At 46.2% G+C, this 144,179-nt stretch overlaps 3 protein-coding genes and 1 long non-coding RNA gene across 4 annotated transcripts; 2 read left to right on the top strand and 2 right to left on the bottom strand.

The window, feature by feature from the left end:
• Window positions 1-8,556: 8,556 nt before the first annotated feature.
• Window positions 8,557-46,579, bottom strand: SYNJ2BP (synaptojanin 2 binding protein). The gene is made up of 4 exons (XM_069731603.1): window positions 46,409-46,579; window positions 21,816-21,952; window positions 20,747-20,842; window positions 8,557-15,636 (listed from the first exon to the last, which is right to left on the bottom strand). The coding sequence occupies exons 1-4, from the start codon at window positions 46,464-46,466 to the stop codon at window positions 15,493-15,495; spliced, it is 435 nt and encodes a 144-aa protein (XP_069587704.1). The 5' UTR covers window positions 46,467-46,579; the 3' UTR covers window positions 8,557-15,492.
• A 29,110-nt stretch (window positions 46,580-75,689) lies between these two features.
• On the bottom strand, window positions 75,690-94,976 carry MED6 (mediator complex subunit 6). Its single transcript, XM_069731579.1, has 8 exons — window positions 94,818-94,976; window positions 94,318-94,477; window positions 86,671-86,762; window positions 84,919-85,001; window positions 84,415-84,523; window positions 82,949-83,064; window positions 78,233-78,260; window positions 75,690-77,766 (listed from the first exon to the last, which is right to left on the bottom strand). The coding sequence occupies exons 1-8, from the start codon at window positions 94,936-94,938 to the stop codon at window positions 77,639-77,641; spliced, it is 837 nt and encodes a 278-aa protein (XP_069587680.1). The 5' UTR covers window positions 94,939-94,976; the 3' UTR covers window positions 75,690-77,638.
• A 1,675-nt stretch (window positions 94,977-96,651) lies between these two features.
• On the top strand, window positions 96,652-138,849 carry LOC138658045 (uncharacterized). Its single transcript, XR_011317310.1, has 3 exons — window positions 96,652-96,724; window positions 138,224-138,309; window positions 138,808-138,849. It is a non-coding gene; the product is annotated as an uncharacterized lncRNA (long non-coding RNA).
• LOC138658044 (uncharacterized) lies at window positions 117,552-118,993 on the top strand. The gene is made up of 2 exons (XM_069745618.1): window positions 117,552-117,983; window positions 118,455-118,993. The coding sequence occupies exons 1-2, from the start codon at window positions 117,564-117,566 to the stop codon at window positions 118,977-118,979; spliced, it is 945 nt and encodes a 314-aa protein (XP_069601719.1). The 5' UTR covers window positions 117,552-117,563; the 3' UTR covers window positions 118,980-118,993.
• Window positions 138,850-144,179: the final 5,330 nt, after the last annotated feature.

The raw sequence follows: 144,179 nt of genomic DNA, 5'->3' as shown, positions 1-144,179 counted from the left end.
TATTTAGTCAGTCAGCAATAGTGCAAGTTCCACCACTTAAAAAGATGAGAGGCGTCTGTAATTTACATCATAGGTAGACCTCAACTATGGGAGACAAACTGAGAAAAAAAAATCCAGAAAATCACATTGTCTGTTTTTTTAACATTTTATTTGCATATTATGGTGGAAAATAAGTATTTGGTCAGAAACAAAATTTAATCTCAATACTTTGTAATATATCCTTTGTTGGCAATGACAGAGGTCAAACGTTTTCTGTAAGTCTTCACAAGGTTGCCACACACTGTTGTTGGTATGTTGGCCCATTCCTCCATGCAGATCTCCTCTAGAGCAGTGATGTTTTTGGCTTTTCGCTTGGCAACACGGACTTTCAACTCCCTCCAAAGGTTTTCTATAGGGTTGAGATCTGGAGACTGGCTAGGCCACTCCAGGACCCTGAAATGCTTCTTACGAAGCCACTCCTTCGTTGCCCTGGCGGTGTGCTTTGGATCATTGTCATGTTGAAAGACCCAGCCACGTTTCAAATTCAATGCCCTTGCTGATGGAAGGAGGTTTGCACTCAAAATCTCACGATACATGGCCCCATTCATTCTTTCATGTACCCGGATCAGTCGTCCTGGCCCCTTTGCAGAGAAACAGCCCCAAAGCATGATGTTTCCACCACCATGCTTTACAGTAGGTATGGTGTATGATGGATGCAACTCAGTATTCTTTTTCCTCCAAACACGACAAGTTGTGTTTCTACCAAACAATTCCAGTTTGGTTTCATCAGACCATAGGACATTTTCCCAAAACTCCTCTGGATCATCCAAATGCTCTCTAGCAAACTTCAGACGGGCCCGGACATGTACTGGCTTAAGCAGTGGGACACGTCTGGCACTGCAGGATCTGAGTCCATGGTGGCGTAGTGTGTTACTTATGGTAGGCCTTGTTACATTGGTCCCAGCTCTCTGCAGTTCATTCACTAGGTCCCCCTGCGTGGTTCTGGGATTTTTGCTCACCGTTCTTGTGATCACTCTGACCCCACGGGGTGGGATTTTGCATGGAGCCCCAGATCGAGGGAGATTATCAGTGGTCTTGTATGTCTTCCATTTTCTAATTATTGCTCCCACTGTTGATTTCTTCACTCCAAGCTGGTTGGCTATTGCAGATTCAGTCTTCCCAGCCTGGTGCAGGGCTACAATTTTGTTTCTGGTGTCCTTTGACAGCTCTTTGGTCTTCACCATAGTGGAGTTTGGAGTCAGACTGTTTGAGGGTGTGCACAGGTGTCTTTTTATACTGATAACAAGTTTAAACAGGTGCCATTACTACAGGTAATGAGTGGAGGAAAGAGGAGACTCTTAAAGAAAAAGTTACAGGTCTGTGAGAGCCAGAAATCTTGATTGTTTGTTTCTGACCAAATACTTATTTTCCACCATAATATGCAAATAAATTGTTAAAAAAACAGACAATGTGATTTTCTGGATTTTTTTTTCTCAGTTTGTCTCCCATAGTTGAGGTCTACCTATGATGTAAATTACAGACGCCTCTCATCTTTTTAAGTGGTGGAACTTGCACTATTGCTGACTGACTAAATACTTTTTTGCCCCACTGTGTATATATATATATATATATATATATATATATATATATATATATATATATATATATATATATATATATGTATAATATATAATATATATAATAAGTGCTTCTAATCAAGGTAGGAGGTTCTGGCCCCTCTCTGTCACAATGTTATTGTACACATCTTATCACTCTGTTATATCTGTATTCTATTATGTGTATGCATAACCATTAAGCGTAACTAGACAACTTTCCCTCACCCTGACATTCCCCGGAAGAAGCTGGGCAAAGCACGCATCGGGGTGTAGGGAGACAGAACTATACAATTCTTGGATGGGAGTGACTTTAGCTAGCAAGGTACTGATACCCATATTTATAAGTCTATATACTTACCGCACTGTGTTTTATTGACTATGTGCCAAGCAAGTTAATATAATGTTGGGATTGGTGTATTTCATATGTCCACTTGGCCTTTCCTCTTCTCCTGTAATACTATGCTTATTGGCCTAGTTTTCATCAGTTCTAGGCATTTGCTGTGTCACTTTGTGAGGTTTTCTTCTTTGAATGTTAATGTTTTTTGTATTTAATAAATGTATACTTATCTAATACTAGTTAATGGCTGTCTCCCTTTGTCCTGGAATTCAATTGCTTTTTTCCAGACCATGGAAATTCTACATTATATTGAACAACTGTGTATTATTCTATATTTACTCACTGAGGACTTTTTCTGAAAGCAGAGCTTCTACAGAAAATACAAAGTATTTGCAAACTCCAATCCTCATGGTCCCCTCAATAGAACATGTTCTCGGGATTTCCTTAGTGATTAAATTATCAAGGTATCAGATATTACCACAGGTTCTCTCACCTGTGCAATACTAAGAAAATCCTGAAAACATGATATGTTTGGGGGCCGTGAGGACCAGAGTTTTTGGAAACACTAGCCTAGAGGAACCTCTGCATCACCGATGTAGCCCTAGAGGAACATGCATCACCGATGTAGCCCTAGAGGAACCTCTGCATCACCGATGTAGCCCTAGAGGAACATGCATCACAGATGTGGCCCTGGGGGAACATACATCACGGATGTAGCCCTAGAGGAATATATATCACAGATGTAGCCCTGGAGAGACATGCATCACTGATGTGGCCCATGGGGAACTAACATCACTAATATAGCCCTAGAGGAACATGTAGATCTGGAAGATATGCATCACTGATGTAGCGCTAGAAGAATATCTGTCACTGACCTAGTGCTAGAAGAATATCTATCACCGATGTACAGGTAAAATATGTATTACCAATGTAATGCTGGAAGAATATTATTATGTTGCCTTTAAGGAATATGTATCACTGACAGAAAATGTATCCCACAAGCATAAAAAGCTATTTTTAAAGAAAAGACAATTAAAGATGAGGCTGTTTTGTGTGTCTGTCTATTCCCACAGCATGTGATTATAAATAAAGTGAGCAAATTATAATGCATCATTTAACTCATCTCAAGGATTTCCTCCGAGAAGTAGGCTTGAGCAGATGGTTGTAAAGATTTAGATATCACAGTATAGAACGAATATTCCCATGTCTTGCACATTTCTTGGCTTGTAGGTGGAAGAGTTAAAATGGGGACAACACATCGCTTAGTCTATAGAAATTATTGTGCAGAGTAACACAATGTCTTCCACTTTAATGTTTTTTTTCTGCACACTTCAAATAGCTTCTAAAATTGGCCGACATGACAGGCATATGGTTTTGTGATTAGGCCTGTCTGCCAGAAAACATTTTATTATTTTCAAGTCGAAAAATAAAAGAAATGTGATATCTTAAGGCATTTCAAGGAGCGTTCCTCAGGGAGAAGAATTCCTGGAGCCCTCACTTATAATCTGTTTTATCTAACGTGAAGCAATCAGATGGTTTTGCAAAGCCATCAAATACCAGAGTCATTTATGAAGCTGTGACACCTGCTCCCCAACTCAGCTCTATTATAGCAGGAGAGGATTTTAGATCTTCTGTTTACCTCTCAAAAAGGAAGGGATGATAAACGAATGATGGAGATGAAACAGGCGACAAAATGTCAGAGATGACTAAGCATGGAGCTCCATTTATGTGCAATACCCAATAGTAGATTTTGTCTTTTGAAATCTTTTTCATCAAAAAGACATTTGTTCATTTATGTGGAATTCTGCTTTAAAAGGTTGATAATATACTGTACACTATACTATAACTCTAACGGAAGCTCATGAATTAAAGTGCTGCCCATGTTGTAAGACAGATCTTTTCTATTTTCCACCCTTTTGACTGGGCTACATACAGTCAATTCAATGATATCATGGTTACCATAAATGGACCATTTATACATGCAAGTCTCTATGTTCAGTCAATGTCGCTCCCTTCATCAGGAGTCCCAAGTGGATCCCTTCAAGGTCACAACCCAAGGTCAGCCCCTGGTATGTCCCCCTTTCTGAAACATGCATTGGTCTTTTGCAAGCTTTGTGGCTACAGTTTTCTGTTCTATAGTTCATCTATAAACACCCAGTCAAACACTGAGCAAAACTATTTGCTGGCCCCTGTTCCGGCATCAGCGTCGGTAATCTGTGGTTGAGGAACCATAACACTCCAAAACTCCTACTACCGTACCTGCAGCATCCCCAATGCCTCCTCTGATTAGTAAGCCCCAACAATTTGCATGTGTTGCACCACAACATAACTACATAGTGTCGGTCACACTAATCAGAAGATGCATCAGAGATATTGCAATTAATAGAATGTTCACAGTGCTTTGGCCCAGTGGCCTTGCTCTGGTGGCCATAGGCAGGGACGAAAATCATCAATCACTAGGATTAAACTAGTCCTCATGAGGAAAGGAAGACCAAGTATTACTTCTGCTGCAGAGGATAAGTTCATGAGGGTCATTAGTCTTAAGGTACCATCACATTAAGCGATGCTGCAGCGATATAGACTATGCCGATCGCTGCAGCGTCGCTGTTTAGGTCGCTAGGAGACGTCAAACACTGTAACAGCAGAACGATGCAGGAGCGATCCAGTGACGTACTTATCGTTCTCACTGGTTGTTCGCTCCATGGAAAAACAGTGCAGGCATTGTTGCTTTTGCTGTCAAACAGGACGAATCACGCCGACCTGACGACCAAATAAAGTTCCGGACTTTCAGCGACGACCAGCGATGTCACAGCGGGATCCTGATCGCTGCTGCATGTCAAACACAATGAGATCGCTATCCAGAACGCTGCAACGTCACGGATCGCTGTCGTTCTCGTTGGTAAGTTGCTTAATGTGACGGTACCTTTAGAAACCTCAAACTGACTGCATTTCTGATAACAGCCTTCATAAATGACGGAGAGATATCAAGTAACCAACACTTTTCAACATTACCTTTCCAATGGATACTGCAAGAAGCAGGCCTTTATGAATCAATTGCTGCAAAGAAGCCACTAGAAGGATTCACAAACAAAAAGTTACTTGTTTGAACCAAGCAATGCAAAGACCGGACATTAGGTCAGTGGAAATCTGTACTGTAATCAGAGTAAAATGTTTAGATGTTTGGTACCGCTTACAAAGATGAGACACTAAAAAGTGAGTGGATGGATTTTACTCCTGGTGCCCAATGTGAAGAATGGAGGGGAGTGTATTTTGCTGGTGACACTGTTGGTGATTTATTCCAAATTCATACTTACATGCATCCTCTATGTATATTTGTGTTGGATAGAGAAAAAATACGATTGTTTTTAGACTGAGTGACACTTCTGCATTTGTTTCGAGGCGACTATTATGCAACCAAGCAACAAAGATGGATGGACACCTTCTGAGGAATCATTAATGTTTAAATAACAATTTTACTAAAAAGCATTTTTGCACTAGTTTTTTTTTTTTAAACAATTTGGACTATTTTGCTTCTGCAGCCTCTGTGTGTTACAGTACTTAGCAGTCTGCAGAATGTATAAACAGTCAAATCCATCAGCTCATCTGACAACGGAGTTTGCAACCCTTTTCTTTCTTCTGAATGATGTTCTGAGCAGATTTATGACTAGACAAAATATGAACTTTCATTAATTTCTAAATCAATGTAGAAGATGGTCCAGTAAAAACAAAATAAAAGTTACAAAACTGTTCCATCAGACGAGCTTACTGATGAATTTGGCTGGCATTTCATTATGCCGTCTGCTATGTACTGTGTTACGTAGAGACTGTAGAAGCCAAATATCCCACAATTTTTAATGTAGTCTTATTATTTGGTGATCAGTTCACAAGTGGATACGTAAAAATGTGCAGTGTTTTGGGTTATTTTTAATGAGTCATCCTCTACTGGTATGGTTGTCAATGCTTCAAAATTATTTGAGCTGAAATAGTATAAATGGTATGAACTATAGTAAGAGCATCACGGTGATTACCACTATTGCCAACCAGCACTGGCATTCTGGTTACAAATCAGCCCAAAGGAGAGTATCCGTATGGAGATTAATGTTCTTTTTGTGTTACCTTCGCTTTTCTTTCAAACATATTGATCAGGTCTGATTAAATTGTCTCTAGTAGGTGTAGTTCTCAGTTGAGTAAATTACTGTAAGCCATTATGGACACAGGGACTGATGTGAATGTTGTCCATATTTCTGTTATTGTAGCTTAGCTTCATTGGAGTGAATTGGCTTTCAGGTGGAGAAAAAAGTGGCAAATACACAAAAAAAGTCTGAATGGATAATGGGGAGTCCGTTATTCAAAATTTTTATCAATTAGCTAGAGAGAACAGTCAGAGCTTATATTAAAGGGGGCATTACCAGCGTGAGATATGAAGATCAGGAGAGCACACTTTAAATGTAGGAAGATATCCCTTGCCTTAAAGGTTATTACCAGCTTCACAAAGTTTATTGTTAATTTGCTTCCTACAGTGGGGAAAATAAGTTTGATACACTGCTGATTGTGCAAGTTCTCCCACCCAACCCATTCTCATCTTGAATGCTCTTACTGAGGGAAGGAGGTTGTTGGCCACAATCTTGCGGTACATGATCCCATCCATTCTCCCTTCAATAGCTTGCAGTGATCCAGTCCCATTTGAAGAAAAGTACTCCCAAAGTATGAGGTTTCCCCCACCATGCTTCACAGTTGGGACAGTGTTCTTGGGGTTGTACTCATCCTTCTTCCCCCAAACACAGAGAGTGGAGTTGATACCAAAAGGTTCTATTTTGGTCTCATCTGACCACATGACCTTCTCCAATGCCTCCTCTGGATCATCCAGATGGTCATTGGTGAACTTCAAAAGGTTCTGGACATGTGCTGGAGTGAGCAGGGGGACCTTGCATGCCCTGCATGAATTTAATCCATGACGGCGTAGTAGGTTACTAACGGCAATGTTTGAGACTGTGGTGGTCCCAGCTCTGTTCAGGTCATTGACAAGATCCTCTCATGTAGTTCTGGGTTCATTCTTGACCTTTCTCAGCATCATCCTTACCACACGAGGCGAGATCTCGCATGGAGCCCCAGACAAAGGAAGATTGAGTCATTTTGTGTTTCTTCCGTTTTCTAATAGTGCCAACAGTTGTTCCCTTCTCACCAAACTCTTTCCCCTTGTTCTGTAGCCTATCCCAGCCTTGTGTAGGTCTATAATTTTGTCCTTAGACAGCTCTTTAGTCTTGGCCATGGTGGAGAGGTTGGAGTGTGGTTGTGTGGACAGGTGTCTTTTACACAGGAATTGAGTTCAAACAGGTGCAATTAATAAAGGGAATGAGTGCAGAGTAGGAGGGGTTTTTTTTTAAAGAAAAACTAACATCTGTGAGAGCCAGAATTCTTGCTGGTTGGTAAGTGATCAAATACTTAAATTGCATTTTATTGCATGAAATATGTAAAAATCATACAATATTAGGTTATTTTTAGGTTCTGTCTCCCACAGTTGAAGTGTACCTACAATAAAAGTTACTGAGCCTCTCCATTCTTTGTAAATGGGAAAGTTAGCAAAATCGACAGTGTACCAAATACTTATTTTCCCCGCTGTATACAGATTAAGCAGCTTTCTGAATAGTTTTCATTAAATATTTGCTACCATTTTACTGGCGTAAACTATTTGCAAGTCCTTAATTTAGTTAAATGATATGTAAAAATGCTGCAACTCCAGTAGAGCTTCTGCTTAGTTCTGATGGTGTTATCTGCTCCTCGCTCCTTTTTCTCAGCATTAGGTTTGGTGGAGACAACCGTGTATTCTCTCACCCAAGAGATTTGCACCGATTATGCAAATCACTCTCTGATCAGAATGTGATCTGATTCTCTTGGATTTGGGAAAAAAAAATGTCTCCATTCTGTCAGTATGTGGAAATCGGACTGCACTCAGTTGACATCCAACTGCAGTCTGATGGTTTCCACAGACTCATTGACTTGCATGGCCGAGTGATCGGAGTATTGTAATGTGCACAGCCCCATAGAATAACATTGGTCTGACTAGTATGATATTTTGTCAGATCGCACTCCGACAGAAAATACGACCATGTGCATGAGCCCTTAGAATTAGAAATTGTGCTGCAATTTCAGCTAATGTAGGCAGCAGTACTATGGATGGATACACACAAACTTCACATCCAGCATGTATTACTGATAGAGACACTCCCAGAAAAAAAAAAACCTGACACTTGGATCAGGTTGAAAACTGCATATCTGGGGCCCTAAAGTTAATCAAGTGATGATGATGATGATAAGAAACTTACCTTTAGTTTATACACTGAAACTGAGTGTAACAGTTACCATACATACAAATCATATACTCTACTTCTAAAGTGTTCATTACCTTTAAAATATTCAGAAAGATTTATGGAGTTATGGAGCCAGTCTCCCATGGTACGGTCAAAACGGTAAAGGAAAATCTGATAAATTATGTCTGGAAAATCACGGCAAAGAATCCTAGCCAGTATAGATTGAAGACTCAGACAGAGATATCGACTTGCCTCTAAAGTTCTTGTCAAATTAGGAAAATGTAATTTCAAATGAAGGATGTCAGAAATACACGAGTTACTTCAGTGTACAATTTTATTATTTTTGCATACCAGCAGTGTCTTGACGCAAGCAAAGTATAGATTTCCTACAATTTTACAAATAAAAGAACCCATTTTAGTAGTGAAGTTTCTTGATCACAAGTCTTTTACAGTCATAAATTGTGAGAAGCCATCCATTTGATTTCTTGGCTAACTATAGCCATCAAATTTAAGTTTTAGCATCTGTGCAATTATTTCTAAATATGCATATACTTATTTTTCAGTTAAAGGGGTTGGACACTTTTTTTTTTTTTTAATTGATGGCCTATCCTAAAATATATGATCAGTGGTGGGTACTACACCCGGTACCCCCGTCAATCAGCTGTTACTAGTGACGGTTGGAAGTTCTCAGATGCTGATGAACACAGCAGCTCTGTCAATTCTATAGTAGCGGATACTATTAATTTGAATAGTTAGAGGATCAGCAGTACCTGGCAGCGGCCACTATAGGATAGAGGATAGTGATAGAGGATGGGCGGTGGTGCCAGGTGTTGCACCACCGATCAGATCCTTAAAGACGTATAAATAGGACCAAGATCGTAACGCAATGGACGGACTGTCCGGCGGCTCTCCCGACCTGAGCATGACAGCTGCATAGAAATACATGAAGCCGTCACGCTTGGTGACTCCATGCCGTGTGTTCCTCAGTCCGATTTATACGGCCAGCTAACTGCACTCTTAGGATAGGCAATGAATCAAAAAGGAGTGGCCAACCTATTTAAGTAAAATTTTTACAAAAAGAGAACCGTGATAACATTCTTTAGTAAGGGTTTCCAGTGTCCATCTTTTATTTTGTTTATACTGTATGTTATTTACGAGCTGAAACAAGTGGAGATTGCCGATTCAATGTTAGTCGAGATAAAAATTCAGTTTTAATCCAACATTGGGAGACTCCATAGAGGAGCCATACCCCTCGGCCTTTTAGTTTCAGAGCCTTACATAATACTCATGACAGCAAAGAAAACTAGGGCAGACATCAAACGAAATTTTACAAAAATTGGATCCAAACAAAAATGGCCATTTATAGTCCGGCAGCTTTCGCTCAATCGTTGAGGGGGAGGGGGGGTCTAGATTTACTGGATTGGCACATTCAGCTTTTAGTATGTATATTCACATTTGCCTATTTATCTCTGATATCTAACACTATGAAAAATCAATGTGGATGGCAGCAGGAAGCATTCATTTGCTCGTTTGTTTTCTTGCTTTATGAGCCATTGTTACATAATATGAATACAGACATCACAACATTAAGCCATAATACGGCACCTTTGTACAAGTCTCGGTGGCACTCGTCCAATTACAAACTCTGTATCTCAGCTTCAACAGTAGTATGGAAACGATCTGAAAAACGTCAGTAAGGTAGAAATAGGTCTAATATACAAAAATCCCAGAAATATTATCCCCTGAACAAGTCCACAGGACAGGTAAGATGTGAGCATTTTGCCCCTACTTGTCGAAGCAAGTCCTCCTCTCTGATATTAATGACTCACTTAGGCTGAGACTGTACTATCAAGAAATGTTGCACTTCAATGGTCACTGTTGCGTCAATAAACTTGTCTTCAATTAACAATCAAATTGAAAATCATTTCATTTACAGAAAATGTTTTACCCCAGTAAAAATGCACTAAAGTTTGGTACACTGGGTGTCTCCCTCCTCTGTAACTTGCAGTTCCCAGTCTCAAATTGGTCTCTAGTAGCAGAGATGGCGATGCCTTGCTTCCACTAACTGTACCAGGAGCATGGAGATATGGGGATCTGCCTTTTATGCACCATTAATTTACAGTCCTTCTCCCTGTTCTCTGCACGGTCAACAAGTCAGCTGTTGTACGATCACCACCAACTCTTCCATTCTGTGTATTTCCTAGTACAGCTGTAAACTTCTTTTAGCATTAGCCATCTGAAAATTTTACTGACTGTCTAATAACATACAGTCATACATGCTGCTGTTTCTCAGATAATCTTTCCTCTCTCACTATGCGGTTACCTCCATCTTTCATCTCTGGTTCTCATTGTGTTGCTTGTATCTCCAGCTCTCCTCTCTCACTGTGCTGCTGGCTGTTCTCTCCAGCTCTCCTCTCTCACTGTGCTGCTGGCTGTTCTCTCCAGCTCTCCTCTCTCACTGTGCTGCTGGCTGTTCTCTCCAGCTCTCCTCTCTCACTGTGCTGCTGGCTGTTCTCTCCAGCTCTCCTCTCTCACTGTGCTGCAGCTGTTGTCGCTATCTTTCCTCTCACTATGCTGCTGGCTGTTATCTCCAGCTCTCCTCTCTCAGGCTGTGCGCACACGTTCAGGTTTTTTCGCGCTAAAAAACGCTATAAGAACTCATTAAAAACGCATACATTATGCATTCTATCATTTAGAATGCGTTCTGCATGTTTTGTGCACATGGATGTGTTTTTTTCAGTGAAAAAAACGCATCACGGTAAAAAAAAAAAAAAGAGCATGTTCATTATTTGTGGATTTTCTGCGTTTTTCCCGCAATTCTATGCATTTGGAAAAAAAAAAAAAAAAAACGCACAAAAAAAACGCACCAAAAATGCGTTAAAATCACGGCAAAAACGCATGCGGATTTCTGGCAGAAATGTCCGGTTTTTGTCAGGAAAATTTCTGCAAGAAATCCGGACGTGTGAACATATCCTCACTGTGCTGCTGGCCGTTAGCTCCAGCTCTGCTCTCTCACTGTAATGCTGGCCGTTAGCTCCAGCTCTGCTCTCTCACTGTAATGCTGGCCGTTAGCTCCAGCTCTGCTCTCTCACTGTAATGCTGGCCGTTAGCTCCAGCTCTGCTCTCTCACTGTAATGCTGGCCGTTAGCTCCAGCTCTGCTCTCTCACTGTAATGCTGGCCGTTAGCTCCAGCTCTGCTCTCTCACTGTAATGCTGGCCGTTAGCTCCAGCTCTGCTCTCTCACTGTAATGCTGGCCGTTAGCTCCAGCTCTGCTCTCTCACTGTAATGCTGGCCGTTAGCTCCAGCTCTGCTCTCTCACTGTAATGCTGGCCGTTAGCTCCAGCTCTGCTCTCTCACTGTAATGCTGGCCGTTAGCTCCAGCTCTGCTCTCTCACTGTAATGCTGGCCGTTAGCTCCAGCTCTGCTCTCTCACTGTGCTGCTGGCTGTTCCCTCCATCTTTCTGGTTCTCACTGTGCGGCTGGCCGTTATCTCCATCTCTCCTGTCTAAACCATATACGAGAATACAGAGCAGAAGGGTTTCTTTTTCGGGCTGGCATATAATTGGTCACTGTTGTAAGGGGCAGAAGTTACAACTTGTACAGTCCTGGCAGATTTTCAGTGGGAGTTTACCGATCCTGAGCAGAGTGGATGACTTGTAAATATGCAGCAGCTTAGGGGCTCTATGAAAATAAGCCAGGTGTCTGCTCCAAAAACAGTCAAGATATAATAAAGAAGCACCAGAGCTAGAAGCCTATATATTTATTTAATATTCTGATGAAATGACATGTACACCTTTAAGAGTTAGACAACATGATACTGCCATGGGGTATGCAGTTTCCTGCAGCGTCCCATGCACTGGTGTGCCACCCGATGTCTCAATGGACACCGAGCATCAGTGCAGAAACTCCTATTACTCCTTCATGCATATGTGTAAGCACTCATGCAGACATCCATGCAAATCGTCCGATCAGTGATTTCAATACATAGTTGGGAGACCCACAGCCAGTGATCAGATCGATTTGCACAGTCGTCTGGATGACCCCTAAGAAAGAGCGCTCATTCAGATGTCCGTGTATCACGGTCCAAATATGGACCACAATGCAAGGACTGTCCATGGGTTTCCTGACTGGAACTTGACAGCTTCATAGGCATAAACGAGGCTGTAAGAATCCAGTGAGACCAGCGGCCCCTCCGCGGATTACGGTCCATCATACACGGACGTCTGAATTTGGCCTTATCTTCCTTGTTCCTAGCTCCGCTACAAGGCATTGGATCTGTTCCAGGGAGGACTCCACCATCCCGGGAACAGATGCCCGGCTAATCATTGAAAAATAAAAGTCCAGGAAATTTATAACATACATTTGTTTTTAAACGTCAACATTGCAACGATCTCTGCTTGCTGACAGTGAATAGTGAAAGTATAAGTATATAACTTTTCATTCTTCAATGGCTGAAAGGTATTTATACAAGATGGGATTAACCTTGAACGCACCAACCAAAAAACTAGAAGGAACGTCATTACAGTGACTAATTGCTGAGAACATATAGTAAAGCTTCAGATGTTCATACACCTGTTACAAGGCACCAATATCAGGAAACAAAAAGGCACAAAGTATTATTTGGGAGACAAACCATTAAGAGGGAGTGGGGAGAACATTCACAAGCTAAATAGGGGCATCTGCTGCATTCTAGCCGTGCCCGGCGGCATGAAGATGGCTGGGCAGCAATGATATCAAGTCTATGGATGGTGAAGAACAAGCTGGGTAATGCTACAGTGAAATAATAGAGAAATAAAAACAGAGGAATGTCGCCAGTCAGTAATTTTCCATGGGCTTAATAACTTAAAGGGGTATTCCAGTAATAGCAAGTGAAGGCATATCGCTAGGATTTGTGTATTACTGCTGTGATATTGCAAATCATTGTGAACTACTGCTGTGATATTACAAGTCAGCCCCTATCACTTGTTAAGGCCAGAATACTCCTTTAATGAACATCAATATTTTATGCAAAAACTCCCAAAAACTAGTGGAAACCGTCAAAATAACTAAAATTTATATTTTTTTTTATTACAAAAGAAGGGGGGAAAAAAGTAAATAAAAAAGAGTTACTTTAATTTGACCTCACTGGCAGGTTTCGGTCAATCTTTTGCATTAGAATTGGGGAGACAAAACCATGAGGCGATCCCAATCTATCCATTATACGGTCATGTTCCACTTTAGCTTAAAAATACTGACTATGTATATGCTAGTGTGAATGAGGCCCTATACAGATAATCGCTCCTCACGATCCAAGAAATTAATACTATGAGCTGCAAGCAAGATAAGGGCGTCAAATAAGATTAAAGGTTAAAATATCAAAGATTAGGTGTCTTTTATTGGGTTCACTGTAATAAATAAGACTTAATAGTGTATTAAAGAGGAAATTGTTACCATCCACCTCTCGTGTCTCCCCTTTTCCCCATAGTTTGTAAGCTTGCGAGCAGGGCCCTCACTCCTCCTGGTATCTGTTTTGAACTGTATTTCTGTTATGCTGTAATGTCTATTGTCTGTACAAGTCCCCTCTATAATTTGTAAAGCGCTGCAGAATATGTTGGCGCTATATAAATAAAAATTATTATTATTATAAATATCAACACTCCTGGTTTGTCTGTTTAATTAAATGCTTGTATTCCTCGCAACTTCTTATAACTCTGATGTGACGTTCCTCGGTTATTCCTCCTCGAAAAGTAAGAATACATGGACAAATGGGTGATACATGTTGGGGGTGTGTCCTTGCGCACGTCAATGCTGGCGTAGCTGCATTCTACAGGGACACGCCCTTTTCACACGGTAAATGTTCACGTCCATTTATCAGGAGGAGCAACAGAGGGACGTGGCGCAACACAAATCCAAGAAATAATGATCCACAATTTTTTTTTTTTTTTATGGAGAATACTAGTATTTAGGAATGGTGACAGATCAGGTTTAAAAGATAACTTGTCGTTAGATTCATGACGGCCAAGCTACAGGCAGCACGAATCAGAGCCTGGCTGCACCATTGCATTCTGGTATACCCAAATGTAATGGCAGGTTGCTCTTAAGCTTAAAGTGCATCAGGTGCTCTCCTCACTCTTAAAGGGACACTGTCACCTGAATTTGGAGGGAACAATCTTCAGCCATGGAGGCGGGGTTTTTGATTCACCCTTTCCTTACCCGCTGGCTGCAATATTGGAGTGAAGTTCATTCTCTGTCCTCTGTAGTACACGCCTGCACAAGGTGCAATCTTGCCTTGCGCAGGCATGTACTACGGAGGACAGAGAATGAACTTCAATCCAATATTGCAGCCAGCATGCAGCCAGCGGGTAAGGAAAGGGTGAATCAAACACCCAAAAACCACGCCTCTATGGCTGAAGATTGTTCCCTCCAAATTCAGGTGACAGTGTCCCTTTAAGAGCGGTGGCCATTGAATAACCACATCATTAGGCTGCTGACCGTCCAGGATTAACAAATTCCTTCCTAGCACATAAGAAAACCTACATATTCTAGGGAAAGTACAATCTGAGAATGCTGCCTGCAGCCTCCAGAGAGGGGATTAGTCTTTACACTGGAAATTTGGTATGGCACAGTAGTGTAGTAAGGGGGAACCCATCACCAGGACAGGCGCTCTTAAAAGTCTCCTCCTGAACTTTCTCCTCAAGGACACTTGAACATAACTGGCCACATATGAAAACCAAGAAAGTCTCACTTTCCTGTAATCATGACTTTTCAGAGCAGAAGTCATGGGGGCGGAGTTTACCGCTTCTGACTCGTTGCTCGTGGAAAGATTAAATAATGCTCAACTTCCTATAGGAAGACTGTTTCCTACAAAATAGATCTTCTATCCTTTCTTTTGGAGTCCAAGAAATAAAAAGCACATACTGTACCTCATAGTAAAGGGCCCAACCACCACACTCCTAAGGGAGAAAGTAAATTAAAAAAAAAAACAAAAAAAATAAAACGTATACATGGACGTGATTTATATTCTATATATATATATAAAAAATAACTTTTTTTTTTTTTTACAATGAATTATTAGGACAGGAGCATATGACATCTACTAGAATGCCAGAATGATTGTACTCAAATATTCCTGTGCCCACTTCAAGCGATTAAATAGGCAGCGTACATTGTGGAGGTATTTTGGGAGATCGCGCACGTAGGTAGAGTTGTATTAGTTTGTCTTCTTAGTACATTCACACTTTGGCTTTGTTGGTTTTTTTTTTGTTTGTTTTTTCAGAATCGCGCTGCACGCTGTCGAAGTTTGACAAATGCATAGATGGCCACAGCTGCTAGAAGTACGGGCACCACGATTACCGCCAGCGAGGTCCCTTCAGAGTCTCTATCACTTCTACTTCCCAGAGGGCCATTTAGATGATTCTGGGAAAAAAAAAAAAAAAAATAATGGATATATTAAATGGTGCAAATACATTACATATGCTCAAAAAGTAAAAACACCCTGGATCCTAAACATAAGCCAGAAGAGCGACCACGATGTGGCAAGCAATGTCTTGTGTGTGGCTCTTGACTTCCTAACCCCATGACAAGTATCCAGGATTTAGCTGGGGTTCCTGGTCCTGCACCAGAACAACACTAAGATAGATCAATAGGAGATGGCTTCGGCCTTACAGGGGCTTCCACTTACACTGTCATCTTCACCATAGGTGGGAGCAGATCCCAAATCAGGGGGGATCCAGTTGATACTGCATGATGCAACTCTTTGGCCATGTTCACACGATCCTTTTTTTCATGCGGAATTGCCGCGATTTTCCCACTGCGGGTCCGCAGCCGTTTTCCATGCAGGGTACATTACATTGTACCCTATGGAAAACAGGAACTGCTGTGCCCACAATGCGGAAAATAAAAAAAAAAAGCCGCGCTGAATAGCTGCGGGAAAAAAGAAGTACCATGTCACTTCTTTTTTCGGAGCCGCAGCGGTTCTGCACCCATTGACCTCCATTGTGAGGTCAAACCCGCAGTAAAACCCGCAGATGAAAAAAATATCTGCAGGTTTTACTGCGGTTTGTGGTGCAGAACCGCTGCAGCAGGAAGTGCGGGGAAGCGGGCGGAAGTGCGTGGGCGGAGTGTGGCTGCCCCCCCGTGCTCCAATCCCACCGCCCCGTGCTCCGATGCCCCCCCCCCAGTGCTCCGATGCCCCCCGTGCCCTAATCTCCCCCCTTATACTTACCCAGCGTCCCGGTGTCCGTCCGGCCGTCTTCTCCCTGGGCGCCGCCATCTTGCAAAATGGCGGGCGCATACGCAGTGCGCCCGTCGAATCTGCCGGCCGGCAGATTCGTTCCAAAGTGCATTTTGATCACAGATATAATCTCAGTGATCAAAATAAAAAAAAATAGTAAATGACACCCCCCCCCTTTGTCACCCCCATAGGTAGGGACAATAAAAAAAAACTAAGAATTTTTTTTTTCCACTAAGGTTAGAATAGGGTTAGGGTATTTTCAGCCATTTTAACCCTAAAAAACTGCCTAGAAAACACACAGACTCTGCATAGAAAACTGCATAAAAAAAAGGATCAAAAAACGCATCAAAAAAGCACAAAAAAAAAGGACCAAAAAAAGGACCTGCGTTTTCTGCCAAGAGCTGCAGTTTTTTAAAAAACAGTCCTGAAAAAAAAAGGATGGAAATCAGGAACGTGTGAACATACCCTAAAGGAGGTTCTTTGTAAGGAACAATGTGGGGCCTGGAGGACAGTCCTCCCCCTTCCCCCCAGCAGTCAGTAAGCGATGGTCTATTATGGCAATAGGTCATCTAATATATAATTGCCTAAAATACTACTTCCTGCAATTTGTGCCAACTTCCTGTCCGGAGCTAATGTCCGGAGCTAAGCGACGTCAACAGTGTCCAGTGTGAGCGACTGCTGCGAGCGACTAATCAGAAACGTGCCGTACTGTGACACACTCCGCCTGCCATTTTGGTGTGATTTTTGAATTTTTACCTCACAGCAAGTTTCTACTGCGTGGAGGCGGGCCCAGTGACGTTGCTCTTCAAGCTCCTGCCGAATTTCGTCAAAAAAATGATAATACCATTTACCAAAACTATATATATTTAGTTGTGAAGTGGTTCAGTGACATTTTCACACCAATTTTGAACTTTTGTTTGGCGTTTTCTCCATATACTGCCTATTATTCACTGACTGTTATACTGAGAGACTGCCGTTTATTAACCTCTTCTTTGCCACATTGGGTATATTGCTCTATTATTTGCCACATAAGGACATTGTCCATTATTGCCCAGCAATTTCTTAAATAACAAGAATTGTCAAGAGCTGGTAAGTGCAGCCATTTTTTGTTCTTTCTGATTATTTATTAATTGTATTATTCTTACATTTGAATAAATAAAGTATATATGGATTCTAGACTCCCGATTCTTTAGAATCGGGCTGCCATCTAGTCACTTATAAAATCAGTCCGAGATCGGACTGCCAGTGGATCTCCCGACCCGAGTGGGACAGCTTCAAAGAAATACATGACGCTGTCACGCTCGGGTCAGGAGAGCCATGCTCAGGTCCATGCATTGCGGATGGGTCTCAGTCCTATTTATACGGTTGTCTGAATGCGCCGTTACGGTGACGAGAAAACCCTTTTAATAGCCACTAGTGACAGACTTTATATTCCTCGCTAGGAAGAAGCGCAACAAGAAGAAATACGGTCAAGATGGCTATAAATACATCTCATTGTTGGAAACCATTTTAGGTTCATATCTAAGGACAAGAGAATATATTGATTTATTCATCCCAAAATCTGCACTAGGACGCTGTAATTATGAGCTTCCGGTATGGAGGAGAAGAAACTTATTTCTCCCTGGCACCAAGTTGTAGGTAAGAAATATTTTTTTTATGCTGTAGAGCAGAGCTCGCGATCCCATGAGAGAAGCGTGGAGCTGACACCACTAACTGAAGGGCAAACCGGCAGCTTCTCCAAATGGAGTTCATCTGCTATAACGACTCATTTCCATCCTCACTGGTATGATAATCCGTGCAGTGGCTTGTGTACATCTATCTGTGCAGCAGATCCTGAAGCCGAGCCTCAGCCAGGGGTTACAAGGAGCAAGAACGCAGAGGCTGCAGACTGGAACAGGCATCCTGCTCGGCTGCTAGAGGAATTCACCAGGCAAGACGAGGGGAGAGAACGAAACCTGACAGCTCGCATTTGTCTACAGAGAACAATGGCCGACACCAGGAGGTAGAATACATCTGCTGCCATCCATCATTAATGGATAAACCCAGATCAATTCTGTTTCTATGGCAACAAACAAGTCACAATATATCCATCGTAAAGCATTTACATGTATAATTAGTTATTCTGGTTTCTCCCCATCCCCCCCAAATCAAGAAAATGACAATGCAGCCCCCACAGAGGTGGTCACCGACCCCTTCCGGACTCCTAAACGGCAGATACGTAATATTGGGACAAATGGCTGCCTCTGTATGGTGACATTTATGCTAGTTGGCATCCTTTGTTTTTTTTAATGATTACTATGAAAGGAGCAAAGAACCAGCCACATATGATTTCTCCTTATATTAAAGGGGTCCTCAGACTCCGCTGGACCCTACAATCGGCATGCAGTAAAATCCACAACGTTTCTGTAAAGTAATTGGCAGCATTTTTGCTTTTTTTTTTTTTTTTTTTTTTTTAATCGCTTCCATGCAGACGTACATTATAGGGGTTTTCAGAAAACAAGTTAAATATGGTTTTACTCATAGGACTGTAAGGGGGTGTGCAGGTGGCTGGTTTGAGCCCTGCATTCCTGTGCATGCCTACCTAATGAAACTGGGTATGTTTTGTGTTTGCTGTGTGCCCTGTGTAGTTTATGATAGTTGACACTGTTTAATATGATAAGGGCTGACACTGTTCTGATATCTGTTTGTTAGGGACACGAATAGGGACAGTCAGAGGCAGTGGTAGGTCAGCATTGGTAAGGGTTATGGCAGTGTAGTTGTGGGTTAGTGTTAAGGGGGCGCTGTAGAGTAAGATTAGATTGTGTTGAGAACTGGTTTCAGTCAGTAGTGACAGTTGAGAAAGGGGCGGAGCCAGTGTAGTGGCAGGGAGAGCGCCTTCCTGAGGTAATTTTGCATTAGTGGGAGGAGCTAAAGCTGTGTGAGGAGAATTGTTCTAGAAGGAGTTGTGAGAGAAAGCTGAACAGAGCAACAGTGTAGAGTTAAGAGAGCGAGGCAGCCTGGAAGAATCAGTGGCTAGTCTGTGGGTTACCTCCCGTGATGTCCGGGACTTCTGGTCCGAACAGGAATTGCGGAGGCAACCTGAATTTTCACTCAAGATGGGGAAAGTGGACGGGGAGCACTCAGTATCAGCTAGCTGGATGGTTCAGGAAGCTGCGGGCCTGGGAGCCACGGTGAAAGAAGAAAAGCTGAGGAAGCAGACCAGGGAAAACGCAGGAGATGGATTACTCATGTATTGGGAAAATGGATGGACTGTAACGGTTATGAAGATGCACGAGTTAAGTAAAGTTTTACTTAAAATGAAGCGGGACTTTGATAACATTTGTGTGTCTGCGACGGATTGGAGCCCTGTATGCTGTGAAGGATTCTGACTCACAGGTGGGTGAACTACTTGACACACAGCACACCACAAAATGGACATGATATTTCTGTAGCGGAGAGTCAGGGTGTGATGAGGAAGCAGCAGCAATCCCTCGGTACGGCTACCACCCTGGCCCCAGTTACAGGACCAAGGAATGAAGATCAATATTTTACCTAGCACCTTGGTGCTCTACTTGTCCTTTTTTGGACCCCACTACTCCTAGACCAGGGGTACTAAACTCGTGGACTACAGGTTAAATCCAGACCGGTGATTCCTGCAGTCTCAGCCAAATGGGCTGAAAGAAGAATAAACTGGGCTTGTGAAAAGAATGGTTGTGAGCCGAAGAGTTGATAGGTGACAATGGCACTTACCATAGAGGAAGTGCAAGCCAGCAATGGGACCTCTGGTCAACTAGTCCCTCAGACCGAGTGTCAACTTTATGTAACTTGTCTGCTGGAAAAACTAAAGATGATGTTTCATATATGGTAAAGTTTTGGCGTAGTACTAAGGGCAGCTTCTTTTTTATATAAAGTTTATACATACATAGACCGTGCAATCTCATGCGGAGGGGAGACACTGGCACACTGCTTGCCATGCATCCTCTTCAGAGCCCTCAATGGTGAGTGGGGGCCATCATTTTGGCAATCAGGCCCAATGCTTTTTGTGAACATATAGGGAGTGGACAGAGAAGCAGAAGCTTAGGCAAAAAAGGGTGACCCGAGATCCTAACCAGTGACTATGTTGCTCAGATGTGACGGTGGGGCCCTGAAGCTCTGGACTTTGCTGGCACATGAAGTACCTTTTCTCCAGCCAAAAACACAATGGACAATTTATGTCCAAAGTTGCACAACACAGAAATAGTTCAGGAAGGAATAATCTACATATAACACATGCATAGCTGAAGACTATGACGTAGAGCAATTAATGGCACAGACCTGATGTTGGACTTTTAGCACCACAGGGTCAGTAGAGTTCCTGAAGAGGTCCACAGCCATCTTGTGCAAGAGATTTTCTAGTTTAGTACCGTTTATCTGAGCAGAAAGGAAAATTAATTCTATAAATATATTGTTTAATACAAATCGTCTATGCCAAAGACATTTTACAGCCCCTTTGCAAGTATCTTTAGGAGAGTACCAAGGGGCAAATGCCACTCTGGAGTTAAAGGGAACCTGTCAGCAGGATTGTGCTGAATAACCTACAGACAGTGTCAGGTTGGTGCAGTTATACAGATTACAATAATACCTTGGTTGATTAAATCCGTCTTGTGGTTGCAGTTTCATCTTTATTTTCAGTTTTGAGTTAATGACATGCTCGTGCTTCTGGGCGGCCTGTGGGGGGGTGGGCTTCTGCTGGAGGTGATTTTTTTATTTTGTTTTTCAAACCATATTATATTCAGTATGTAAACTAGGGGTAGTAACCTATCAGAAGCCATACTGCTGAATACCTAATGAGAGCACCCCCCACAGGCCGCCCCGAGCACATCATTAACTACAAACTGAAAATAAAGATTAAACAAACAACCACTAGACAGATATCAACCAAGGTATCACCATTAAAGTCGTGAAACGTATGCGACATTCGGAAGAGTTTGGAACAAAAACGCATCTATTAACATCACAAGTAAAAATAAAAAAAGAAACTCGATAAAAAAAAAAGAAAAAAAAAAGGCAAATGATTATTTTTAATAACACTAATTTGCAAACCACCACTTCCACGAATAAAAAAAAGAAAGTAACAGAACAGGTTTCCATAGCTGTAGGTATTCGTTTAATAAGTGAATGAGCCACACACAGATTATGAGACCCATATACATTCTTGTCGGCAGTTCACACCTGGGCATTGTGCATGGCGATACCAGTAGTACCCGGAGGGCTGGCGCACGGGAACGTATCCTGGCCAAGCCCCTATTTATGAGAATTTTCTTGCTTAAGTAAACAGTTAAAATAATTATGAGAACAGAGGTGAAGCAGAGAACAGCAGCAGGCGGATCGCTCCGGGCCTTACCTCCAAGATCCGGTCTCCTTCCTGCAGCCGGCCATCAACCGCAGCAGCTCCTCCCTCCTTGATGCTGCTGACATAGATGCCACTATCATGTGAGACATATTGTTGGTCTGTGCCACCCACAATATTAAACCCCAGACCTACGGAAAGAAAGGAAATAAGGATGAGCTGCCTGCGTCTAAGAGCTGCCTCATGCAAGATTTTACATGAATAACACACATAGTAAGGGTTAGGCTACGTTCACATTAGCGTTGCGCGCCGGTGCGTCGGCGACGCAACGCTCGACGCACAAAAAACGCGCGCAAAAACGCTGCGTTTTGCGACGCGTGCGTCGGTTTTTGACGAAAATCGGACGCACGAAAAATGCAACTTGTTGCATTTTCTTGCGTCCGACGCTAGCGTCGGAAACGATGCACGTGTCGAAAAACGCAACCAAAAAAACGCACGCGTCCCCTATGTTAAACATAGGGGCGCGTCGCCGCTGCGTCGCCGACGCAACAGCGACGCACATTAGCGGAACGCTAATATGAACGTAGCCTTAGTTCACACAGGGCATTTTTGCTGCTTTTTTTTTTTGCAGCAAAATCTGATCAACTTGGCAGTAAAGAAGCTGCGCCAAAAACGCAGGTTTAGGTGTGTTTGTTACTTTTTTTTCCTCTTTGTCCATGCTAATGTCCTTGGATTTTCAGCAGCAAAAACACAGCAAATAATGATACCTGCGTTTTTGCTGTGTTTTTTTCAACACCTATTCAAGTCAATGGGTGAAAAACGCAGCAAAAACGCTGAAAGTGACATGCTCTATGTCCAAAAGACACAGCAAAGCACAAAATACTGATCAAACAAAAAACCAATGTGTGTGTATGAGATTTCTGAAATCTCATAGGCTTTGCTGGTATTGTAAAAAGCAGCTGAAAATTAGCACAAAAAAACCACAGCAAAAACGCCCTGTGTGAACTTACCCTTAGGCTGTGTTCACACGTTGCGGTTTTTTCGCGGGTTTTCCCGATAAAAACGCTATAAAACCGCAAAAAAACCACATACAATAAGCATCCCATCATTTAGAATGAATTCCGGATGTTTTGTGTACATGATGCGTTTTTTTCTGCAAAAAAAAAGCATACCGCACAAAATCCGGACATGCTCTATCTTTTTGCGGTTTTTCTGCGGATTTCCCACTCCAAAATGCATTGGGAAGTGTCCGGAAAAAACGCGTCACAACCGCGGCAAAAACGCATGCGGTTTTCTTGCGGATTTCATGCAGAAAATGTCCGGAATTCTCAGGAATTTTCTGCATGAATTCCTGAACGTGTGCACATAGCCTTACACTGTTCTTTTCAGGCAGAAAGCATATAGTAGAGGTCATATATGGTACCGAGGAAAAGCAGATTTTTTGTGGTTTTTCGCTATAAAACCGTGAAAATAACGCTCACGTTAAGCATCTTATTTAATAGAATGCATTCCGCATTTTTTGTGCACATGCTGCATTGTTTTCCTGAGCGGAATCGCATTCCAGAAAAAAACGCAGCATGTTCATTCTTTGTGCGGAACCGCGGGGATTCCGCACACCTAGCAATGCATTGATCCGCTTACTTCCCGCATGGGAATATGCCCACCATGCGGGAAGTAAGCAGATCATGTGCAGTTGGTACCCAGGGTGGAGGAGAGGAGACTCTCCTCCACGGACTGGGCACCATATAATTGGTAAAAAAAAAAATGGGTATTATTACCTACCGATAATTCGGTTTCCAGGAGTCCATCCTGACAGCACATTGGAGGACGTCCTCCTCCTCCTTGCAGGGACAGGAAACACAACACGAGAGGTTAAAAGGTCCCACTCCACCCCCTTTCCCTCAGTGTTTTGACAAGTACCACACCATGGATAGATATACTTTTGAAAACTTTTTTTGACCAAACATATTACAGCATATGAACTGGCATGCATAGGGGGGGAAATAACGGTGCTGTCAGGATGGACTCCTGGAAACCGAATTATCGGTAGGTAATAATACCCATTTTCCAGGACGTCCCCCTGACAGCACATTGGAGAATACCAAAGAAAACTACGTTTAGGGTGGGACAACTGCTTGGAGAACTTTCCTCCCATAAGACGTCTGCTGAGCTGCTACTACGTCTAGCTTATAGTGCTTACAGAACGTGTTTACTCTGGCCCAAGTTGCTGCCTTGCAAATCTGATCTAGTGACGCTCCTGCTCGCTCAGCCCATGATGCTGAAACAGCCCTAGTAGAGTGAGCTTTAATCCCTGTTGGGCACGCTATCCCTTCTGATGCGTAGGCTTTTGAAATTATAGTAGTAATCCATCTAGCTATAGACGCCTTGGAAGCTTTTTTACCTTTATTCTTACCTCCAAATAGGATAAAAAGATTAGAATCCTTCCTCCAGGAGCTAGTGGCCTCTAGATAGTTTAATACTGCCTGCCTAACATCCAGGGAGTGTAAAGCCTGTTCTTTTTCATTAGAAGGGTTCTCACAAAAGGAAGGTAAAATTATTTCCTGATCTCGATTTTTTGCTGAAGCTATTTTTGGAATAAAAGCTGGGTCTAATTTTAGGATTATATGATCCTCTCTGACTTGAAGATATGGATCCTTAATTGATAGAGCCTGAATCTCCCCTACGCGTTTAGCTGTTGTAATCGCTACTAGGAAGGCCGTCTTCCAGGTACGAACTGAAATAGGCATGTTCTCCTCTAGAGAATAGGGATCTTTACAAAGAGACCTAAGGACTAAATTTAAGTCCCATGTGGGAGCTAGCTGTCTCAAGGTAGGCCGTAATCTTTGGATAGCCCTCACAAATCTGATTATCCAGGGGTGGCAAGCTAATGGATAATCCAGAAAAGTACTAAGGGCCGAGATCTGGACTTTAATTGTAGCTGGCCTGAGCCCCAAGTCAAAGCCTGCCTGTAAGAATTTTAAGACTCTAGGAACATCTAAGACCCCCGGAATCACAGCTGACCCGCCACCTCCCATACAAAATTTTTTCCAGATTTTGAGGTAGATGGCAGAGGTGACAGGCTTCCTACTAGCCTGGATGGTTGTAATTACTTCATCTGAAAGACCTCTGGATTTCAAGATGTCCCTCTCAGGATCCATGCTGACAGATGCAGTCTCTCCGGGTTTTGGTGTAAAACAGGCCCTTGATGAATTATATCCTTCCATAACGGGAGTATGATAGGGTCTTCCGTTGCCATGGCCCCCAACAATGGGAACCAACTTCTCTTTGGCCAGAATGGTACAATCGTCAGCACTGTTGCCTGGTCTTCCTGAATCTTCCTGAGCACTACTGGAATTAGTGCTATTGGTGGAAATGCGTAAGACAGAGGTTCGCTCCATGCTTGACTTAAGGCGTCGACTGCTTCCGGCATGTCTAGAGGGTTGAGGGAATAAAATCTGGGAACCTTTGAATTTTTCCTTGTGGCGAATAAATCTATCCTGGGCGTTCCCCAACGGTGGCAAAGAATTTGGAACATTTCTTGACTTAGTTCCCATTCGGTTGGAGAAACTTTCTTTCTGCTTAGATAGTCGGCTAGTATGTTCTGTGACCCTTCTAGATGCACTGCTGTTATAGATAAGACAACGTCTTCTGCCCAGGCAAATATTCTCTGCGCTAGACCTTGAAGCGCTTTGTGTTTGGAACCTCCCTGATGCCTCAAAAAGGATACCGCTGTTACATTGTCGGATAGGATTTTTACATGTTTGTCCTTTAGGCGTGAACGGTTTCTTCTGAGAGCTTCCCAGACTGCGTATAATTCTCTGTAATTTGACGACATCTGACTGATCTCCTCGGGCCACTTGTCCTGAAAGAATTTTCCTTCCAGGTGCGCTCCCCATCCCCACTGACTTGCATCTGTGGTGATTATCACACAAGGGGTTGATATCCAAGGGATGCCCTTTTTTAGATTGTAGTCCTGGATCCACCATCGTAGTGATCTTCTTGTCTTCATTGATAGCTCTAGCCTCTTGTCTAATGTGGAACGACGTCGATCCCATACCATGAGTATCTGTTCTTGTAAAGGCCTTGAGTGAGCCTGAGCCCATCTGACACACGGAATGCATGCTGTCATCTTCCCCAAGATTTTCATAGCTGCTCTTATCGTCACTGGACTTCTTTGGAATTCTAAGATCATCTTTTTTAATGAGGTTCGTTTGTCCCTTGGTAAGAAGGACTGCCTGGTTGTAGAATCCAAGAGTACTCCTAGAAATATCTTCTGGGATTCTGGCTTTAAATGTGACTTTTTCCTGTTGACCACCCATCCTATTTCCTCTAATACTGCTATGACCCGATCTCTGTGTTGTAGCAGAATGACCCTTGATCGTGCCACAACCAGAAGATCGTCCAAGTATGGAATTATTGTTATTCCTTGGTTTCTTAAGAAAGCCACCACCTCTGCTACCAATTTGGTGAAAATTCTTGGGGCGGATGCTAGACCGAAAGGGAGGCATTGAAATTGGAAGTGGCAGGTCATGTCCGAAAGACTTACTGAGAATCTCAGAAGCTCCTGAGAAGAGAGATGTATCGGGACCTGATAATACGCACTCTTCAGATCGAGAGTGCACATTACCGAATCTTTGTTTATAAGATGAATGATGGACCTGATCGACTCCATTCTGAACCGTTTGTATTTGACGAAAACGTTTAGAGGTTTTAAATTTATTATTGTACGGGATTCCCCTGACGGTTTTGGAATAGAAAAAAGAGAGGAATAGTGACCTGCACCTATTTCTGGAGTAGGAACCCGAACTATAACCCCGGAGTCGAACAGTTTTTGTAGGTCTAGAAACATAGGGGAATCTTTGACTAACATTGTTGGTAAGATACACCTTTGAGGTACGCGGGATGTTAACTCTATTCTGTAACCCTCTGAGATTATCTTGAGGACATAATCGTTGTCTGAGATCTGACTCCATTGTTTGAGGAAGAAACTTAATCTCCCGCCTATCCCTATGGCGTCATTGTTTCCTTGGTCTATAGCCAGAACCGAACAAGGAATTCCTACCCCTTCTATTCTGAGCGTAGGAACTCCTAAAAGATCCTCTACCTGATCTCCATTGTTCTCTATACTCTGGAAATCTGCGGGGGGGAGGGGGAGGGGGGAGAGGCCTCCTCCGAAAAGGCTGAAACTTCTTGGGTTTATCCTCGGGAAACCCTCTTTTACTATCAGCTGCTGACTCTAGGATGTCATCTAAAGCCTGACCAAATATTCTGGAACCTGAAAATGGAATGGCGCATAATTTATTTTTGGATGCATTATCCCCCGACCAAGATCTAAGCCAAATAGCCCTTCGTGTTGCATTGGACAAGGAGCTATTTCTAGCCGCAAATCTCACAGATTCAGCTGATGTATCTGCCATAAAGGCCGTGGCTGACTTAATGATAGGCAGAGAAGCAATTATATCCGCCCGTGAAGTCTTATTAATTAAATGTTCTTCCAGCTGTTCCATCCACAGGAACATGGATCTCGCTACAGAAGTAGCTGCGATGTTGGTTTTTATTAAAGCTGCTGAAGTCTCCCAGGCTCGACGTAAAAGGATATCCGCCTTGCGATCCATTGCATCCTTAAGACTAGATGAATCTTCGAAAGGTATTGATGTTTTCTTTGCCACCTTGGCTAAAGGGACATCTACCTTCGGAATCTCTTCCCATGTCTTGATCTCTTCTGAATCAAACGGAAGACGGTTTTTAAACTCTCTGGACATCACCAATCTTCGTTCCGCATCTTTCCATTCTTGCGAGATCATCTTACGTATGTGTTCACTCACCGGGAACACCGTCCGTTCCTGATATGTGAGCCCTCCGAACATCTGATCTTGTCTAGATCTCGGCTGTGGATCTTCTTTCACCTGCATAGTACGTCTGACCGCCTGGACCAGTTCTTCTGTTTCTTCAACTGGAAAGTAGTACATCTTCCCTTCTTGTTCTTCTACTGGCAGTTCTCCTTCTTCTTGATCAGAACCTCTATATTCTGATTCCGCCTCCGACGAACCATCCTGAACCTCCTGTTCTGGATCTTTCCTTGGTCTTTTACGAGCCGGGCCAGGACTGTACACTTCCCGTTGTGACATTGAAGCTAAGGAATTCTGGACCTCCTCCCGGATTATATTCCTCATTTCGGACAACATTGATGGTTGTTCTTCTCTGACAATTTTCTTAATACAAGAGCTGCACAGATCCTTTTTGTATGCTTCTGAAAGTTTTGCGTTACATAGAGAGCACCTCTTAGATTTAGTCAATGACTTGCCAGACCTTTTAGTCTGAGGGAGGGGAGCTTGACTGGCCTCTTTATCCTAAATGTAAGAATAAGGACAAGAACGGCTCAGTGTGTGCAGGCGTATATTTGAGTACTCTGCGCATTGCGCACTTACCCCTATCTCCTCATTCCTGTTCTCCATATCTTCTGTGGAGAAATACTACTATAAGTACATGATCTCATATGATCCCATATGTATAAAAGGGATATAGCAGCGTCTGCTGCACTCACCCTTGGTCTCCGGCATGTCCGCAGCAGACTGCTCGCACGTCTGTCCTGCAGCAAATATTCTCCAGGGATACACTCCGGCGCTCTCCTACCACCAGAGGAAGCGCTGGATAACCATCTGCGAGTGCCCTGAGCCTTGCGCCCTTAAAGCTGCCTACTTCCGCGTTCCACCAGGTGGAACGCACACCGAGATGGCCCCGTCCCCGGATGTGACGTCACCTTACCTGCGCCTGACACCGGACGTACTGCACTCGGTCTAACAATCCTACTTCCGCGTTCCACTCAGTGGAACGCACGCTGCTGCCGCTGGCGCCGGACCTCTTGCGGCGCCTCTTCTCCTGGCGCCCGAACCGAGAGCCCCCAACCGGGAGGAAGCGGTTCGACCCAGGAGCTCGTCTGCTCGACTGGTCTTTTGGCAGAGGGACTCCCCACCGGGAAGTTTCTGCCTGGGGCTTAATGATGCGGGGAAAGGATATTGGCGTTAGCCGCACAATCCCCCGAGCCCTCCGGACTGGTGAGTCTTCCCGCTTGTATAGCGCTGTATCCTCTCGTGTGTCCCTCCATGCAGGGACAGGAAAAACACTGAGGGAAAGGGGGTGGAGTGGGACCTTTTAACCTCTCGTGTTGTGTTTCCTGTCCCTGCAAGGAGGAGGAGGACGTCCTCCAATGTGCTGTCAGGGGGACGTCCTGGAAAAAAGAATTAAAATATACTCACCTTCTGATGGCCCCCGGAGTCCTTCCACCTCTCAGCGGTGCACGCGGCGGCATCCGTTCGCATGGATGCTTCGTGTGAAGGTCCTGCGATGATGTCGCAGCCACGTGACATCATCGCAGGTCCTGCACACAAAGCATCTATAGGAACGGAAGCCGCCACGTGCACCGCTGAGGAGATCGGCTGCCTTCGGAAGGTGAGAATAACCATTTTTTTCCTTAAATTTAAAATTATTTTTAACATTATATCATTTTACTATTGATGCTGCATGTTTGACAAGTGTGACCAACCTGTCAATCAGTTTTCAAAGCGATGCTACAGATCGCTTGGAAAACACTAGCATTCTGCAAGCTAATTATGCTTGCAAAATGCTAGTTTTTAGCTGGAATATGCATGCCAGTTCCGCATGAGATATACCCGCGGCAGGAGTTGCAGAATTGCCGCAGAAATTCTGCGACGTGTGCACTTAGCCTAAAAGGCAAGATCTGGCCTGATTTTTGCTTGTTCCTAAAGGTCTAGGTCCCCATTGAGCCACCAAAACATCTCCAGCCCCACAATACCTCTAAAAGGTGTCTAGTCATATTTAGCATCCTGACCTGGGTGTTCAATCATAATAATAGAAATAATTTGTGCTACAGTTGCTTTTTTATTATTAGATCAGATCAGTCTATGTATCAATGAGCTTTGGGCACACATCCTAGTTGCAAGATCACTGGTTGTCCCTCCTTGAAGATGCTCCATTTTAGCAATTCTCAGACCCAACCATCACGATATGGCCATCAGATCTCTATTCTTACCTTTTTCCTGCTGCCAACACATTAAACTCAACATCTAAACTTATCACTAGCTGAATATATAATTCCCATGGACAGGTACCATTGGTATTCACTTCACCTGTCAGTGGTTTTAAATGTCATGGCAGATTGTTGTAAAGGGATAGTTGTCATTATCTGTGTATACTAACTCCTCAACAATGAAATTGCGGCACCTAGAGAGGAAAAACTGGGATTAAGGAAATCACAGGATGGATAGACATGTTAAAGATATTCCAAAGATGAAAAATGGAAATAAAATTTTCAAACCACCTCAATTTATTCAGTATTGAGCCCCACCGTGCAGAAATCCTGGAACTTACAGCCTCAGGTGCTACTAATGAGGTTATTAATGGTTGTCTGAGGAATGTTCTGGTGCTGAATGCACTTGGGAAAAGCCTGAAGATCCGCTGCTGGCAGCTCCCTTTGGCGATCAATGACGTTCCAGATGTGCTTAATGGAAGACGCTGCAGGCCCTTAGAAGTACATCTCGGCCACACAGGCTGCTCAAAGTAGCACCAGCAACATGTGTTAATGTTGGAAAACAGCTCCTGGGACGCTTTGGCTAAATGACTGTACCACTGGTTTCACCCAGGATTGTCAGCCGTCCAGAAATTCATCAACACTAAAAAAATATGGCACCGTTTTGCTCTGTCCGTGAAAAAAAAGAAAAAAAAAAGTAAGACGTCGGTAATTTGTTTTGAGTCTAAAATAACTTATTCAGTTTATTTTGACTATACTTATTTTATTGGCAAGTTCTCCCTCAATGGAAGTCTTGAAACACAGGCTGGACAGACAACTGTCTTGGATGGTTTAGTGAATCCTTCATTGAGCAGGGGGTTGGACACGATGAACCTGGAGGTCCCTTCCAGCTCTAACATTCCATGGTTCTACTATTTTACAGTGAATGCAGCTGATATCTTATTAGAATTATGGGTTGTGGACATTGATCACTTATTATGGGTTTAAAATGTGTCTGTAAAAAAAATATTGTCTGTCCTTGATTTTTTGGTAAGCTGTCCTGAGAAATTAAAGTCAAGTTGGCAACCCTGGTTTCACCACCACATCAATGTAACGCTGAGCTGGCAGACTACCTGGAAAAAAGACTAGAGGTGTCCTTTAATATGCCACACCAAAATCCCAGGAGTAGAACCAGTTTAACAGTCTCTTGTGAGGGCCTCTTCATGATGTTGCCCACATGGTCTCCAGATGGAGAGTGGAGGCTTGAATGGAGCAATGGAGGTATATCCTCTTCAGTACTAAATCCCACTTTTGACTTGGACGCAATGATACCCAGAAACTGGTCTGGAGACCACGTGGGCAACGCAATAAAGAAGCATCATGCTAGTCCTACTTCCAAGATTAGGTTGTGGGGTGACAACATACAGCATCCAGACCCTCATCTTCATTCCAGGTACACTAACAGCTCAGTGTTCTATTAGTTTCATGGAGGGACCAGAGTGAAGGCCTCTTATATAAATTTTAACCCCAGGAGACGTTTGGTCAACGTAACGCCAGGCCACTTGTTGCTCAAGCTAGTGCGAGCCACCTTTGCAATTAGCATCCATCCTGTGATCTCCATACATAAGTTCACTACATTTCCTTTCTTAGTGTTGAAATGTCAATGTTGAGAAGTATACTTTATATAAGATATATTACTTTATAGTCAGCAGAGTTCTCATTTCCTTCATCTACACAGCAGACGCTTGTACACAATCCCCAGAGACAACAAGTAATTTTCTCCCACGGTTTTGGCAAACGCTATATGAAGGTCAGGCCTCCAGAGGCTGCCTTTGGTAACATGACTATGCTACGGAAAAGCACTGGAGCAGAAATTGTCATAATCTGTGAAAGTTATATTTGACTAGGAAAGTATTGAACGTTCTTCCCTAGGATACGCCATTGATATCAGATCGTGGGGGTCCGACACCTGGCTGTGCAGTTCCTGCTCCATTCGCTGTCTACATCTGACAGCCCCTGGATCTTTAGGGGGATGGGTTTCTGATCTCCTAAAGATAGGTCATCAATATCGTAAGACTGGATAAGTCCTTTAAATATCTATCCTGCTTGTTGACAGTGGCTTGGATTAGCAGTACTTTTTGCATTTTTTACTGTGTGCTCCCGTGCCATGTGATGCTGATCATTAAATAGTAATTGTCTGACTTATCCGCATAGAGAAGCCTGATACTACTTCCTTAGCAGCGTTCTTTATCGTTACACATAGACTTCTATGGGCTTCAATTAAGTCAATGGACCCATAAAGGTTTATAGCCAGGGTGGATAAAAATCAATTTTTTTAACCCCTTCATGACCCAGCCTATTTTGACCTTAAAGACCTTGCCGTTTTTTGCAATTCTGACCAGTGTCCCTTTATGAGGTAATAACTCAGGAACGCTTCAACGGATCCTAGCGGTTCTGAGATTGTTTTTTCGTGACATATTGGGCTTCATGTTAGTGGTAAATTTAGGTCAATAAATTCTGCGTTTATTTGTGATAAAAACGGAAATTTGGCGAAAATTTTGAAAATTTCGCAATTTTCACATTTTGAATTTTTATTCTGTTAAACCAGAGAGATATGTGACACAAAATAGTTAATAAATAACATTTCCCACATGTTTACTTTACATCAGCACAATTTTGGAAACAAAATTTTTTTTTGTTAGGAAGTTATAAGGGTTAAAATTTGACCAGCGATTTGTCATTTTTACAACGAAATTTACAAAACCATTTTTTTTAGGGACCACCTCACATTTGAAGTCAGTTTGAGGGGTCTATATGGCTGAAAACACCCAAAAGTGACACCATTCTAAAAACTGCACCCCTCAAGGTACTCAAAACCACATTCAAGAAGTTTATTAACCCTTCAGGTGCTTCACAGCAGCAGAAGCAACATGGAAGGAAAAAATGAACATTTAACTTTTTAGTCACAAAAATTATCTTTTAGCAACAATTTTTTTATTTTCCCAATGGTAAAAGGAGAAACTGAACCACGAAAGTTGTTGTCCAATTTGTCCTGAGTACGCTGATACCTCGTATGTGGGGGTAAACCACTGTTTGGGCGCACGGCAGGGCTTGGAAGGGAAGGCGCGCCATTTGACTTTTTGAATCAAAAATTGGCTCCACTCTTTAGCGGACACCATGTCACGTTTGGAGAGCACCCGTGTGCCTAAAAATTGGAGCTCCCCCACAAGTGACCCCATTTTGGAAACTAGACGCCCCAAGGAACTTATCTAGATGCATAGTGAGCACTTTGAACCCCCAGGTGCTTCACAAATTGATCCGTAAAAATGAAAAAGTACTTTTTTTTCACAAAAAAATTCTTTTAGCCTCAATTTTTTCATTTTCACATGGGCAACAGGATAAAATGGATCCTAAAATGTGTTGGGCAATTTCTCCTGAGTACACCAATACCTCACATGTGGGGGTAAACCACTGTTTGGGCACATGGTAAGGCTCGGAAGGGAAGGAGCGCCATTTGACTTTTTGAATGAAAAATTATTTCCATCGTTAGCGGACACCATGTCACGTTTGGAGAGCCCCTGTGTGCCTAAACATTGGAGATCCCCCAGAAATGACCCAATTTTGGAAACTAGACCCCCAAAGGAACTAATCTAGATGTGTAGTGAGGACTTTGAACCCCCAAGTGCTTCACAGAAGTTTATAACGCAGAGCCATGAAAATAAAATAAAAAATTATTTTCTCAAAAATGATCTTTTAGCCTGCAATTTTTTATTTTCCCAAGGGTAACAGGAGAAATTTGACCCCAAAAGTTGTTGTCCAGTTTCTCCTGAGTACGCTGATACCCCATATGTGGGGGTAAATCACTGTTTGGGCACATGCCGGGGCTCGGAAGTGAAGTAGTGACGTTTTGAAATGCAGACTTTGATGGAATGCTCTGTGGGCGTCACGTTGCGTTTGCAGAGCCCCTGATGTGGCTAAACAGTAGAAACCCCCCACAAGTGACCCCATTTTGGAAACTAGACCCCCAAAGGAACTTATCTAGATGTGTGGTGAGCACTTTGAACCCCCAAGTGCTTCATAGAAGTTTATAATGCAGAGCCGTGAAAATAATAAATACGTTTTCTTTCCTCAAAAATAATTATTTAGCCCAGAATTTTTTATTTTCCCAAGGGTAACAGGAGAAATTGGACCCCAATAGTTGTTGTCCAGTTTCTCCTGAGTACGCTGATACCCCATGTGTGGGGGTAAACCACTGTTTGGGCACACGTCGGGGCTCAGAAGGGAAGTAGTGACTTTTGAAATGCAGACTTTGATGGAATGGTCTGCGGGCGTCACATTGCGTTTGCAGAGCCCCTGGTGTGCCTAAACAGTAGAAACCCCCCACAAGTGACCACATTTTAGAAACTAGACCCCGAAAGGAACTTATCTAGATATGTGGTGAGCACTTTGATCCCCCAAGTGCTTCACAGACGTTTACAACGCAGAGCCGTGAAAATAAAAAATCATTTTTCTTTCCTCAAAAATGATGTTTTAGCAAGCATTTTTTTAGATTCACAAGGGTAACAGGAGAAATTGGACCTCAGTAATTGTTGCGCAGTTTATCCTGAGTACACTGATACCCCATATGTGGGGGTAAACCACTGTTTGGGCACACGTCAGGGCTCGGAAGTGAGGGAGCACCATTTGACTTTTTGAATACGAGATTGGCTGGAATCAATGGTGGCGCCATGTTGCGTTTGGAGACCCCTGATGTGCCTAAACAGTGGTAACCCCTCAATTCTAACTCCAACACTAACCCCCCCACACCCCTAACCCTAATCCCAACTGTAGCCATAACCCTAATCACAACCCTAACCACAACCCTAATCCTAAGGCTATGTGCCCACGTTGCGGATTCGTGTGAGATATTTCCGCACCATTTTTGAAAAATCCGCGGGTAAAAGGCACTGCGTTTTACCTGCGGATTTTCCGCGGATTTCCAGTGTTTTTTGTGCGGATTTCACCTGCGGATTCCTATTGAGGAACAGGTGTAAAAAGCCGCGGAATCCGCACAAAGAATTGACATGCTGCGGAAAATACAACGCAGCGTTTCCGCGCGGTATTTTCTGCACCATGGGCACAGCGGATTTGGTTTTTCATATGTTTACATGGTACTGTAAACCTGATGGAATACTGCTGCGAATCCGCAGCGGCCAATCCGCAGCCAAATCCGCACCGTGTGAACATAGCCTAATTCTAAAGGTATGTGCACACGCTGCGGAAAACGCTGCAGATCCGCAGCAGTTTCCCATGAGTTTACAGTTCAATGTAGACCTATGGGAAACAAAAATCGCTGTACACATGCTGCGGAAAAACTGCACGGAAACGCAGCGGTTTACATTCCGCAGCATGTCACTTCTTTGTGCGGATTCCGCAGTGGTTTTACAACTGCTCAAATAGAAAATCGCAATTGTAAAACCGCAGTGAAATGCGCAGAAAAAAACGCGGTAAATCCGCCATAAATCCGCAGCGGTTTAGCACTGCGGATTTATCAAATCCGCAGCGGAAAAATCCGTAGAGGACCAGAATACGTGTGCACATACCGAAACCCTAACCCTAGCCCTAACCCTACCCCTAACCCTAGCCCTACCCCTATTCTAACATTAGTGGAAAAAAAAAAAAAATTCTTTATTTTTTTTATTGTCCCTACCTATGGGGGTGACAAAGGGGGGGGGGGGGGGGGGGTGTCATGTATTATTTTTTTTATTTTGATCACTGAGATATAATCTATCTCAGTGATCAAAATGCACTTTGGAACGAATCTGCCGGCAGGCAGATTTGGCGGGCGCACTGCGCATGCGCCCGCCATTTTGGAAGATGGCGGCGCCCAGGGAGAAGACGGACGGGACCCCGGCTGGATCGGTAAGTATGATGGGGTGGGGGGGGGGGACCACGGGGGGGAATCGGAGCACGGGGGGGGATCGGAGCACGGGGGGGGGGGGGACCGGAGCGCGGCAGGCGTGGAACGGAGTACGGGGGGGGGTGGATCTGAATGCAGGGGGGGTGATTGGAGCACGGGGGGGGGGGGTGATTGGAGCACGGGGGGAGCGGACAAGAGCACGGGGGGGAGCGGAGCACTGGATGGAGGGGAGCCGGAGCAGTGTACCGGACAGACCGGGGGGGCTGGGGGGGCGATCGGTGGGGTGGGGTGGGGGCACACTAGTGTTTCCAGCCATGGCCGATGATATTGCAGCATCGGCCATGGCTGGATTGTAATATTTCACCCGTTATAATAGGTGAAATATTACAAATCGCTCTGATTGGCAGTTTCACTTTCAACAGCCAATCAGAGCGATCGTAGCCACGAGGGGGTGAAGCCACCCCCCCTGGGCTAAACTACCACTCCCCCTGCCCTGCAGATCGGGTGAAATACGTACGCTACTCACCTGGTAGCAGTGTTTTTTCAGGAGCCATGACAGCACAACGAGAGGGGATCCGCCCTTCAGGGACAGGAAACCTACAGACATAAAAAGGGCGGCACCTCTCTCCCACGTCAGTTGTTTCCAGAGCATGAGAGGACCACCTTGGTTAATAACACAGATGTAGTATATACATGAATACTTTTTATTATGCAAGTGAACATAAACTTTAACTCAAGATTAACAGGGTGTTGCATCATCCAAAAATATAGGGTAGGGAATCTAAGGGTGCTGTCATGGCTCCTGAAAAAACACTGCTACCAGGTGAGTAGCGTACGTATTTATTCAGTCGCCATGACAGCACAACGAGAGACTTTCAGAGACGAAAGATTTAGGGGGGGATAATAGCTTCTAGCACTCTTCTCCCAAACGTAAGGTCTGAGGAACTACCCAGATCTAATCTGTAATGTCTAAGAAAGGTAGAAGGGGAAGACCATGTGGCCGCCTTACATATGTCTTCGATTGACACTTCTGACCTCTCCGCCCAGGAAGATGCCATGGCTCGCGTGGAGTGTGCCTTTATACCATCTGGAACTTCGTTGCCACCTGCGGTATAAGCGAGAGAGATTGCCTCCCTAATCCATCTGGCTAGAGTGTTTTTAGATACTCTAAGACCTTTCCTTACCCCTTGATAGGCTACAAATAAAGAGTTATCTTTTTTCCAGGAATCTGAAACTGTAATATATCTAAGGAGGCATCTCCTCACATCTAAGCAATGGAATTTACGTTCTTTATCGTTAGTAGGATTGGAGCAAAAGGAGGGAAGGACTACCTCCTGAACCCTGTGAAATTTAGACGCAACTTTAGGCAGATATAGGGGATCGGGTTTTAATATGACCCTATCCTCCCTAACTTGCATGTATGGTGGATGTCTGGAGAGTGCCTGCAGATCACTAACCCTCCTAGCAGATGTGAGAGCAACTAACAGGGCTGTTTTGATTGACAGGATCTTCACAGGAATAGTATCAATGGGCTCGAATGGGGCTTGCGTCAGGGCTGAGAGTACCAAATTCAGGTCCCATGGGACTAATCTTTGTTTAATAATTGGTCTAGACCTGGTGACTGCTTTAAAGAATCTAGCAATCCAGTGATTACTGGCTAAATTAAGATTATATAACGCTCCCAGCGCTGACACCTGAACTCTAAGAGTACTTGTGGCCAAGCCCATTTCCAGGCCTTTTTGTAAAAATTCAAGAACCTGGTTAATACATGGTTCTTGGTCAATTTGAGCCCCTGAAAAAGATAAAAATTTTCTCCATACTCTCACATAAATGCCCGTTGTAGATGGTTTTCTACTTTTAAGGAGAGTATTAACCAGATTCTGAGAGAATCCTTTCCCCCTCAGTAAGGACCTCTCAAGTTCCATGCCGCTAGGTGTAAGTTGGCTACTTGAGGATGGAGGATTGGTCCCTGGGAGAGCAGATCTGGTAGCTCTGGAAGAATCCATGGTTGGCAGACAGACATCTTTCTCAGCCAAGGAAACCAAGCCCTCTTGGGCCAAAATGGAGCTACCAAGATTACCCGGGCCTTGTCCTCCCGAATCTTCCTCAGGACTAGGGGAATTAGATTTAGAGGGGGAAAAGCATACGCGAGCCTGAAGTGCCAAGATATCAGCAGAGCGTCCACAGCGTATGGGTTGTCTTTTGGATTTAGGGAGCAGAATTGATGTAATTTTTTGTTCCCTCTGTTGGCAAAAAGGTCTATCTCCGGACAACCCCATAACTGGATGATCTGACTGAAAATGGCTGGATTTAACGACCACTCCCCCTGTCTGAGCATGTTGCGGCTTAGATAGTCGGCTTTGGTGTTGATACTTCCTTTTATATGAAGCGCCGTCAGGGAGAGAAGATGTACTTCGGCCACCTGAAAGATATGATTTGCGACCTCCATCAATGTACTGGATCGCGTGCCACCTTGACGATTAATGTAGGCCACAGTTACCCGATTGTCTGACAAAAGCCTGACGTGTCGACCCTGTAGGGGTACAAGGAATCTATTTAAGGCATGTTTTACTGCCAACAGTTCTTTCAAGTTGGAGGAAGAGTCCTGTTCAGACAGAGACCATAGTCCCTGAACCCAATCCTCCCCTAAGTGAGCCCCCCACCCTTTGGGGCTAGCGTCCGTAGTCAGCACCCTAGATATGTGATTTATCCAAGGGACCCCCCTGTGTAAATTCGAAGTGTGAGTCCACCAACCAAGCGAATGTACAGTCTCCGCAGAAAGTGTGAATTTACTGTCAAGGTGAGCATTTAGGCGACGGGAATTGTGTAACACGTCCCACTGTAAAGCCCTCGTGTGGAACTGTGCCCAGAGAACTGCCGGGATGCAGGACGTAAGAGAGCCCAAGATTGACATCGCACCCCTGACTGATACTAAGGGATTATTTATTGCCCTGGTGACCAAATGCTTAATCTTCGCAACTTTTGTGTCCGGCAGGCGACATTCCTGCTGACTAGAGTCTATAACATATCCCAGGAATTCTTGTACTTTTAGGGGCTGAAGACGCGATTTTTTTATATTGATCATCCAGCCCAATTTGTGTAACGCATCCATAACTTTCTGTAGTTGGTCTGAGCAATGCGACTCAGAATGACCCACAATTAGCAAATCATCCAGGTACGGGACTATTAATATATCCTGTTCATGCAAGTGCGCCATAACCTCCACCATGATTTTTGTGAACACCCTGGGTGCAACTGCGACTCCGAACGGAAGTGCCTGATATTGAAAGTGTTCTACTGTGCCAGCTAGTGAGACTGCCACCCTAAGAAATCTCTGATGATCAATATGAATTGGTACATGGTAATAGGCGTCTTTGAGATCTAAGACAACCATAAAACAGTGGTGAAAGAGTAATTTTATTGCTGTCTTGACCGACTCCATTTTGAAGGAGGGTATGAACAGAAAATTATTCAGGCCTTTTAAATTAATAATGGTGCGATATGAACCATCAGGTTTTTTGACCAGGAACAGAGGGGAATAAAACCCCCTACCTTCCTCGCCTGCAGGGACTCTGACTAGAACATTCTTCTGTTGGAGCTCCCGGACCTCAGACTCTAGTGCCAACTGCTCTGTAGAGGAGGAACGAACAGGTGTTAACATAAATTTGTCCCGAGGAGTATGGTGGAAGTCTAAGGTTAGGCCTTTCTCCACAATGCCTAGAATCAATGGATTGTTTGTAATCTGCACCCAGGCTGGGTAGAAGGCCGAAAGCCTACCCCCCACCTGGTCCGCTAGTCATTGTGGTTTCTTAACCTCTCGTGAAGGATTAAACATAAATCCTCTACCCCTTCTTCTGCTGTTGTCATATCTAGTAGATTCTCTGTTGGAGTCTCTATATGGTCTTCTGCGGTTGGACCATCCTCTATTATAGTCCCGTCTGTAGAAGGGTCTTCCTAGGAAGGGAAAGCGTTTTTTACTATCCCCTGCTTTTTCCAATAGCTCGTCTAGGACTGGTCCGAACAAGTGAGCCCCTTCACAAGGAATGCTACATAATTTTGTTCTAGCTTGTAAGTCCCCTGGCCAGCATTTTATCCATAGTGCTCTCCTGGCTGCATTGGATAATGCCGAGGACCTGGCGGCCAACCTGACCGAATCTGCTGAAGCATCTGAGAGGAAGGCTGCGGCATCCTGGATTGTGGACATAGAGGACAATATTTCCGACCTAGGGACTTTATCTCTGAGCTGATCTTCGAGGTGACCCAACCAAACCATCAAGGATCGAGCGGTACAAGTGGCTGCAATGGCTGGCCTCAGAGACCCTGCTGAAGTCTCCCAAGCTCCCTTAAGGAAGATGTCGGCTTTCCTATCTAACGGGTCTTTCAAATTTCCCAAGTCGTCGAAGGGGAGAGACGACTTTTTGCATGCCTTAGCGACTGCCGCATCCAACTTCGGGACTTTATCCCATGAGGACGAAGCCGCTTCTTCAAAGGGATACCGTCTTTTAAAGGCTGGCGGAAGCGACCCCTTCCTTTCTGGTTTCCTCCATTCTTTTGAGATTAACGATTTGATCTTGTCAATCACTGGAAAGGCTCTTCGGGATTTTCGCTCAATACCCCTGAACATAACATCCTGAATGGAACATTCCGATTGGGTATCCCCATTGTGCTGTTAACTGCTTTGACCAGATGGTTAACCCTTTCTAGGGACAAACAGGCTCGAGCAGACTCCTGATCCTCAGAGGAGGAAGTGGACGGAAGAGACCCTGAGCTCAGCTCACCCGAATCCGAATCTACCTCAGATAAAGGGGATGACCTTTTAGCTTCTGCCCCCCGAGATTTGGATCTCTCGGCACCTTTAATTTCCTGTCTCACCATCTCTCTTATTGTAGAGGTTAGATCAGGCGCCTCCTCCTCCACCATACATATTTTACATAACTTCCTCAAATGTCCATCTGGAAGCGGCTCTGCACATTCGGCACACTGCCTATGTTTGGCTTTGGACAAACTTTTCCTCCCCTGATAGAGGAAAAAAGACAAGGGGAACACAACCATCACTAAGTGGACTTTCACGAAGCTCACTTACCCCGTCCAGTAATGAGTGGTACCGTAGATGGGGGATCCTTCGAAGCCGGCAAATCTTTACGGGCTGAGGATTTTGGTATAGAGATCCGTGCCTCCTTAGCTCCACCAGCGCGGCTACTGCCACTAGACCGACGCTGGGAGCTTCTACGAGGCTTATCTGACAGCTGCTGCGGCTCCTGCTGCTGCTGGCTGGTAGTTCCTTCTGGCGACTCCATTATGGAATGGGTGAGGAACTCTGATTATCCCAGCTTGCCGCATTAAATACCCCCAAGGTACCGCCCCCGGATGGGGGCCAGCAGGGAATCCCAGGTGGCCATTAAACCGTCTGCCGCTGTGCTGCGCTACCCCTCCCTGAAGCCCAGACTGATCCCGCAGCTGGGCGCCGCCATTAGCCGGAGATGACGCTACTGCGCATGCCCAGCCGCGTCATCCGGCCGCGCCGCCCGCCGCGTCATCCGGACACGCCCCCTTCAGGACGCGGCGGCGGCGCCGCCAAGCCGACACGCGGACCAGGACGCCAGCAAACCCCCCGGACCAATGCCGCGTCCCCGCCCGTACCAGCGTGACTCCCGGGACCCTGAGTAGCCAAGCACCTCCATAGGTATGTGCGGTTGCCTGAGAAGCTAGCCTATCAGAGGCTGCTTCCTCCTGCTGTCACCTACACCGCGCAGTGCCCCTGCCGTGTGGTGCTTCCTGCCCCCTGGACGGGCCGAGGTAGGGGACCCCCGCTACCTGTACCGGGCCGCCAGGAGTGGGGAGTCTTCTTACTTCGACCCTCTTGTCAGGGCCTGTCTGCAAGAGGTTCCGCTGTCAGGGACAGGAAACCAAACTGACGTGGGAGAGAGGTGCCGCCCTTTTTATGTCTGTAGGTTTCCTGTCCCTGAAGGGCGGATCCCCTCTCGTTGTGCTGTCATGGCGACTGAATAAATGGGAGTTAACCCTTTCACCCGATCTGAAGGGACGCGATCTTTCTGTGACACAGCATATGCGTCACAGGTCGGATTGGCACCGACTTTCATGACGCATACGCTGTGTCACAGGTCGGGAAGGGGTTAAAAAAAATCCGATTTTTTTTTTTTTTTTTTTAATTTAAATCGGATATTTTTCAATAAACTGCTTTTTGAGGAAAATATTTTACCATCCAAAGGTTCTTGCATCATGAGATAAAGCTGAGTTGTTTAACTCAGTAGAATAAAGGCTGTATGTGTGTAACATTCACAATGCCATGCTCTTCCAGAGGTTTCTGTAGGATTAGTGGGCAGTTTCTCTCCTATATTATCACAGACGCTCGCTTTACTTACGCAGTTCTCAAAACTGAATTTGACTCCGCAGAGGTCCCAGCCTCTTCACGGCAAAAATGTTACAACATGAACAGAGTTGAGAAAAAGACCTTAATCCTATTGTTCTACAAACCTATGAATACAGAATCAACCCCTTCAGTGCCAAGTCCAAGAAGTTAGACAATATGTTCCTGATTGTTTGGAGTGGAATAGATCTGCACAACACAAGAAGAATTTGAATCTAAGTGTGAGGAGGAGGAAGGGCAAGCAGACAAGAAAATGAAAGTGAAACTTTGAGCACAATACTGCAGCATAGCCACAGACAGACACGTCTGGATCTGTTTGTGTATACGATCTGAGGTTTATTACATTCTTTCCTTATAATGGCAGCAGGCCGTAAAAGAGACCCAGTTTGGGAATATTTTAATGAAGCTCCTTCGCCTATCGGTAAGGCAGGCATGCATGCAAAATGCAAACGATGCAACAAAGAGATGCAAGGCCTGGTGGCGCGAATGAGGCAACATCATGAGAAGTGCAGTGATGAAGATGAGTCATCACAACACCTTGTGTTGTGCAGATCTATTCCACTCCAAACAATCAGAAACATATTGTCTAACTTCTTGGACTTGGCACTGAAGGGGTTGATTCTGTATTCATAGGTTTGTAGAACAATAGGATTAAGGTCTTTTTCTCAACTCTGTTCATGTTGTAACATTTTTGCCGTGAAGAAGAGGCTGGGACCTCTGCGGAGTCAAATTCAGTTAGGTAGAAACTTTGATTTAAATCACTGATTTAAATCAAGCCTTACTGACTAGTGATTTAAATCGTGATTTAAATCGTGATTTAAATCAAATCCACCCTGTTTATAGCCATGTACAAGTATGTGTAATAACAGGCAGTTACTGCACATGCTCGGTAGCATACATAGACCTATCAGCTCTATAGACTTCAATGGAAGCCCTAGAAGTCTATGAGCAGCTCAGCATGCGCAAATAACAGGAAAACACTGCACAAGACGGGAAAAAGGAGGACATATTTCACAAACTGGATCTGGAACAAATATTCCCAAGGGCTAAACTTATTTTACTCACAAACAGCACAATATTTTGTACTCAGGGTTCAGAAGGGGCTATGATGTCATGTAGACGGGGCATCAAGCAGCACCCACCCCGTCTGTGGATCTGTGTAGTAATCATGACTGAGCTGCCAACCATCACAAATCCCACCAGTAACGATGCCCAGGGATCAGCTCCTTGTGTTATCCGGCATGCAGACACATGCCATCTTGCGACGCTGCAAGATGACACGAGGATCGAGTGAGCGCGGCGATGGTGGGCGCAGGACTTGTTTATTAGGGAGATCGTGGCCTGACAATACTGGTGATGGCCTGCGATCAGTGGGTACGACACACAGAACAATGTAACTTGCCGGTCTGCCAGATGCAACCTGCTTCCATCAGCACTACTGTACTTGGCAGCTGCACCTACAGCTAATCTCCGATACGGTATTACGCAAGCTCCACAATCACCTTGTATCCCATCTTACATCTAATAAATCCTATGTAATCTCGGATAGAAAATATACTGGAAAAGGCGACACATTGGCATCACTTGTCTGAAGTCCGATAACCAGATTAAGAGCATGTTCACAACAGTTTTCCGACCTGGATCAGATTCATAATCCATGTCAGAAAAAACCTGAACATCAAGTCATGGCCAAAAGTTTGAGACTGACATTCTAATTCTCAAAATGTTGTGTCTTCAGTGTTTTTCGATCTTTTAGTCTGATGTTTCTATGCTTAAAGAAGAACAATTATAAGAATTTCATTCATTTTTACACTTTTAGTGAGAAACACATACCGTACATTTTATGCCAAGTCTTAATATTTACAGTGTTGACCCTTATTTTTCGAGACGTCCACCCTGGCAGCTGGATATCAGCTTCTAGGCCAAATCCTGACTGATGACCGCCTGTTCTTGCCTAATCAGTGCTTGATGTTTATCACAATTTTTGTGTTTAATTTGTCCACCTGCTTTTTTGGGATCGACCACTGGTTCTTAGTGGGCTTGAGATGTGGGGAGTTTCTTGAACAGGAACCCAACATTTCGTTCACCGGAAACTGCAGAAGTTTAGACCCCCAGAAATCAATGACTGTGGTCAAGTGCGTACTCTACTGCTCCATTCACACAGTGAATTGTGGTGCCCTTGTTCTTAGGCTTCTTTCACACTTGCGTCGGTACGGGTCCGTCGCTAAGCGTCGGCCCGACGCACGTTGTGAAATTTGTGTACGACGTGGGCAGCGGATGCAGTTTTTCAACGCATCCGCTGCCCATTCTGAAGTCCGGGGAGGAGGGATGAGGAGTTTTGGCCACGCATGCGCGGTAGCAATTGGCGAATGCAACGTACGAAAAAACATTCCCTTGAACTTTTTTTGTGCAGACGGTCCGCCAAAACACGACGGATCCAGTGCACGACAGACGCAACGTGTGGCCATCCGTCGCTAATACAAGTCAATGGGCAAAAAACACATCCTGTGTGCACATTTGCAGGATTCGTTTTTTGCCCAAAATGACGGATTGCGATGGATTCAAAAAGACGCAAGTGTGAAAGTAGCCTTAGTGGAGTGGGGGGGGGGGTTATTTTTCCAGACCTCCAGTGATCATTTATTATCTTTGCTATGGATAGATAAATGGTGAAATACACAAATGCTGGCCAGACCCTATGGTTGTCTGATGGGCACATTGGGGGTCCTGATTCTCCCCCCAACAGAAGATGTGATGGGATAGAAGAGGGGACCCTGTGGGCTGTCGCCCAGCGCTAAGGCTACGTTCACACTAGTCCGTTGGTACGGGCCATCGCAAACCGTCGGCCCGAGTGCTAATGTAGCACAACGTGGGCAGCAGATGCAGCTTTACAATGCATCCGCTGCCCACTGTGAGATCTGGGGAGGGGGAGGAGTTTCGGCCACACATGCTCGGTCGAAAATGGTGGACTCGACGCACAAAAAAGTTACATGTAACTTTTTTTGTGCCGAGTGTCCGCCAAAACACGACGCAGCCGTCGCACAACGGATGCGACATGTGGCCATACGTCGCTAATGCAAGTCTATGGAGAAAAACACATCCTGCGGGCACATTTGCAGGATGCATTTTTTCTCCAAAACGACGCATTGCGACGTACAGCAAACAACGCTAGTGTGAAAGTAGCCTAATGGGTACAGAGGAGTCCGACTCCCTCGCTCCCTATGGGGGACACATGCATGTTGGGATTTTTGTGACCGGCTTGCGGCGGTTCCCAGCAGGGGGCAATGTGACACCATTCACCTGCTGTACACTGATGTAGGGGGATGTACAGCCATCTTCAGCCTCATGTTGTGGCTACTGGTCGCCCCTCAGCCTAGACCTCATCCACAGGACTGCTAGATGGATGGGGGTCCCCACCTCCTGTCCCAATAACACGCCATGTGCTCACATGGGTACACCTGTCACTCACGAGACCCTCATCCACAGGACTGCTAGATGGATGGGGGTCCCCACCTCCTGTCCCAATAACACACCATGTGCTCACAAGGGTACACCTGTCACTCACGAGACCCTCATCCACAGGACTGCTAAGACGGATGGGGGTCCCTACCTCCTGTCCCAATAACACGCCATGTGCTCACAAGGGTACACCTGTCACTCACGAGACCCTCATCCACAGGACTGCTAAGACGGATGGGGGTCCCTACCTCCTGTCCCAATAACACTCCATGTGCTCACAAGGGTACACCTGTCACTCACGAGACCCTCATCCACAGGACTGCTAGATGGATGGGGGTCCCCACCTCCTGTCCCAATAACACGCCATGTGCTCACATGGGTACACCTGTCACTCACGAGACCCTCATCCACAGGACTGCTAGATGGATGGGGGTCCCTACCTCCTGTCCCAATAACACGCCATGTGCTCACATGGGTACACCTGCGACTTGCGAGACCCTCGTGTGGAAATTAGGATATTTTATAAAACAAATGAAAGTTTCAGATTGTGCAGAAAGTCTGACCCGTGTGACCTTACCCCGAATGGCAGAGGGTCTTCACAGCAGAGATCAGTGGTGGCCTGTGCTCACACATCTCATATATAACCATCAGATCACTCCTATATGGAGAGCCTCTCTAAGCACCTGGTGGTCCACACCCTGCAGGGGTCTATACAGCAGCCTCCCCCATGCAATAGCTCTCCGGGAATGCTGGGAGCTGTGGTTCTGTGCCAGCTGGAGAGCCCAGCAGCGCGGCCTGCACGGCCCATGACATGGCTGCCCACACCGTGCCTCGTCCTCAGAGTGCAGCCCACGCCTCCTGCCTCCCGGCGCCGGTACCTGAGGGGCCTCTGATCAGCTGGATCTCTTCCAGCACAGCCCGCGATCCTGCGCTCATGTCGGCCGCTCCCCCGCAGGTCTGTGCTCAGACGAGGCTGAAGGTGAACACAACCCCAGCAATTTGTTCCTGCAGCCAGGCGGCCCCCACGTGGGGAGGATACAGCGCGGGGCATCATGGGAGTTGTAGTCCTGGACTGGCAATGCTGCGGGAATATAGTCATGGAGAGGGAAGGTTGTGCTCCAGCGCAGCCGCATTCATGGGGGGCGCTAGTGAGTCTATAATACGCTGATACACATGGTCAGTGAACAGAAGCCGCGTCTTCGTGTTGGCAGCTTCCTTGTGTTACTTCTGTGGGTAAAATGTTGCCTAGGAGATGCCATGGCCGCTGTCTTCTATAGGGGACCACTTCAGCGTCTGTGCTGTGATGACTGCGTTAGGGCTCGTGGCCACAGTGCTCGTTTTTCTGCATAGCCCAATGTGTAAAAAGATGGCGTGTGCTTAGGTGACCCGTATTCTGGCTCAGACTCGCCCATTATAAGCCAGTGGGTCCGTAAAGCCCGGAGCATAGATGGGGCACTGTCCGCACGGCCGCTGCTTCACACACACATACAATTAACATGCAACATGGACACACATGAAAAATGGTGGCGCTTTTCTGGACGCGAAACGGACAGTTTTGCCTACACTTGTCTGAACTCGGCCTTAGGCCTCAGATGCACGACCAGTTCTATCAGACAAGCACTGAGCTCACGCTCTGTTGAGGGAGAATCTGGAGTGACCCGTCACGGTTGACTCAGTGATTTTTAAATTGATCCACAGAGCGTTGCCAGCAACTGAAAATGACCAGACGGAGACGTGTGTCTCGGGGGGGGGGGAGTGGGGGGAGGATCAAGCAGATCTCTGACCCCCATGTATTGTGTTGCACTTTTCTTAATCTTAGAAGTTATACTTCAACCAATCAACATAAGAACACGCTCACAATTCTTTACCTATAAGAGTGCAGGAACAGCCTGCACGTCAAGGTCCCGTAGAACAATACACCTTCAGTCTCATGTCTTGTTCAGGTTGAAACAATCAAGGTCTCATAACAACTATAAACTTTTACCTAGTAACAAAATTTATCTCAAAAAAACAAGATGGAGTCGAAAAGCACAAAATGAAGCCTGCTTTAATTTTTCTTAGTTTAACCCTTCACATTCCCCCCTAGATAAATTTTGTTAACTAATATGCAGCATCAGAGGTACTATCCCGAGCTATAAGCTCGAGGGGTACGGTCTTTCACATGACTGGTGCCATGTTACCAGCCATGGCTGTTGCAGCGTACCCGTCCCCCCTGGATGCTACAATTTACAGATAACAATTTTTGATGACGGTGGAGGGCTTTTGGTGGTAGCCATGCGCTTGGCTTCAACATCTTCATCAGGTAACTTTGTGAAATCGGTGTAGAGAAGAGCAGGGGTAGCAACGCTTTTGGTATCATCATTAGTTGACCAAGTGTAGAATTTCCTAATACATACAGAAATACACCAAAGAACAAGTTTTAGTATTACTTACATGACAAGGATAAAGGCAACGATGTGTAACAAACTTTGCAAGATTCCAGCTATCCAGCCCCCAAGTCCTTTAAACCAATTGGCTGGATTAAGAAAGGAGAAGGTGTCTGCCCACCAACTGTCCTTATTATGGTCATTGTCTTTATCATATTGATCTCTGAGTCTTTGCATGTCCTCTAACTTTAACTTCATAGTGCTATTGGGATCTATATAATGACAGCAAGCTGGTGCTGCTGTTAAGTAACCCAGTACTACAGTATGTTGATTAGTGACTATGATAAATTGGTTTTGGACAGCAACAGTAGTATTAAGTATATCCAATATATACCAAATTTGATCATCTAGATCAGGGGTCCCCAACCTGCAGCTTGGGAGCCACATGTGGCTCGTGGTCCCATGAATTGTGGCTCGCGGCTGTCTGCCAGCTTGGTGCATTAGCTCCAGATTTAGTAAACTGGTATGAAGAGCACATCTTAAAATGGTGAACTTTGTGAGAAGCCATGCACAGAAGAGCAGATTTGGGTACACTTCTACTGGTCTTGGGGGGTTAGAGATAATTTACGGTAAGTATGGTACACTGGAGACAGGATGATACTACCGGTCAGAGGAGGTGCTAGAAGATGGATGTGACTGTGTTGGGAGTGCTGTTATGATCTGGTGGCCTAGGAGCAGCATGAGACGTACTCTGGAGAAGGTGGTACCTTTACTGACCGCAATGTTGTGAATTCTGTGGCTGAGTTCACTTCTGTGGTCACAAGTGGTATTGCAGTCTCTGGGCTTCCTCCCTCAGGTGTTTTGGTGAGCTCGTTGGCTGCCTTGCTATTTAGCTCCACCTGAGTCTGTCTTCCTTGCTCCTTGTCAATGTTCCAGTGTTGGATCTGAGCTACTGCATCTTTCCTTGGGCCTGCTGCTCTGCTAGATAAGTGCTTCTAGTTTGTTTTCTGTTTTTTTCTGTCCAGCTTGCTATTGTCTTTTGCTGGAAGCTCTGAGAAGCAGAGGGGTGCACCGCCGTGCTGTTAGTTCGGCACGGTGGGTCTTTTTGCCCCTTTGCGTGGTTTTCGTTTTAGGGTTTTTTGTAGACTGCATAGTTCTCTTTGCTATCCTCGCTCTGTCTAGAATATCGGGCCTCACTTTGCTGAATCTATTTCATTCCTACGTTTGTCTTTTCATCTTGCTAACAGTCATTATATGTGGGGGGCTGCCTATTCCTTTGGGGTATTTCTCTGAGGTAAGTCAGGCTTGTATTTCTATCTTCAGGCTAGTCAGCTCCTCAGGCAGTGCCGAGTTGCATAGGTAGTTGTTAGGCGCAATCCACTGCTGCTTATAGTTGTGTGAGGATAGATCAGGTACTGCAGTCTACAGAGATTCCACGTCTCAGAGCTCGTCCTATTGTTTTTGGTTATTGCCAGATCTCTGTATGTGCGCTGATTACTGCACGCTGTGTTGCCTGATTGCCAGCCATAACAGTACAAGGAGCCACACCAATGATTCCCAATAGAGGGAAAAAAGAAATCCTGACATCATTTTTTTTTCTTAGCTCTGTCTTCAGTCTTTTTTTTCCCCTAGACATTAGAGTGCTTCAGGACACAGCTGTGGACATGGATATTCAGGCTCTGTGCTCCTCAATGGATAATCTCGTTGTAAATGTACAAAAGATTCAAGATACTATTGATCAGAAATCGATGCTAGAACCAAGAATTCCGATTCCTGATTTGTTTTTTGGTGACAGAACTAAGTTCCTGAGCTTCAGAAATAATTGTAAGCTATTTTTGGCCTTGAAACCTCATTCTTCTGGTAATCCTATTCAACAGGTTTTGATTATTATTTCTTTTTTGCGCGGCGACCCACAGGACTGGGCGTTTTCTCTTGCACCAGGAGATTCTGCATTGAGTAATGTTGATGCATTTTTCCAGGCGCTGGGATTGCTTTACGATGAGCCTAATTCAGTGGATCAGGCTGAGCAAAATCTGCTGGCTTTATGCCAGGGTCAGGATGATGTAGAAGTATATTGTCAGAAATTTAGGAAATGGTCAGTACTCACTCTGTGGAATGAATCTGCACTAGCGGCTTTGTTCAGAAAGGGTCTCTCTGAAGCTCTTAAGGATGTAATGGTGGGATTTCCTATGCCTGCTGGTTTGAATGAGTCTATGTCCTTGGCCATTCAGATCGGTCGTCGCTTGCGCGAGCGTAAATCTGTGCACCATCTGGCGGTACTGCCTGAGAGTAAACCTGAGCCTATGCAGTGCGACAGGACTATGACTAAAGTAGAACGGCAAGAACACAGACGTCTGAACAGACTGTGTTTCTATTGTGGTGATTCTACTCATGCTATTTCTAATTGTCCTAAACGCACTAGGCGGTTCGATAGCTCTGCCGTTATTGGTACTGTACAGTCCAAATTCCTTTTGTCCATTACCTTAATGTGCTCTTTGTCATCGTATTCTGTCATGGCGTTTGTGGATTCAGGCGCTGCCCTGAATCTGATGGATTTGGATTATGCTAAACGTTGTGGATTTTTCTTGGAGCCTTTGCGGTGTCCTATTCCGTTGAGAGGAATTGATGCTACACCTTTGGCCAAGAATAAGCCTCAGTACTGGGCCCAGCTGACCATGTGCATGGCTCCTGCACATCAGGAAGTTATTCGCTTTCTGGTACTGCATAATTTGCATGATGTGGTCGTGTTGGGGTTGCCATGGCTACAAACCCATAATCCAGTATTGGATTGGAACTCTATGTCGGTAACCAGCTGGGGTTGTCAGGGAGTACATGGTGATGTTCCATTTTTGTCTATTTCGTCATCCATTCCTTCTGACATCCCAGAGTTCTTGTCGGACTTTCAGGATGTATTTGAAGAGTCCAAGTCTGATGCCCTACCTCCGCATAGGAATTGTGATTGTGCTATCGATTTGATTCCTGGTAGTAAATTCCCTAAGGGTCGTTTATTTAATTTGTCCGTACCTGAACACACCGCTATGCGCAGTTATGTGAAGGAGTCCCTGGAGAAGGGACATATTCGCCCATCGTCGTCACCATTGGGAGCAGGGTTCTTTTTTGTAGCCAAGAAGGATGGTTCGCTAAGACCGTGTATTGATTACCGCCTTCTTAATAAGATCACTGTTAAGTTTCAGTATCCCTTGCCATTGATTTCTGACTTGTTTGCTCGGATTAAGGGGGCTAGTTGGTTTACTAAGATTGATCTTCGTGGTGCGTATAATCTGGTGAGAATCAGGCAGGGAGATGAATGGAAAACGGCATTTAATACGCCCGAGGGTCATTTTGAGTATCTGGTGATGCCGTTCGGACTTGCCAATGCTCCATCTGTTTTTCAGTCTTTTATGCATGACATTTTCCGTGAGTATCTGGATAAATTCTTGATTGTTTACTTGGATGACATTTTGATCTTCTCAGATGATTGGGAGTCTCATGTGAAGCAAGTCAGAATGGTTTTCCAGGTACTGCGTGCTAATTCCTTGTTCGTGAAGGGATCAAAGTGTCTCTTCGGTGTGCAGAAAGTTTCATTTTTGGGGTTCATCTTTTCCCCTTCTACTATCGAGATGGATCCGGTTAAGGTTCAGGCCATCCAGGATTGGACTCAGCCGACATCTCTAAAAAGTCTGCAGAAATTCCTGGGCTTTGCTAATTTTTATCGTCGCTTCATCTGTAATTTTTCTAGCATTGCCAGACCATTGACCGATTTGACCAAGAAGGGTGCTGATTTGGTTAATTGGTCTTCTGCTGCCGTGGAAGCTTTTCAGGAGTTGAAGCGTCGTTTTTGCTGTGCCCCTGTGTTGTGTCAACCTGATGTTTCTCTTCCGTTCCAGGTCGAGGTTGATGCTTCTGAGATTGGTGCAGGGGCGGTTTTGTCACAGAGAGGTTCTGGTTGCTCAGTGTTCAAACCATGTGCTTTCTTTTCCAGGAAATTTTCTGCTGCTGAGCGTAATTATGATGTGGGCAACCGAGAGTTGCTGGCCATGAAGTGGGCATTCGAGGAGTGGCGTCATTGGCTTGAGGGTGCTAAGCATCGCGTGGTGGTATTGACTGATCATAAGAACTTGACTTATCTCGAGTCTGCCAAGCGCTTGAATCCTAGACAGGCCCGTTGGTCGTTATTTTTTGCTCGTTTTGATTTTGTGATTTCATACCTTCCGGGCTCTAAAAATGTGAAGGCGGATGCTCTGTCTAGGAGTTTTGTGCCCGACTCTCCGGGGTTATCTGAGCCGGCGAGTATCCTCAAGGAAGGAGTCATTGTGTCTGCCATCTCCCCTGATTTGCGGAGAGTGTTGCAGAAATTTCAGGCTAATAAACCTGATCGTTGTCCGGCCGAGAAACTGTTCGTCCCTGATAGGTGGACTAGTAAAGTTATCTCTGAACTTCATTGTTCGGTGCTGGCCGGTCATCCAGGAATCTTTGGTACCAGGGAGTTGGTTGCTAGATCCTTCTGGTGGCCATCTCTGTCACGGGATGTGCGTGCTTTTGTGCAGTCCTGTGGAATTTGTGCTAGGGCTAAGCCCTGCTGTTCACGTGCCAGTGGGTTGCTTTTGCCCTTGCCGGTCCCGAAGAGGCCTTGGACACATATTTCGATGGATTTCATTTCTGACCTTCCCGTTTCTCAAAAAATGTCGGTCATTTGGGTGGTCTGTGATCGCTTTTCTAAAATGGTCCATCTGGTGCCCTTGGTTAAATTGCCTTCCTCCTCTGATTTGGTGCCTTTGTTCTTCCAGCATGTGGTTCGTTTACATGGCATTCCTGAGAATATTGTTTCTGACAGAGGTTCCCAGTTTGTCTCGAGGTTCTGGCGAGCCTTTTGTGGTAGGATGGGCATTGACCTATCTTTCTCCTCGGCCTTCCATCCTCAGACTAATGGCCAGACCGAACGAACCAATCAGACCTTGGAAACATATCTGAGATGTTTTGTTTCCGCTGACCAGGATGATTGGGTGTCATTTTTGCCGTTGGCTGAGTTCGCCCTTAATAATCGGGCCAGCTCGGCTACCTTGGTCTCTCCATTTTTCTGCAATTCTGGGTTCCATCCTCGTTTCTCTTCAGGACAGGTTGAGTCTTCGGACTGTCCTGGTGTGGATTCTGTGGTGGACAGGTTGCAGCAGATCTGGACTCAGGTAGTGGACAATTTGACCTTGTCCCAGGAGAAGGCTCAGCTTTTCGCTAATCGCAGACGCCGTGTGGGACCCCGACTTCGTGTTGGGGATTTGGTTTGGTTATCTTCTCGTCATATTCCTATGAAGGTTTCCTCTCCTAAATTTAAACCTCGTTTTATTGGTCCGTATAGGATTTCTGAGATTCTCAATCCGGTGTCTTTTCGTCTGACCCTCCCAGACTCCTTTTCCATACATAATGTATTCCATAGGTCGTTGTTGAGGAGATACGTGGCACCTATGGTTCCATCTGTGGAGCCTCCTGCCCCTGTTTTGGTGGAGGGGGAATTGGAGTATATTGTGGAGAAGATTTTGGATTCTCGTGTCTCTAGACGGAAACTCCAGTATCTGGTCAAATGGAAGGGTTATGCTCAGGAAGATAATTCCTGGGTTTTTGCCTCTGATGTCCATGCCCCAGATCTTGTTCGTGCCTTTCATGTGGCTCATCCTGGTCGGCCTGGGGGTTCTGGTGAGGGTTCGGTGACCCCTCCTCAAGGGGGGGGTACTGTTGTGAATTCTGTGGCTGAGTTCACTTCTGTGGTCACAAGTGGTATTGCAGTCTCTGGGCTTCCTCCCTCAGGTGTTTTGGTGAGCTCGTTGGCTGCCTTGCTATTTAGCTCCACCTGAGTCTGTCTTCCTTGCTCCTTGTCAATGTTCCAGTGTTGGATCTGAGCTACTGCATCTTTCCTTGGGCCTGCTGCTCTGCTAGATAAGTGCTTCTAGTTTGTTTTCTGTTTTTTTTCTGTCCAGCTTGCTATTGTCTTTTGCTGGAAGCTCTGAGAAGCAGAGGGGTGCACCGCCGTGCTGTTAGTTCGGCACGGTGGGTCTTTTTGCCCCTTTGCGTGGTTTTCGTTTTAGGGTTTTTTGTAGACTGCATAGTTCTCTTTGCTATCCTCGCTCTGTCTAGAATATCGGGCCTCACTTTGCTGAATCTATTTCATTCCTACGTTTGTCTTTTCATCTTGCTAACAGTCATTATATGTGGGGGGCTGCCTATTCCTTTGGGGTATTTCTCTGAGGTAAGTCAGGCTTGTATTTCTATCTTCAGGCTAGTCAGCTCCTCAGGCAGTGCCGAGTTGCATAGGTAGTTGTTAGGCGCAATCCACTGCTGCTTATAGTTGTGTGAGGATAGATCAGGTACTGCAGTCTACAGAGATTCCACGTCTCAGAGCTCGTCCTATTGTTTTTGGTTATTGCCAGATCTCTGTATGTGCGCTGATTACTGCACGCTGTGTTGCCTGATTGCCAGCCATAACACCGCAAACCCTGAACTAGCAGCGCAACTAGAAGTAGCCGTGGGGGGTACCTAACACTCCCTAGACCCCTCGACACAGCCTAAGAACTAACTAACCCTAAAGACAGAAACGGGAAAACTATCTTGCCTCAGAGAAAATCCCCAAAGGATAGACAGCCGCCCACAAATATTGACTGTGAAAGGAGAGGAAAATAACATACGCAGACATGAAATCAGGATTTAGCATAGGAGGCCATACTAGCTAAAAAGGAAGAATAGGACAGAGTACTATGCGGTCAGTATTAAAACACTAGAAAATGTCCACCACAGAAAATACAAAACACCACATCTGACTAAAGACATGGATGGTATATCTGCATCTCCAGAGACACAGCTAGGCTGCAAAAAATCCTTCACAGACAAAGCTGGACAAAACAAGAAAATGCACAGACTATAAGGTCCACAGCAGGTGGACAGCAAAAACAAGGCCAGAACTTATCTTTGAAGAAATGAACAGCAGACCAGGAGAGACCAAGTATGGATGTGAATCCTCCAAAAACAATGGACAACTGGCACTGACTAAAGGATAAAGCAGGACTTAAATAGCCCAGCCCAAATTGCAAAATATGGATACACCTGATAAATGCTGCGATCCAACTACCGCAGCACTACCACTCATAACCACCGGAGGGAGCCCAAGAGCAGAATTCACAACAGTACCCTCCCACCCACCCTTGAGGAGGGGGTCACCGAACCCTCACCAGAGCCCCCAGGCCGATCAGGACAAGCCAAATGAAAGGCACGAACCAAATCGTCAGCATGAACATCGGAGGCAACTGTTGTGAATTCTGTTGTCGGGCTCCCTCCTGTGGTCATGAATGGTACTTCGGCTGGTTCTGTCCATGGACTTCCTCTGGTGGGTGTTTCTGAGTTTCCTTCCCCAGGTGACGAGGTTAATTCGTTAGCTGGCTGCTCTATTTAGCTCCACTTGGATCTTTGCTCCATGCCACCTGTCAATGTTCCAGTATTGGTCTAGTTCACTCCTGGATCGTTCTTGTGACCTGTCTTCCCAGCAGAAGTTAAGTTCCTGCTTGTTTTTCTTTGGTTTGCTATTTTTCTGTCCAGCTTGCTATTTGTATTGTTGTCTTGCTTGCTGGAAGCTCTGGGACGCAGAGGGAGCGCCTCCGCACCGTGAGTCGGTGCGGAGGGTCTTTTTGCACCCTCTGCGTGGTCTTTTTGTAGGTTTTTGTGCTGACCGCAAAGCAACCTTTCCTATCCTCAGTCTGTTCAGTTAGTCGGGCCTCACTTTGCTAAATCTATTTCATCTCTGTGTTTGTATTTTCATCTTTACTCACAGTCATTATATGTGGGGGGCTGCCTTTTCCTTTTGGGAATTTCTCTGAGGCAAGGTAGGCTTTATTTTTCTATCTTCAGGGCTAGCTAGTTCCTTAGGCTGTGCCGAGTTGCATAGGGAGCGTTAGGAGCAATCCACGGCTATTTCTAGTGTGCGTGATAGGATTAGGGATTGCGGTCAGCAGAGTTCCCATGTCCCAGAGCTGTCCTTATTATCAGTAACTATCAGGTCATTCCGTGTGCTCTTAACCACCAGGTCCATTATTATCCTGACCACCAGGTCATAACAGTACAGGTGGCCCAAAGTACTAATGCATCTCAATAGAGGGATAAGAGAAGTTCTGAGACCATTTTTTTTTCTTTGCAGTGTGTTTTGTCTCTCTTTTCCCCTTTACCTCTGGGTGGTTCAGGACACAGGTGTAAACATGGACATTCAAGGTCTGTCCTCTTGGATGGATAATCTCACTACAAGGGTACAAAACATTCAAGATTTTGTGGTTCAGAATCCGATGTCAGAGCCTAGGATTCCAATTCCTGATTTGTTTTTTGGTGATAGATCTAAGTTCTTGAATTTCAAAAATAATTGTAAATTGTTTCTTGCCTTGAAACTTCGCTCCTCAGGTGACCGTGTTCAACAAGTAAAGATCATTATTTCTCTGTTACGTGGTGACCCTCAAGACTGGGCATTTTCCCTTGCGCCAGGAGATCCGGCATTGCGTGATGTTGATGCGTTTTTCCTGGCGCTTGGATTGCTTTATGACGAACCTAATTCAGTGGATCAGGCAGAGAAAATCTTGCTGGCTCTGTGTCAGGGTCAGGATGAAGCGGAGATATATTGTCAGAAGTTTAGAAAGTGGTCTGTGCTCACTCAGTGGAATGAATGTGCCCTGGCAGCAATCTTCACAAAGGGTCTCTCTGAAGCCCTTAAGGATGTCATGGTGGGATTTCCCATGCCTGCTGGTCTGAATGAGTCTATGTCTTTGGCCATTCAGATCGATCGACGCTTGCATGAGCGTAAAGCTGTGCACCATTTGGCGGTACTATCTGAGCAGCCTGAGCATGGGTCTGAGCCTATGCAATGTGATAGGACTTTGACCAGGGCTGAACGGCAAGAACACAGACGTCGGAATGGGCTATGTTTTTACTGTGGTGATTCCACTCATGCTATCTCCGATTGTCCTAAGCGCACTAAGCGATTCGCTAGGTCTGCCACCATTGGTACGGTACAGTCTAAATTTCTATTGTTCGTTACTCTGATTTGCTCTTTGTCATCCTATTCTGTTATGGCATTTGTGGATTCAGGCGCTGCCCTGAATTTGATGGACTTGGAGTATGCTAGGCGCTGTGGTTTTTTCTTGGAGCCCTTGCAGTATCCTATTCCATTGAGAGGAATTGATGCTACGCATTTGGCCAAGAATAAGCCTCAGTACTGGACCCAATTGACCATGTGCATGGCTCCTGCACATCAGGAGGATATCCGCTTTCTGGTGTTGCATAATCTGCATGATGTGGTCGTTTTGGGGTTGCCATGGCTACAGGTTCATAATCCAGTATTGGACTGGAAATCTATGTCTGTGTCCAGCTGGGGTTGCCAGGGGGTACATGGTGATGTTCCATTTTTGTCTATTTCGTCTTCCACTCCTTCTGAAGTTCCAGAGTTTTTGTCGGATTACCGGGATGTATTTGATGAGCCCAAAGCCAGTGCCCTACCTCCTCATAGGGATTGCGATTGTGCAATTAATTTGATTCTTGGTAGTAAGTTTCCTAAGGGCCGATTGTTCAATTTATCTGTGCCAGAACACGCCGCTATGCAGAGTTATATAAAGGAATCCTTGGAGAAAGGCCATATTCGCCCGTCGTCATCACCGTTAGGAGCAGGGTTCTTTTTTGTGGTCAAGAAGGATGGTTCTTTAAGACCTTGTATTGATTACCGCCTTCTTAATAAATTTACAGTCAAATTTCAGTATCCTTTGCCGTTGCTGTCTGATTTGTTTGCTCGTATTAAAGGGGCTAGTTGGTTCACCAAGATAGATCTTCGAGGGGCGTATAATCTTGTGCGTATTAAACAAGGCGATGAATGGAAAACAGCATTTAATACGCCCGAGGGCCATTTTGAGTACCTGGTTATGCCATTCAGGCTTTCCAATGCTCCATCAGTATTTCAGTCCTTTATGCATGACATCTTCTGAGAGTACCTGGATAAATTCCTGATTGTATATTTGGATGATATTTTGGTCTTTTCGGATGATTGGGAGTCTCATGTGAAGCAGGTCAGAATGGTGTTCCAGGTCCTTCGTGCGAATTCCTTGTTTGTGAAGGGGTCAAAGTGTCTCTTTGGAGTTCAGAAGGTTTCATTTTTGGGGTTCATTTTTTCCCCTTCTACTATCGAGATGGACCCTGTTAAAGTCCAGGCCATTTACGATTGGACTCAGCCGACATCTGTGAAGAGCCTGCAAAAGTTCCTGGGCTTTGCTAATTTTTATCGGCGCTTCATCGCTAATTTTTCTAGTGTTGCTAAACCGTTGACTGATTTGACCAAGAAGGGTGCTGATGTGGTCAATTGGTCTTCTGCAGCTGTAGAGGCTTTTCAGGAGTTGAAGCGTCGTTTTTCTTCTGCCCCTGTGTTGTGCCAGCCAGATGTTTCGCTCCCGTTTCAGGTTGAGGTTGATGCTTCTGAGATTGGAGCAGGGGCTGTTTTGTCGCAAAGAAGTTCTGATGGCTCGGTGATGAAACCATGTGCTTTCTTTTCTAGAAAGTTTTCGCCTGCTGAGCGTAATTATGATGTTAGTAATCGAGAGTTGTTGGCCATGAAGTGGGCATTCGAGGAGTGGCGTCATTGGCTTGAAGAAGCCAAGCATCGCGTGGTGGTCTTGAGAGATCACAAGAATTTGACTTATCTTGAGTCTGCCAAACGGTTGAATCCGAGACAGGCTCGATGGTCGCTATTTTTCTCCCGTTTTGATTTTGTGGTTTCGTACCTTCCGGGCTCTAAGAATGTGAAGGCTGATGCCCTGTCAAGGAGTTTTGTGCCTGACTCTCCGGGTGTTTCTGAACCGGCGGGTATTCTCAAAGAGGGGGTAATTTTGTCTGCCATCTCCCCTGATTTGCGGCGGGTGCTGCAAAAATTTCAGGCTGATAGACCTGACTGTTGCCCAGCGGAGAAACTTTGTCCCTGATAGATGGACTAGTAGAGTTATCTCTGAGATTCATTGTTCAGTGTTGGCTGGGCATCCTGGAATCTTTGGTACCAGAGATTTGGTGGCTAGATCCTTTTGGTGGCCGTCTTTGTCACGGGATGTGCGTTCTTTTGTGCCCGCCTGTGGGACTTGTGCTCGGGCTAAGCCCTGCTGTTCTCGTGCCAGTGGGTTGCTTTTGCCCTTGCCGGTCCCGAAGAGGCCCTGGACGCATATTTCTATGGATTTTATTTCGGATCTCCCCGTCTCTCAAAAGATGTCGGTCATTTGGGTGGTTTGTGATTGCTTTTCTAAGATTGTCCATTTGGTACCTTTGTCTAAATTGCCTTCCTCCTCTGATATTGTGCCATTATTTTTCCAGCATGTGGTTCGTTTACATGGTATCCCGGAGAACATCGTTTCTGACAGAGGTTCCCAGTTTGTTTCGAGGTTTTGGCGGTCCTTTTGTGCTAGGATGGGCATTGATTTGTCTTTTTCCTCGGCTTTCCATCCTCAGACAAATGGCCAAACCGAACGAACTAATCAAACTTTGGAAACATATCTGAGATGCTTTGTTTCTGCTGATCAGGATGATTGGGTGTCCTTTATGCCGTTGGCTGAGTTCGCCCTTAATAATCGGGCCAGCTCGGCTACTTTGGTTTCGCTGTTTTTCTGCAATTCTGGTTGCCATCCTCGTTTCTCTTCAGGGCAGGTTGAGTCTTCGGACTGTCCTGGTGTAGATACTGTGGTGGATAGGTTGCAGCAGATTTGGACTCATGTGGTGGACAATTTGACATTGTCCCAGGAGAAGGCTCAACGTTTCGCTAACCGCCGGCGCTGTGTGGGTCCCTGACTTCGTGTTGGGGATTTGGTTTGGTTGTCGTCTCGTTATGTTCCTATGAAGGTTTCCTCTCCTAAGTTTAAGCCTCGTTTCATTGGTCCGTATAAGATTTCTGAGGTTATCAATCCTGTGTCATTTCGTTCGGCCCTTCCTGCTTTTGCCATCCATAATGTGTTCCATAGGTCGTTGTTGCGGAGATACGTGGTGCCTGTGGTTCCATCCGTTGATCCTCCTGCCCCGGTGTTGGTTGAGGGGGAGTTGGAGTATGTGGTGAAGATTTTGGATTCTCGTATTTCGAGACGGAAACTCCAGTACCTGGTCAAGTGGAAGGGTTATGGTCAGGAAGATAATTCCTGGGTTTTTGCCTCTGATGTTAATGCTGCCGATCTGGTTCGTGCCTTTTATTTGGCTCATCCTGGTCGGCCTGGGGGCTCTGGTGAGGGTTCGGTGACCCCTCCTCAAGGGGGGGTACTGTTGTGAATTCTGTTGTCGGGCTCCCTCCTGTGGTCATGAATGGTACTTCGGCTGGTTCTGTCCATGGACTTCCTCTGGTGGGTGTTTCTGAGTTTCCTTCCCCAGGTGACGAGGTTAATTCGTTAGCTGGCTGCTCTATTTAGCTCCACTTGGATCTTCGCTCCATACCACCTGTCAATGTTCCAGTATTGGTCTAGTTCACTCCTGGATCGTTCTTGTGACCTGTCTTCCCAGCAGAAGTTAAGTTCCTGCTTGTTTTTCTTTGGTTTGCTATTTTTCTGTCCAGCTTGCTATTTGTATTGTTGTCTTGCTTGCTGGAAGCTCTGGGACGCAGAGGGAGCGCCTCCGCACCGTGAGTCGGTGCGGAGGGTCTTTTTGCACCCTCTGCGTGGTCTTTTTGTAGGTTTTTGTGCTGACCGCAAAGCAACCTTTCCTATCCTCAGTCTGTTCAGTTAGTCGGGCCTCACTTTGCTAAATCTATTTCATCTCTGTGTTTGTATTTTCATCTTTACTCACAGTCATTATATGTGGGGGGCTGCCTTTTCCTTTTGGGAATTTCTCTGAGGCAAGGTAGGCTTTATTTTTCTATCTTCAGGGCTAGCTAGTTCCTTAGGCTGTGCCGAGTTACATAGGGAGCGTTAGGAGCAATCCACGGCTATTTCTAGTGTGCGTGATAGGATTAGGGATTGCGGTCAGCAGAGTTCCCATGTCCCAGAGCTGTCCTTATTATCAGTAACTATCAGGTCATTCCGTGTGCTCTTAACCACCAGGTCCATTATTATCCTGACCACCAGGTCATAACAAACAACCCAAGAATTATCCTCCTGGCCATAACCCTTCCATTTGACCAGATACTGAAGCTTCCTCCTCGAAAAACGAGATTCCAAAATCTTCTCAACCACATACTCCAACTCCCCATCAATCAACACCGGGGCCGGAGGATCAACAAAGGGAACAACGGGCACCACATACTTCCGCAACAAAGATCTATGGAACACATTATGGATGGAAAAAGAGGCTGGAAGGGCCAAACGAAAAGACACCGGATTGATAATCTCAGAAATCCTATAAGGACCAATAAACCGAGGTTTGAACTTAGGGGAAGAAACCTTCATAGGAACATGACGGGAAGATAACCAAACCAGATCCCCAACCCGAAGCCGGGAACCAACACACCGACGACGGTTAGCAAAACGCTGAGCCTCCTCCTGAGACAACACCAAATTGTCCACCACATGAGCCCAAATCCGCTGCAGCCTGTCAACCACTGAATCCACACCAGGACAATCAGAAGGCTCAACCTGCCCTGAAGAAAAATGAGGATGAAAACCAAAATTTAAAAAAAAAGGCGAAACCAAGGTAGCAGAACTAGCCCGATTATTAAGGGCAAACTCGGCCAATGGCAAGAACGCCACCCAATCATCCTGATCAGCAGACACAAAGCATCTCAAATAAGTTTCCAAAGTCTGATTAGTTCGCTCCGTCTGGCCATTTGTCTGAGGATGAAATGCGGAAGAAAAAGACAAATCAATGCCCAGCCTAGCACAAAAAGCCCGCCAAAACCTAGAAACAAACTGGAAACCTCTATCGGACACAATATTCTCCGGGATGCCATGCAAACGAACCACATGCTGAAAAAACAACGGAACCAAATCAGAAGAGGAAGGCAATTTAGGCAAAGGTACCAAATGAACCATCTTAGAAAACCGGTCACAAACCACCCAGATAACCGACATCCTCTGGGAAACCGGAAGATCTGAAATAAAATCCATAGAAATATGCGTCCAAGGTCTCTCAGGGACCGGCAAAGGCAGAAGCAACCCACTAGCGCGGGAACAGCAAGGCTTAGCCCGCGCACAAATCCCACAGGACTGCACAAAAGAACGCACATCCCGCGACAAAGAAGGCCACCAAAAGGACCTACCAACCAAATCTCTGGTACCAAAAATCCCAGGATGGCCAGCCAACACAGAACAATGAACCTCAGAAATCACTTTACTAGTCCATCTATCCGGAACAAACAGTTTCCCCACTGGACAGCGGTCAGGTTTATTAGCCTGAAATTCCTGAAGAACCCGTCGTAAACCAGGGGAATCAGGAAAAAAAAACTCCTAGAGAGGGCATCCGCCTTAACATTCTTAGTACCAGGAAGGTACGAGACCACAAAATCAAAATGGGAGAAAAACAGGGACCATCGAGCCTGTCTAGGATTCAGTCGTTTGGCAGACTCGAGGTAAATCAGATTCTTATGATCGCTCAAGACCACAATACGGTGCTTGGCCCCCTCAAGCCAATGACGCCACTCCTCAAATGCCCACTTCATAGCCAACAACTCCCGATTGCCGACATCATAATTGCGTTCAGCAGGCGAAAACTTACGGGAAAAGAAGGCACACGGTTTCATCAAGGAATCAGAATTCCTCTGAGACAAAACGGCCCCTGCCCCAATCTCAGACGCGTCAACCTCAACCTGAAATGGAAGAGAAACATCCGGCTGACGCAACACAGGGGCAGAAGTAAATCGGCGTTTAAGCTCCTGAAAGGCAGAAACAGCCGCAGAGGACCAATTCGTCACATCAGCGCCTTTCTTCGTCAAATCGGTCAGAGGTTTAACCACACTGGAGAAGTTGGCAATGAAACGACGATAACAATTAGCAAAGCCCAAGAATTTCTGAAGGCTCTTTACAGATGTGGGCTGAATCCAATCATGAATGGCCTGAACCTTAACCGGATCCATTTCTATAGATGAGGGAGAAAAAATGAAGCCCAAAAAAGAAACTTTCTGCACTCCAAAGAGGCACTTCGACCCCTTCACAAACAAAGAATTATCACGGAGGATCTGAAATACCATCCTGACCTGTTTCACAAGAGACTCCCAATCATCGGAAAAAATCAAAATATCATCCAAATATACAACCATGAACTTATCAAGATAACTCCGAAAAATATCATGCATGAAGGACTGGAACACAGATGGGGGCATTAGAGAGTCCGAATGGCATCACTAGGTATTCAAAATGGCCTTCGAGCGTATTAAATGCAGTTTTCCACTCGTCACCCTGTTTAATACGAATAAGATTATATACCCCTCGAAGGTCAATCTTAGTAAACCAGCTAGCCCCTTAATCCTAGCAAACAAATCAGTATGCAAAGGCAAAAGGTATTGAAATTTGACCGTGATCTTATTCAAGAGGCGATAATCAATACACGGTCTCAAGGAGCCATCCTTCTTGGCAACAAAAAAAAAACCTGCTCCCAATGGTGAAGAAGATGGCCGAATATGCCCCTTCTCCAAAGACTCCTTAATATAGCTCCGCATGGCGGCATGTTCTGGCACAGACAGGTTGAAAAGTCGACCCTTAGGGAACTTACAACCTGGAATCAAGTCAATAGCACAATCATAGTCCCTATGTGGTGGAAGGGAACTGGATTTAGGCTCATCGAATACATCCTGGAAATCTGACAAAAACTCAGGAATTTCAGAAGAGGGGGAAGAGGAAATCGACATCAAAGGAACGTGATCATGAACCCCCTGAGAACCCCAACTAGTCACAGACATGGATTTCCAATCTAACACCGGATTATGTAGCTGTAACCATGGAAAACCCAGCACAATATCATCATGCAAATTATGCAACACCAGAAAACGACAATCTTCCTGATGGGCTGGCGTCATGCGCATGGTCAGCTGTGTCCAAAACTGAGGTTTATTTTTAGCCAACGGTGTAGCATCAATCCCCCTTAAAGGAATAGGGTTCTGCAAAGGCTGCAAGGGGAAACCACAACGTCTGGCAAATTCTAAGTCCATTAAATTCAGAGCAGCACCTGAATCCACAAATGCCATGACAGAAAATGACGATAATGAGCAGATCAAGGTCACAGATAACAGAAATTTTGGTTGTACAGTACTGATGGTAACAGAACTAGCGATTCTCTTTGTACGCTTAGGGCAATCAGAAATAACATGAGCAGAATCGCCGCAGTAAAAACACAACCTATTCTGACGCCTAAATCCTTGTCGTTCAGCTCTAGACAAAATCCTATCACACTGCATAGGCTCAGGGCTCCTCTCGGAGGGCAACGCCACAGTGTGCACAACTCTGCGCTCGCGCAAGCGCCAATCAATCTGAATGGCCAGAGACATAGAATCACTCAGACCAGCAGGCGTGGGGAACCCCACCATAACATCTTTAACGGATTCTGAAAATTGCCACCAAGGCATCCTCATTCCATTTAGTCAGTACAGACCATTTTCTAAATTTCTGGCAATACGATTCTGCAGCTTCTTGACCCTGACACAGGGCCAACAAGATCTTCTCAGCTTGATCCACAGAATTAGGCTCATCATAGACTAACCCCAATGCTTGAAAGAAAGAATCAACATTAAGCAAAGCAGGATTGCTAGATTCCAGGGAAAATGCCCAATCCTGTGGGTCACCACGCAGCAAGGATATGATGATTTTAACCTGCTGAATGGGATCACCAGAAGAACGGGGTCTCAATGCAAAAAACAGCTTACAATTAATTTTGAAACTCAAAAATTTGGATCTGTCACCAAAAAATAAATCAGGAGTGGGAATCTTAGGTTCTAAGGCAGGAGTCTGAATAATAAAATCTGAAATACCCTGTACCCTAGCAGCAAGCTGATACACCCGAGAAACTAACTCCTGAACATTCATGTTAATACTAGGTTCCGTAGCCACCCAGAGATTAAGAGGGAAGAGAACACAGAATAGGCTGGAGAAAAAAAATGGCTCAAGAGCTTCCTTCCCTTCTTCTGAGATGCATTTAACTCATTGTTGGCCAGTTGTTCTGTTATGATCTGGTGGCCTAGGAGCAGCATGAGACGTACTCTGGAGAAAGTGGTACCTTTACTGACCGCAAACCCTGAACTAGCAGCGCAACTAGAAGTAGCCGTGGGGGGTACCTAACACTCCCTAGACCCCTCGACACAGCCTAAGAACTAACTACCCCTAAAGACAGAAACGGGAAAACTATCTTGCCTCAGAGAAAATTCCCAAAGGATAGACAGCCGCCCACAAATATTGACTGTGAAAGGAGAGGGAAATAACATACGCAGACATGAAATCAGGATTTAGCATAGGAGGCCATACTAGCTAAAAAGGAAGAATAGGACAGAGTACTATGCAGTCAGTATTAAAACACTAGAAAATATCCACAGAAAATACAAAACACCACATCTGACTAAAGACATGGACGGTATATCTGCATCTCCAGAGACACAGCTAGGCTGAAAAAATCCTTCACAGACAAAGCTGGACAAAACAAAACAAGAAAATGCACAGACTATAAGGTCCACAGCAGGTGGACAGCAAAAACAAGGCCATAACTTATCTTTGAAGAAATGAACAGCAGACCAGGAGAGACCAAGTATGGATGTGAATCCTCCAAAAACAATGGACAACTGGCACTGATTAAAGGATAAAGCAGGACTTAAATAGCCCAGCCCAAATTGCAAAAAATGGATACACCTGATAAATGCTGCGATCCAACTACCGCAGCACTACCACTCATAACCACCGGAGGGAGCCCAAGAGCAGAATTCACAACAGAGTGCATGATGGCAGAATGCTGAATGTGGTGGGAACCCCTGGATCTTGATATATTGCTTCGGGTGATTTTTGTGGAAATGTTTTAGTTATCATTGTACCCATAATGGGGGCTATGGTTGCCACAACTGTGAGGGGGGACAGGAGCTGGATGTGGCTCGCGACCCTCTTGCAGAGCTGAATGTGGCTCTCAAGGTCAGAAAGGTTGGGGACCACTGATCTAGATAGTCTGTGGCCCTAAGCAATTTATCCCACATCTGTGTAATCATAGGGGAAATTAAAATAGAACTGACAATTTTATTGGCTATACCCATCCTTACTACATGTGGTCTTCCCGAAGGGAAAAACTAAAACATTATGCCCCTTTATCTGCCACTAGTCTGTTTGACCAGCTTGCAGTGCGATGTGTGGATCCATGTCAGCCTTCCTTCCAGTTTTACTGACATAGGAGTAATAAGGAGAAACTGATAGGGACCCTCATACAAGGGTTCTAGTCCGTGTTTTCTGACATGCCTTTTCACGACCACAAAATCACCAGGCTTCAAGTTGTGAGAAGTGTCGGTTTCTGCTCAATCTGGAAGGGAAGAAGAAACTAGAGCATGGGTGTTAGTAAGATTTTTACTAAGCTAAATAACATATTGAACAGCACAGTCAGTTTCCTCTGATAACTGCTGAGGCTGGAAATTTGCAACTGAGGGCCTAGCACCAAATAATATCTCATATGGGGACAGGCCATGTTTTGCAATAGGGGTAGTACGAATGTGGTACAGTTCAATGGGTAGGAGCTCTGGCCATGGAGCCGTAGTTTCCTGCATCATTTTGGTCAATTGTCCCTTCAGTGTGGCGTTCAGCCTCTCAACTTTCCCACTGGATTGTGGATGGTACGGAGTATGGAGAGCTACAGTGGATCCAAGCATTGTCAGAACCTCCTGATACACATGAGAAGAAAAGGCCGGGCCTTGGTCACTTTCAACAACTTCTGGGACACCATATCAGCATATGACTTCCATCACCAGTTTCTTCGCTGTGGTTTTTGCAGTCATGTTGGTAACGGGGAATGCTTCCAGCCAACTGGAGAACATGTCGATAACCACCAGACAATATTCATACCTTTCAGACATAGGCAACGTGATGTGGTCCACCTGGAGCCTTTGGAAAGGATAGTCGAGCTTAGCAAGGTGCTACGGGGGTACACGTTGAAGTTGACCGAGATTGCAGGTCTGACAGATATTACATGCACAGTTGAGTGCTGTCAGGACTGTAGAAATACCTGGAGCCCAGTAGAATTTTTGTACCCGGGCTAGGGCCTGGTTTTTCCCTCGATGTGTGAGCCCATGTGCCCACATGACAATAGCAGGGTACATCTGCTTAGGGAGACACACAAGTTGGTACTTTTTCCAGAGACCATTGTCCATACGTGCTCCATCAGCCTTCCACTGCTTCACTTCTTCCTTTGGGTACATTCTCTGCATGTTGACTCAGTGATTTTCAAATTGATCCACAAAGCATTGCCGGCAACTGAAAATGACCAGACGGAGGGAGAATCAAGCAGATCTCTGACCCCCGTTTATTGTGTCGCACATTTCATAATCTTAGAAGTTATACTTCAACTAATCAACATAAGAACACGCTCACAGTTCTTAACCTGTAAGAATGTATGAACCTCCTGCACGTCAAGGTCCCGTAGAACAATACACCTTCAGTCTCATGTCTTGTTCTGGTTGAAACAATCAAGGTCTCATAACAACTATGAACTTTTATCTAGTAACAAAATTTATCTCAAAACAACAAGATGGAGTCGAAAAGCACAAAATGAAGCCTGCTTTAATTTTTCTTAGTTTAATTCTTCACATCTCCATGTTATCCTATGGGGTAATGCACAGGGACACGTCGGATTATACTCCTCTGACTGTCTCACTCCTGTTTGTTGCTTACAGATACTGGGGTAAAATACTGACTAAACACTGAACATGTGACCGTGGCCTTACAAATACTGATGTAAAATACACACTGAGTGACCTTGTCCTTGCAAACACTAATGTAAAATACTGACTGTGTGACCGTAGACTTACACTGATCTAAAATACAGACTGTGTGACCGTGGCCTTACAAACACTGATGTAAAATACAGACTGTGTGACCGTGGCCTTACAAACACTAATGTAAAATACAGACTGTGTGACCGTGGCCTTGCAAACACTAATGTAAAATACAGACTGTGTGACCGTGGCCTTGCAAACACTAATGTAAAATACAAACTGACCGTGGCCTTACAAAAACTAATGTACAATACAGACAGTGGACCGTGGCCTTACAAACACTAATGTAAAATGCTGACTGTGTGACCGTGGCCTTACAAATACTGATGTAAAATACAAACTGTGACCGTGGCCTTACAGATACTGATTTAAAATGCAGACTGTGTAACCGTGGCCTTACAAACACTGATGTAAAATACAGACTGTGTGACAGTGGCCTTACAAACACTAATGTAAAATACTGACTGTGTGACCGTGGCTTACAAATACTGATGTAAAATACAAACTGTGTGACCGTGGCCTACAAATACTGATGTAAAATACAGACTGTGTGACCGTGGCCTTACAAACACTGATGTAAAATACTGACTGTGTGACTGTGGCCTTACACTGATGTAAAATACAGACTTTGTGACCGTGGCCTTACAAACACTGATGTAAAATACAGACTGTCTGACCGTGGCCTTACAGATACTGATGTAAAATACAGACTGTCTGACCGTGGCCTTACAGACACCAAAGTAAACTACTGACTCGGCACATCGATGCCATCTGTGATACACTACATGCTGTCTTGTTTTTTTAACCAACTGGTTCTTCACAGGAGCTTCACAGAATCCATCTTTGATCTTTAATTTTTTTTTCTCCAGAAAAAATGGATGATGTTGATGGCAAAAACAGACACTGAACAAAAATGGATGAAAATCTGATCCAGCATGCTGATGGGAAACAGCACTGAGGTGAGAATTCAGCCAAGTGCAGAGCATTGTGGAGCAATCATGTCCATAGACTGCAGACGGGGGCAGGAGCTGCTGCCATTTCTATGCACTCGTCTGGTCCATACACTGAACCAGATTATAACATGCTGCAGTTTTTTGCCCATGCAGACTCGGGGACCATATGGACTATAGCACATAGACCAGTGGTGGCCTATATCCATCAGGCCGGGTGCCCATGATCCGGAATTAGCAGCACATGCCCGGTGCATCCAAAGCGCTGCCGTCTATTGAATGCAGGTAAATCCACATGTAGTCACTGAGCCGTGCGGATTCACTGCGTCCAATACATTATATGGATGCAATTTATCTTGCAGAGACTCGCGTCTCCACAAGATAAATAGATATGCTGCAGTCTGGAGAGACCCGTCGCATGTCCGTCTCCACGCGTGTCTGTGGACACATAGTGGATATGGGATTTCTAGAAATCACATCCACTATGATGTAACATCTGGCTGCTGGGGGTTTGGCACTGCATAAATACACAGCATCAAACCCGCAGCAATGCCGGATCGTGGGCACATACTCTTATAGCCTATGGGGTTCTTCATACCTTGTGAAGTGTTTAAAAAAAAAAAAAAACAGGATTTTTGGTTGCTTACCGTAAAATCTGTTTCTCGGAGCCTTCATTGGGGGACACAGGAACCATGGGTGTATGCTGCTGCCACTAGGAGGCTGACACTACGCACAAAAAAAAAGTTAGCTCCTCCTCTGCAGTGTACACCCCACCGACTGGCATTATGCACTTCAGTTAGTGAGAAAGCAGTAGGAGAAAAACAATAAGGTTGAAACATAGCCACAAACATGAGAACTGTCAATGTGAGAACAGTCATAGAACATAGAACAAACAAAAACTGAATAACATGAGAGGGAGCTGTGTTCCCCAATGAAGGCTCCGAGAAACAGATTTTACGGTAAGCAACCAAAAATCCTGTTTTCTCTATCGCCTCTCACTGGGGGACACAGGAACCATGGGACGTTCCAAAGCAGTCCCTGGGGTGGGAAAAACAGACTTCCATCAGGTCAAAAAACTCAACACTGCCGCCTGCAAGATCCTTCTGTTAGGCTGGCGTCCGCCGACCTTGTAAAATTTGGCGAACATGTGGAAGGAAGACAAGTATGCCGCTTTGCAAAGCTGTAGGGCGGAAGCCCTGTGGTGTACCGCCCAGGAAGCGCCAACTGCCTGGGTACAGTGAGCCTTTATCCCAGGATGGGGCACTCTGTTCTTGACCCGGTAAGTCTCCAAAATTGCCGTTCTGATCCAGCGAGCAATAGTCGCCTTAAAAGCCGGCAGGCCTCTGCGCGCGCCATCAGGAATGACGAAAAGAGAATCAGTCTTCCGGAAAGCGGCTGTTCTAGCCAGGTAGATCCTCACTGCCCTGACGAGGTCCAGTTTGTTCAACGATCACTCCAGAGGATGAGTCGGAGCTGGACAAAGGGAAGGTAGAACAAAGTCCTCGTTGAGGTGGAAGGTGGAAACCACCTTAGGAAGGAAGGAAGGCGGGGTCCTCAAGACCACCTTGTGCTGGTGGATAACCAAGAAAGGAGGTCGGCAAGAAAAGGGCCGCCAACTCGGAAACGTGGCGGATAGAAGTGATGGCCACAAGAAAGGCCACCTACCAAGATAGAACTGACAGGGAAACCTCCCTGAGAGGCTCGAAGGGGGAACCCCTCAGAGCGTCCAGCACAAGATTTAAATCCCATGAATCCACAGGGGCCCTGTACGGAGGGACAGCATGTGCTACTCCTTAAAGGAAAGGTCTTAACCTGTGGCTGAGAAGATAACGTCTTCTAAAAAAGGATAGAGAGCGCAGAGACCTGGCCCTTTAGGGAACTAAGAGCAAAGTCCGAATCCAGTCCTGCCTGATGGAAGGTGAAGCTGGAAGTGAAGGGAAAAGGACATAGGCGAAACGCAGTTGGACTCGCACCAACAGAATCCTTCCAGGTACGATAGTAGATCCTGGAAGACGCAGGCTTCCTAGCCTGGATCGTGGTGGAATCACCCGATCCGAAAGGCCGGACGCTCTTAGAACTGCGGTCTCAACAACCACGCCGTTAAACTGAGCGACCAAGAATTTGGGTGGCAGATCGGACCCTGAGACAGATCGGGCCTGTCTGGAAGGCGCCAGGGGGCGTCCGCGAGAAGATTGACAATCTCCGCAAACCAAGCTCTCCTGGGCCAATCCGGGGCAATCAGAATGGCCGGCACCCCTTCACCTTGATCACTTTCAACAGCTTGGGAAGCAAGGGAAGAGTTGGGAACAGATAGGGGAGCACGAACTGCGACCAAGGAATAGCCAGAGCGTCGACACCCACTGCGAGAGGGTCGCGAGACCTGGAGACAGAGGAACCTCCCTGTTCATTCGGGACGCCGTGAGGTCCACGTCCGGAGTCCCCCATCGAAGACAAAGCTGAGGCAAGACCTCCTGATGCAAGGACCATTCCCCTGCCGCAAGGCCCTCGTGGCTGAGGAATAAGGCGGCTCAATTGTTGACGCCGGGGATAAGCACCACGGATATCACCAGAACCGTTGCCTCTGCCCAGAGGAGGATCTTGGATACCTCGGCCAAGGAACTCCTAGTCCCCCCCCTGATAGTTGACATATGCCACCTCCGTGGCCTTGTCCGCCTGGATTCGGATAGGTAGAGCCCTGAGAATCCTTTCCCAGTGACGAAGGGAGAGAAAGATGGCCCGAATCTCGAGCACGTTGATCGGCAGAGAAGACTCCTGCGCCGAACGACCCTGAACAGTCAGGTGGCGAAACACCGCGCCCCAGCTAATAAACAAGAAAAGAAAAGCCACTATAATGTATGCACACCACCAAAAGTTATAATAAGTCACACAAGCTTTATTGGTAACATATAAAAACAATTAAAACCATACACACAAAACTCCCTCCATATACGTGTGCCCAACACTGCCCAATACACAATACTTCCATATAGTAGTGGAAAACATGCATCAAATATGGCAGATAATCAAATAGTATACACACATAAATAATTACTGGCAAAGCCGCCCTGTCCTAACCAGCAAAAGATATACCTGTCAATAGCAAAACCCTGTCAGGCTGCAGCTTACCCACAGCAAATAGTCCTCCTGGTATATAATGACTAGGGCACAAGCAAATACGGCCAAATAATTACCCCAAATAGGAAAAAGGAACACGGCTGTCACCCGTCCCGAGCAAAAGAGGGGAACATGCTGCGGCAGCTAGAAGGTGATCCAGACAGAAGGCTCACAAAATATAGAGACCATATAGCAAGGACTGGGCAGCCAGCAAGTGAAGGCCTTTTTCCTATTTGGGGTAATTATTTGGCCGTATTTGCTTGTGCCCTACTCATTATATACCAGGAGGACTATTTGCTGTGGGTAAGCTGCAGCCTCTCTCGATCCTGAGAAAAGGACGGAGCCTTGATGAGGATGTCGTCGAGGTACGGAAAAGGTACCAGTCGCCTGACCCTCAAGATGGCTATCAGTGCCGCCATGATCTTCGTGAAAACCCTGGGAGCGGTTGCGAGACCGAACGGCAGGTCGACAAACTGAAAAGGGTCCTGGAGCACCGCAAAGCCCAGGAATCGGTGATGTCCCGGGAATATCGGGACATGGAGGTAGGCGTCCTGAATATCTATGGAACACAGAAATTCTTGAGCCTCCATGGAAGCAATTACTGAACGAAGGGATTCCATCCTGAAGTGTCTCAGACGAACTCTCCTGTTCAGCAATTTGAGATCCAGAATAGGACGAACCTTGCCGTCTTTTTTCGGTCACACAAAGGATTGGAATAGAAACCTGTGAACCGTGCTTTTTCTGGGACGGGAACAATTACCCCCGGCTTTGAGGAGAGAAGCGATGGTTGCGAAGAAACCCGGAACTAGAGCGTGGTTTCTTGGAGGTCGGGATTCAAAGAAACGATCCCGGGGTCGTGAAACGAACTCTATTTTGTATCCCGAGGATACAACTTCCCTGAAACATGCGCCATCTACTGAGGAGATCCAGACGTCCCTGAGGAAGAGGAGACGGCCGCCCAGCCTGGGAACTGGGCTGGGGTCTTGTCGTGAGTCATGCCAAGGTGGATCTTCCAGTCCTAGACCTGGAGGGTCTACCTTGGGAGTAGCGAGAACGCCAGGAAGGAGTGGGTCTAAAGAATACCCTCTTCTTCTCTTGACGTGCCTGTGGCCTCTGCTGCGAGAACCCTGAAAAAAGGCTGGCTGGTAAGGGACTTTTTGGACGACAAATCCGCCTGCCAGGCCTTGATCCAACGGTCCGACGGAAGGGAACAGGATTGCTGGAAGCCTGAGTCGCACAAGACGCGGCATCCAGGGAAGCGGAGACCAGGTATTCACCTGCATGAGAAATCTGGCTGGTAAGCTCAGCTAGCTATCCGGGTGGAGCCCCATCCAGAATGCCCTGACGGAGCTGTTTGGCCCATTTGGATACTTCGCCAAGGAGTCTATGATTATCATTAGAATCCTTCAGAGATGCTCCGCCAGATAGCGGAAGGACAGTGTTGGTCTTTCGACAGCCTGGAAACCCGAGGATCGACCGAGGGAGCAGTCCAATTAGCGGTGAGCTCCGGAGAAAAGGGATATAAAACGCCAAGGCGCTTTCCTCTCTGAAAGCGTCTGGCCGGATTCTCTCTTTCTCTGGTCATGATTTCCTCTAATTCAGGTTGAGGAGCGAAAACCTTGGAAGGTGGTTTAGCCCGTCTAAACGAAACCGCCTGGTCTGCGGGTTCCGTAGCGGAATCTTTGATGCCACAGGTCTGATTTATCGCTCCAATGAGGTTCTGAACCATATCCCTCATGCCATAGATTTGGTTAGAATCCAGCGCCGAAATATCCTACAAAGGCGCATCAGAGAAAGCCTCGCCTGACTCAGGGGAGGGGGAGCGGGGGGAAGCCGACCGCAGAGGACTATGGGACGAGATGGAACGGGAAGAGGACTCAGACCAGCGTTCCTGTCTGGACCTTTTGCGGCCTATAACGGAAGGCTCAGTCTGAGCCTCCTGCGACCCATTGGCTACTGCGGGAGTCTGCAGGGGCAACCTATCAACCACAGACACAAGGGTTTTAGACACCCGAGTTAGATCCGCTATGGATTGTGATAGATAGGAAACCCAGGTTGGAGTGGAGTCTTCGCTCTGTAGCGGAACAGCGGGAGGGTCCTGGGCGGGGGTTGCAGGTCTGACAGAGAGGACTGACCTAAGGGAAGATTGCAGTTCCAAGACGACAACGCAAAGTGTTTGGCTAAGGCAGAAGTAGGAGGGTGAGAGCGACCTCCCTTAGAGTTAGACATGTGAGAAATGCCAGAAGGTTAGGGGACAGAGGGGAGTGTCAGTCTGCAGAGCAGAGCTACTCACGACAGGCGAAGCGATCTTCAGACGGAAAGGCTGCATAGCTGCCCAGAGGAGGATCTTGAGAGAAGATGCACCTCAGATAGCGTTGATCCTTAACGCATAAATGCAGGCAGACAGCAGACTTCATGGACACTCTTCTGTCCGGGACCAGCTGCAGCCGCAAGGAGTGGAGCAAGGCATTCCTGGCGCCGAAAAACAAACTTGGGGGCACAGGAGAAAGTGAGCGGGGCTAACCGCCAAGATGGCGCCGGTGGGCGGAGCTCGCTGAAATGAACCAGTCAGGCAGGAGAAAAACCCACCCGATGGAAAGAAGGAAGTGGGCGGAGTCGCGGCCGGAAGTAGGCCCCGGGAGAAGCCGGGGCCTAAATTAGAAGCCGGTGACCGCTGGAGGGAGAGGGCCGCGGCGACGGCGGACGTGCAGCCAGGAAGTGGCGCGGCCGCCCGCAAGACAGCCGCGCCAGGACAGAAAAGAGCACGGCCGCAGAAAAAGGCAGCGCGGCTGCCTGCAGGCCCGCCGCAACGGCCCCCCAGAAAAACGGTGCGGCTGTGTGCCGCTGCGCCAGAGAGGGAGGAGCGACCGCTGTAAAAAAGCAGCGCGGCAGCCAGTAGGGCCGCCGCGCCGCTCAGAGCAAGGAGCGGCCGCAGTAAAAAGGGCTGTGCGGGGGAAGCAGCGCGGCCGTCGCGCAAGGAGACATGCGCGCTGCAGCGCCAGGGAGGAAGGAGCGGCCGCAGCAAAAAGCAGCGTGGCCGCCTGAAGGGCCACTACGCCGCTCGGAGAAAGGAGCAGCCGCATTAAAAAGGGCAATGCGGTCGCCCAGACAGTGCGGGGGAGCAGCGTGGCCGCCCAAAAGGGCCGCCGCGTGAAGGAGACACGACTCCTCCCATGCCACCCCGCCAGCCCGAGAAGGACCCAGAGGAAGGGGAGCAGGAATACTCCCCTAAACATCCCACGCCGTCCGTTACTAACCTCAAACCGGTGAAGGCATCAGACGTCCAGGGAGCTGTGATGGACGTCCTCGTCTCCAACCGACAGGCTCTGGTGGGCGAGTGGGTGGGGGACGGAGCTAGGACCGGACTTCTGAGCACACTTGTGTGCTAGGATCATGGTCCTGCTGAGGGATCTATGAGGATACGGAGTGGCAGTACACGCCATACTCATAGTCCGTATTGTGGGACTACAGGTGTTCACCCTGTATCCCTCCGGAAAACCTTAAAGAAAACGATGCACATTGAGGTAGATAAGGGTCTAATGAAAGACCCGTGTCCACCTCCTACTGACACTAAGCTAAACTAAAGTGCATAATGCCAGTCGGTGGGGTGTACACTGCAGAGGAGGGGCTAACTTTTTTTGTGCATAGTGTCAGCCTCCTAGTGGCAGCAGCATACACCCATGGTTCCTGTGTCCCCCAATGAGAGGCGATAGAGAAAAACATTTTTGATCCTAGTCACAAATCAAGAGCTTCCATTCAAATCAACGGATCCATGAAGGAAGGAAAAAAACCAAACAAACAAAAAAACAGACTGCACACAAATCAATCCTGGTGTCTTCAGAATGTTGCCTCTTTATTACATTTTAATTGGTAGGATAGAGTTGGATTTTTTTTAATGCACAAGTGAAAAACATGCTACAAATATAGAAAAAATGGACACATTAAAAAGGATGAAAATCTGAATCAGGACACTTATGAAAAATGGGCAGTATTTTCCATGTGGGCAAAAGAAAAGACGTGTGAACAAGCCAACAGCGGCGTCTTTGGTCATGTGACTGACATTTGCATTAGATTCTATCCATTCATTGGATTTGCCACCACAGTAAACTACAACAAAGGGTTAATGTTATGGTGTTACAGTGTCAAAGCAGTAAGACAAAACAGCATGTCCTGTATAGGAGGGGCTTGCATGGCTTTTTTTTTTGCAGTGCAGCTCCACCTCCCATTATGCAACACCGATGGTAAAAATCAATTTATATTTGCTATGCCCCTTTAATTAAAGGGTTTGTCTGATCAACAGCTATTAATGACCTATTTATTATGTATGGAATAAGTCATCAGTATCAGCTCAGTTGGGGTCTAACATCCAACAACCCCCACAAGTTCCTGCCGCGACTCTGTTCCATGTGTTAACATCCGACCACTGCTGGAGCTTGTGGGGGTGCCAGGTGTCTGTTTCCCACCGATCTGATGCTGATGACCTATCCGAAAGGCTAGATCCTTGATATCTGGTGACCAGACAACCCCTTTAAGTTACATGATGCACATAGCCTTGATGTAATATTAGAATAGTCGTCCAAACTTCCTGTGCTGATCCAGAAGCACTGACTTGTCCATGATGAGATAAAGCTCCGAAAAGCATTTGTGGCTGGCACACACCGGTTAGTCGGGCACTGAGGCCCATCCCCTTCATTTACACTAGGCCTTGCTGCCATTTCCTCCACAACTGGTGCAAGGAGCGCACTTACATCTTGCAGCCACAAGTCCCACCACCAATCAGAAAATAATGGCATATCCCAGTGACCAGATAGGAAAACCCCTTTAAAACTTTGCTTTTAGATTTGTTCACGTGGATTTAGGACAGGTGGAATAGTCTGATGCAAAATCATCTTACAGCTGCTCCAACCTCTGACTGAGCCAGTGACCACTCCTGTACTGGCAGTAGTCTTAGGGTGGTCTGACATTGCATTGTGTCCCCTTTGAAGCATTCGTCCGAAAGCCCCCCGTAAAACGGTGTCCGGACTCATGCACTGACAGGGCCAATAGACGGTAGTGGAGACGGCAGAGAGAATGTGAGCTCTGCTGTGAACTTTTTTCGGGAACGTACACCTACAGGAGGCAGACACAGACATAGTGCACTGCATCTGAGTGTCTGCCTCCGATAGACGTACACTCCTGAAAAAAGGTTGCAGTCTTTGACCGTCAGCGCATGCGTCCGGATCCCATTTTTCGGGGAATTTTGGATGCATGCCCCGACGGGGACACAGAATGCAAAGTGAAAGCACCCTTACATGCATTGAAAAGGAAGGTGGGCTCACGTACAGTCACAAATAAGTCAAGAAACAGACCACATGTACTGCAGCGGTCCTGTCTGGTAACCCATAGTGTTCTGTCCATGGGGGGCTACAGCACAGGATTGCTTCATTAATCTGTCAATGACCAATGGCTTCCTTCCCTGCTATAGAGGCAGAACGTAGAAATGATACCATTTTCAGCCCTTCCAATCTGTATATAGGACAAGTCTGTGAGCAGAGATGAGCCGGATGTTGTCCTTTCAGCGCTATGTCAGGTGTACAGATAAACCAATAACACGTTTGTATTTATAAAACTTACAAAAATCAACATATTCCCCTTCTCACAGCCTCATCCATGAAGAACCGTAATAGAAAAGTTCCCTTTACAAGTTGTTAGGACTAATGACCATGTATACAGCTATGTACAATGTCCGTGTGTAATGGCAGGACCCTCCACTCTGTTACTAAAGTCCCGGACAGTCTATTGTAGCCTCATTCTCTTCTCTGGCGGACCTTTGGGGGCTGCTCCCTGAGGGGCTTTGACTGGTTCCTTTTCTTCTTGTTTTATGGTTTCAGTCGGTAGCTCCGGTTCTTTTTTTATTGGCTCAACTAGGAACAAAAAATTCAATTTATTCAATTTCAGTTAATACCGCGGTTTACGATATGTTACCCATTTGTCACCTATAATAATGGTAGATAAGGGTTACATCAGTGGGGTGGCACCGTGCCAGTCACGATAACATGGCAGGGAACAACACAAGCAAAAAAAGGGTCCCTGTGCAAAGACAATATGGGCCCAGTGCAGTCTAATAATGCACAATTCCACCTGCTTTGGAGATGGATGTGGCCCCCTTACCCCTGGGGCCCCTGTGCCCAAATGGTATGTCTGCCCATATGGTTATAGTCCATGGGCAGCATCCATGCATCCCGCTCCCGGCCTGGTAATAGGAGACCCTAATCTCAAAGTCCCTGGAAGTCACCGCACTCCTAATCTAACCCCTGGTAATAAATATTAGGGATATATTACACCCCCACACATCATGGGCAGCATTTTGGTAATGAGATGGATACTTACCAAGCACTGGCTTCTCCCCTGCTTTTTGCTGCAAAATAAAACATATCAGAAAACCTGTTAGTACTTTTCTCTTTGTCTTCACGTCATTATCACAAGACGTCTGGACAGACAGTGTAATGTGGGGGGCACTTTAAAGGGGTATTTTAGCCATTTCACAATTTGTGTTACCACTTCACTACCTTGGGGTTTTCGTGTTTCATTTTTAACTCCCCTTCTTCACAGAGCCATAACTTTTTTATTTTTCTTTCAATATGGCCACATGAGGGCTTGTTTTTTGCAGTTGTACTTTTGAACGACACCATTGGTCTCAAAGGGCAGTGAAATTGCAAAAGAACGTGCAATTCAACAATTTTTTTTTTTTTTAGTCATGTGCACTAAATGCTAAAATTCACCTGTCATTGTGATTTTCCACGTCATTACAAGTTTACAGATACCCAACCTGTCTAGGTTCTTTATTTAAGTGCTGAAAAAAAATTCCAAAGTTAGCGGAAAAAAAAAATAAAAAAATGTTTTTTTGCCATTTTCAGAGACCCGTAGCGTCTCCATTTTTCAGGGGTTGGGTGAGGGTTTATTTTTTGTGCGCCGAGCGGAGATGTTTAGCAATACCATTTTGTTATAGAAATTATGTTTTGATCACCTATTATTGCATTTTATTGCATTGTTGCGGTAACCCCCAAAAAAGTAATTCTGGCGTTTTAATTTTTTTCTTGTTACGCCGTTTACCAATTGGATTAATGCTTTTTGTATTTTGAGAGATCGGGCGTTCTGAATGCAGCAATACCAAATATGTGTATTTTACATTTTTTTTATTTTATTTTGATGGAGCAATCTGAACATTTATACACTGCTCAAAAAAAAAAAAAAAAAAAAAATCAAGGGAACACTTAAACAGCAGAATATAACTCCAAGTAAATCAAACTTCTGTGAAATCAAACTGTCCACTTAGGAAGCATCTCTGGCTTGTCAAGGTAAGGAGGCTTATTCGCCGCACGGCGAATAAGCCTCCTTACCTTGACAAGCCAGAGATGGTATGTCACTCTCCATAAGGAGATACGATACCCCTTAGACCCCAGTCCAGAGCCTCTCACCTAGCCAAATCCGTTCTCATGCTTCGCACTGACGAGGGCTAACAGCCCGAAATACCGTGTCTGCGAATTGAGATACTGATTTGGCTTTTATCCTAAGTCATATTGCACGACTCGTTTAAAGGGTTGATTGTGACTTGTGGGATCGCTACTTCCAACAGGTGGCGCTATAGAGTCCTCTTTTTCTCAGAAGAGGCAATTTGTACTTGGGAAACAACACTGTTTGACAATCAATTTCACATGCTGTTGTGCAAATGGAATAGACAACAGATGGAAATTTGATGGCAATTATCAAGACACCCTTAATAAAGAAGTGGTTCTGCAGGTGGGGACCACATCTCAGTACCAATGCTTTCTGGCTGATGTTTTGGTCACTTTTGAATGTTGGTTGTGCTTTCACACTCGTGGTAGTATGAGACGGACTCTACAACCCACACAAATGGCTCAGGTAGTGCAGCTCATCCAGGATGACACATCAATGCGAGCTGTGGCAATAAGGTTTGCTGTGTCTGTCAACGTAGTGTCCAGTGGTTGGAGGCGCTACCAGGAGACAGGCCAGTACACCAGGAGACGTGGAGGGGGCTGTAGGAGGGCAACAACCCAGCAGCAGGACCGCTACCTCATCCTTTGTGCAAGGAGGAACAGGAGGAGCACTGCCAGAGTCCTGCAAAATGACCTCCAGTAGGCTACAAATGTGTATGTGGCTGCAGAAAGAGAAACCGACTCCATGAGGATGGTCTGAGTGCCCGATGTCCACAGATGGGGGTTGTGCTGACAGCCCAACACCGTGCAGGACGATTGGCATTTGCCACAGAACACCAGGATTGGCAAATTCGCCACTGGCAGCCCTGTGCTCTTCACAGATGAAAGCAGGTTCACACTGAGCACATGTGTCAGACGTGACAGAGTCTGGAGACGCTGTGGAGAGCGATCTGCTGCCTGCAACATCCTTCAGCATGACCGGTTTGGCAGTGGGTCAGTAATGGTGTGGGGTGGCATTTCTTTTGAGGGCCTGCACAGCCCTCCATGTGCTCACCAGAGGTAGCCTGACTGCCATTAGGTACTGAGATGAGATGCTCAGACCCCTTGTGAGACCATATGCTGGTGCGGTTGGCCCTGGGTTCCTCCTAATGCAGGACAATGCCAGACGTCATGTGGCTGGAGTGTGTCAGAAGTTCCTGCAAGATGAAGGCATTGAAGCTATGGACTGGCCCGCCCGTTCCCCAGACCTGAATCCGATTGAACACATTTGGGACATCATGTGTCGCACCATCCACCATGGTCACGAAGCACCACAGACTGTCCAGTAGTTGGTGGATGCTTTAGTCCAGGTCTGGGAGGAGATCCCTCAAGAGACCATCCGCCGCCTCATCAGCAGCATGCCCAGGCGTTGTAGGGAGATCATACAGGCACGTGGAGGCCACACACACTACTGAGCATCATTTCCTTGTCTTGAGGCATCTCCACTAAAGTTGGATCAGCCTGTAGCTTCATTTTCCACTTTGATTTTGAGCATTATTCCAACTCCAGACCTCTGTGGGATATTAGTCGTGATTTACGCTGATCATTTTTAGGTTTTATTGTTCTCAACACATTCCACTATGTAATGAATAAAGATTTACAACTCGAATATTTCAGTGATATCTAGGGTGTGGGATTTTAGTGTTCCCTTTATTTTTTTTGAGCAGTGTATTTTAGCTTCTTTTTTTTTTAACCTTTCACATGCTTCAAGTCTCCACAAGAGACTAGAAGCTGTGATCATCTGTTCGCCTGTGCTACACACAGTAGCGCTGCAGCCATGCTTTGTGTAGCTAAAATGATGACCTGCTTTTGAGTGTTGGCCACTAGGCGGCGCTCATAGCATTCCGGCAATGACGACCAAAGGGGGCTTGTGCAGACCCCAGGTTGTCATACCAGTCCATTGGCAACCCGCGGTCATGTGACACAGGCACCGATGGGCAGGATTAGTGACGCACGTCTGACGCAGCTATGTTAAATGCTGTTGTCGGAGATTCATTACATATAAAATTTCACACTAAAACCATGTCTGTATTGCCTGACATAACATGCACTGGAAAAACCTCACCTCCCCTCACCAAGCTCATCTCCCCTCACCATGCAGTACAGGACATCACGTGCCTCTTATGTCCATGCCATCTAATCTAGCCTTTCCTTCTCATCCGTGGGAGGAATTGTGTCATTGGCTGACTGAGTACATAACATATTTAACTGAGTACATGGCATATTCTGACTAAAGTCTACCTGGCAACTAGCTGATTTAGCACTCTTAGGAGCAGCTGTCACCCTTATTTTCCTTTCTACATCATGCCATTCTGCAGCTTGAAGTCTGTCATTCTTATGAATTTCACATACTTTATACCTTCTAAGATTCTTAGACATTAGTTCAAGACATCTGGCCTAAGTTCCATTTTTTGGGTGTCTGGAAAGTACCGAGGAACCATCTGGCCTAGCTCATATGGTCAAGTTGAGCAATTGATTATAAACTAGCTGAGTATATAGATACTAGCTATTGAACCCGTTCTACGCCCGGGTGGCGAGCATTTATATTGGTATATGGTCTTCATCCTGGTATGTGCTGCTCCATCCTGCGCCCCCATCCTGTCATGTGCTGCTCCATCCTGCGTCCCCATCCTGTCATGTGCTGCTCCCATCCTGTGCCCCCATTCTGACATGTGCTGCTCCCATCCTGCACCTCCATTCTGACATGTGCTGCACCCATCCTGCGTTCCCATCCTGTCATGTGCTGCTCCCATCCTGCGCCCCCATCCTGTCATGTGCTGCTCCTATCCTGCACCTCCATTCTGACATGTGCTGCTCCCATCCTGCCATGTGCTGCTCCCATCCTGCACCCCCCCCCGTTCTGTCATGTGCTCCCCTATTCTGTCATGTGCTGCTCCCATCCTGCGCCCCCGTTCTGTCATGTGCTGCTCCCATCCTGCGCCACCATTCTTTAATTTGCTGCTCCCATCCATATGCCCCGTACACTGCTCCATAAAGGTTTATGGCCCCCATAAGATGCTCCATAGTATATGCCCCCGTACACTGCTCCATAAAGGTTTAAGTCCCCCATAAGATGCTCCATAGTGTATGCCCCGTACACTGCTCCATTATGGTTTATGGCCCCCATAAGATGCTCCATAGTGTATTCCCCGTACGCTGTTCCATAAAGGTTTATGGCCCCCATAAGATGCTCCATACTATATGCCCCCGTACACTGCTCCATTATGGTTTATGGCCCCCGTACACTGCTCCATTATGGTTTATGGCCCCATAAGTGACGCACGTCTGACGCAGCTATGTTAAATGCTGTTGTCAGAGATTCATTACATATAAAATTTCACACTAAAACCATGTCTGTATTGCCTGACAAAACCTGTACTGCCAAGTGCAAAATGGGCCTATTTATCACGTGTAATACACCTGTACAATGTCCGGCATGGGCTCTTGCCACGCCTTAGTGCAGTGCGGCTCCACGGTAAATAGCTACAGTAAGTGCACATTTTGTGAGACGCAAGAACGAGGCATTGGATACCTTGCAGTGAACGGATACGCGGGGTGCGATGCTGATAAACTGGACACGTTTCTTCAGTTTCCTGCCATTAGGACTTACCTGAATAAACTTGGGTGGAAACTTGTGACGGAGCTCTAGAAGTAAAGCGTCTACCCTCTGTCTCTGGAAGTAGGAGCTGGCTTCTTCCTTCTTTTTAGTCTTTGGTTTGGCTTTGTCTGTGATGAGAAATACAGTGTACAACATGAACAGAAGGAATAGGCTTGACTCCATATTCTGCAGTGATCTGGGGAGGGGGGATTAAGTTTTGGGTACAGGGGGCTTCCTTCACTATTTTGCAGAATCATCGATCCTCTAATATACTTGTATTATCAGATTGGCTGCATGTGAGCCAGTGTGATTGCAGGACTCCTGAGACTACGTATCTCCTTCTGACAGCAATCTGCATTAAAGCGTTTGTAAACTAAGACATCAAGTCATCAATATCAGATCAGGGGGGTCCGATTAGCCTTCCAGGGTACAGCAGTTCAGCTCTTTTTGAAATGAATGCGAAGAGCCACTAACTGTGATGTTCCTTCTCCCTATACTTTTTACACCCAGTCGCCACTAGAGGTTAGAACAGTGAATGGTGAGGTGTCGTGCTTCCCCCTCCCAGCGATTTTATATTGATAACTTATGATAATGATAGTTCAACAGTAATTACTGGACAACTCATTTAAATATTAAAATGGGTTGTCGAGGTTTGGAGGTCAAGTCTGCAGTCACTCTGTGTGACTGCAGACTTGTCAATCCTCACAGTCAGGATTCTCTGATACCAGCGATGTGAGTGGGCTGTCATGTGACCAAAAATGTGATTTGCATACTTCGGGCCACATTCAGACTAGATGTATCTGTCCTTGCTCAATACACTTGTCTAGTCAGCACGTGACCGCATATATGCAATTCACACACTCGAGGTCACACGCCTGGCAACGGAGAATCCTGACAGCATGCACACCGCAGGCTTGAGCTCCAAGCCTAGACAATCCCTTCAAGATCCAATGTGGAATTATTACAAATTATTTTTAGTTGATGTCTAGGCATAAGTACTGATGACCTATCTACAGGATAGGCCATCAATACCAGTGGGATTGCGATACCCAGGGCCCCAGCAATCAACTGTGATTTTCTCTGAAGACAATCGGAGGAAAAAACTCTGATTGAAGGTGCTCTATTCAGCGTTTTTAAAATCCAACCACCTCCAGAGCAAAAATCAGCTGATCAGTGGAAGCACTGGGTGTTGGAAACCCACTGATCTGCTATTGATTGCCTAACCTGTAGATAGGTCATCAATACCTATGCCTAGACAACCCCTTTAACATGTGACCCAGACACCACATGATTTTAATAATTAGACATCTTCCAGTGGATAGGTGACAAATGCTAGATTGGCGTGGCTCTGACACTAGAATCATCAATCCGGTTATGTCCATTACATTTAGGAAAAGCCCTTTATTATAAGTAGTTTGTGCCAACTGTGAACAGTCAGCCTCCTCTACGGTTCACTCCTGTGCACTATTATATTATACCTCTCTCCTCTTGGTCTTTAAAGTGCCACCAGTAACCTTTAGAAGGATGATAGCGGCAGTAAGACATGGCTTCATCAAATGCTGACTGGATCCCATGAATGGCAGTAAGCTGGAAAATCAAAGAACGGGATCAAGGTAAGGTTTAATGTTGTAATGCAAGTAGAAAACCATTGCAAAAGAAAATCTATTTCACCAATGAAATACATCAGCATTGCAGCAACCAATCTGGAAAAAAAAAAGTCTAGAACACTAAACTATATCTATAGGAATACGCGCAACAATTACATCAGCAAAAATCTCATGTTACATCTCTCCACATGACTGGGGGTTTATTAAAGCAATCGGGTAACATAGTAGGTGCAAATAGGGAAAGAGGAGAGCGGACAACTTCAGAGACAGTCACGACCGCTCAGCCAGCAAGACGTAAGGCCGTTATAATCACAGACCCACAACAGCATATAGTTTCCCATGAATGCATAGATTGAGGCCCAAAATGGATTCTACCGCTCTGGAGTTGATAACAGATCCGAGATCTGGAGCCTGGTAGATCACACCTGCTATGATGTAGTAGTCGGCCAGCGGTATAGCTGCGGAGAGAAAGCAACAGGTCAGAAATTCTGTGCAAGAGTAGAGAAGCTCCATACATAGAAATAGAACATAGAAATATTGTATATGGACATCACGGAGAAGCAGTTAGAAGCAGCTGCTGAAGGAGCATATATATATATTTATCAGGCATTCCAAAATTACAGAATTTTTGAAAGATGCATCACTGCCTTATTTTGCATCCTTCTATCCCAAACACTGTAGTGCAGTGCCGTTTACCATGGTCAGTTCAGGTTCCTTCAGAAGTTACTTTCAACTGCTGCTCAGCAACAACATTTAAAGGGAATCTGTCAGGTCCCCTATGGCCTCCAACCCAGCATCATTCACTTATTTTTCAGTAAAATCCCTGCCTAACCAGCCCTGTATTTTTCTTATCAAATGAGGTATAAAAAAAAAGCATTTATGCTGCCCCAGTTTCCTATGTTAATGAGGGCTTTGACTAGTCAATGGGGCGTTAATTGCCCCTTACTAGTCAGCTCCTGTGGGCGTGATAATTTGCACGAGCCAGGATTATCGCCACTTATGCAGATCTTGCGTGCTAATTCCAGCAGCGTCACTGCGTCTATGAAACTGTATGCTTCCCGGCTTCAGAGGTGTGCACTGCCCATGACCGGAAGCCATCTTCTGAACTAATAAGTGAATGCTAGTGGGTTGAAGGGTATGTGGTACCTGATAGATTCTTTAAAGGGAACCTGTGTACGGGGCTTAATACCTTCTCTACTCTCTCCCCCTGTACTGAAAGAGGTAAAGCCCTGTCCACAACCTGTTTACAGGCAGTGTAAGGATCGCAATGAGTGCAGCTGAAAGCAGCTTCTAGAAGGAGCATGAACTGGGCATTGAAACAGCACTGCAGCATGGTGTGAGACAGACTAGGATTTAGAGTAAAGTAACGAAGTATTACAAAAATGTTTAGCTTTGCAAAGCCTAATAAATAATATATTTGTAGACAAATTGTTTCAGAAGTGGGGTCTCATTTAGGACCCAAGGTTGACAGCGGCCACAGAGAAGATTTCTTGCTGCGATGGACCCAATGAGTCAATATATTATACAGAAAGCACGCTGATATTTCCCTGTAGAGGTGCCGTTAGACCTTGATGCCAGATTCTTCTACACATTAGTGCTGTTTTCTATATAGAAAATCATTGGGATAGGTCATACTCACTGACACAAGGGCAGGTTCATACACCAAATCACAGCATAATGCTATGGAGGAATTGCACAGGTGCAGTATGCTGATGAACGGGCACTCATATTCATGAGCAGTTGGCTGGTTAGTAGTATACCTGCATATACATAAGACCTCTATAGGGCGCCGGTCACACAGTCATGATGTAGTGCATCATGCCAATTCACAGCCTACACCTGTACTATTAGATCAAGAGGCCAACCCAAAACCCATACTGGATACAGGCCATCACGAGGAGACCCTGCTCACGTGTTTTACAGCTCCCAATCTATTTTATTTAGAAATACAGTAGCAGGGGGTTTATCACTACATTCCGAGGCCTCCATGCTGCGACATCCCCTGCGAGAATTGTAAGGGGGGGTTACATTGCTCATCATCTGGCTTTTCCAGAAACAGATATAGCCATCTTTATGTGCACAATATTACTTTATATCTGGCATTAGTCACACTGTATCTACACTCACCCTGTGAAGGTGACTGCCGCTGCTGCTTCCTTATGATGAACAATATTGGCTCTTGTGCATGCAGCAAAATGTACTCCACACCGACCATCTGACTGATACAGACATAAAAGTCACAAGGTTAACATCAGTACAGTAATTCTCTGGCCCAAAGACCCTTTGTTATGCTGGGGAATAACAGACAATGCAGTTTAATATTATAATACCATCTGAACCAGTCACTTTATCCATGGTGGAGCCATGGAGAGATCATACAGCCAGCACATTTATGGTACCCGGAGCTCATCTCCCCTCACCATGCAGTACAGGACATCACATGCCTCTTATGTCCATGCCATCTAATCTAGCCTTTCCTTCTCATCTCTGGGAGGAATTGTGTTTCACATGCTGGGCAGCAGTGAATGTGGTAACAGCAAAGCAGACAAAGTAATTGCAGCACTAACTCACACTTTGTAATAGAGTGGCTTGTATGCAATCTCTGAGAGGAATCATGGGACTGGTTCTGTACTCAGCCTTGCTACTTCTGAGTTATGACCTAGTTATCTCATCTTTTGTTCAGGAGCGCACCGCTCCTCTGCCTCCCGGCCACCTGGTTGCCAGTGACTGTGCGCTCCTGAAGCCTCACAGGTCAGATGAGTAATGTTATGGAAATTTGGTTTGGGATGAATCTATCCCCGTGTGTGCTGTGGCCGTTCCCAATTATCAGATCAGATATGTTGAGCGCTCAACAAAGAATGACTGACACGAAAGTGACAGGATAACATTCCATCCAGATCTCCTGGTTTAATCTTTGATACATAGTTTTATAGATGCGTATAAAAGGGGGTGGTTAGTAAATTAACATACACTTTAGCTATTATTTCATTGGCTGACTGAGTAGATAACATATTTAACTGAGTACATGGCATATTCTGACTAAAGTCTACCTGGCAACTAGCTGATTTAGCACTCTTAGGAGCAGCTGTCACCCTTATTTTCCTTTCTACATCATGCCATTCTGCAGCTTGAAGTCTGTCATTCTTATGAATTTCACATACTTTATACCTTCTAAGATTCTTAGACATTAGTTCAAGACATCTGGCCTAAGTTCCATTTTTTGGGTGTCTGGAAAGTACCGAGGAACCATCTGGCCTAGCTCATATGGTCAAGTTGAGCAATTGATTATAAACTAGCTGAGTATATAGATACTAGCTATTGAACCCGTTCTATGCCCGGGTGGCGAGCATTAATATTGGTATATGGTCTTCATCCTGGTATGTGCTGCTCCATCCTGCGCCCCCATCCTGTCATGTGCTGCTCCATCCTGCGTCCCCATCCTGTCATGTGCTGCTCCCATCCTGTGCCCCCATTCTGACATGTGCTGCTCCCATCCTGCACCTCCATTCTGACATGTGCTGCACCCATCCTGCGTTCCCATCCTGTCATGTGCTGCTCCCATCCTGCGCCCCATCCTGTCATGTGCTGCTCCCATCCTGCACCTCCATTCTAACATGTGCTGCTCCCATCCTGCCATGTGCTGCTCCCATCCTGCACCCCCCCCCCCCGTTCTGTCATGTGCTGCCCTATTCTGTCATGTGCTGCTCCCATCCTGCGCCCCCGTTCTGTCATGTGCTGCTCCCATCCTGCGCCACCATTCTTTAATTTGCTGCTCCCATCCATATGCCCCATACACTGCTCCATAAAGGTTTATGGCCCCCATAAAATGCTCCATAGTATATGCCCCGTACACTGCTCCATAAAGGTTTATGGCCCCCATAAGATGCTCCATAGTGTATGCCCCGCACACTGCTCCATTATGGTTTATGGCCCCCATAAGATGCTCCATAGTGTATTCCCCGTACGCTGTTCCATAAAGGTTTATGGCCCCCATAAGATGCTCCATACTATATGCCCCCGTACACTGCTCCATTATGGTTTATGGCCCCATAAGATGTTCCATTGTATATGCCCCGTATGCTGCTGCAATATATAAAAAAAAAAAAAACACATATTCACCTATGGTCGCTGGGCGCCGAGTGCTGGGGGGCCTGAGCAGGCGGGGACACCGGCGCGCTGTGGGGGTCAGGTGCCGGTATCGCCGCCAGCTCAGGCCCCCCAGCACTTACTATATTCACCTGGCCCCGTTCCACCGCTGCGCGCCGCCATCTTCCCGGTCCTCTGGCTGTGACTGTTCAGTCAGAGGGCGGCGCGCATTAAGCGCGTCATCGCGCCCTCTGAACTGAAGGTCACAGGCCGAGGACCAGGAAGATGGCGGCGCGCAGCGGTGGAACGGGGCTAGGTGAATATAGCTCATACTTACCCTCCTGGCGGTCCCTGCTTCTCTGTTGGAGATCGCGGTGTGCGTTCAGTGCTTACGCATACCGCGATCTCCTGGGACCGTCACTCTGAGGCCCAGACTGCGCCGGCGCTTGCGCAGTCTATAAAGGCTTCGGACAGAGTGACGCTCCCAGCGTTAGATTATAGATATTTGTGTTTATATGAGTATATATGATTATAAAGGAGTATACATGCAAGTGAGATCTACATGATATATATATTTCCATCACAGTAGCATGGTCACACTAGTGGTCCGATGCGAGGGGCTTCTAGCAGAGGCAGTTTAGTCTCCATTACTTGGGAGGAGCGCCAGGATCCTGAAGCTGGATAGATCCAGTGACGTGGTGCTTGCACGATGTTAAGCATAGGGAGCCTATAAGTGGCATGCGCTCATTCCTTAGGTTACTGGCCAGTCTGACAACTGCAGTGGTGGCTTGTAACATAGGCAACAAGCTGTTCACAGTATAATTAAAGGGAACCTGTCACCCCGTTTTTTCAGTAGGAGATAAAAATACCGTTAAATAGGGCCTGAGCTGTGCTTTGCAATAGGGTATTTTTTGTCCCCTGATTCCCTACCTATGCTGCCGAAATACCTTACAAAAGTGGCCTTTTTCGCCTGTCAATCAGGCTGGTCAGGTCGGATGGGCGTGGTCACAGTGCCGTTTCTCCCCCACATCTTGCTTATGTTCCTGTTGGTGGCGTAGTGCTTCTCGCATGCGCAAGTGCCGAATGCACTGCGCAGCTGTAGAAAAAGAGCGCGCTCGCCGCTATTCAGCGGTTTCTCGGTGGGCGCGGCCATCTTCCTGAGGCCGCGCGTGCACAGATGGAGTCTCCTGCTTCCCGGGGCTTCAGGAAAATGGCCGCGGGATGCCGCGCGTGCGCAGATGGACATCGCGGCGGCCATTTTCCTGAAGCCGAGATTCGAACGCTGCTTCAGGAAAATGGCCGCCGCGATGTCCATCTGCGCACGCGCGGCATCCCGCGGCCATTTTCCTGAAGCCCCGGGAAGCAGGAGACTCCATCTGCGCACGCGCGGCCTCAGGAAGATGGCCGCGCCCACCGAGAAACCGCTGAATAGCGGCGAGCACGCTCTTTTTCTACAGCTGCGCAGTGCATTCGGCACTTGCGCATGCGAGAAGCACTACGCCACCAACGGGAACATAAGCAAGATGTGGGGGAGAAACAGAGCTGTGACCTCGCCCATCCGACCTGACCAGCCTGATTGACAGGCGAAAAAGGCCACTTTTGTAAGTAAGGTATTTCGGCAGCATAGGTAGGGAATCAGGGGACAAAAAATACCCTATTGCAAAGCACAGCTCAGGCCCTATTTAACGGTATTTTTATCTCCTACTGAAAAAACGGGGTGACAGGTTCCCTTTAAAAATCCTTTTATTCTTGAGAGAAGACAGAATTTTTTGTAATAAGAGATAAGCATGTTTTGCAAGTTTTTAATTTTAACCATGTAAGAACTTGAGGCAACTTCTTTAAGTAATTCTCAAGTGTTAAACACTTAAGAGTCCAAAATTACCGCTCCGCTTTATAGGAACACTGCAATCCGACCATAATAAGGGGTGTGAAAGGGAATCCTGGAATCACGCACCTCCAGCACTGCGCTACACATAATGAAGTCTACCAGTTTTGCCTGGTGTTTCTTATGATAAGATCCAGTTCTTAAGTCTGTGATCAGATAACAGGACCTGACCGCTGGGTCTCCGGCCTCATTGGCATATATGAGGCAGTCAGATCAGGTTGGGAGACCTACTTGCCAGGCTGGGTATTCTGATCTGAGTATGGGCCAAGAACATGAACTGTGTGTAACTGGTGTGAGGCAGCGACCGGTGTTACATGTGAGGGTCGCTATGTGTCCCCCAGGATGTGCACGGAGGCGTATTGAGGCCATGGAAGTGCATTGCAGTGACAGGCATAGTTGTAATTGCAATGCAGAATAAAAAGGAGTATTGGTCTTGCACAAGCTATTTGTCCAGGGCACATTAAGGCTATGTGCACACGTTCAGGATTTCTCGTAGAAAATTCCTGAGAAAAACCTGAAATTTTCTGCAAGAAATCTGCATGCGTTTTTGCCGCGTTTTTTCCCCCGGACATTTCTTAATGCATTTTGTAGTGGGAAATCCGCAAAAAAAATTGTAAAATTAATGAACATGCTGCGTTTTTTACCGCGATGCATTTTTTTTGCGGAAAAAAAACGCATCATGTGCACAAAACACGCGGAATTCATTCTAAATGATGGGATGCTTATTGTATGCGGGTTTTTTTTGCGGTTTTATAGCGTTTATCGGGAAAAAACACGATAAAAACGCTAAAAAAAACAGCAACGTGTGCACACAGCCTTAAGGAAACCTGCTCTAGGATTTTATTTTTAAAACTGCCTACAGGACAGCAGTGGGGCAGACAGTTTCCTTCCAGGCCGGGTTTTAGAGGTGGCCTGTGGCCACAGGTTGTTTGTAAAAAACCCTGAAGCAGAGGGTTTGGGTGTGTCAGTGAGAGTGGAATTTTGCAGCGAGCAGAGCAGTCGGCTCTGTAAAAGCTCAGCCTGTGTGAGAGTTAAGGCACGTTCACACATTCAGTATTTGGACAGTATTTTACCTCAGTATGTGTAAGCCAAAACCAGGAGAGGAATAATCAGAGGAAAGCTGTAATAGAAACATATGCACCACTTCTGTATCCATCACCCTCTCCTGGTTTTGGCTTACCAATACGGAGGTAAAATACTGACCAAATACTGAAAGTGTGAACGTGGCCTAACACAGAGCCCAGCAGAGTGAACTCTTAGCAATCCGCAACGTGATACGGTGGTAGTTGCCCTCGGCAACCGAACACATTTTTGAACTGTCGTTTCCTGGCTGCGATCCAGAGGATACCGAGTGCTGTACACTTTGTGTGAGTTTTTGACATTAAACACATTTTGCTGTGAACTTTCCCTGTGGTCACTGCCTGTCACACTGCACCCACCCCGCTGCACTACAACTAAGACTGGGCGAACATAGCTATAATTGCCTAAAGTAAGAACACATAAGGAATCTTATGTATAAATGACAGTGAATATAAAAGGCATTTCCTGCAACAGTCATTTAGATTCCAAAATGTCATTTGATCAGGATCAGTCCACTCTACATCACTGGTATTTTAGTAATTGCTTGTATACTTCATGAAATACAAATCCTGACACGTTTTCTGTTAACACTCTACATTGTGCTATTCCTCCTGGAAATAAAGTGCTAAGGCTAGCTTCACATTTGCGGTTGAGTCAGCAGTGTTTCGTGCGCAACTGCATGGCAAAACGCATGATAACACTGTGTTTTTTATCTGCATCAACTTCCGCATGACGGATTTAAAAAAAAAAAGCAACGTTTGCACGCGTTTTTGCATGCGTTCATGTTGTTTATGAAAAAAATTTTCAAGGAGAATTTCACTGACACATGCTCATGGGATTTCTGTATATAGACCCTTGTGCAAACGCAAGTCCTTGCGTTCTCATAGACTGTAATGCATTGTTTTGACGCACTCCTTCCGCAAGCGTCAGTATGCGTATGGCGGCGGAAATTTGACACCCAAAAAATTCTAACATGGTGCGTCTGCCGCAGACCGCGAAAATACACATGCGTAAGCAAACGCGGGCGAACACATGCAAACGCACTTGCATTTACAATGTTAACGATGAGAGAGAAAGAGACTCTCCAGAATGGAAAATGCATGATTTGTTTAAAAAACGGAATCCGTTGCTGGATTCCATGATTTAACCTCACATTTCATCCATTTTTCACGGGATCCGTCGCTGTGCATTTTTTCGATGGACAGAAAAAATGTTCCTATGTCCGTTTTCTCTGGCCGCCGGGAAAAGGATTTTTGACAGATCTTCAAAAAACGGATTAAACGTGAAGCAATCCAGCGCTAATACAAGTCTATGAGAAAAAAAACCGATCCGGCGGCAGCTTGCCAGATCCGTTTTTTTTCAAAATTCGCTGGATTTAGCCTGACGGCAAAGACAAGCATTTCTAACAAACATGTCAGAAGAGGGAGATGAGAATCACGGTGCCTGAACCACGAGCAGCGTAAATCAGAGCCTGACTGTGCGATTGCAGCCGTGTAGGTTTCACTCCAAAATTCTGCAATGTTTTCAGAGAAATATACTTTTTCATGCTGCCAGGGAAAGTGTCTCCGATGTCCATGATTGACAGGTCACTATTAGTGATGAGCGCACGTGCTCGTTACTGTGTGACTCGAGCACCCGTGATACTTGGTGCATACTCGGAGCACCCTAGGCAAACTCTAGAAGTGAGATGCACACACTTGCTAGGCGGCCAGAAAAAAAAAAACGTTGTGTTGGGTGCTGTCACAACGAAAACAAGGATGAGAAAGTTTAGAAGTAACACAAAATTCTTAAAAGCCAGCAACGCATTTCAAAATCGATCTGATTTTTTTCTTCAGGTTGTCATACCAAGAAGTATATAAAGTAACTTATAGAGAAAGCCGTGATCCATGGAAATGACATGTCCAACCTACTGGCGAGTATCAAAACCCAGACACAATCTGAGGAAGAAATCAGATCGATTTTGAAACGTGTTCCTGTCTTAATGAATGTTCGTGGTTTTTCTACAACCTCTCATCATCATGACAGGGCCCACCACAACGCCTATTTTTTTCTCATTTTATGACTGGGAATTGTGTAAAGCCGGTTTCACACTTGCGTTTCAGTCCGCAGCGTACACCTGCGGATCTTAAAAGAAAAAACTACGCAGGCGTACGCTGCGGACTGAAACGCAAGAGTGGAACAGGCCTTAATGAGCTGCTCTGCCAGCATTAACGGGTGGAGCAGCAGTCTATAAGAGGACACCAGGTCACTACTACTCTCATCACTCCACCAGGTGAGCAGAGTCTCTCCCCTTGTCCCTGCTTCTTATCACCAGGACTTCATGGAGCCTCCTACGTTGTCTTCTACATACACACACAGGTAGAGACCTGTTAGTGTAAGGGAGCAGGACGTGGACCTGCCTCTGACTAGTCACAGTATGCTTTACAGAGAAACGCGTCAGCATCTCGGTAACGCACAGCTGTAATAACGCGTCAGAGTCTGATTGCCATGGTTCAGGCACCATGAAGCTTGTCACAGGTTCACTTTACCAGTAGTGGGACCTAATGAGGATCTGTATAGAAGCCTCAGCACGTCCCATCACCTGGTCACGCTCTGGAGATGTGGTCTATATGTTCAGCCAATCCTCTTGTTTGCCCAGGTATGAGCGGTACCAGAGATGGCCGGCAGCCACTTAACCCTAAGACCTCCCCCATGAACAACAAGTCAGTCCCCGCAGAACTTACTTCAGGTGATCGAGGGTTAACCGCTGCATTTTAACCACTTCATTATTGCAAGTGCGGTCATAGAAGGGGTTACTCCTCTCCGAGAAATAGTCCAGGACGGTGCCGGTGTTTAATATGGGGATCCAGGAGCTGTCCACCCACGAGATGCTCAGCAAGTTATCTGCAACAGATCGGAGGGGTGGGGAAATCACCGAAAACTCAATGTATGCAGCTTCCAATAGCTCTGCTTGCTGTCACTGAATAGGATCCAAACTTCACCATTATAGCTACAGTAATGAATGAGAGGCAGCCTGCCCTCACTGGGGGGACCGTGTCTACATATATAAAGCTGCAACAGATCCTGGAATCCACTCGATCTCCCTCAGTCACGACTGTACTAGGGGATCCAGTAAGAACTGACAGCTGAACGCTTCTTTATGAGGCCCAGCCCCGGACTATGCCCCTCCTCGTATATATCAGCCGCCATGAGGCAAAAAAATACCCCGCAGACAGTCACTAACCTCTAATATCCACAGCCGCCATGCTGAAACGCACAAACAGACCCCTGGAACGCAGACAATACGGTGTCAAAATAGTGCGTAAGTGTTTCCGGTGCGGCCATTTTGTTGGAGACTTCCCCATGCAGTATAGCGCCGCGCGTCACTGACTGAACACCTCACACAGGGTACTGAGGACAGGAGTACTACAGCTACCGCTCCTGTGCTCTGGTACGCGAGATTAGAGCGCCCTCTGTGTGTCGGAGGACTGCATTAAAGTAACTCTTGAAAATGTGGAATTGGGGAAAAGCTGAATCTATCATTTCCCAGAGAGAATAGTCCTGTGTGGAGGGAATAATGGGCTCAGTCACGTGTCACCCAAAATATCTCTATATTTATTTTCTTATGGTCCACAGAACCACCTGACCATTTAACCCTTCCCAACAGGGCACATATCCACCTTTGCCTTTACGTTTTTTCTTCCCTTTCTATCAAGAGCAATAACGTTTGTTTGTTTTTTTTCATTTTTACATCTATATCACTGTATGAGGGCATTTTATTGCAGAATAACCAGATAGTGTGCAGTGAAATTGTGAAGAACAAAAAAAGAACACATTACCGACATTATTTTGGGAGGGGGGTTAATGCTGTAAATTATGTAGTAAAAATGAACCTGGGAGCATGATGCTCCTAGTCAGTATGATGACAGTGATGGTAAACTTGTATAGGGTTATCTATATATCCCTATACAATATATGTATTTGTTTCTTATAATATTTTATATATATATATATATATATATATATATATATATATAGCATCTCTGCCCTTGTGTCCAGCATATCTGCCCCTGTGTCCAGCATACTGCCCCTGTGTCCAGCATACTGCCCCTGTGTCCAGCATACTGCCCCTGTGTCCAGCATAATGCCCCTTTGTCCAGCTTTCTGCCCCTGTGTCCAGCATCTCTGCCCCTGTGTCCAGCATATCTGCCTGTGTCCAGCATACTGCCCGTGTCCAGCATACTGCCCCTGTGTCCAGCATACTGCCCCTGTGTCCAGCATATCTGCCTGTGTCCAGCTTTCTGCCCCTGTGTCCAGCATACTGCCCCTGTGTCCAGCATACTGCCCCTGTGTCCAGCATAATGCCCCTGTGTCCAGCATACTGCCCCTGTGTCCAGCATAATGCCCCTGTGTCCAGCTTTCTGCCCCTGTGTCCAGCATACTGCCCCTGTGTCCAGCATAATGCCCCTGTGTCCAGCATACTGCCCCTGTGTCCAGCATACTGCCCCTGTGTCCAGCATATTGCCCCTGTGTCCAGCATAATGCCCCTGTGTCCAGCATACTGCCCCTGTGTCCAGCATACTGCCCCTGTGTCCAGCATAATGCCCCTGTGTCCAGCATACTGCCCCTGTGTCCAGCATACTGCCCCTGTGTCCAGCATACTGCCCCTGTGTCCAGCATAATGCCCCTGTGTCCAGCATAATGCCCGTGTCCAGCGTTCTGCCCCTTTGTCCAGCGTTCTGCCCCTGTGTCCAGCATACTGCCCCTGTGTCCAGCATACTGCCCCTGTGTCCAGCATAATGCCCCTGTGTCCAGCATACTGCCCCTGTGTCCAGCATACTGCCCCTGTGTCCAGCATACTGCCCCTGTGTCCAGCATAATGCCCCTGTGTCCAGCATACTGCCCCTGTGTCCAGCATACTGCCCCTGTGTCCAGCATAATGCCCCTGTGTCCAGCTTTCTGCCCCAGCGTGTCCAGCATTCTGCCCTGGGCCCCCCACCCGGATCGCTGCTCTCAAAAAAAAAAAAAAAAGAGTTCTTACCTGGCCCTGCAATCGCATAACTAATTTTGCTCTTCCGTCTAGGGACACTACCAGCAAGAACCCGCGGGAGGCTGAGGAGGTGCTTATGCAAGTGGACTCACTACAGAAACGTGAGAGTAATGAACACCGTGAATATCGTTTTCGTGAGGGCTTATGTTTTTACTGCGGTTAATCGGATCATTTCCTCATTAACCTCTTAAGCCCCAAGGGTGGTTTGCATGTTAATGACCGGGCCAATTTTTATAATTCTGACCACTGTCCCTTTATGAGGTTACAACTCTGGAACGCTTCACCGGATCTTGGCGATTCTGACATTGTTTTCTCATGACATGTTGTACTTCATGATAGTGGTAAAATTTCTTCGATATAACTTGTGTTTATTTGTGAAAAAAATGGAAATTTGGCGAAAATTTTGCAATTTTCCAACTTTAAATTTTTATGCCCTTAAATCACAGAGATATGTCATGTAAAATACTTAATAAGTAACATTTCCCACATGTCTACTTTACATCAGCACAATTTTGGAACCAATAATTTTTTTTGTTAGGGAGTTATAAGGGTTAAAAGTTGACCAGCAATTTCTCATTTTTACAACACCAATATTTTTTAGGGACCACATCACATTTGAAGTCATTTTGAGGGGTCTATATGATAGAAAAAAACCAAGTGTGACACAATTCTAAAAACTACACCCCTCAAGGTGCTCAAAACCACATTCAAGAAGTTTAATAACCCTTCAGGTGTTTTACAGGAATTTTTGGAATGTTTAAAAAAAATTAACATTTAACTTTTTTAACAAAAAATTTACTTCAGCTCCAATTTGTTTTATTTTCCCAAGCGTAAGAGAAGAAATTGGACCCCAAAAGTTGATGTGCCATTTGTTCTGAGTATGCCGATACCCCACATGTGGGGGTAAACCACTGTTTGGATGCACGGCAGAGCTCGGAAGGGAAGGGGTGCCGTTTGACTTTTCAATACAAAATTGACTGGAATTGAGATGGGACGCCATGTTGCGTTTGGAGAGCCCCTGATGTGCCTAAACATTGAAACCCCCCACAAGTGACACCATTTTGGAAAGTAGACCCCCTAAGGAACTTATCTAGATGTGTGGTGAGCACTTTAACCCACCAAGTGCTTCACAGAAGTTTATAATGCTGAGCCGTAAAAATAAAAAATCATATTTTTTCACAAATATGATCTTTTCGCCCCCAATTTTTTATTTTCCCAAGGGTAAGAGAAGAAATTGGACCCCAAAAGTTGTTGTGCCATTTTGTTATGAGTATGCTGATACCCCACATGTGGGGGTAAACCACTGTTTGGGCGCATGGCAGAGCTCGGAAGGGAAGGAGCGCTGTTTGACTTTTCAATGCAAAATTCACTGGAATTGAGATGGGACACCATGTCACGTTTGGAGAGCCCCTGATGGGCCTAAACATTGAAACCCCCCACAAGTGACACCATTTTGGAAAGTAGACCCCCTTAGGAACTTATCTAGATGTGTTGTGAGAACTTTGAACCTCCAAGTGTTTCACTACAGTTTTTAAAGCAGAGCCATGAAAATAAAAAATCATTTTTTTTCCACAAAAATTATTTTTTAGCCCCCAGTTTTGTATTTTTCCAAGGGTAACAGGAAACATTTGACCACAAACATTGTTGTCCAAATTGCCTGAGTATGCTGACACCTCATATGTGGGGGGGAACCCCGTTTGTGCGCATGGCAGAGCTCGGAAGGGAAGAAGCGCCATTTGGAATGCAGACTTAGATGGATTGGTGTTGTGAATTCTGTGGCCAAGCTCCCTCCTGTGCTCGAGAGTGGTACTTCGGCTGGTTCTGTCTATGAGCTTCCTTTGGTGGATGAGAGTGGTACTGCGGCTTCTGAGTTTCCTTCCTCAGGTGATGAGGTTAAGTCGTTAGGTGCTGCTCTATTTGACTCCACCTGGTGCTTTGATCCTGGCCTCCAGTCAATGTTCTAGTATTGGTCTTGCTTCCTCCTGGATCGTTCCTGTGGCCTGTCTTCCTGCATAAGCTAAGTTCTGCTTGTGTTACTTTTGTTTGCTATATTTTCTGTCCAGCTTGCTATTTTGGTTTTTCTTGCTTGCTGGAAGCTCTGAGACGCAGAGGGAGCACCTCCGTACCGTTAGTCGGTGCGGAGGGTCTTTTTGCCCCTCTGCGTGGTTGTTTGTAGGTTTTTGTGTTGACCGCAAAGCTATCTTTCCTATCCTCGGTCTATTCAGTAAGTCGGGCCTCACTTTGCTAAATCTATTTCATCTCTGTGTTTGTATTTTCATCTTTACTCACAGTCATTATATGTGGGGGGCTGCCTTTTCCTTTGGGGAATTTCTCTGAGGCAAGGTAGGCTTATTTTTCTATCTTCAGGGCTAGTTAGTTTCTCAGGCTGTGCCGAGTTGCATAGGGAGCGTTAGGCGCAATCCACGGCTACCTCTAGTGTGGTGTGATAGGATTAGGGATTGCGGTCAGCAGACTTCTCACGTCTCAGAGCTCGTCCTATGTTTTTGGTAATTGTCAGGTCACTTTGTGTGCTCTGAACTTCAAGGTCCATTGTGGTTCTGAATTACCTGTTCATAACAAATTGGTCTGCAGGCGTCACGTAACATTTGCAGAGCCCCTGATGCACCTAAACAGTAGAAACCCCCCACAAGTGACACCATTTTGGAAACTAAACCCCCCAAGGAACTTATCTAGATGTGTTTTGACAGCTTTGAACCCCCAAGTGTGTCACTATAGTTTATAATGCAGAGTCGTGAAAATAAAAATTAATTTTTTTCCCACAAAAATGTTTTTTTAGCCCCCCAAATTTTTATTTTCCCAAGGGTAACAAGAGAAATTGGACCCCAAAACTTGTTGTCCAATTTGTCCTGAGTACGCTGATACCCCATATGTGGGGAGGAACAACCGTTTGGGTGCATGGCAGAGTTCGGAAGGGAAGGAGCGCCATTTGGAATGCAGACGTAGATGGATTGGTCTGCAGGCATCACGATGCATTTGCAGAGCCCCTGATGCACCTAAACAGTAGAAACCCCCGACAAGTGACACGATTTTGGAAAATAGACCCCCCAAGGAACTTATCTAGATGTGTTTTGACAGCTTTGAACCCCCAAGTGTTTCACTACAGTTTATAACGCAGAGTGGTGAAAATAAAAATTAAATTTTTTCCCACAAAAATGTTTTTTTAGCCCCCCAAATTTTTATTTTCCCAAGGGTAACAAGAGAAATTGGACTCCAATAGTTGTTGTCCAATTTATCCAGAGTATGCTGATACCCCATATGTTGGGGTAAACCCCTGTTTGGGCGCACAGGAGAGCTCGGAAGGGAAGGAGCACTGTTTTACTTTTTCAACGCAGAATTGGCTGGAATTGAGATCGGATGCCATGTCGCGTTTGGAGAGCCCTGATGTGCCTAAACAGTGGAAACCCCCAATTCTAACTGAAACTCTATTCCAAACACACCCCTAACCCTAATCCCAACCATAACCCTAACCACACCCCTAACCCTAACCACACCCCTAATTCTGACACACCCTTAACCCTAATCCCAACTGTAAATGTAATCCAAACCCTAACCCTAACTTTAGCCCCAACCCTAACTTTAGCCCCAACCCTAACCATAACTTTAGCCCCAAATCTAACTCTAACTTTAGCCCTAACCCTAACTTTAGCCCCACTGTGCCTGGCACTGTGATGTAGACAGTGTTGCTCGGTCTCTATACTGTGGCTGGCACTGTGATGTGGGCTGTGTTGCTGGATTTCTATACTGTGCCTGGCACTTGATATGGACAGTGTTGAAGGGGCTCTATACTGTGCCTGGCACTGTGATGTGGACAGTGTTTTTGGGTCTCTATACTGTGGCTGGCACTGTTATGAGGGCAGTGTTGCTGGGTCTCTATACTGTGCCTGGCACTGTGATGTGGACAGTGTTGCTGGGTCTCAATTTTGTGCCTGGCACTGTGATGTGGGCAGTGTTGCTGGGTCTCTATACTGTGTCTGGCACTGTGATGTGGGCAGTGTTGCTGGGTCTCTATACTGTGGCTGGCACTGTGATGTGGGCAGTGTTGCTGGGTCTCTATACTGTGCCTGGCACTGTGATGTGGGCAGTGTTGCTGGTCTCTATACTGTGCCTGGCACTGTGATGAGGGCAGTGTTGCTGGGTCTCTATACTGTGCCTGGCACTGTGATGTGGACAGTGTTGCTGAGTCTCTATACTGTGCCTGGCACTGTGATGTGGGCAGTGTTGCTGGGTCTTTATACTGTGCCTGGCACTGTGATGTGGGCAGTGTTGCTTGGTCTCTATACTGTGGCTGGCACTGTTATGTGGGCAGTGTTGCTTGGTCTCTATACTGTGGCTGGCACTGTGATGAGGGCAGTGTTGCTGGGTCTCTATACTGTGCCTGGCACTGTGATGTGCCCAGTGTTGCTGAGTCTCTATACTGTGGCTGGCACTGTGATGTGGGTAGTGTTGCTGGGTCTCTATACTGTGCCTGTCACTGTGATGTTGGCAGTGTTGCTGTGTCTCTATTCTGTGCCTGGCACTGTGATGTGGGCAGTGTTGCTGGGTCTCTATACTGTGCCTGGCACTGTGATGTGGGCAGTGTTGCTGGGTCTCTATACTGTGCCTGGCACTGTGATGTTGGCAGTGTTGCTGGGTCTCTATTCTGTGCCTGGCACTGTGATGTGGGCAGTGTTGCTGGGTCTCTATACTGTGCCTGGCACTGTGATGTGGGCAGTGTTGCTGGGTCTCTATACTGTGCCTGGCACTGTGATGTTGGCAGTGTTGCTGGGTCTCTATTCTGTGCCTGGCACTGTGATGTGGGCAGTGTTGCTGGGTCTCTATACTGTGCCTGGCACTGTGATGTGGGCATTGTTGCTGGGTCTCTATACTGTGCCTGGCACTGTGATGTGGGCAGTGTTTTTGGGTCTCTATACTGTGGCTGGCACTGTTATGAGGGCAGTGTTGCTGGGTCTCTATACTGTGCCTAGCACTGTGATGTGGACAGTGTTGCTGGGTCTCAATTTTGTGCCTGGCACTGTGATGTGGGCAGTGTTGCTGGGTCTCTATACTGTGTCTGGCACTGTGATGTGGGCAGTGTTGCTGGGTCTCTATACTGTGGCTGGCACTGTGATGTGGGCAGTGTTGCTGGGTCTCTATACTGTGCCTGGCACTGTGATGTGGGCAGTGTTGCTGGTCTCTATACTGTGCCTGGCACTGTGATGTGGGCAGTGTTGCTGGGTCTCTATACTGTGCCTGGCACTGTGATGTGTGCAGTGTTGCTGAGTCTCTATACTGTGGCTGGCACTGTGATGTGGGCAGTGTTGCTGGGTCTCTATACTGTGCCTGGCACTGTGATGTGGGCAGTGTTGCTGGGTCTTTATACTGTGCCTGGCACTGTGATGTGGGCAGTGTTGCTTGGTCTCTATACTGTGGCTGGCACTGTTATGTGGGCAGTGTTGCTGGGTCTCCATACTGTGGCTGGCACTGTGATGAGGGCAGTGTTGCTGGGTCTCTATACTGTGCCTGGCACTGTGATGTGCCCAGTGTTGCTGAGTCTCTATACTGTGGCTGGCACTGTGATGTGGGTAGTGTTGCTGGGTCTCTATACTGTGCCTGGCACTGTGATGTGGGCAGTGTTGCTGGGTCTCTATTCTGTGCCTGGCACTGTGATGTGGGCAGTGTTGCTGGGTCTCTATACTGTGCCTGGCACTGTGATGTGGGCAGTGTTGCTGGGTCTCTATACTGTGCCTGGCACTGTGATGTTCGCAGTGTTGCTGGGTCTCTATTCTGTGCCTGGCACTGTGATGTGGGCAGTGTTGCTGGGTCTCTATACTGTGCCTGGCACTGTGATGTGGGCAGTGTTGCTGGGTCTCTATACTGTGCCTGGCACTGTGATGTTGGCAGTGTTGCTGGGTCTCTATTCTGTGCCTGGCACTGTGATGTGGGCAGTGTTGCTGGGTCTCTATATTGTGCCTGGCACTGTGATGTGGGCAGTGTTGCTGGGTCTCTATACTGTGGCTGGCACTGTGATGTGGGCAGTGTTGCTGGGTCTCTATACTGTGCCTGGCACTGTGATGTTGGCAGTGTTGCTGGGTCTCTATTCTGTGCCTGGCACTGTGATGTGGGCAGTGTTGCTGGGTCTCTATACCGTGCCTGGCACTGTGATGTTGGCAGTGTTGCTGGGTCTCTATTCTGTGCCTGGCACTGTGATGTGGGCAGTGTTGCTGGGTCTCTATACTGTGCCTGGCACTGTGATGTGGGCAGTGTTGCTGGGTCTCTATACTGTGGCTTGCACTGTGATGTGGCAGTGTTGCTGGGTCTCTATACTGTGCCTGGCACTGTGATGTTGGCAGTGTTGCTGGGTCTCTATTCTGTGCCTGGCACTGTGATGTGGGCAGTGTTGCTGGGTCTCTATACTGTGCCTGGCACTGTGATGTGGGCAGTGTTGCTGGGTCTCTATACTGTGGCTGGCACTGTGATGTGGGCAGTGTTGCTGGGTCTCTATACTGTGCCTGGCACTGTGATGTGGGCAGTGTTGCTGGTCTCTATACTGTGCCTCGCACTGTGATGTGGGCAGTGTTGCTGGGTCTCTATACTGTGCCTGGCACTGTGATGTGGGCAGTGTTGCTGGGTCTTTATACTGTGCCTGGCACTGTGATGTGGGCAATGTTGCTGGGTCTCTATACTGTGCCTGGCACTGTGATGTGCCCAGTGTTGCTGAGTCTCTATACTGTGGCTGGCACTGTGATGTGGGTAGTGTTGCTGGGTCTCTATACTGTGCCTGGCACTGTGATGTTGGCAGTGTTGCTGGGTCTCTATTCTGTGCCTGGCACTGTGATGTGGGCAGTGTTGCTGGGTCTCTATACTGTGCCTGGCACTGTGATGTGGGCAGTGTTGCTGGGTCTCTATACTGTGCCTGGCACTGTGATGTTGGCAGTGTTGCTGGGTCTCTATTCTGTGCCTGGCACTGTGATGTGGGCAGTGTTGCTGGGTCTTTATACTGTGCCTGGCACTGTGATGTGGGCAGTGTTGCTGGGTCTCTATACTGTGCCTGGCACTGTGATGTGGGCAGTGTTGCTGGGTCTCTATACTGTGCCTGGCACTGTGATGTTGGCAATGTTGCTGGGTCTCTATTCTGTGCCTGGCACTGTGATGTGGGCAGTGTTGCTGGGTCTCTATACTGTGCCTGGCACTGTGATGTGGGCAGTGTTGCTGGGTCTCTATACTGTGCCTGGCACTGTGATGAGGCTGTCACACACGCGTCCAGACTGGTTGGCGCGGGCATACGGGGGTGTGGCCCCACTGGACCACAGACCAAACTTCCATGGAAGGGGCGTAACTAAGTAGCTTCCTAGGTGTTCGCTGGAGCCTCTGATGGTGAGGTCAGACTTGTGCAATAGGAAGCTACCAGGTGCCACTCCAGGGTGATGTATGGCTGTGGCTGCTGATCCCACTAAGGAACGGAGCGGGCATGGCTGGCACTCTGGCTGACAGGCGGGCACGGCTGGCTCTCTGGTAGGCAGGCGGGTACGGCTGGAACATAGGAAGAACCGGTAGGGACCGGTCTGCAGGCAGGTATGTGAAACAGGTTGGAACCTGTTCAAACAGGAGGACTAAGTAACAAGTAGAGAAAGACCGCAAGAGCGGATGCAGAGCGAAAGCACAAGAGCTAGAACCAAGAACAGAAACGCAGGAGGCTGAGTACGTGTAGAAGGTGGAACTAAGAGAAGAGAAGGAGAAGGCAGAGCCAAGGGCGGAGCCGCAAGAGGCGGAGCCAAGGGCAGAGACGCTGGAGGCGGAGCCAAGAGCGGAGACGCTGGAGGCGGAGCCAAGAGCGGAGATGCTAGAGGCGGAGCCAAGAGCAGAGACGGAGCCAAGTGCAGAAACACAGGAGGCGGAGCCAGATAGAACCGCAAAGAGCGGAGCCAGAGAGCAAAGCCAGAGAGTGCGAAGCAAGGTCTGACTGCAGAGTCGCAAGAGTGCGGAGTGTAAGCAGACTGAGAACACAAGGAAAGACAAAGCAGGGAAGGAAGCCACAGACAAGGAGACCGAGAAAAGACAAAGTACAGACAAGGCAATGGAACAAGACACAGGGACAAAGACACAGGGACCAGGATATTCTGCCTCCTGGAGGGCGGACTATAAGAACAAGGCAAAAGCACAGAGAAAAGCCTCCAGAGAGGGAGTAACTCAGAGCAAGGCCAGGCAAACTCAGCAGCTAAACACTAACTGAGCTAACACATTGCACAGGCCCAGACCACAGGGTGGAGCTGCACTATATACAGGAGGCCTCTTGGTAATTGGTCAGGAACTGATTAGACAGATGCACCTGATTCCTATAAGAACCAGAGAGTTCAGGCGCCGCCCCCCTATACACATAGCCATGAAGCATGCAGAGAGCAGAGACACAGAACATGGAGCTGGCATTAAAGAGAACGCACATCATGGCCTGGAGCAGTGGGTAAGATTGTGTGAGAGATGTGAGGCCATGCTGTGATGCCAGCAGAGTTGTTACAGAGGGCAGTGTTGCTGGGTCTCTATACTGTGCCTGGCACTGTGATGTGGGCAGTGTTGCTGGGTCTCTATACTGTGCCTGGCACTGTGATGTGGGCAGTGTTGCTGGGTCTCTATACTGTGCCTGGCACTGTGATGTGGGTAGTGTTGCTGGGTCTCTATACTGTGACTGGCACTGTGATGTGGGCAGTGTTGCTGGGTCTCTATACTGTGCCTGGCACTGTGATGTGGGCAGTGTTGCTGGGTCTCTATACTGTGCCTGGCACTGTTTTGTGTGCAGTGTTGCTGGGTCTCTATACTGTGGCTGGCAGTGTGATGTGGGCAGTGTTGCTGGGTCTCTATACTGTGGCTGGCACTGTAATGTTGGCAGTTTTGCTGGGTCTCTATACTGTGGCTGGCACTGTGATGTGGGCAGTGTTGCTGGATCTCTATACTGTGGCTGGCACTGTTTTGTGGGCAGTGTTGCTGGGTCTCTATACTGTGGCTGGCAGTGTGATGAGGGCAGTCTTGCTGGGTCTCTATACTGTGGCTGGTACTGTGATGCGGGCAGTGTTGCTGGGTCTCTATACTGTGACTGGCACTGTGATGTGGGCAGTGTTGCTCGGTCTCTATACTGTGCCTGGCACTGTGATGTGGGCAGTGTTGCTCGGTCTCTATACTGTGCCTGGCACTGTGATGTGGGCAGTGTTGCTGGGTCTCTATACTGTGCCTGGCACTGTGATGTGGGCAGTGTTGCTGGGTCTCTATACTGTTCCTGGCACTGTGATGTGGGCAGTGTTGCTGGGTCTCTATACTGTGCCTGGCACTGTGATGTGGGCAGTGTTGTGGCTGGCACTGTGATTGGAGCAATGTGCCTGGCTCTTGCTGGTAGTGTTGAGGCTGAAACGTTTTGCTAGTAATTTGGTCCTGTTTGTCATGGGAGCAATGTAACAAACTATTCAGGAGTCATAGGGGTGTACTCGGGATATACAGGTGGGCTGGTTTGCATTAAAATCTGACACATTTGCGTCCTCCCTAAAGTCCGCCAAACATTGTAAATACTGCTGTTTAATTGAGCCACTATCGCACCTGATGGCTCTGTCAGTTTGGACATTTTCTCTTTAGCGTTCATTTGGAGATGACCCCTTTAAACCATGGAATAGTTATCGTTTCCGATCACCATGAGAATCATCTGATCTTTGCCGTCGCTGGTTTTTCCCACATGCCGTGTTCATGCAGCTGCTGCTCAGCGTCTGATAAACTGATGATATGCTGCCTGACATCCGCTGTCACTTCCAATGAGCCTGTAAGAAGGAGAGGAGTTCAGATGTGATTACCGGTGGTATGAGTCTAGACATGGTAACCAGCGCGGACAGCTACCTCAGAGGAGACCAAAAAATACCAGACAAGGTGGCAAATGATTACCTTCTACTGAACATAAAGGAATGAAATCCTGAAGCTCCAGGATCCCAGTGTAAAATCTGTTACAGAGATCCCTCCCATTTATTATACTGATGTATAACTGTAGGCCAGATAGATCTTTTATAGTCAGTTGTTTGCTGGAGACCTGTTAAAAGATTAAAGGGAACCTGTCACCCTCCCCTGGCATTTTTAACTATAAGAGCCACCTTGTGCTGCACTAATGCTGCATCCTGCCAAGGTGGCTCTTTCATTTGGGGTCCCTGCCAACGCTGAACTATTCATTTTTATAATTTGCCCGCCATACCTGTAGTCTGTCCGGGTGGGGGGGGGGGGGCATGTCTTTTCCCCCCTGACACAAAGGCCTCCCAGCCATAACTCAGGGCCTCCGTGCACGGGCGCCGTCTCCTGTGCCTTCATTTACGTCCCCAGCGCCTGCGCTGTAAGTTTTTTTTTCAGGCATGCGTAGTTTGCGCAGATCTTTAACTCCCATCACATGATGGGAACTTACTATAAAGCAAAAGAATGGAGGGCACCATCAACCAATATAAGACAAAGGGATCTACCTAAAGCATGAATATTGAAACAAGAAAAATACAGAGAAAGAAACATGCTATATATAGGGACCACCAATAATATATGAAATAGGTAAATTTTATTTTTGTTTCCATTGAGTCAACCAAAAACACTACATCACAACAAACATATTAAAAACACTTAAAACCAAACTCATTCTATGGAACCCATAATGGGATCCCCCCCTGGACATGGCAGCACAAGAAAAAAATATATATAACAATAAAGTGCATACAGTGCTGTAAATTGTGGAAATTACATGCAAAATTACCAAAGCACCATGCACAGTGGCAACACAATTATAAATCTCCCTTATGACCCACTAACATGCAGTTCACATCTAGAAATATATATAAATTACAAGAAATACAAGGAGTGGTATCTCAGCATGCTCACAAACTCCCTACAACCTGTAATAACCAACATCTATAAATAAAGTATCATAGGAAGAATCAATGTGTACTAGGGCACACAAATTATGGAATAAAGATGCCCCAACACAGAATAAAAGTACCTCCCAACAAAGGTCAAAATTGTTACAAATTCTGCATGGAGATCCAGAGACAATTGTGTGGATCTCCGGATATACAGGTTACCTGAAGAGCCTGGGGCCGAGTTACTGCTAAACAATTCCGCAAGTAGCAAAGAAAGGATGTGGACCAAAAAAAGAGGGAAGGGAGAGACATCCGCCCCTGACGAAGCCACTTTTGTGGCGATACGCGTTGGGCACACCTGCCGCTGGACCTCTGGTTTGCACACATATGTGGTGATCTCGCTTATTCAGCTTTTTCTTGAGATCCCCACTGTGAATTTGGGTATTTGTGGCGGATTTTTAACAAGCCCGGTTACCCCGATATTACGGGGGTGCCTGGTTTAGTCTCTCTGCTACTTCTGCAGCGCCCCGGAGTCCTGGTTCGTTGCAGTAATGTTGTTCCTCCACCAGGGGGGGTGATGTTACATCTGAGGGCAATGAAGGAGATCTTCTGTCCAGGTATCACAACCATTACATACACTTCACACTCCAGACCACCAGGGGGAGCAAAGGTTCTATCTCCTAGGCCACTCCTCACACTTGGGTAAAACTGGTGGGATGGGGAAGAAGTTAGTCAGAGTTCCTGGCTGGGGAACTTAGTCTTTTTTCGGCCTTACTAACTATGTTACTATTATTGTATCATACAATTATTAGGTTCTGTAGAAGGACGTAGATCTGGGTATTTATTATGATGGAATATAGGCTGAACTGGATGGACAAATGTCTTTTTTCGGCCTTACTAACTAAGGAAAGGTCTCCAGGTCGAGCTGGCTGGAGTGATCTTCAGTCAGATCCAGACTGCGGTCTGAGGAGGACGAGGGTACATGGAGCTGCGCCTGCATCCCATGCGACAGCATCCTAGGAAAGGACACGAAAGGAAGTGTGTTGCAGTGAGTGAGCAGCGAAGTCATAGCAACAGGAGTGAAACATCAGGGGGAGACCCGCTAGAAGCAGGCTGCCTCTTTCTGAAGCGCAGAACCGGTAGCCAGAACACCGAGGGAGTAAAGAGCTCTATGCCGTTATTTCAGAGACTGGCAGGACAGTAAATTCCACGTTAGCTGCCCGACCATTTACACAGGAGGTACGGTGGCAACTTGTGGGGGCCGGGGCGTCTCTAGGGTCCCTATAAAAAGCCTCAGGCCACCGGTCATACGTGTTTTGTTCTATCCGACCACGGGGAACAGTGAGAGGAGTAACAACAGTGAGGACCTTATTGGAGCTTATGCAAGTAGGGACCTACTGTATTACTGTGTGCTAGAGGAAGGCTATTGATTTCCACCTGGATAAGGGGACTCTGGATTTGCCTTCAGACTGGCCGAATTCTGCCTACCCTGTGGTCCCTACCCTGGACTGTGGATGCTGAAGCCTTCAGTAAAGGTAAAGAGACTGCAACCTTGTGTCCTCGTTATTCACTGCGCCTTACATCATCCACCATCTACACTCTGGGAAGCCCTGGGGACATACTTCACCTGTGGGAAGGTATACCATCTAGCTGCCATAACATCACCCCAGCGGACCCCTAAGCAACATCGGTCACCCTGACCGAATACCACAGGTGGCGTCACGAACATTTTCCTAAAAGCTGTTGTCCTTTTATTGGACGCCCCGCAAAGGGCCACAGACCGGGTCTAGCCACCGTGACATCCCCACTGACTACAGAAGGGCCCGGATCCGAGTAACCCCGCTGCCCTGACGTGGGGGCGCTCCTCTTCCATCGCCCATGACAAATTTCTAGACTATTATTAGAATGTGCTAATGTTTGCAACATGGTCTTGAATTAATTTGTTAGAAAATGTACCTTTCATGGGATCCCATAGAAAATGTTGATTTCTGAAGGTTTTCAGACACATCTTTTAGGGTGTACTCACTTATGTTGAGTACTATACCATCCTTAAAGAGCTTGATATAACCATATTTGCAGACTGCATTGATAAATCATATATTAATGGGATCTCTATGGTTTTTGTTCAGGAGTCCATCATGCTGGGCTTTTCATTCCAGCAAAAATTCTCCAACTTGTAGACCCAAATGGGGTCAAAATTGTCCACATTTAGCTCTTGTTTTATTCCAGCTGCTTCCATGAGTATTCCACTTTTTTTGTTTTAAATCCTCCATATCAGTTCCAAAGACATGAGCCTTTTTATTTAGTTGGAATTTTTATAGTCTTTGCCAAGGGAGTAATTTTTTTACATATTGGTAACGAGAGTGATTTACCAATATTTCGGAGTATTTGTTTAACTGTGGTTTACCTTTTTTTTTTTATAGCCCCCCTTCCCCAGGGGAACTTGAACTTGGGATTTCTTGATTGCTTGTACAAGAAAAAAAAAAACATAAAAAGTTGCCATAATAAAATATCTGTCTGTGCAGCTGCTTTGATAAATACTTCCTAAGTCACTCAGTATTGTGTATATATTAGAATGGCTAGGATATATACCGTATATACTCGAGTATAAGCCGAGATTTTCAGCCCAAATTTTTGGGCTGAAAGTGCCCCTCTCGGCTTATACTCGAGTCACGGTGGGTGGCAGGGTCGGCGGGTGAGGGGGAGAGGGCGCTGAGGCATACTTACCTAGTCCCGGCAATCCTGGCGCTCCTCCTGCCGTCCCACGGTCTTCGGGTGCTGCAGCTCTTCCCCTCTTCAGCGGTCACGTGGGACCGCTGATTAGAGAAATTAATATGGACTCCACTCCCATAGGGGTGGAACCGCATATTCATTTCTCTAATTAGCGGTAACGGTGACCGCTGATAGAGGAAGAGGCTGCGGCACCGAAGACCAGCTGTCCGGGAGAAGGAGCGGGACGCCGGGAGCAGGTAAGTATGTCATATTCACCTATCCCCGTTCCACACGCTGGACGTCGCTCCGTCTTCCCGGCGCCGCTCCATCTTCCCGGCGTCTCTCCGCTCTGACTGTGCAGGTCAGAGGGCACGATGACGCATATAGTGTGCGCGGCGCCCTCTGCCTGATCAGTCAGACGCCGGGACGAGACGCCGGGAGCTGCAAGCAAGAGAGGTGAGTATGGTATATTTTTTTTTATTATTATTATTGCAGCAGCAGCAATGGCACAGATATATGTGGAACATCTATGGGGAAATATGAACGGTGCAGAGCACTATATGGGGCACAGCTATGGGGCAATATGAACGGTGCAGAGCACTATGTGGCAGAGCTATGGGGCAATAATGAACGGTGCAGAGCACTATATGGCACAGCTAAGGGACAATAATGAGCGGTGCAGAGCACTATATGGTACAGTTATGGGACAATAATGAACGGTGCAGAGCACTATATGGCACAGCTATGGGGCAATAATGAACGGTGCAGAGCACTATATGGCACAGCTATGGGGCAAGAATGAACGGTGCAGAGCACTATATGGCACAGCTATGGGGCAAGAATGAACGGTGCAGAGCACTATATGGCACAGCTATGGGACAATAATGAACGGTGCAGAGCAATATATGGCACAGCTATGGGGCAATAATGAACGGTGCAGAGCACTATATGGCACAGCTATGGGGCAATAATGAACGGTGCAGAGCACTATATGGCACAGCTATGGGGCAATAATGAACGGTGCAGAGCACTATATGGCACAGCTATGGGACAATAATGAACGGTGCAGAGCACTATATGGCACAGCTATGGGGCAATAATGAACGGTGCAGAGCACTATATGGCACAGCTATGGGACAATAATGAACGGTGCAGAGCACTATATGGCACAGCTGTGGGGCAATAATGAATGGTGCAGAGCACTATATGGCACAGCTATGGGACAATAATGAACGGTGCAGAGCACTATATGGCACAGCTATGGGGCAATAATGAACGGCGCAGAGCACTATATGGTACAGCTATGGGGCAATAATGAACGGTGCAGAGCACTATATGGCACAGTTATGGGACAATAATGAACGGTGCAGAGTACTATATGGCAGCTATGGAGCAATAATGAATGGTGCAGAGCACTATATGGCAGCTATGGGGCAATAATGAACGGTGCAGAGCACTATATGGCACAGGTATGGGGCAATAATGAATGGTGCAGAGCACTATATGGCACAGCTATGGGGCAATAATGAACGGTGCAGAGCACTATATGGCACAGCTATGGGGCAATAATGAACGGTGCAGAGCACTATATGGCAGAGCTATGGGACAATAATGAACGGTGCAGAGCACTATATGGCAGAGCTAAGGGACAATAATGAACGGTGCAGAGCACTATATGGCACAGGTATGGGGCAATAATGAATGGTGCAGAGCACTATATGGCACAGCTATGGGGCAATAATGAACGGTGCAGAGCACTATATGGCACAGCTATGGGGCAATAATGAACGGTGCAGAGCACTATATGGCACAGCTATGGGACAATAATGAACGGTGCAGAGCACTATATGGCACAGCTATGGGGCAATAATGAACGGTGCAGAGCACTATATGGCACAGCTATGGGACAATAATGAACGGTGCAGAGCACTATATGGCACAGCTATGGGGCAATAATGAACGGCGCAGAGCACTATATGGCACAACTATGGGGCAATAATGAACGGTGCAGAGCACTATATGGCACAGCTATGGGACAAAAATGAACGGTGCAGAGCACTATATGGCACAGCTATGGGACAAAATTGAACGGTGCAGAGCACTATATGTCAGAGCTATGGGACAAAAATTAACGGTGCAGGGAACTATATGGCAGAGCTATGGGACAAAAATGAACGGTGCAGAGCACTATATGGCATAGCTATGGGACAAAAATGAACGGTGCAGAGCACTATATGGCACAGCTATGGAGCAATAATGAACGGTGCAGAGCACTATATGGCACAGCTATGGGGCAATAATGAACGGTGCAGAGCACTATATGGCACAGCTATGGGGCAATAATGAACGGTGCAGGGCACTATATGGCACAGCTATGGGGCAGTAATGAACGGTGCAGAGCACTATATGGCACAGCTATGGGGCAATAATGAACGGTGCAGAGCACTATATGGCAGAGCTATGGGACAATAATGAACGGTGCAGAGCACTATATGGCAGAGCTAAGGGACAATAATGAACGGTGCAGAGCACTATATGGCACAGGTATGGGGCAATAATGAATGGTGCAGAGCACTATATGGCACAGCTATGGGGCAATAATGAACGGTGCAGAGCACTATATGGCACAGCTATGGGGCAATAATGAACGGTGCAGAGCACTATATGGCACAGCTATGGGACAATAATGAACGGTGCAGAGCACTATATGGCACAGCTATGGGGCAATAATGAACGGTGCAGAGCACTATATGGCACAGCTAAGGGACAATAATGAACGGTGCAGAGCACTATATGGCACAGCTATGGGGCAATAATGAACGGCGCAGAGCACTATATGGCACAACTATGGGGCAATAATGAACGGTGCAGAGCACTATATGGCACAGCTATGGGACAAAAATGAACGGTGCAGAGCACTATATGGCACAGCTATGGGACAAAATTGAACGGTGCAGAGCACTATATGTCAGAGCTATGGGACAAAAATTAACGGTGCAGGGAACTATATGGCAGAGCTATGGGACAAAAATGAACGGTGCAGAGCACTATATGGCACAGCTATGGGACAAAAATGAACGGTGCAGAGCACTATATGGCACAGCTATGGGGCAATAATGAACGGTGCAGAGCACTATATGGCACAGCTATGGGGCAATAATGAACGGTGCAGAGCACTATATGGCACAGCTATGGGGCAATAATGAACGGTGCAGGGCACTATATGGCACAGCTATGGGGCAGTAATGAACGGTGCAGAGCACTATATGGCAGAGCTATGGGGCAATAATGAACGGTGCAGAGCATTGTATATGGGGCACAGCTTTATATGGAGCACCTATGGGGCAATAATGAACTTTATGGAGCATTATATGGGGCTCCTGATTCAATATGGATATTCAAAAACACTTAACCTACTGATGTCTCAATTAATTTAACTTTTATTGGTATCTATTTTTATTTTTGACATTAACCGGTAGCTGCTCCATTTTCCACCCTAGGCTTATACTCGAGTCAATAAGTTTTCCCAGTTTCTTGTTGCAAAATTAGGGGGGTCGGCTTATACTCGGGTCGGCTTATACTCGAGTATATACGGTAGATTGCACATAGCTCATGTGAATACTGATTGTCTTTTAGGCAAAAAAGTGTTGTGAATTCCGCTCTTGGGCTCCCTCCGGTGGTTGTAAATGGCACTTTTGTGAGTTCTGCTCTTGGGCTCCCTCCGGTGGTTTTAAGCGGTATGGCTGCTCCTTGGATTTAGCAGTCTGCAGCTGCTTCCAATGATTGTCTTTCTGCTCGGCTATTTATGCCTGGCTCTTCCCTTCAGCCAGTGCCACTTGTCAATGGTTCCTGGTTGGATTCACATCTCTCTTGGATTTACCTGATATCCTGACCAGTTCAGCAAAGTTAAGTCCTTGCTTTGCTCTTTTCTGTCCACATGTTGTGGACTTATTTGTTCTGTGCATTCTATGTTTTGTCCAGCTTGTCAGTATGGATTAATTGAGTTAAGCTGGAAGGTCTGGGAAGCAGATTTACCCTCCACACCTTTAGTCAGGTGTGGAGATTTTTGTAAACTCTGTGTGGATTTTTGTAGTTTTTAATACTGACCGCACAGTATTCTATCCTGTCCAATCTATCTAGCTAGACTGGCCTCCTGTGCTACATCCTGGTTTCATTCTGTGTATGTCTTTTCCCTTTCCACTCACAGTCATTACTTGTGGGGGGGCTATCTATCCTTTGGGGATTTTCTCTGAGGCAAGATAGTTTTCCTGTTTCTATCTTTAGGGGTAGTTAGTTCTCAGGCTGTGACGAGGTGCCTAGGGAGTGACAGGAGCATCCCACGGCTACTTCAAGTGTTGTGTTGAGTTTAGGGACTGCGGTCAGTACAGGTACCACCTCCTTCAGAGCTCGTCCCATGTTGCTCCTAAACCACCAGATCATAACAGTACAAGTGGCCAAAAATGAATTAAATGCATCTCAAAAGAAGGAAAAAAAAATTCTGAGCCATTTTTTTTTCTGTGCTCTGTTTTGTCTTTTTTTTCCTCTTGATCTCTGGGTGGTTCAGGATTTATGCTCTGGCATGGATGTTCAGGGTTTGTTTTCTCGTGTGGATCAACTTGCTGCAAGAGTACAGAGTATCCAAGATTATGTTCTCCAGACTCCGGCTTTGGAGCCTAAAATTCCTACTCCTGATTTGTTTTTTTGGGGACAGATCCAAGTTTTTGAACTTTAAAAATAACTGCAAATTGTTTTTTGCTTTGAAACCCCGTTCTTCTGGTGATCCCATTCAGCAAGTTAAAATCATCATATCCTTGCTGCGTGGTGACCCTCAGGACTGGGCATTCTCCCTTGAATCAGGGGATCCGGCACTGCTGAATGTAGACGCATTTTTTCAAGCGCTCGGATTATTGTATGACGAACCTAATTCTGTGGATCATGCAGAAAAAACCCTGTTGGCCCTGTGTCAAGGTCAGGAAGCGGCAAAATTATACTGCCAGAAATTTAGGAAATGGTCTGTGCTCACTAAATGGAATGAGAATGCTCTGGCTGCTATTTTCAGAAAAGGTCTTTCTGAAGCCCTTAAAGATGTTATGGTGGGCTTCCCTACGCCTGCTGGTTTGAGCGAATCTATGTCTCTAGCCATTCAGATTGATCGGCGTCTGCGCGAGCGCAAAGCTGTGCACCATATGGCAGTGTCCTCTGAGCAGAGTCATGAGCCTATGCAATGTGATAGGATTTTGACTAGAACAGAACGGCAGGAATTCAGACGTTAGAATAGGCTGTGTTTTTACTGTCGTGATTCTGCTCATGTTATTTCTGATTGCCCTAAGCGTACTAGGAGGGTCGCTAGGTCTGTTACCATCAGTACTGTATAGCCTAAATTTCTTTTATCTGTGACCCTGATTTGCTTATTGTCGTCCTTTTCTGTCATGGCATTTGTGGATTCAGGCGCTGCCCTGAACTTAATGGACTTAGAATTCGCCAGGCGCTGTGGTTTTTCCTTGCAGCCTTTGCAGAGTCCTATTCCTTTGAGGGGCATTGATGCTACACCATTGGCCAAGGATAAACCTCAGTACTGGACGCAGATGACCATGTACATGGCTCCAGCACATCAGGAAGATTGCCGTTTTCTGGTGTTGCATAACCTGCATGATGTTGTTGTACTGGGTTTTCCATGGTTACAGGAACATAATCCGGTACTGGATTGGAAAACTATGTCTGTGACTAGTTGGGGTTGTCATGGGGTACATAGTGACGTTCCTTTGATGTCAATTTCCTCTTCCCCCTCTTCTGAGGTCCCTGAGTTTTTGTCGGATTTCCAGGATGTATTTGATGAGCCCAAGTCCAGTTCCCTTCCTCCACATAGGGACTGTGATTGTGCTATTAACTTGATTCCAGGTTGTAAGTTCCCTAAGGGCCGACTTTTCAATCTGTCTGTGCCAGAGCATGCCGCTATGCGGAGTTATGTTAAGGAATCTTTGGAGAAGGGGCATATTCGGCCGTCTTCGTCACTATTGGGAGCGGGTTTTTTTTTTTGTTGCTAAGAAGGATGGCTCCTTGAGACCCTGTATAGATTATCGTCTTCTTAATAAGATCACGGTCAAATTCCAATACCCCTTGCCTTTGCTTTCTGATTTGTTTGCTCAGATTAAGGGGGCTTGTTGGTTCACTAAGGGTATCGTCACACAGTGCAATTTTGATCGCTACGACAGTACGATTCGTGACGTAACATCGTCGCACAATTATCGCTCCAACATCGTAGACTGCGGTCACACTTCGCGATGCCCGGCGCTGGAGCGACAATTTCATCGTATTTGCGATGTAGAAGTCGTATGGGACAGTCGTACCGGTCATGTCACACAAGACGATTCAGAGCAAATTTTGCATAATCTGTGCGTGACGTTGTTCACTAGGAGCGTGTCGAGCTGCTAGCTAATGTGCTGATAGGCCACAGGTTCTGTGCACACAATTGGTTGGAAAATTTGTCACCTGAGCGCTATTGTTCCCAAAGCCACCTCACAGGTTTCAAAATTTCCTTTCTTCACTTTGTACTTGGACACTTGGTGGACCTGGACGTCGGATTTAGTATTTCCCAGAATATTCCACGCTTTGCACCGCAGCTTCGAGGTATGTTTAAACCCTTGGGCATAGTGGATGGAACGCTGTTTGGTCGGCATGAGCGCTTCGTTCCGCCGCTGAAGCGATGCGGATGGTACGCTGTTGTGACTGGTGGGCGAGAGCGTGGCAGATGGAACGCTGTATGGTCGGCAAGAGCGCTTCGTTCCGCCGCTGAAGCGAAGCCGATGGCACGCTATTGTGACTGGTTGTGACTGTCGGCTACAGCATGGCAGATGGTACAATGTATGGTTGGCATGAGCGTTTAGTGCGGCTGCTGTAGTGAAGCTGGCAGTACACTGTTTTGGGTTATGGTGGCCTAGGGCGTGGCAGATGGAACAATGTATGGTCGGTATGAGGGCATTGTGCGGCTGCTGTAGTGAAGCGGGTGGTACACTGTTTTGGGTTATGGTGGCCTAGGGCATGGCAGATGGAACAATGTATGGTCGATATGAGGGCTTTGTGCGGCTGCTGTAGTGAAGCGGGTGGTACACTGTTTTGGGTTATGGTGTCCTAGGGCATGGCAGATGGAACAATGTATGGCCGGTATGAGGGCTTTGTGCGGCTGCTGTAGTGAAGCGGGTGGCACACTGTTTTGGGTTATGGTGGCCTAGGGCGTGGCAGATGGAACAATGTATGGTCGGCATGAGCGCTTTGTGTTGCTGCTGTTGTGAAGCGGTTGGTACACTGGTAAAAGTAGTGTTTAAAGGACTCTTTGTCAAACGCGTAACTTTTTTTTATAATTATTTTTCAGATGTCAAATCGTGTGGAATTTATCAGGGATTTCATAGAAATCTACCAGTCTTTTCCCTGCCTCTGGAAGATCAAATCTCCAGAGTATTGTAACAGGGAAAAGAGGAAGGAGGGTTATTCAAAGCTCATTGAGTTTTACAATCGCCATGCACCAGAAGAGCCAGCAAACGAAGCGGTAATCAAGAAGAAAATTCAGGCGCTACGCACGGTGTGGAGGAAGGAGCTTAACAAGGTTCTCCACACTACAAAGTCCGGAGCTTCCACCGAAGATGTTTACGTGCCTAAGCTTTGGTATTTCGAACATATGAATTTTCTGAGGGACCAAGAGGTGCCACGGACATCCACGTGTTTTCGCTTGTTGGCACCTGTGGAACAAACTGTATCGGAGAACCACGCCGAGCAGGACTCACAAGGGCAACAAGTAAGTACCTCTTTGCACGACAGTTCACCAATGTGTCCTATAATTACATATAATTTATCTGCATTTTATGTTCTATACTTCTGATTATCCCATCAATTAGAAGTTATTACAAAATCATGTACACATAAGTAACCCTGTCGCAGTAAAGTATTATATGGCGAACTTCATAAGTATGAAATGGCGACCTTTCTAAACCATACCATCTAAGCAATATGGAAAATAGTATCGCTTCCAGCTGCAGATAAGTTTTCTTGTTGAGACTATTTCGACAATAAAATATTCATCAGGTTCCCCTAGCAGTCAGAACAGTGTAGTTCAAAGTAATAAATAAATGGGAATGTTAAATAATATTACTAAGCTAAAAATCTATTACAACCTTTTTTTCCTAATACGAATATATAGTTTGGATGCGGTTATGGTGTTAAGACTTTTTGTTGCCGGGTTAATAACTTAATTTTTTTTTCTCCCCAGGAGGACAGTGCACAGGACAGTACACAGGACTGTGCACAGGACTGCTCGACGACTGAATTTGTGGAGGCTGCACCTGCCAGGACTCAATGGAGGCAAGGTCCAAGGAAACGGAAAGCCACCTCAGACGTCTCACTTGAACTGTTGAGCCTGGCAAAAAAGGTGTTAACAAACAATGTTAGCCCTGCGTTGCAGGGTTTTGGACACTATGTAGTTGACAAACTGGCCAAAATGGACGACAGGCAAAGAACACTAACGGAGCGTCTAATTATGGAAGCTGTGAACAAGGGTACAGATGGCAATTTGGACGAGCACACTCGTTTGGTCTCTTCCCGGCCAATGCAGCGGACAGAGCCCTCATATTATAATGGTTGGTCACAGTCTCAGACACCAATGCGACACAATGTTCCCGTTTCCCACTTCGGCCAGCCACCCCCTAACTCCTACACGCCAATACCTTCTCATATGGCTTCGCCCATCAGGCACCCAAGTTATCAAACTGAAGAATCGGCGTATCACGATTTGTGATTTCATAACTTATTTTACATTATTTTTTTTTTATTGTCTTGTTAACATAATGTGTTTAATAAAACCTTTTCTTTGAAATTCAATCACGACTGTTTGATTGGTGTGTCTCGATCACAGCACTGTATGAGGGCAGAAATTAACGTAACAAAGTAATGTACATTTAACTAAAACAAAAAAAAAATTGAATCATAGTTTAACTATATTTTTTTAATTTAACAACATAACATTTTTTAAACCGGGAATACTCTTTATTATTGTCCCGCCTCCAACTGTTGGCACATGTCCTTAATCTTCTGCAACTCTCCGATTGCCGGATTCTGCTGCTCCTGAATCTGCGCCAGAGTCTCGCACAGCCTTTCAATCCTGGCTTTTACATCGAGGATGGTCATACTGCCGGCTGCTGTTGGTGAGAAAGCATTAAAACCTAACATTAATACCACAGTATTATCCAGATAGTGGGCTGTGATCACATCCCCATAATAGCATTTAGGATGAATGAAACATCTGAGGCGGCGGAAGGCTATGAAACGGCCCTTGCTGTACAGGGTTACATAGAGAGAGGCAGTGAGTGACAATCTTAAGCGTGTTGGAAAAACTTACGTGGCAAGACCTCGTCTGGGGACATATTCTCCGAAGGAGAGAAGCCCGGAAGAGCATCAGGGGGCCAGTACTGCGGTGACTGGGATGCCTCGGGGTGGCGGCGCTGTTTCTTTGCCTCTTTGAATGGAAAAAAAGGTGCTGTCAGCATTCATTAATAAATAATCTTTATTTTTATATAGCGCTAACATATTCCGCAGCGCTTAACAGTTTTGCACACATTATCATCGCTGTCCCCGATGGGGCTCACAATCTTGAATCCCTATCAATATGTCTTTGAAATGTGGGAGCAAACCGGAGTGCCCGGAGGAAACCCACGCTAAAACGGAGAGAACATAAAAACTCTTTGCAGATGTTGTTCGGGGTGGGATTATAACCCAGGACCCCAGCGCTGCAAGGCTGCTGTGCTAACCACTGTGCCACCGTGCTGCCCATGGCAACAATGGCTGCGGTATGGGGGGGGGGCATACCTGCAACCAAATCAAAATAACATTATTGTGGGAACCTACTAGGGTGTGGTGGCACTTTGGTTTCAGAGTCGGAGTCTGTGTCGAATGCCTCGTGCTGTCGGCGTCGGCGCTGTGTCTTTGCCTCTGTGAAGGACAAAAAAAAGGTCTGTCAGCAAATATGGCAACACTGGCTGCGAGGGGGGGGGGAAGAGGGGACCTGCAACCAAATCCAAATCACATTATAGTGGGAACCTACTAGGTTCTGGAGGCGTTGAAACTGAGGGCACTGGGACAGCAGAGGCGGTGTGTGATGCCTCGTGGCGGCGGCGCTGTGTCTTTGCCTCTGTGAAGGACAAAATTCTCATTGGGGTCTGTTACAAACCCCCAAATATAACAGAAACCATGGAAAGTCTACTTCTAAAGCAGATAGATGAAGCTGCAACCCATAATGAGGTCCTGGTTATGGGGGACTTTAACTACCCGGATATTAACTGGGAAACAGAAACCTGTGAAACCCATAAAGGCAACAGGTTTCTGCTAATAACCAAGAAAAATTATCTTTCACAATTGGTGCAGAATCCAACCAGAGGAGCAGCACTTTTGGACCTAATACTATCTAATAGACCTGACAGAATAACAAATCTGCAGGTGGTCGGGCATCTAGGAAATAGCGACCACAATATTGTACGGTTTCACCTGTCTTTCACTAGGGGGACTTGTCAGGGAGTAAGAATAGCTAGAGCCTATAAACGAACTGGCCCCGTCTCTATCCTCAGGAAAAATACAAGAATTAGCTATGGAGGATATCCACTAGATTAAAACATAACCTTTAATAAATGTTACTTAAAAGCTCGGATCCTAATAAGACACATATAACAACAAAAACAAAAAGTGCTCAGGTGAACCAGTGCTCAAAGTAAATATTGGATCGGTCTTACCATATCAAACGGACATATGGAAACAGTCCCTCATAGTCCATGAGGGTGGTGGTTCCAAATAAATGGGGGCCAAGGATAGGGAAGGGTACACCGCAGCTATCTTCCCTGTAAACCCTTAAAAGGACTCCTGTCCTAACAAGGACAGGCCCCAAGTGAGCCCTGCTATGGGAATCCACCAACCAACGTGTAGTCCTAAAGATATTCCTTCTCCCTACGCGTTTCAACTCCAATGAGGGAGCATCATCAGGGGAGTTAAGTAGTCCGAAGAAGATAACAGTGGGTCCCCTCCGTAGTCCCAGAAGGACAATCCAGAAAGGTCCAAACACATTCGTGTACATATCAGTCCGTATTGCCTGGGTCCCGCAGTGGCTGGGACATCCCAGGGAGCTTCAGGAATTCTAGCTGTGTCTGAAGTTAGAGTAAGTCCTGACCCACTGACCAAACACATCCCCCTTATATAGGTACTTACTATACAGCTGAAGAGAATACCCCTCTAATCGGCAGCAATAGCGTTCCTGGATGGCGAGCGCGCATAACCGGAAGTACCGGCCGCCTCGCCCGCTATAGCGTTCCAAAACAGCGAGCGCGCATGACCGGAAGTCCCGCCGGCGTCTTTGATGCGTCCCTTCCGCCCACCATACTCGGCAGCAATACCGTTCCTAAGTGGCGAGCGCGCATAACCGGAAGCACCGGCCACCTCGCCCGCAATAGCGTTTCCAAACAGCGAGCGCACATGACCGGAAGTACCACCGGCGTCTATAATGCGTCCCTTCCGCCCACCATACTCATGGAGTCCCATATCATAGTAACCAGCAAGAGTGTACTCCCGGAAGTGACGCCGCCATGTCCGACGCGTCACTTCCGCCCACCATTTTCCCGGGGTATAATGTAAAATAAGAATAGATAATACACAAATTGCCCTGGTCTCCCTTCCGCCCACCATACTCATGGAGCCCAGTGTCATAGCAACCAACGAATGTGTATTGCCGGAGGTGATGCCGCCATGTCCAACGTCTCACCTCCGCCCACCATTTTACCGGAGCATAGTGTGAGATAAAGAAAAACCCTACGTACATTGTCCCGGTCTCCCCATTCATTAATAAAAAGGTACGAGCGCCGCAGACTTCAATGAAACCCACCCAGTTACATACCCCAGTGACACTATATAAGGGTCAGTGATGATATATTGTATAGATCACTTATATATTGGGTAACAGGCGCCATATTAGAAAATCCAGATTGTATATATTAAATCCCGGCGCCGTAATGTATCTGCCATGTGTACTAATTATTGTGAGTACCAAAATCATAGCATAACAAAAAGGGAAGAGGGGGGGGGAAGGGGGAAGGGGAAAGAAAAATAGAAGGGAGAGGTGGAAAATAATGCCCTAAGATATATACATGCTGGCAGCAGAGATATGTGGTACAGTGATACCACTAGCAGAAATATATCATATAGTTATACTCCACGTCTCAAAATTCATGACTAGAAGAGAAGGGTAACCAGGGGAGATTGCCATATTCAATTCAAAAATAGCATGTCCCGAAAAAGCTCCAGCTTAATCCGGGGGAAATCAGCGTGACCGACAAACTACCGTAAGTGAAATAAAAATTAGGTCCGAAAAAGAAAGAAGATTCCCCTCAGGGCAAAGTAATGGGTATAACATCCCATAACCGGGTCCCCATCAGATATGTCCCTGAAGGACCACATAGTAGGGAACAGTGGCTCCTATACTACTTGATAGAAAACGAAATAAGACTGTTTTGTTTTCCTTGGCCAACCTTGTGACTAGGGGCACCATCAGACAGAGTCTGGATAAAATAATGTTACAAAAAAATAATAAAAGGAAGCAAAAAAACATCCCCATACTCAAACTCTATGTGGTACGAGAGCCAAACCTGGGAGGGTACAAATAAGGAAAGAGAGAAGGGAGAGGAAAGACAGGGGGCAACGGGGGGAGAAAAGGAGAGGAAACAAAAGAGGAAAAAGGAAAAAAGGGGGGAGGGGGAGAACACCAAATAACTTTTTTAGAGGGGACTTTGCTCTCACAGAAAGCACCCAAAATTAATCTGATCGTTCAGGCCTCGAGGGTGGCAGGTGTCCAGCGTGAAAATCCAGCTGGCCTCTCTCTGCAGTAGCAGTTTATCCAAGTCACCACCTCTATTGGGCATGTCTATTTTATCGATTCCCATGAATCGTAAGACCTTGGTGTCTCCCCCATGTACACCGTTGACATGTTTGGCGATTGGTGTATCTCTTTGGTGTCTTATATCGCCGAGGTGTTCCCCTACCCTTCTTCTAAACTCCCTAATTGTCTTCCCGACATAGGTGATACCGCATTGGCAGATGGCTCTGTAGATAACACCTGTACTCCTACAGTTTATGAATTTATTTAACTTAAAGGTCTCTTGTGTGTTATCATTAAAAAATTCTTTCCCAGTGCATATTGACTCACATGCTATGCACCCGCCACATCTAAAGCACCCTGCTGGTCTTTGTGGGAGCCATGTTGTTGCTTTGGGTGTTGAGAAATGACTATGTACAAGTCTATCCCCTAATGTCTTAGCCCTGCGATAGGTGATAACCGGGTCTCTCCCCAGAGTGTCCTTCAAGTCCTCGTCCATTTTTAACACTTCCCAGTGTTTTCGTATGATGTTCTTAACAGACGGTGCTCCATTGTCATACGTGCAAATCAGTCTTGTGACTGTAGAGGATTCACCCTCCTTTCTGCGTGGTATAAGGAGGTTTTCCCTTTTTTGTTTATTAGCATATCGGAATGCTTCTCGTAAAATCCTATCCGGGTAACCTCTAGCCAGGAACCTTAGTCTGAGGTCATCGGCCATAACTTTAAAGTCTCTTTGGTTGGAGCAATTACGCCTCAACCTCAAATACTGGCCCTTTGGGATGCCTTTCTTTAGAGAGTATGGATGGTTACTATCCCATCTTAGCAAGGAGTTGGTTGCCGTGGGTTTCCTATATATAGTACTCTCCAAGCAATCCCCATCCCTAGATTTCGTAATCAACACATCAAGAAAAGGTAACTGAAATTCTTGGATGTCAGAGGTGAATTTAAGGCCAACATGATTGGTATTCAAAGATGTCATAAATTGGCCAAACTCTTCTTTGGTCCCTTTCCATATCACAAAAATATCATCAATATACCTGACCCATAAATCAATATGGGCCAGGTACTCGGTGTTCTGTTCTGAGAAGGCAATGCTATCCTCCCACCAGCCCAGGAACAAGTTTGCGTAAGTAGGTGCACAGGGATTCCCCATAGCAGTGCCCCTGAGCTGGTGGAGGATCTTGCCATCAAATGTGAAATAGTTATTTGTGAGTACGAATTCAAGAAGAGTCATAATAAATTCATTATGAGCATTGAATTGACGACCCCTAGCACTAATAAAGTGACGTACCCCTCGAATCCCACAATCATGCGGGATTGAGGAGTACAGGGCCTCAACATCAATGCTGGCAAGTAAAGTGCCTGATTCAAGAGATATGCCCTCCAATTTCCGTAGTAGGTCCATTGTGTCCCTGATGTAGGACGGGAGTGATAATACAAAAGGTCTTAACACATCGTCTAAATAGATACCGATGTTTTGTCCAATACTCCCTATGCCCGACACTATGGGCCTCCCTCTTAAAGGGTCCAGACCCTTATGGACCTTAGGTAAGGCATAAAATGTGGCCATAACTGGATGACGAGGTAACAAAAAAGAATACTCCTCCTTGCTAATGAGTCTCTCGGTTTTTGCTTTTTCAAGAATTACCCCTAAAGTTTTCAGACAGTTGCTAGTAGGATTTAAGGCTACCCGTATATACGTGGTATGATCATTCAATATTGACAGACACATATCCCTGTATTTTTCTACATCCATCACTGTGACGTTCCCCCCCTTATCAGAGGGTTTAAATACCAGGGAGGTGTCTGTTTCTAAATTACGGAGCGCTCTCATCTGATCTCTAGTGAGATTATGTCTCGACTGGTTTTTAGCATGTTTTTTTATATCACTGGTACTCAGATTAAGGAACACGTCTATCGCTGATAAGTCTCCCCCCACTGGTGCCATATTTTTGCTGGTATTTTTTAAATGGGTAAAGGGGCCACATTCATTATTATTGTCAGAGACCGTATCTAGATCTGCCAGAAGGCGAACCTCAGGTAAAATATCCTGCGGGATATTCAAATCATGGCATACCCTTTTGTCTTTTAATTTGAAGAATTTATGCCATCTCAATTTTCTTACAAAGAGATTAAGGTCCTTAACAATGTCAAAGACCTTAAGGTCCGTACTGGGGACAAACGAGAGTCCTTTCGACAGTACTGCCATCTCAGCTGTGGTTAGCTGTCTACTGGAAAGATTTAAAACCTGTGACTCTCCTCCCTGTTGAGGGCGGTCTGACTCCGCAGCTGGTATGGTCGGTCTAAAAAACCGGTTCTTTGGTTAGAGTGTTGATATTTATTACCTCTACGATACCCGCCCCCTCTTCCTCTTTGACGGCCCCTGGGATGGCTCCCTCTACCCTCTGTATCTGAGAGATCTGTTTCCGTAGAAGACAGATCAGTTTCTCTCTCCCTTTCTATTCTGTCCGGTGCAAACTGATAGACTCTCCCCTCTTTGAAGTCTTGCAGGTCCCTGAGATATTGTTTGTGTTTCCTCTCTTTGAGGTTATATTGGAATTTCTCAATAGAGTTCTGCAGTTGACTCTCCTTGACTGTAAAGTCACTTTCGGATTTACATTTTTTGGTAATGTCAATCTGCTCTTTAAGTTTATCATTCAATTTTTCCAAATTAATTTTTTCTTCGCTAGCCAAAATTTGCATAAATCTCAGGGAACTGCAAGTGGCCTCTTTTTCCCAAAGGCGCATCAATTGGGGGGTCCTACACCGAGCAGCTGGGAGCAAGGGGATACGTAGTCCCCTCGGGACAATCCCGTTTTTAATATAGTTCTCCAAACTCTGTAACTCCCACCATGAGACTATTTGTTCCCTATAGATCCTATCTAGATCCTTGAATGCTGAGGTATAGGTGGGTGTATACTTTTTTTGGGAGAATTCTTTCTCTGAGAATATATCCTTGGCCTCAGTAAGCCACAACTCTGTATCTGGGCCCGTTGCCAAAAAGCCAGCCATAACAAAGACAAAAGTATATAAGAATAGCTAGAGCCTATAAACGAACTGGCCCCGTCTCTATCCTCAGGAAAAATACAAGAATTAGCTATGGAGGATATCCACTAGATTAAAACATAACCTTTAATAAATGTTACTTAAAAGCTCGGATCCTACCGGCGTCTATAATGCGTCCCTTCCGCCCACCATACTCATGGAGTCCCATATCATAGTAACCAGCAAGAGTGTACTCCCGGAAGTGACGCCGCCATGTCCGACGCGTCACTTCCGCCCACCATTTTCCCGGGGTATAATGTAAAATAAGAATAGATAATACACAAATTGCCCTGGTCTCCCTTCCGCCCACCATACTCATGGAGCCCGGTGTCATAGCAACCGAGCGCCGCAGACTTCAATGAAACCCACCCAGTAACTGGGTGGGTTTCATTGAAGTCTGCGGCGCTCGTACCTTTTTATTAATGAATGGGGAGACCGGGACAATGTACGTAGGGTTTTTCTTTATCTCACACTATGCTCCGGTAAAATGGTGGGCGGAGGTGAGACGTTGGACATGGCGGCATCACCTCCGGCAATACACATTCGTTGGTTACTATGATATGGGACTCCATGAGTATGGTGGGCGGAAGGGACGCATTATAGACGCCGGTGGTACTTCCGGTCATGTGCGCTCGCTGTTTGGAAACGCTATTGCGGGCGAGGTGGCCGGTGCTTCCGGTTATGCGCGCTCGCCACTTAGGAACGGTATTGCTGCCGAGTATGGTGGGCGGAAGGGACGCATCAAAGACGCCGGCGGGACTTCCGGTCATGCGCGCTCGCTGTTTTGGAACGCTATAGCGGGCGAGGCGGCCGGTACTTCCGGTTATGCGCGCTCGCCATCAAAGGAACGCTATTGCTGCCGATTAGAGGGGTATTCTCTTCAGCTGTATAGTAAGTACCTATATAAGGGGGATGTGTTTGGTCAGTGGGTCAGGACTTACTCTAACTTCAGACACAGCTAGAATTCCTGAAGCTCCCTGGGATGTCCCAGCCACTGCGGGACCCAGGCAATACGGACTGATACGTACACGAATGTGTTTGGACCTTTCTGGATTGTCCTTCTGGGACTACGGAGGGGACCCACTGGTATCTTCTTCGGACTACTTAACTCCCCTGATGATGCTCCCTCATTGGAGTTGAAACGCGTAGGGAGAAGGAATATCTTTAGGACTACACGTTGGTTGGTGGATTCCCATAGCAGGGCTCACTTGGGGCCTGTCCTTGTTAGGACAGGAGTCCTTTTAAGGGTTTACAGGGAAGATAGCTGCGGTGTACCCTTCCCTATCCTTGGCCCCCATTTATTTGGAACCACCACCCTCATGGACTATGAGGGACTGTTTCCATATGTCCGTTTGATATGGTAAGACCGATCCAATTTTTACTTTGAGCACTGGTTCACCTGAGCACTTTTTGTTTTTGTTGTTATATGTGTCTTATTAGGATCCGAGCTTTTAAGTAACATTTATTAAAGGTTATGTTTTAATCTAGTGGATATCCTCCATAGCTAATTCTTGGGACTTGTCAGGGAGTCACAAAAACACTGAACTTTAGGAAGGCAAAGTTTGACCAGCTTAGAGATGCCCTTAATCTGGTAGACTGGGACAATATCCTCAGAAATAGGAATACAGATAATAATTGGGAAATGTTTAAGAACATCCTAAATAGGCAGTGTAAGCGGTTTATACCTTGTGGGAATAAAAGGACTAGAAATAGGAAAAACCCAATGTGGCTAAACAAAGAAGTAAGACAGGCAATTAACAGTAAAAAGAAAGCATTTGCACTACTAAAGCAGGATGGCACCATTGAAGCTCTAAAAAACTATAGGGAGAAAAATACTTTATCTAAAAAACTAATTAAAGCTGCCAAAAAGGAAACAGAGAAGCACATTGCTAAGGAGAGTAAAACTAATCCCAAACTGTTCTTCAACTATATCAATAGTAAAAGAATAAAAACTGAAAATGTAGGCCCCTTAAAAAATAGTGAGGAAAGAATGGTTGTAGATGACGAGGAAAAAGCCAACATATTAAACACCTTCTTCTCCACGGTATTCACGGTGGAAAATGAAATGCTAGGTGAAATCCCAAGAAACAATGAAAACCCTATATTAAGGGTCACCAATCTAACCCAAGAAGAGGTGCGAAACCGGCTAAATAAGATTAAAATAGATAAATCTCCGGGTCCGGATGGCATACACCCACGAGTACTAAGAGAACTAAGTAATGTAATAGATAAACCATTATTTCTTATTTTTAGGGACTCTATAGCGACAGGGTCTGTTCCGCAGGATTGGCGCATAGCAAATGTGGTGCCAATATTCAAAAAGGGCTCTAAAAGTGAACCTGGAAATTATAGGCCAGTAAGTCTAACCTCTATTGTTGGTAAAATATTTGAAGGGTTTCTGAGGGATGTTATTCTGGATTATCTCAATGAGAATAACTGTTTAACTCCATATCAGCATGGGTTTATGAGAAATCGCTCCTGTCAAACCAATCTAATCAGTTTTTATGAAGAGGTAAGCTATAGGCTGGACCACGGTGAGTCATTGGACGTGGTATATCTCGATTTTTCCAAAGCGTTTGATATCGTGCCGCACAAGAGGTTGGTACACAAAATGAGAATGCTTGGTCTGGGGGAAAATGTGTGTAAATGGGTTAGTAACTGGCTTAGTGATAGAAAGCAGAGGGTGGTTATAAATGGTATAGTCTCTAACTGGGTCGCTGTGACCAGTGGGGTACCGCAGGGGTCAGTATTGGGACCTGTTCTCTTCAACATATTCATTAATGATCTGGTAGAAGGTTTACACAGTAAAATATCGATATTTGCAGATGATACAAAACTATGTAAAGCAGTTAATACAAGAGAAGATAGTATTCTGCTACAGATGGATCTGGATAAGTTGGAAACTTGGGCTGAAAGGTGGCAGATGAGGTTTAACAATGATAAATGTAAGGTTATACACATGGGAAGAAGGAATCAATATCACCATTACACACTGAATGGGAAACCACTGGGTAAATCTGACAGGGAGAAGGACTTGGGGATCCTAGTTAATGATAAACTTACCTGGAGCAGCCAGTGCCAGGCAGCAGCTGCCAAGGCAAACAGGATCATGGGGTGCATTAAAAGAGGTCTGGATACACATGATGAGAGCATTATACTGCCTCTGTACAAATCCCTAGTTAGACCGCACATGGAGTACTGTGTCCAGTTTTGGGCACCGGTGCTCAGGAAGGATATAATGGAACTAGAGATAGTACAAAAGAGGGCAACAAAATTAATAAAGGGGATGGGAGAACTACAATACCCAGATAGATTAGCGAAATTAGGATTATTTAGTCTAGAAAAAAGACGACTGAGGGGCGATCTAATAACCATGTATAAGTATATAAGGGGACAATACAAATATCTCGCTGAGGATCTGCCAAGGAAGGTGACGGGCACAAGGGGGCATTCTTTGCGTCTGGAGGAGAGAAGGTTTTTCCACCAACATAGAAGAGGATTCTTTACTGTTAGGGCAGTGAGAATCTGGAATTGCTTGCCTGAGGAGGTGCTGATGGCGAACTCAGTCGAGGGGTTCAAGAGAGGCCTGGATGTCTTCCTGGAGCAGAACAATATTGTATCATACAATTAGGTTCTGTAGAAGGACGTAGATCTGGGGATTTATTATGATGGAATATAGGCTGAACTGGATGGACAAATGTCTTTTTTCGGCCTTACTAACTATGTAAAGAAAAGGTCTGTCAGCAAATATGGCAACACTGGCTGCGGGGGGGGGGGGTGGAAGAGGGGACCTGCAACCAAATCCAAATCACATTATTGTCGGAACCTACTAGGATCTGGAGGTGTTGACCCGGAGGGCACTGTGTTATGTTTGCTAATGACAGGTGTTATGAAGGCAATCCAGAAACACAGTGTGCTTAGCGATCAGAGCGCACACAGTGATCTGACAAATACCCAAAAATACAAGAACGAGCTCTGAGACGTGGAAACTCTGTAGACTGCACACCTGATCCTATCCTAAACACAACTAAAAGCGGCTGTGGATTGCGCCTAACAACTACCTAGGCAACTCGGCACAGCCTAAGAAACTAGCTAGCCTGAAGATAGAAAAATAGGCCTGACTTGCCCCAGAGAAATTCCCCAAAGGAAAAGGCAGCCCCCCACATATAATGACTGTGAGTAAGATGAAAAGACAAAACGTAGGGATGAAATAGATTCAGCAAAGTGGGGCCCGATATACTAGGACAGAGCGAGGACAGTAAAGCGAACTTTGCAGTCTACAAAAAACCCTAAAGCAAAACCACGCAAAGGGGGCAAAAAAAACCCACCGTGCCGAACTAACGGCACGGCGGTACACCCTTTGCGTCTCAGAGCTTCCAGCAAAACAAAAGACAAGCTGGACAGAAAAAAAGCAACAAAAAAGCAAAAGGCACTTAGCTATACAGAGCAGCAGGTCACAGGAACAATCAGGAGAAGCTCAGATCCAACACTGAAACATTGACAAGGAGCAAGGATAGCAGCATCAGGCGGAGTTAAGTAATGAAGCAGTTAACGAGCTCACCAGAACACCTGAGGGAGGAAGCTCAGAAGCTGCAGTACCACTTGTGACCACAGGAGTGAATTCAGCCACAGAATTCACAACAGTACCCCCCCCTTGAGGAGGGGTCACCGAACCCTCACCAGAGCCCCCAGGCCGACCAGGATGAGCCGCATGAAAGGCACGAACAAGATCGGAAGCATGAACATCAGAGGCAAAAACCCAGGAATTATCTTCCTGAGCATAACCCTTCCATTTAACCAGATACTGGAGTTTCCGTCTAGAAACACGAGAATCCAAAATCTTCTCCACAATATACTCCAATTCCCCCTCCACCAAAACCGGGGCAGGAGGCTCAACAGATGGAACCATAGGTGCCACGTATCTCCGCAACAACGACCTATGGAATACATTATGTATGGAAAAGGAGTCTGGGAGGGTCAAACGAAAAGACACAGGATTGAGAACCTCAGAAATCCTATACGGACCAATAAAACGAGGTTTAAATTTAGGAGAGGAAACCTTCATAAGAATATGACGAGAAGATAACCAAACCAGATCCCCAACACGAAGTCGAGGGACCCACACGGTGTCTGCGATTAGCGAAAAGTTGAGCTTTCTCCTGGGACAAGATCAAATTGTCCACTACCTGAGTCCAGATCTGCTGCAACCTATCCACCACAGAATCCACACCAGGACAGTCCGAAGACTCAACCTGTCCTGAAGAGAAACGAGGATGGAACCCAGAATTGCAAAAAAATGGAGAAACCAAGGTAGCCGAGCTGGCCCGATTATTAAGGGCGAACTCAGCCAGCGGCAAAAAGGACACCCAATCATCCTGGTCTGCAGAAACAAAACATCTCAGATATGTTTCCAAGGTGTGATTGGTTCGTTCGGTCTGGCCATTAGTCTGAGGATGGAAAGCCGAGGAAAAGGATAGGTCAATGCCCATCCTACCACAAAAGGCTCGCCAAAACCTTGAAACAAACTGGGAACCTCTGTCAGAAACAATATTCTCAGGAATGCCATGCAACCGAACCACATGCTGAAAGAACAAAGGTACCAAATCAGAGGAGGAAGGCAATTTAGCCAAGGGCACCAGATGGACCATTTTAGAAAAGCGATCACAGACCACCCAAATGACTGACATCTTTTGAGAAACGGGAAGGTCAGAAATGAAATCCATCGAAATATGTGTCCAAGGCCTCTTTGGGACCGGCAAGGGCAAAAGCAACCCACTGGCACGAGAACAGCAGGGCTTAGCCCTAGCACAAATCCCACAGGACTGCACAAAAGTACGTACATCCCGTGACAGAGATGGCCACCAGAAGGATCTAGCCACTAACTCTCTGGTACCAAAGATTCCAGGATGACCAGCCAACACCGAACAATGAAGTTCAGAGATAAGTTTATTAGTCCACCTATCAGGGACGAACAGTTTCTCTGCTGGACAACGATCAGGTTTATTCGCCTGAAATTTTTGCAGCACCCGCCGCAAATCAGGGGAGATGGCAGACACAATGAGTCCTTCCTTGAGGATACCCGCTGGCTCAGATAAACCCGGAGAGTCGGGCACAAAACTCCTAGACAGAGCATCCGCCTTCACATTTTTAGAGCCCGGAAGGTACGAAATCACAAAGTCGAAGCGGGCAAAAAATAACGACCAACGGGCCTGTCTAGGATTCAAGCGCTTGGCAGACTCGAGATAAGTCAAGTTCTTATGATCAGTCAATACCACCACGCGATGCTTAGCTCCTTCAAGCCAATGACGCCACTCCTCGAATGCCCACTTCATGGCCAGCAACTCTCGATTGCCCACATCATAATTACGCTCAGCGGGCGAAAACTTCCTGGAAAAGAAAGCACATGGTTTCATCACTGAGCAATCAGAACCTCTCTGTGACAAAACCGCCCCTGCTCCAATCTCAGAAGCATCAACCTCGACCTGGAACGGAAGAGAAACATCTGGCTGACACAACACAGGGGCAGAACAAAAACGACGCTTCAACTCCTGAAAAGCTTCCACAGCAGCAGAAGACCAATTAACCAAATCAGCACCCTTCTTGGTCAAATCGGTCAATGGTTTGGCAATGCTAGAAAAATTACAGATGAAGCGACGATAAAAATTAGCAAAGCCCAGGAACTTTTGCAGACTTTTCAGAGATGTCGGCTGAATCCAATCCTGGATGGCTTGGACCTTAACTGGATCCATCTCGATAGTAGAAGGGGTAAAGATGAACCCTAAAAATGAAACTTTCTGCACACCGAAGAGACACTTTGATCCCTTCACAAACAAAGAGTTAGCACGCAGGACCTGAAAAACCATTCTCACCTGCTTCACATGAGACTCCCAATCATCTGAGAAGATCAAAATGTCATCCAAGTAAACAATCAGGAATTTATCCAGATACTCACGGAAGATGTCATGCATAAAAGACTGAAACACAGATGGAGCATTGGCAAGTCCGAACGGCATCACTAGATACTCAAAATGACCCTCGGGCGTATTGAATGCAGTTTTCCATTCATCTCCTTGCCTGATTCTCACCAGATTATACGCACCACGAAGATCTATCTTAGTGAACCAACTAGCCCCCTTAATCCGAGCAAACAAGTCAGATAACAATGGCAAGGGATACTGAAATTTAACAGTGATCTTATTAAGAAGGCGGTAATCAATACACGGTCTCAGCGAACCATCCTTCTTGGCTACAAAGAAGAACCCTGCTCCCAGTGGTGATGACGATGGGCGAATATGTCCCTTCTCCAGGGATTCCTTCACATAACTGCGCATAGCGGCGTGTTCGGGCACGGATAAATTAAATAATCGACCTTTAGGGAATTTACTACCAGGAATCAAATTGATAGCACAATCACAATCCCTATGCGGAGGTAGAGCATCGGACTTGGGCTCTTCAAATACATCCTGATAATCAGACAAGAACTCTGGGACCTCAGAAGGGGTGGATGACGAAATCGACAAAAATGGAACATCACCATGTACCCCCTGACAACCCCAGCTGGATACCGACATGGAATTCCAATCCAATACTGGATTATGGGTTTGTAGCCATGGCAACCCCAACACGACCACATCATGCAGATTATGCAACACCAGAAAGCGAATAACTTCCTGATGTGCAGGAGCCATGCACATAGTCAGCTGGGCCCAGTATTGAGGTTTATTCTTGGCCAAAGGTGTAGCATCAATTCCTCTCAATGGAATAGGACACCGCAAAGGCTCCAAGAAAAACCCACAACGTTTAGCATAATCCAAATCCATCAGATTCAGGGCAGCGCCCGAATCCACAAACGCCATGACAGAAAACGACGACAAAGAGCATATCAAGGTAATGGACAGAAGGAATTTGGACTGTACAGTACCAATGACGGCAGACCTAGCGGACCGCTTAGTGCGCTTAGGACAATCAGAAATAGCATGAGTGGAATCACCACAGTAGAAACACAGACCATTCAGACGTCTGTATTCCTGCCGTTCAACTCTAGTCATAGTCCTATCGCACTGCATAGGCTCAGGTTTAACCTCAGGCAGTACCGCCAAATGGTGCACAGATTTACGCTCGCGCAAGCGTCGACCGATCTGAATGGCCAAAGACAAAGACTCATTTAAACCAGCAGGCATAGGAAATCCCACCATGACATCCTTAAGAGCCTCAGAGAGACCCTTTCTGAACAAAGCTGCCAGCGCAGATTCATTCCACTGAGTGAGTACTGACCATTTCCTAAATTTCTGACAATATACTTCTATATCATCCTGACCCTGGCACAAAGCCAGCAAATTTTTCTCAGCCTGATCCACTGAATTAGGCTCATCGTACAGCAATCCGAGCGCCAGGAAAAACGCATCGACACTACTCAATGCAGGGTCTCCTGGCGCAAGAGAAAATGCCCAGTCTTGAGGGTCGCCGCGCAAAAAAGAAATAATAATCAAAACCTGTTGAATAGGATTACCAGAAGAATGAGGTTTCAAGGCCAGAAATAGCTTACAATTATTTTTGAAACTTAGAAACTTAGTTCTATCTCCAAAAAACAAATCAGGAATAGGAATTCTTGGTTCTAACATAGATTTCTGATCAATAGTATCTTGAATTTTTTGTACATTTATAACGAGATTATCCATTGAAGAACACAGACCCTGAAAATCCATGTCCACACCTGTGTCCAGAATCACCCAAATGTCTAGGGGAAAAAAAAAAGTGAACACAGAGCAGAAAAAAAAAAAATGATGTCAGAATTTTTTCTTTCCCTCTATTGAGAATCATTAGTTAGGCTCCTTGTACTGTTATGTTTGCTAATGACAGGTGTTATGAAGGCAATCCAGAAACACAGTGTGCTTAGCGATCAGAGCGCACACAGTGATCTGACAAATACCCAAAAATACAAGAACGAGCTCTGAGACGTGGAAACTCTGTAGACTGCACACCTGATCCTATCCTAAACACAACTAAAAGCGGCTGTGGATTGCGCCTAACAACTACCTAGGCAACTCGGCACAGCCTAAGAAACTAGCTAGCCTGAAGATAGAAAAATAGGCCTGACTTGCCCCAGAGAAATTCCCCAAAGGAAAAGGCAGCCCCCCACATATAATGACTGTGAGTAAGATGAAAAGACAAAACGTAGGGATGAAATAGATTCAGCAAAGTGGGGCCCGATATACTAGGACAGAGCGAGGACAGTAAAGCGAACTTTGCAGTCTACAAAAAACCCTAAAGCAAAACCACGCAAAGGGGGCAAAAAAAAACCACCGTGCCGAACTAACGGCACGGCGGTACACCCTTTGCGTCTCAGAGCTTCCAGCAAAACAAAAGACAAGCTGGACAGAAAAAAAGCAACAAAAAAGCAAAAGGCACTTAGCTATACAGAGCAGCAGGTCACAGGAACAATCAGGAGAAGCTCAGATCCAACACTGAAACATTGACAAGGAGCAAGGATAGCAGCATCAGGCGGAGTTAAGTAATGAAGCAGTTAACGAGCTCACCAGAACACCTGAGGGAGGAAGCTCAGAAGCTGCAGTACCACTTGTGACCACAGGAGTGAATTCAGCCACAGAATTCACAACAGCACTGGTACTGTTGACCCGGAGGGCACTTGGACAGCAGAGGCGGTGTGGGATGCCTCGTGGCGGCAGCGCTGTGTCTTTGCCTCTGTGAAGGACAAAAAAAAGGTCATTCAGCAAATATGGCAACACTGGCTGCGGAGGGGGGGGGGTGTTTGTGGAAGAGGGGACCTGCAACCAATTCCAAATCACATTATTGTCGGAACCTACTAGGATTTGGAGGTGTTGACCCGGAGGGCACTGGTGCTGTTGACCCGGAGGGCACTTGGACAGCAGAGGCGGTGTGGGATGCCTCGTGGCGGCGGCGCTGTGTCTTTGCCTCTGTGAAGGACAAAAAAAAGGTTATTCAGCAAATATGGCAACACTGGCTGCGGGGGGGGGGGGGGGGTTGTGGAATAGGGGACCTGCAACCAAATCCAAATCACATTATTGTCGGAACCTACTAGGATCTGGAGGTGTTGACCCGGAGGGCACTGGTACTGTTGACCCGGAGGGCACTGGGACAGTTGACCTGGAGGGCACTGGGACAGCAGAGGCGGTGTGGGATGCCTCGTGGCGGCGGCGATGTCTCTTTGCCTCTGTGAAGGAAAAAAAAAAAGGTCGGTCATCAGATAGCTGTGCCACATAGTGGTCTGCACCATTCAAACTGCCCCATAGCTGTGCCACATAGTGGCTCTGCAACGTTCAAACTGCCACATAGCTGTGCCACATAGTGGCTCTGCAACGTTCAAACTGCCACATAGCTGTGCCACATAGTGGCTCTGCAACGTTCAAACTGCCCCATAGCTGTGCCACATACTGGCTCTGCAACGTTCCAACTGCCACATAGCTGTGCCACATACTGGCTCTGCAACGTTCAAACTGCCCCATAGCTGTGCCACATAGTGGCTCTGCAACGTTCAAACTGCCCCATAGCTGTGCCACATAGTGGCTCTGCAACGTTCAAACTGCCACATAGCTGTGCCACACAGTGGCTCTTCAACGTTCAAACTGCCACATAGCTGTGCCACATAGTGGCTCTGCAACGTTCAAACTGCCCCATAGCTGTGCCATATAGTGGCTCTGCAACGTTCCAACTGCCACATAGCTGTGCCACATAGTGGCTCTGCAACGTTAAAACTGCCCCATAGCTGTGCCACATAGTGGCTCTGCAACGTTCAAACTGCCACATAGGTGTGCCACATAGTGGCTCTGCAACGTTCAAACTGCCCCATAGCTGTGCCACTTAGTGGCTCTGCAACGTTCAAACTGCAACATAGCTGTGCCACATAGTGGCTCTGCAACGTTCAAACTGCCCCATAGCTGTGCCACATAGTGGCTCTGCAACGTTCAAACTGCCACATAGCTGTGCCACATAGTGGCTCTGCAACGTTCAAACTGCCCCATAGCTGTGCCACATAGTGGCTCTGCAACGTTCCAACTGCCACATAGCTGTGCCACATACACACCACATACACACCTAATTAACCCTTCGGCGTGCAATACTTTAGGGTACCTGGGTACTCACCTCTGCGTATCTCACGGCGAAGCTCCTGCAGGCGCGCTGGGCTTTTGGACTTCAGATCGCCCCATTTCTTAACAATCTGGGCCTTACTGCGAGTTATCCCAAACTGCTTCCTGAGGCCCTCAGACACCACACGCACGACTTCATCCTTGTGCTGGTTGCGGTGCAGCACCAGCCCTGTGGTTTCGTACTGCATCCCATCCATAGTGCTAATCAGGAACTTTAGCTCTGGGATGCCCATAGGAGAATCACGTCGCCTGGCAGCCATTTTAAGGATGTCAGGGTAGCAAAGCAAGGTAGTGCAGGCACGCAGGAACGCTGTAACGTCATCACGCCGTCATATACCACGAGCGCACATTACGTGCCGCTCCGGCTTTATAACTACTTCCTTCGAACGCCATTTACTATGTGCGTTCCTTCCGTACCGCTCAGCCGTCACAAATGTGACGCTGTCCATAAACGGCAACGCTATAGCGATGCGGATCGCGCGGGAGAACCGCATAGTTAAGGACTTCCTCTGGGCGTGGTTAGGTGGTGCTTTATAGCGTCTTTTCACCAAAAATGGCTGGAAGACAATGATCTTCACCTCTGGGGCAGAATGAGCTCAGGTTTTTTGTCCATCACATGGATGCCCTGGGTTATGAGTGCCAGGAGACTCGCCCAGCCCACCCGAACCTACACAAGCAGGACGTGCTGCGTCGCATTGTGGAAATGCTGGATAGGAGGTTTGGCGTCCGCCGCAGTGCGCAGCAGCTGCGGAAGAAATGGGCCGACCTCCGCCGCAAAAACCCACAGCTTCTGGCTGAGTTGCGTGCGGAGACAAGGCGAGGCAAGTACCAGTATGGGGGAATTGGGCGATGCACGCTTTTAGGAGGAGGTTGGCAACCCTGCGCACAATTTATTTATTTTTTGGGCTCTGGAATCCCTGTTCTTTGTTTTAAAAACATTGTGTTTCTTTCATTTATGTGTAGGGAGAAGCCGCCGGCAACAACACCTGCCATTGCCGCCAGATCTCCTTTGTCCACCAACAGCAGCAGCCCACAGCCCGGGACCTCACGTAAGTGTACCATCACTCATATTAATCTAATTACAGCATAGGTGACATAACAGTGTAGCGTAAATATTGTATACATTATCCTGCGCGCACTGGACGGAGGGGAAATAATGGCTGGTAATCAGTAGACGCGCGCAGCCGTGATGCGCTTCTAGTACAATGGCATACACACCGTGCCGCGCACAATACGGAGCACACACAGCGCCGCACACACTACGAGGTACACACCGTGCCGCACACAGTACGACGTACACATCGTACGGAGCACACAATATGGAGCACGAAATGTACTACACATATAAAAGACAAGCTTCTCTGTAACAAATTGTCCAAATGCTGCTGCAAAACCCAATCAGAACACAGCGTTCATTCCCTTAAAATTTTTGGACAAATTAAAGCAGGAACCGTATTGGTTGCAATGATTCCCTTTGCTCTGCACTTGGTTTTGAACATACAGTATAGGAATGTCTAACCATTGTTTTTTTTTTCATTTATGTGTAGAGAGACCGCCACCAGCGGCAGCCCACAGCCCGGGACCTCACGTAAGTGTACCATCATTCATTGCAATTTTATTACTGGATAGGTGACATAAGACAGTAGCGGAAATATTGTATACATTATAGGCGCATTAAGCAGCAGGCGCCCTACCACGCCTCCAACATCTTTGGAGACCAGGCTGCCTCGCACCCCAACACCACCCTCAACACCTCCCTTCCGCCACTCATCTTCCTCCCCCGGGTCGGCGGCCTTCTCCCCAGAAGCTACCATACGTAAGTGACCAAAACAGCGAGCGCTTCCCAACGGCGTGTTCCATAGTTAACCAGATCTGTTATTATTTCCTTTTAGCTGCGGCAGCAGTGGCCATATCTCAGGGATGGCAAATAAGCAGCTCTGGTTCTGGCCAAGAAGAACCGGCGTCCCTTCTCCGTAAGTATTAAGATAATACGAGTGGTTATCTGCGGGATGTCACAATTGACAACTAAAACTGTAAAAATTAATTAAAAAAAAATCGCCCTGCGGGACCGGACCAAATTGAAAATTAAAACACACTCAATTTGGTCCTGCCCCAGAGGTCGAGATGTATTTTCAGCGGAATCACCTTCTGTTCTCCAACCTCTTCTATCCACAGAACAGCCCAGCGTGAGAGAGCTCCTGGCAAGGCAACTGCGCCTGGAGCGGACAGCAGCGCTCCTGCAGCAGACAGCAGCGCTCCTCCAGGCTCAAGTAGAGCAGCAGGGGGTGATGCTGCGACACCTGTTGGGCCGTGGAAGGAGATAAATTTTTTGTGGGTTGTTTTTTGTTATGTAACAATGTTATGTTAATTGTTAAATACAAAGAAATTGTTCCAAAAAAAAAAAAAAAATATTCGCATTCTTTAATGTTTATGGAGGTATAAGGGTTTACAACACCATTTTTTTGGCCTCTCATCTCATTTAAAGTCATTTAGAGAGGTTCATATGATTGAAAATACGATTCTGTGTGGGTACACCATTGTACACCAACCAAGAATAACAGGAGTAAAAAATACAATAAAATTTTATTACACAAAACCCACTTTATCTAAAACGAACAACCAAGAATAACGGGAGTAAAAAATACAATTTAATTTTATTACACAAAAGACAGTGACCTAGTCGCAAAATTACATTGTGGACACAAAAGCATTACATACATATTGTGGAGTAAATGGCAAACCAAAAAGAAAAATTTTTGTTATACGGCGTGATCCTGCCAGGGTACAGCTCCAGAACCATTAAAGTACTGACAGTATTTATCTCGACAGTCCCTTGCATCGTCTGCCTGTCTGCCAGATCCCAGTGCTTTAAGAGCTGTTAAATTTTCAGGTTGTGTACGCTATTCCCCGGGCACAATATCTCCGGTTCTTGGGTCCACTGCATCAATGAATGAAGGAGGAGAATAGGAGCTGGTATCATGACGTCTCAGGAAATTATGGAGCACACAGCATGCCAAAACAACAAAGTCTATAGACGGCAGCTTCAAGTTGATAGCTGTGTGGAACACTCTAATCCGATTCGCCATAATCCCAAAGGCATTTTCAACCACACGACGGGCCCTAGACAACCGGTAATTATAGATTCTGCGCTCCGGTGTGAGTGTTCGCTGCGCAAATGGCTTCAGCAGATGTGGATGAAGAGGGAAAGCTTCGTCTGCGATGAAAACAAAATTGAGGTTTGCTTTTGTGTCTTCATTTAGTGGCAACTGCAGTTGATTGTTCCTCAAGCTTTCCCCAAATGAAGTGTGTTCAAAAACTCCACCATCGGAGACTCGACCATTCATGCCAACATCCACATCGACGAACTCATAGTTCGCATTGACAAGGGCCATGAGGATCACACTGAAATATCCTTTGTAGTTGAAAAAAAAGGATCCAGAGTTGGCTGGTTGCGTGATGCGCACATGCTTTCCATCTAATGCACCTCCGCAGTTTGGAAACTGCCACAGCTGTTCAAAATCGGAAGCAATCCTCTTCCAGTCATCCGCCGTCTTGGGAAACTGCAAGATGAGAAAGAAACATGTACAAATTAGGTAAAATATATTGTTGTGCACATACACTCTCATGTGGACATCCTAGAGTGATTGACGCGCAGTATGGATTAGTATAACAAAGTCAACAACCCTGAGTATGCAGGCAGCCATTTTATCAGATGGCTTCACTGACTGAGAGGGGGTGCTAAACAATATATAGAAATTATATAATCAATAAAATAAAGTTGGGAGCAGCAAATAAAAGAAGGGTGCCGCAGGGTTGGAGCAGCACATATCAGAATGGAGCCGCAAAATGGTAGCAGCACATGTCAGAATGGAGGCGCAGGATGGCGCAGGATCGCAGCAGCACATGTCAGAATGGGGGCGCAGGATGGGAGCAGCACAGGATAGGATGGAGAACATATACCAATAGAAATGCGCGCCACCAGGGCGTAGAACGGGTTAAATAGCTAGTATAATATATCGACATAACACAACAGCCAAAAAAAATAGTAGTACCTCCATATAATGCCTTAAGCTCTGCACAATGGCCTCGCATGTCTCCGGAATCACAACGCTCAGGAAAGGTCTGGAAACAGCTGCGGAAAACTGCAAATCCTGAAGAGACCTTCCTGTAGCCAGGAACCGCAGTGTCACCTCCAACCTTTCATCCACGGGCACGGCTGCACGCATCGGCGTATCCCGCCTTTGTATGAGTGGCGTAACAGCAGACAGTATTATCTTGAAGGATTCCTCTGACATCCTAAGATAGTTTCGGAAATCATGAGGGTTATTATCACGTAACTCTCTTATGAGACCCATGTGTGACAATGTGGATCTTTTCTGCAGCCAGCTCCGGGTCCACATGCGACGTTTTCGTTTAGGACGTCTCTCCTCTTGGAGACGTGCTGCCTCAAACACCAGGGCAGCAGCAACAACAGAACTCTCATCGGAAGTGAGCATACTTCCTAAAAAGAAAACAAACGTACAATAAATACACGTGCTTACAAAACAATGTTTTGACCATTGATCTAATAACTATATATGTTACTACTGGCATAAACGGGGCAGTCAACCATCTCGATCTGTAAAAGGATTAATTAATTGGGCCACGCTACAGCTGTGTACCTGAGGCTCTCTGGCCTACCCTACTCTCCATAAAGGAACAATCGACCACGCTCCAGCGTTTATCCCCGTTGAAGCGCAACATCTGCTACGCTGTAGCGTTATACATACCTCTTGCGGTAAAAGTCTGTAGTTATAGTAGTTATAAAAGTCCAGGGAATCCAGCGAATTTAGGAGTTCTGTTTCCAGCACGTGCTCCAGAGAGAAATGAATAGAGCGCTCGACAACTCCGGTTTTATCCGCTGGGAACAATAATCCTTTGTCTGTCGAATGAGCGCACAGTATTGTACCGCCCAATCAGCACACAGGAGGTGGAGAATTTGGCGCTCCTACGTAGCCATCTCCTCCACCCATTACATCGTATACAATATCATGCACACCTTTGTTACACCATGCGATCATGCCGCCGCAGCGGGACACTAGACGACGAAAGAAAGTTTCAAACGATCTGCTACGACGTACGATTCTCAGCGGGGTCCCTGATCGCAGGAGCGTGTTACACACTGCGATATCGTAACTATATCGCTCGAACGTCACGAATCGTGCCGTCGTAGCGATCAAAATTGCACTGTGTGACGGTACCCTCAGATTGACCTCCGAGGAGCATATAATCTTGTTCGTATTAAACAGGGTGACGAATGGAAAACTGCATTTAATACGCCCGAAGGCCGTTTTGTCTCAGAGGGATTCTGATGGTTCTTTGATGAAACCGTGTGCTTTTTTTTTCCAGAAAGTTTTCGCCTGCGGAACGCAATTATGATGTCGGCAATCGGGAGTTGTTGGCTATGAAGTGGGCGTTTGAGGAGTGGCGACATTGGCTTGAGGGAGCTAAGCACCGCGTTGTGGTCTTGACTGATCATAAGAATCTGATTTACCTCGAGTCGGCCAAGCGGCTGAATCCTAGACAGGCTCGATGGTCCCTGTTTTTCTCCCGTTTTGATTTTGTGGTCTCGTATCTTCCGGGATCTAAGATTGTTAGGGCTGATACCCTCTCTAGGAGTTTTTTGCCTGATTCTCCTGGAGTCCTTGAGCCGGTTGGCATTCTTAAGGAAGGGGTGATTCTTTCTGCCATCTCCCCTGATTTGCGGCGGGTGCTTCGGGAATTTCAGGCTGATAAACCTGACCGCTGTCCAGTGGGGAAGCCGTTTGTTCCTAATAGATGGACAAGTAAGGTAATTTCTGAGGTTCATTGTTCAGTGTTGGCTGGTCATCCTGGGATTTTTGGTACCAGAGATTTGGTTGCTAGGTCCTTTTGGTGGCCTTCCTTGTCGCGCGATATGCGTGCTTTTGTGCAGTCCTGTGGGACTTGCGCCCGGGCCAAGCCTTGCTGTTCCCGCGCTAGTGGGTTGCTTTTGCCTTTGCCGGTCCCTGAGAGGCCCTGGACGCATATTTCCATGGATTTTATTTCGGATCTTCCTGCTTCCCAGAAGATGTCTGTTATCTGGGTTGTTTGTGACCGGTTCTTTAAAATGGTCCATCTGGTACCTTTGCCTAAGTTGCCTTCCTCCTCAGATTTGGTTCCATTGTTTTTTCAGCATGTGGTTCGTTTGCATGGCATTCCGGAGAATATTGTGTCTGACAGAGGTTCTCAGTTTGTCTCTAGGTTTTGGCGGACCTTTTGTGCTAGGATGGGCATTGATTTGTCTTTTTCTTCGGCGTTTCATCCTCAGACTAATGGCCAAACTGAGCGAACTAATCAGACCTTGGATACCTATTTGAGATGCTTTGTGTCTGCTGATCAGGATGATTGGGTGGCTTTCTTGCCATTGGCCGAGTTTGCCCTTAATAATAGGGTTAGTTCGGCTACTTTGGTTTCACCTTTCTTTTGTAATTTTGGTTTTAATCCTCGTTTTTCTTCGGGGCAGGTTGAGCCTTGTGATTGTCCTGGTGTGGATTCTGTGGTGGACAGGCTGCAGCAGATTTGGACTCATGTGGTGGACAATTTGACGTTGTCTCAGGAAAAGGCTCAACGTTTTGCTAACCGCCGTCGGTGTGTTGGTCCCCAGCTTCGTGTGGGGGATTTGGTTTGGTTGTCTTCTCGTCATGTTCCTATGAAGGTTTCTTCCCCTAAGTTTAAGCCTCGGTTTATTGGTCCTTATAAGATTTCTGAGGATAATTCTTGGGTTGTTGCCTCTGATGTCCATGCCGCAGATTTGGTTCGTGCTTTTCACTTAGCTCGTCCTGATCGGCCTGGGGGCTCTGGTGAGGGTTCGGTGACCCCTCCTCAAGGGGGGGGGGTACTGTTGTGAATTCCGCTCTTG

Source organism: Ranitomeya imitator, chromosome 1 (assembly GCF_032444005.1).
Source record: "Ranitomeya imitator isolate aRanImi1 chromosome 1, aRanImi1.pri, whole genome shotgun sequence".
NCBI lineage: Eukaryota > Metazoa > Chordata > Amphibia > Anura > Dendrobatidae > Ranitomeya > Ranitomeya imitator.
This window is presented reverse-complemented; position numbering and strand designations above follow the sequence as displayed.

Bases quoted from the DNA above. Each gene is read 5' to 3' on its own strand.
- SYNJ2BP (XM_069731603.1), bottom strand. From the start codon at position 46,466: ATGAGCGCAGGATCGCGGGCTGTGCTGGAAGAGATCCAGCTGATCAGA. The intron at 20,843-21,815 runs GTAAGGCCCGGA...CTTTCTGCTCAG, and splicing joins AAGGAGACCGGATCTTGGAG to ATAAACGGTACTAAACTAGA. The intron at 15,637-20,746 runs GTCTGTGCCATT...TTTTTTTCCCAG, and splicing joins TGCTAAAAGTCCAACATCAG to AATCATCTAAATGGCCCTCT.
- MED6 (XM_069731579.1), bottom strand. From the start codon at position 94,938: ATGGGGAAGTCTCCAACAAAATGGCCGCACCGGAAACACTTACGCACT. The intron at 78,261-82,948 runs GTAAGTCCTAAT...TTTATTTTGCAG, and splicing joins TTCCACCCAAGTTTATTCAG to CAAAAAGCAGGGGAGAAGCC. The intron at 77,767-78,232 runs GTAAGTATCCAT...TTTTGTTCCTAG, and splicing joins AGGGGAGAAGCCAGTGCTTG to TTGAGCCAATAAAAAAAGAA.
- LOC138658044 (XM_069745618.1), top strand. From the start codon at position 117,564: ATGTCAAATCGTGTGGAATTTATCAGGGATTTCATAGAAATCTACCAG. The intron at 117,984-118,454 runs GTAAGTACCTCT...TTTTCTCCCCAG, and splicing joins AGGACTCACAAGGGCAACAA to GAGGACAGTGCACAGGACAG.